This window comes from Loxodonta africana, chromosome X, assembly GCF_030014295.1.
Source record: "Loxodonta africana isolate mLoxAfr1 chromosome X, mLoxAfr1.hap2, whole genome shotgun sequence".
NCBI lineage: Eukaryota > Metazoa > Chordata > Mammalia > Proboscidea > Elephantidae > Loxodonta > Loxodonta africana.
The window spans coordinates 56,285,626-56,426,445 of record NC_087369.1 but is presented as its reverse complement, the minus strand read 5'-3'; the positions used below and the strand labels follow the sequence as shown (position 1 = coordinate 56,426,445).

Below are 140,820 nucleotides of genomic sequence, written 5' to 3'. Positions count from 1 at the left end.
GCCAAGGTTGGATACCTTTTTTGTGGGCAAGGGAGGAAGACAAGAGGAGAAACCCCAGACCAAAACCTGTCTCTTGACTTAAAATGTGAGTACTGACCCCTTCCTCTTTCTCCCTGGCCCCACAGGAAACTAACCACTCGGAGTTATATATGCAGGTGGATTTGGGCTGTAACTTCTTCGTTGACACAGTGGTGTGAGTGTCTACCTGCCCCTCTGAGCCCACAGGATTCAGCATCCCCCTTCCTTCATTCAACAAATATTTTGAAGGCATCTGCTCTAACCAGACACAGCTAGGTGCTAGGGATGTGACAGTGAATAACATAGAACAAAATCCCTGCTCTCCTAGAGCCTCTATTTGGGGAAGATGGGGGAGGGGAATCAAAAAACATCTTGAATAAGTTATACGGTATACTACATGGTGGTAAGGACTTCCCCCTGCTTCCTCTAACTTCTTTGGGGGAGGGGAATCAAAAAACATCTTGAATAAGTTATACGGTATACTACATGGTGGCAAGGACTTCCCCCTGCTTCCTCTAACTTCTTTCTTCAGCCCAGATACTTCACGAATCTATGTGGCCCTTGGATATGGTTTTTTCCTGGAGCTGACATTGGCAGAAGCTCTCAAGTTTATTGATCGTAAGAGCTGTCTCCTCACAGAGTAAGTCCCTTCTATGAGGATCGTGTCTAAATCACCAGTACCCTTCTTCCTTCTCCCCATATCTGCCTGGGATGGTACTTAGGGACCCATCTCCCCTCCTTCTCAGGGCTGGGGCTGAGGAATGTGAGAACGGAAAGCTGAGCCCCAGGCACAGCACATAATAAGCAGTCTTTTTATCATTCATCAGACACTTATTGGGCATCTCCTATATGCCAGGGTCTGTGTTTGGTGATGGGGATGCAGCAGTGAACAAGAAAGAATGGTTCCTTGAAGGCTTACATTCTAAGGGATGAGACAGATATTAAGTATACTGTTATAAAAAAGAAATACATAAAAGTACAATTATGACCAGATCTGTGAGGTCTCGTTAGCCTGTAAATCAGTGACAATAAAACAAGTTATCTCTGACTTTACCTCCTGCTAATTCCCCTGCACATTCACTGTGCTGTTGTTACACTGACCTTCACACTCTTCTTTAAACACCCCAAGAATGATCCCACCTCAGGGCAATTGTACTGGCTGTTCTCTCTGCCTGCAGTGCTCTTCCCCAGATAGCCATGTGGCTTTCTCCTCACTCAAATGTCTTGTTTATAGGCCACTTCCTCAACGAGGCTTTCTTTAACCTAACTTTAAAACTGTAACCCCTAGCACTCCTGATTCCCTTCCCTTAGTCTTTTTTTCCCCCAGCACTTATCACCTCCTAATATTTACTGTGTAATTTACTTCTTTGAATGTGCATTGTCTCTTCCTATGAATATATAAGTTTTACAAAGAGAGAAATTTTGTCTACCCAAGTGCCTAGAATAGTGCATAGCACTCATAGGCACTCAGTGTTTGTTGAGTGAATTAAAAATGGTATGCGGAAGCAGAATGAAGTGGTAGTCTGTGTTAGTGGGGATGGTGAGGTGATATGAGGAGAAAGTGTGGGCTCCAGTTGAGTTTGTTTTGCGTGGCATCAAAGTGGAGATATCATGGGACAATTGGATAAATGGGGTTGGTGGTGAGATGCAAAGCTTGGACTGAGATAGATATTTGGGAACACAGATGGGGTTGAAACCCTAAGGAATAGATGAAATTGCCTCTGAAGAGAGTGTAGCGAGAGACAATAGCCAAGGAACAAGACCTGGGGTTCTCTCAAATGCGGAAGTCAGAAAAAAGACTCAAAGTTGCTGCAGAGCAAAAAAAAAAGGAATCAACGGTATTTAATCCTCTTGAGAAGCCAGAAAAGAAGGGGACCAGGTGTGTGGTCTTGGGTAAGTGACTTAGCATCTGTGTGTCTGTTTTCTCATCTGCAAAGTGGGGATAATAATAGAGTCCACGTTACAGGGCTGTCGTGAGGATTGAGTTAATGCAAATAAAGTGCTTGGTACAATGCCTGGCACGTGGCAAGGGCTCACATTCAACAATAATCACCATTCTGACATTCTTGTTTCATCCAAAAAGAATTTTTCTCTTTGATGGAATATTTTGAAGCAAATCCCAGACATCTTATTATTTTACCTGTATTTCAGCATGCATCTAAAATGGATATGGATTTTTTTTTAACAACCACTATACTATTATCAGGGAGCCCTAGTGGGGCAGTGGTTAAGAGCTACGCCTGCTAACCAAAAGGTCTGCAGTTCAAATCCACCAGCCACTCCTTGTAAACCCTATGGGGCAGTTCTACTCTCTCCTGTAGGGTCGCTATGAGTCGGAATCCACTCAGTGGCAACGGGTGTGGTTTGTTTTTGTTTTTTTTTTAATACTATTACTGGAGCCCTGGTGACTCAGTTGTTAAGAACTCGACTGCTAACCAAAAGGTCAGCAGTTCAAATCTACCAGCTGCTCCTTGGAAACCCTATGGGGCAGTCAGTTCTATTCTCTCCTGTAGGTTCGCTATGAGTCAGAATCGACTTGACAGCAGTGGGTTTGTCATTGGTTGAATTATGTCCCTCAAAAATGTGTGTATCAACTTGATTAGACCATGATTCCCAGTGTTCTGTGGTTGTCCTCCATTTTGTGATTGTAATTTTATGCTAAAGAAGATTAGGGTGGGATTGTAACACCCTTACCAGGTCACCTCCCTGATCCAATGTAAAGGGAGTTTCCCTGGGGTGTGGCCTGCACCACCTTTTATCACTCAAGTGATAAAAGGGAAGCTAGCAGAGAGGGGGGACCTCATACCACCAAGAAAGCAGTGCTGGGAGCAGACTGTGTCCTTTGGACCTGAGGTTCTTGCACTGAGATACTCCCAGGCCAAGAGAAGACTGATGACAAGGACCTTCTTCCAGAGCTGACAGAGAAAGCCTTCCCCTGTAGCTGGCACCCTGAATTCAGACTTCTAGCCTACTGGACTGTGAGAGAATAAACTTCTCTTTGTTAAAGCCGTCCACTTGTGGTATTTGTTATAGCAGTACTAGATGACTAAGACAACTATTATCACAACCAACAAAATGCCTTAATAACATCTAATACCCAGACTGTGGTCAAATTTTACTAATTGTCTTATTTTACAATGCAAACTATGAACCTGGTTGGGTCCTGAGGCTAAGGAAGGGGGAAAAAAGGGCTATAAGAGACATTTTGAGGAAATTTGAGTACGGTCTGTATGTTAGATGATATTATTGAATTAAACTTAGATTTCTTGGGTGTGCTAATGGCATTTTGCTTATGTAGGAACAAATGGCCTTATACTTAGGAAGTGTACTCAGGAATAAAGTGGTAAATGCACGTATGGTTGCAGAGCAGTGATTTAATACGACCTTGCTTTTTTTTTTCTAGCCATAGTCTTTATTACTCCACCAAATGACTAGGTGGGACTGTGCAAATGAGGCCCACCAATGATATTGGACAGCTTGCTAATAATGCAAATAAGGTTCATGGCACTCTTGTGGGGAGGGACCATGCAAATAAGGTATATTGAACCCTAACAAGGGGATTGGTCACTTTTACTATCCCACTGGGTTTAATATGAGCCATCCCAGAGGTGGACGGGGGGAATGCAGTACTACCAAGAAGAGATAGGAGTTGAGCGTGCCCTTTGGACCCAGGGTCCCTATGCTGGGAACCTCCTAGACCCAGGAGACAGGGCTATAACACAGAAGACAGCGAGAGATGATGGTGAGAAGCAGCAGTAGAGAAACAGTGACAGCAGAGGCAGCAGAACCAAGAGACCAGCAGGAGACAGAGCAATGGACTTCCTAGCTCACAGAGTGAGAAAGTTGAGCGCCTTCAGCCAGGAGGCTTGCTCGTGGAGTAGGGTGCCTCTGGGCACCTGGCAGAGCTGGGCTTGCAGACCCACGGAGCTAAGAGTTGTAACACTTAGAAGGCCCCGAGCAGGGCCCAGCAGCAGAGGGCGAGGAGAAGCTGTCCTGATTAAGAACCATATTTTGAGTTGTTCCTGTTACTTCTGAGTTGATCCTGATCCTGAGTTGTATCCTGTTAAAAAAACCCCATAGTCGTGAGTATTGTCTATGAGTTCTGTGACCATTGCGATGAATTATCAAACCCAGCAGAGAAGTAGTGCTGTAGGAGGGATGGTTGGTGTGAGAATTGGTAAAAAGGCTGGCAAGAGGTATGTCTGACCTCCACTTCATAGGAATCAGCTTTGGTGGTTGATGCTGGTAATTATTCTCCTTCTGCCTTGTGACGTTAGAGAATGCCTCCCCTGCCACACCATTTTTACAATGGTAAAGTGTCATAATGCCTACAACTTTCAAATGGTCCAGCAAAAAGCACATGTATGTGTAGAGAAAGAGAAAAGGCAGATGTGGCAAAATGTTAACAATCCACAAATCTGGGTGAAAGGTTTACAGGTGTTCACTGTACTATTCTTTCATCTTTTCTGTAGGAATGAAAATATTCAAATTAAAAAAGTTTTAAAAATTCTTTTTACAGTTGCCTTGTTCAAATCAGGATCCAAGCAAGGTCTGTCCATATATTGCATTTGGCTGATATGTCTCTGAAGTTTCTATTAATCTAATTCAGTTTCCAGAGGTGAGAAATGTTTTGATGGATATAAAAACCAGATTTTGAAACACAACCTTTTTTTTTTCCCCAGAAGTTTAAATGTGAATTAAAGGACAAAAAGATAGGTAGCAGGAGGGAGAAATGGGGAAAGGAGTGTTTGTTTTTAAAATGGGAGAGATTTCTATATATTTTGTAATGATGTTGAAAATGGTCCAGTAATAGCAATAAAAATAAAAATAGCAAACACAGCGCTTTCCATGTGCCAGGCACTGTTCTAAGCACCAAACATATTTTCACTCATGTAATCCTCACAACAACTCTATGAAAGGGGTACTGTTGTCCCATCTTATAGATGAGGAAACTGAGGCCAAGAAGGGTTAAAGATGGAGGTAGGATTTGAACCTAGGCAGTATAGCTTCAGAGTTTGCTCTTGAGTGAATTGATTAATTTTTTTAATGTCTGAGGGTCCACTGTGCATGGAAACAAATATTTAGCACCATTTCTACTGTGTTACTTACCAATCTTATTCAATCTGCTACTGCATAGTAGCATACTTACACACAAAAATAATAAAACAGATTGAAAAAGGTACAGTGTCCCCAATTAACTTTTAGTGGTTTAATTAAATACTGCTGAATAGTTAATGAAAAGCTTGTCTAGTATCCAATTAATTTAACTGTTTTAAAAACCTTAAAAAGCAAACAGTGTTCAATGGTCATGATACTAATTCACTTATTAAAAAAATACTTGAGTGTTCTAGATCCTAGAGATACCTCTGAACAAAACAAAAATCCCTTTCCTCATGGAGCCTATATTATAGTGGAGAAACAGACAATAAACAATTAGGTAAAATTTAAGTATGTCAGCTGGTGGTAAGTGCTAATGAGAAAGGCAGGAAAGGGGGATTGGAAGTGTGGATGAGAGGTTTGAAATATAACTAGGGAAGACCTCCCAGAGGAAGTGACCTTCAGGTCACTTTGTTGAATGAACAAGCCCTGGGGCTATCTGGGGAAGAGCGTTCCTGGCAAGGGGAACTGTGCACCTGCAGAGAAACTGCCAAGAGAGGCTGGCAGCCTGGGATGAGGTAATTAAGGGGACACTGACCAGTACACTTAGGTTAACATTTCACAAAGGATCTAAAATTCCTTTTTGGTTATATTTATCTTTATTCCTACATTCATTTCTTTCAGAGGTGCTGCCATTAAGGTTTCAATAATTTTTCTCTTTTCAAACCTTTCCAGGTTTCAGTCTTAGACCCAAAAGAATCTGAGACCCACTGAGATTTCTAAATCTAGATGACCAGAACAATTGGTGAATAATTTGGTCAAGGGGCCTACTTTCATGGGCCAACACAATTCTGAATTGACAGTCCAGTTTTTTTTAATAACAAAGCTTTCCTTGTTAGAGGATTCCTGAGCCTTTCAAATAGATTTTAATTTTTTGAGACTTGACGTCTTTCCCAAAATTGAAGTATTTAAGTTGTCAATACCTGACCCCTTTCCTAGTCTTTTTTATGTCCTGACCTCATCTGTTAGATGATTTAAAATGTGACTGAGTCTCTTATTAATATATTAGAATTAGTAGGACTACCTAGATGCTTAATCTTTCTAAGAGATGAGTATTTGAGTCTGTGTAGCTGGCCCTCCTCTTGAAAATACTTCGTTAATTTGTCATCTTGGGACGTACTTTGAACTTTCTTCTGATTATTTTATATAACCAAAATTGCCTATCAGTCCTTCCTGTTTTTAGTATATTTCTTTGTATGGGGGTGGAAGGGATCAGAGCTCTGTGTGTATTCTTTCCTGATTACACAGAAAGAAGCAAGTGCATATCCACACCTCATAAACAGACATGTAATTAATAGAAGAAACCATATGGCCATTAACACTGACTTACATATTAAATCAATAGTAATAAATTAAACATATCCCTTTTGTCTTACAGCTAGCATTTGGTGAATTTTATATTAATTTCTTTCTCCTTTTAAGTGTCGTTATGAACTCATAGCCTTTCATAGATTTGGCTTGTACCAATTAACTAGTTTTGTTCTCTTTTTTGATGGTCAAATTGTTCCTTGGGAGCTGATCAAGGTCATTCCTCTGTTCTTTAAGCACCATCCAGATATTCTTCAAAGTATTCTTGCTTGCTGACAACATCACGCTCCATTTATTTTCTGACTCTAAACACAGACTCAGCCATCTTTTGAGGACTTCAGGTTCTTCTGATGGATTAATCATTCACTTAATGCAACATATATTGGGTGCCTACTATGTGCCACACACTATTCTAGTTCCTGGGGATACAGCAGGGAATAAACAGACCAAAATCTCTGTCCTCAGGCAGCTTACATTCTAATCAGGGGAGATAGACAATAAACAAATTATGTAGTATGCTAGATGTTGACAATGCAGTGGTGAATGAGTGTGGACTGGCTATAGGAAGTATTGCCTGGGATGGAGCAGTTGTGATTTTAAATAGTAAATTGGATGTGGGGTGGAAGAGAAAGGAAGGAGTCAAGGTTTTTGGCCTGAGCAACTGGAAGGATAGAGTTGCCATTATCTGAGATAGAAAAGATAGAGGAGGAGCAGATTTGGAGGAGAAGATGAGGTGTTCGGTTTGGGACATGTTAAGTATGAAGTACGTGTTAAACATTAAAGTGAATTTTTTGAAAATGAGTTAAAACTCCCAAGTCTGGAGTTCACGAGAAAGGTCTGGGCTAGAAATATAAATTTGGGAGACATTGGCATATAGATGAGTTCATACTATTTTTTCCAATTTAACATCCTATGTTGTTGCTCTCTTCTTACAGTGTTTAGTTTCATTTACCCCTAACACTGACTCCTACCTTGACAGCACAATAAAATCTACATTCCTTATCATGATATCAAGACCTTGGGTTACCTAATGGCTCCCTACCTCTTGGACCTTTTTCCTTCCACTATTCCCTTAATTTCTAACACTCCAACCAGCTGACTGCACCTCAAATAGCTCTTTCCTGACTTTTGGCCTTTTTGTGGAAAAGACCCTCCCCCTTCTTACCTCTTACTCATTCTTCAGTTCTTACTCATTCTTCATTTTTCAGAAAGACCATCTTTGAATTTTTGTATCCATGAGAATCTTGGGGGGTGAGATCTGGTCCAAACTGCCAAAATGTACTCGTTTATGTGACTCAGCTGTCTAGGGCCAGAGTGATTTCAGGCACTGCTTGATCCAGGGCCCAAATGATTTGACCAGGACTGTTTCTACCCTTTTTTCCCACCTGTTATTTTTCTCTCTCAAAGGACCCAGCACTCTTTCATCATAGCACATAATGATATTAGTTTAGTTGCTTAATTTCTGTCTCTTCCAGGGGACTGTAAAGTCTTAGGAGAGAAGCTTTCTCTGTTTGGTTTACTCCTGTATATCCACATGTAGTTTTCTTTACTTCAACAATTATGCCTGACACACTTAGTGATTTAAATAAAGGGTCTGAAATAGTGTGTCAAGCAACTTAGCCAGAGAAAGGAATGAACTACATGGAGCAGTGAGGGCCCCACACAGGCTGGTGAATTTAGGATGCATGGCTCTCAAACTTCGGGACCTCTGGAAGTGGGAGTGCATTTTCACAAGCTCCCAGATGATTCTGCTTTTAATGCTTCTTGAACCACACCTTTTAGAAACGGTACCAAAGTGGCATACCCATCTGCAGCTCTGTCTGTTTTTTTTTTTAATAGCTCTCTGCTGACCCTGCTACTGGCATGTAGGTGGTGAATAGTTGAGTTGATGAAGTACTGGAGGGTTGTGAAAGGACAGAAAGGAATGTGAACTAACCATATTGCCAAGGTTGTGATAATGTGATAAGGATGAAAATGCTTGCAGGAGGGTTTGGAAAGCCAATGAGGAAGTGGAAGAACAGAGGTATCCAGGAGTTGTCAGAACAAGTTGCCTAGGAAGCTCCTTTGAACTGGCTGCCACAGCGAGTGATGTTAGAAGTCAGGCTGTTGAATTTGTTCTTTTGGAAGTAGAACAGGTTTTCACGATAATGTTTTCATTAATCATCAGTTTAAGGTCTTTAATAGGCATCTCAAATTTAGTATGTCCAAACAAATTACTGATCTGCCTTCCACCAAACCTGTGCACCCACTTCTTCACCTTTTCAGTAGATGGCAACTCCATCTTACCAGTTGCTTAGGCCTTGGCATTATCCTTGACTCCTCTCTGTCACACCTGACATCTAACCCTTTGGCAAATCCCATTGGCTCTACCATCAAAATCCCTAATCCAATAATTTCTCATTACCTCAAGTGTGGCCTGAGCCTCCATCATCTCTCACCAGAACTATTACAATAGCCTCTGCACTGGACTTCCTACTTCCACACTAGCTCTCCTTATCCTCAGTTAAATTCTTCACTCAATAACTAGATAATCCATTCCCGTCGAGCTGATTCCTACTCATAGCGACCCTAGAGGACAGACTAGAACTGCCCCATAGGGTTTCCAAGGAATGGCTGGTGGATTCAAACTGCTGTCCTGGTTAGCAGGCGTAGCACTTAACCACTGTGCCACAATAACCAGATGGGCCACTTTAAACCCAAGTCAGTTCATGTCCCTCCTCTGCTCAAAACCTCATCATGGCCTTGTAGGCTCTACTGAATCCCACCCCCTTTACCTCTCAGATCTTACCTCTTACTGCGGTCCCACTTCACTTATTCTCCTCAGCCACACTGGCCTCTTTGTTGTGCCTCAGACACAACAAAGCACCTTTGCATTTGCTGTCCCTTCTGTCTGGAATACTCATCGTCCATATGTCCACACGATTCACTTCTTCACTTCCTTTAAGTCTTTGCTCAAATGCTTCTCAATGAAGCCGTCCTTGAACACTCTAAAACTGCATCCCCTATTTCTGCACTCATCTTCTCTCATTAATTTTTTCATTGCACTTACAGCCATCTGACATACTGTATATTTTATTCCATCATTTGTCTCTCTTAACAAGAATCTGAGCTTCACAAGGCTGGGATTTTTGTTGTGTTCACTGCTGTCTCCCCAGTGCCTATAATTACCTGGATACAGTAGGCACCCAATAAATGTTAATTAATGAGGTCCAGATGATGGCCAGGCATCTCTGCAGAGGAACAGGTCAGGTGGTAGGACCTATCTGGTGATAGGTCAGGTACCACATGACCTGTGTAAGTCATCCAGGATGTAGTTCGTGAAGTGATGAGAAATGGTCATTGTCATAATCATATATAGGGCCCACCTTGCCCTTTTTTGTTTCTCTTCTACAGGCTCAGCGACAGCCTTACCAAGGACTCCATGAATATCAAGGCCCATATTCATATGTTGCTAGAGGTGAGAGCAGCTTAGCCCATGCCCAGACTCACCACTAAATGTGTTTAGGGTGACAAATCAAGGAAGAGAGCCAGAGAAGGGAAGGACCATCTTTCCTGCCAATCTGGAGCCAGACCTACTCTGAGGGAGGGGAGGTCAGAGTAAGCTAGGGTGGGGCCTAGACCCAGTATCTGTTTAAACTCTTCTGTCCTCTTTTTCAGGGGCTTAGAGAGCTACAAGGCCTGCACAGTCTCCCAGAGAAGCCTCATCACTGACTTCAGCTGCCCTCCCCCAACATTAAAGAGCCTGAATGCCTTTGAGTCCCATGGCCTTTTTTTTCCCCCTTAACCCCTGCTGATTGCCGAAGTGCCCTGTTTCTAAAGCACACAGTTACTAAGAGGCCCAGAGCTCCAGACTCTTCTAAAACGCCCAGAAATCCCGCCTCCAGCCTGTTGACGGCCAGCGTTTGCCACTTGCCTTTACGCTCTACCCACTCTTCTGTTGCCTTGGCAACCTGGCCTCCCACTTCACCCAGTCCTTTTCCTGTACCTCACCTTTCCAATTGCCATAAAGAATGGGCCAGTTCAGGGTGGGAATTTGCCCAGGCTGATCCCTGGGCAATCAGCCTTTCACTCCTGCCCCTAAGGTTTACCCTCCTCCCACGCCCCGACAGTTTCTCTGGTACACTAATTACACCCACGCCCCATTCAGCCCAACTTCGGCCTCGCTGCTGCTTCTAAATGCTTCCAGCTTCTGCCAACAGGCCCAGAGCCGGGCCTAGTCCCCCCACTTCTAACTCCAGCCCCTCTTTTAGGTTGAGCTGGGTTTTCGCCAATCAACGCAGGGCTAGATTCCACCCCTTTACAACTGGCTACATCATAGGCCTTTAGTTTCTGCCACTCAGCGATCCTTCGCGTGTCTCGCAGCCCTCCGACCCTCCTACTTCCGCTCTGTGCTAAATTAGTCTCTTCTAACGAATCATCATAGAGTTACCCTGCCCGCCCACGCAGAGCCAGGGCCCGACCCCCTCTCGGTCAGCTGCTACTCCCACTTCTATTAAAGTCCTGCTTCCGCTTAGCGTGGAGTGCAGCACCACCCCGTTGCTGTTTTGGCAGCTGTCTAGGAGTCTGTCATCCGCCAATCCTCTTCACCCACCCTCCACCCTCGGAAGTTGTCTGTCTTCCATCAATCCCATTTAGGCCAATCACTGCTGGGCTAGCGCGCCAGAACTTTGTTAACTGCCCACGGTCTAGCAGTCCTTCTTGAGCCAATCAGCGCTGAGCACCGCAGGCCTAACACACTCCCTCCGGACCTGGGCGGTTGTCCGCGGGCTAGCGGTTCTCTTTGGACCAATCACAGTATAGCTCTGCGGGGCAGGACCTACCTCCTCACCCCAAGTAGCGCATTGGATCCGTGCTGCTTGGGCCAATCAGCTAGCGGCGGGGCTCTGAGCTCCACCTCTACAGGCCCACGTGAGCGGTGGGGAAACGCAGGGTCGGCTTCTAGGTGGTGCCGCCGCCGCCGCCGCCGCCGCCGCCGCCGCCGCCGCCGCCGCCGCCGCCGCCGCCGCCGCCGCCGCCGCCGCCGCCGCCGCCGCCGCCGCCGCCGCCGCCGCCGCCGCCGCCCCCGCCCCCCCCGCCCCTCCCCGCCGCCACCGCCGCCGCCGCCTCGGAGCCCGGGCCTGGGGGGCGGTGGGGCCGTGCATGGAGCCCCCGCCCCCCGGAGCTGCCAACGCCGCCACGGTGCTGCGCACAGGTGAGCCCTGGACCTGGAGGGTTGGGGGACCACCCGTGAACACACGTATCCTTCCCGCCCCTGCGCGGGGGATGTGCTTTAGCCCGTGGCCTGATGGTGTTCGAGTCCTCACCACTACCACCACGGCTGGTGGACCTGCCTGTAGTATTGTTCGCTTCCTTTGCCCCTTGTAGTGGATCTGACCGTGGCCTAATCTCTCTCCCCCATTTTATAATGGATCGGTCTGCGTGTTTGTCTTTCTCCCCACCGCAACTTACAGTGGACCCGTTCGTGGTCTTGCCCCCACCCCCACTTATAGGGGACAAGTCTGTGGCATTTTCCAACCCCTTTTATAGTAGGTGAATCCGAGTGCTTGTATTTCACCTATACTCAATTGTCGGGGGACCCGTCTATGGCCTTGTTTATTCCACCCCTCCTGTTCCTTGTGAATCAATCCGTAGTGTTGTACCCCCCACCCCTCTTTAATAGTGAGTCAGTCTGTGAGTTTGTATTCTTGCCTTCTCCAGTCCCCCAAAGCATCAGCCCATGGCTTTATCCCCCCTTTTCATTTTATAGTGGATTAGTTTATATGCTTGTATACACATCTCAGTAGTCATCAGTCCGTTGCCTTCTCTCACTTCTCTTTTTTGTAGACCTTAAGTAGGAGGGCTTCTCTCTTCTTTTTAATAGTAAGTTAAACTAGTACTTTATACATCCCCTCTTCCAGTATCCCAGTCCATGGCCTTGTCGCTCTCTCCTTTTAGTCAGTCTGTGTGATGGTTTTTCTCCCCCTCCATTGTAGGGCATCAGTCAATGAGCTTTTTTGCTTCCTTTCTCCCATTAGAGGAGTATGGCCATATCTCCTCTCCTTTGTGGTGGATTTGTCCAGTGGCCTTCCTGCTATCTGTGTGCTTGCATTCATACATCGTTGCCCCACATACCCTCCCATGAGTTCGATGCTTTGTAACCCCTTTCCCAAAGGGTTCAACCTGTGTGCTTTTATTTCCCCCCTCCTTTCCTTGTGGATCAGTCTGTGGCCTTCCCTGCCCCCAACTTTAATATTGTTATCATCCTGTGTGTTTGTTGAACCCAGATCTTTTTTACTCTAGATAACAGCCCCTTACACACACTTTTTTGTGCTTTAAGTGAAAGTTTACAAATCAAGTCAGTCTCTCATATAAAAACATATACACACCTTGCTATGTTCTCCTAGCTGCTCTCCCCCTAATATGAGCACACTCCTCCTCTCCACCCTGTATTCCCCGTGTCCATTCAACCAGCTCCTGTCCCCTTCTTCCTTCTCATCTCGCCTCCAGACAGGAGCTGCCCACATAGTCTCGTGTCTACTTGAGCCAAGAAGCTCACTCCTCGCCAGTATCATTTTCTGTCTTATAGTCCAATCCAATCCCTGTCTGAAGAGTTGGCTTTGGGAATGGTTCCAGTCTTGGGCTAACAGCGGGTCCAGGGACCATGACCTCCAGGGTCCCTCCAGTCTCATTCAGACCATTATGTCTGTCTGGTCCTTTTATGAGAATTTGAGATCTGCATCCCACATCTCTCCTGCTCCATCAGGGATTCACCGTTGTATTCCTTTTCAGGGCAGTCATCGGTCACACACACTCTTTAACCACCAAGACATTCTGCCTTACTACAATAAATGAATACATTAATGATAGTGATGATAATAATACCAATAGAAACTGATATTGATTGAGCACATATGGTACCAGGCATGCTTTTTAAGTGTTTTACATTAATGAACTCATTTAATCCTCACCACAGCCCTGTGAGATAAATATTATCATTATCCCCATTTCACAGTTGAGGAAACTGAGGCATAGGGAGGTTAAACACCTTACTCAAAGGTTGCCCAGTAAGTACCAGGTTAGGCTGCCCCTCAGGGCACGGGATACTTTTTGAGGCTCCCTTCCCTTACCTCATCCCACTCCGCGGAGCCCACTCCATAAAAACCAAATTAGTTCCCATCTCCAAACTTATGTTCTTGCTGTCTTCTCTGCCTGTGGATCTGTCTCCATCTACACCTTGCCTCAGCACCCACCCACCCCCAATCCCAGAAGCTATGTGACCTTAGATTAGTGATTTAGCCACTTTCTTTCTGCACCTGTTTCTCATTTGTAGCATGGGGGAATCAGAACTAGACCCCCTCCAGTATATATAAAGAATACCTGTGAGTTAATAAAACAAGTTACCTCTCTGGCCTCACCTCATACACTTACACCCTCTCACAAACCCTGCTTCAGCTACACTGGCCTCCTCCTCACTGGTCCTCAAACACACCAGGCCTCTGCATTGGCTGTTTTCTCTGCTGAGAACGCACTACCCCCAGATACCTGCATGGCTCCATTCAGGCCTCTGTTCAAATGTCAATCTCTCAATGAGGCCCTCCCTGACTATCTTGTTTAAAAGAGATACCCTGGAACCACACACACAGCAGGGCTCAAGCCCCTCTTCTGCTTTATTTGTCCTTTTGCCCTTTATCACTCTCTAACACACTGTATAATTTACTAGTTTATTGTGCTTATTGTCTGTCTCTCCCCTTTAGAATGGGAGTACCGTGAGGGCTTAAAATGTTTATGTGTTTATTAACAGGAGCGTCTCCAGCACCTAAAAATGTACCTGGTATGCAGTAGGTGCTTCATAAGAATTTGTTGCATGAATGGATGAAAAAAATAAAATTGAGACAAATCGGGGGGGGGGGACAGATGGAGATAAAGAGAAGATAAGAGAGTTAGTTAAAAGAGCTAGTTAGTTGGAATTGATCATTCAACAAACTACTGAGTACCAGGCACTCTTCTAGGTAGAACAAAATAGGCAGAAACTCCTACCCTTGTGGAGCAGACATTTAGTTGGGGAGACAGACTATATAAATAAATAAATAAAATTTTTTTTATATATATATATAAACAAGTAAAATTCGATAGTATATTAGACAAGTGCTAAAGAAAAAAAAGTGAAGTAGGGATGGTAGAAATGGAGTACTGGGTGGTTGGAATCTTAGGGTGGCCAGGGCAGGTCTCACTTGGAAGGTGACATAAAATGGGGGGGATGGGAAGAAAAAGGATGATATACCAGCTAGTAGCTAACATTTGTTGAATGCCTGCCATGTGCCAGAGAAGCTTTCTAAGTCCTTTACATATATTGACACATTTAATCCTTACAAAAACCTTTGAGAGTAGGTGTATTTTTTAGGATGTTTTACTTTGATGTTTTACAGATGAGGAAACAGACACAGAGAGCCTTAAGTAACTTGCTCAAGGTCACACAGCTAGAACAGGAAAGAGGAATATTAGGCCAAAAACTCAGAGAAGCAGATTTGCAAGGGCAAATAGGTTATTTGGCACACTGGACCATGCAGAGGAAAAATTCTGCCTGGGGAGGAACTGTAACTTAATGATTATGTAATAAAGGGTCTCTCGGGTACAGGAATGGGGACGGGCACTTCTGGCAAGAACAGCACATACATATTCTTAGAGGTAGGAACTCTTCCCAGTGCATTAGGGGAACTGTGGATAGTTCAGGGTGGCCATGATGTACTTTCCCAAGATTGTGCCCACCTCAGAGCCTTTATACATGTTGTTCCCTCTGCCTGGAGCACTCTTCCTGCAGACATCAGCCTGGATTACTACCTCCCTGTTTCAGTCTTTGCTCAAATGTCACCTCCTCAGGGAAGCCCTCCCTGATCACCCTAGTATCCTTGTCACCTTCTAGGTTCTTATACTTCTGTTTCCTGTCACCCTCTAGGTTCTTACCTTTCTTTGACTCTCTTAATATTGAGGTGTTGTAAGGGGTTGACTGAGCTGACTGGAGCCACACTGCTTGGGTTTGATTCTCGATTTTGCCAGCTTCCAGCTGTGTGACCTTGAGCAAGTTATTTCTCTGTGCCTCCATTTTCTTATCTGGAAAATGAGAATTATAGCACCCTGTAGAGTTGGTTTGGGGATTAAATGAGTTAAATGATTAAAACATCGTGCAGCACATAATAAGGGCTGTGTGACTCATTGCTATTTTTTAAATTAATATTATTCACAAGCATCTGAAACTGGCCAGCTCCAAAATTGACCTCCTGATCTCCCCCCAAAACCTGCTCCCATAGGGCTCCCCATCTCAGTTGATCACAACTCTATTCTTCCAGATAATGAGGCCAAAAACGTAGAGCCATCCTTGACTCCTCTCTCACGCCACCTCCATCCTATCTGTCAGCAAATCCTGTTGGCTCTGTCTTGAGATTTTAACCAGAATTCAGCCACTTCTCACCAATTCCACCATCTCTCACTTGGACTATCGCAGTAGCCTCTTAAGCCCCTACAGTCTGTTCTCCTCCTGTTAAACCCGAAGTCACAGCATGTCACCCCTCTCTCTTCTCAATCCTCTTTTGGCTCCTTTCCCACTCAGAGTAAAAGCCAAAATCCTTGCAATGCCTAAAAAAATCTTAATCTGACCCCTTGTTACCTCTCTGTCCTCATCTCCTACTTTTCCCCTCACTAATTCCACTCCAGCCACATGGAACATCCTATAACATGTCAGGCACATCTCCAGCTTCAGGGCCTTTTACACTGGCTTTTGCCTCTGCCTGAATCACTGCTCTCGCAGATATTCCTAAACCTGATGACTTCTTTCAGGTCTTTGCTCAACTATCACTTCCTCACTGCCCTGACTACTCTTTTAAAAATTACTCCTTCCCTGCTTTATTTTTCTCCATACCTCTTATCACCATCAACATTCTTTTTACTTGTTTATCTTGTTTTTTGTTAGTCTTCCCCTCTAAATATATGAATTCCACTAGAGCAGAGATTTTTGTCTGTTTTGTTCACTGCTGTATCCCCAGCACCTGGCTCACAGTAAACCCATTGCTGCCGAGTCAATTCCAACTCATAGCCACCCTATAGGATAAAGCAGAACTGCCCCATAGGGTTTTTGTCTTAGTTATCTAGTGCTGCCATAACAGAAATACCACAAGTGGATGGCTTAAGAAAGAGATATTTATTCCCTCACACTTTAGGAGGCTAGAAGTCTGAATTCAGGGCAGCAGCTCCGGGGGAAGGCTCTCTCTCTAGTCGCTCTGGGGGAAGGTCCTTGTCATCATTCGTCAGTACAGGGACCCTGGGTCCAAAGGATGTGCACCACTCCCAGCTCAGCTTTCTTGGTGGTATGAAGTCCCCCTGCTCTCTGATCAATTCTCTCTCTTTTATATTTCAAAAGAGATTGACTCAGTATACAATCTAATCTTGTACATTGAGCCTTTCCATTAACATAACTGCCTCTAATCCTGCCTCATTAACATTATAGAGGTAGGATTTACAACACATAGGATAATCACATCAGATGACAAAATGGTGGACAATCACACAATATTGGGAATCATGGCCTAGCCAGATTGACACATGTTTTGAGGGGACACAATTCAATCCGTAACAGTTTCCAAGGCTGTATTCTTTATGGAAGCAGTAGACACTCAATAAATGTTTGCTAAATGAATAGAGAAGTAAACACATTTGAGTAAGGCAAATTACTAGACCTTATTAGGGATCAAATGGGAGACGTGATAATAAATGAAATACAAAACCCTCTGTGCCTGTGAGGCTTGAAGCAAACTGTCAGATTTCACTTAACTGATGGGTTCTGTTGTAGCTGAAAGAGAAACTGGTACAATTGCCTATTTTGGCCACCAGGAGTCACACTGAACCCTTTGTGACTCCAAAACAAGTGGGCTTCGAAATAAACACAATGAGATCTTGGATGACAGGACTCTCTATTCTGGACACCGTTCATGGCTTTGTAACTTACACAATTGCCTAAAACTGTCTCTGCTGAATGAACTTTGAAAGAACTTGGACCTAAGAGGATTGTGTGTGTGTGTGTGTGTGTGTGTAATTGCAGATTAAAGAATCCATCTATAAATAATGGAGAGAGATTCTTCAAAACTGATTTGGAAGGTTTTATTCTTAATCCAATGATCATAGCCATCTGAAGAGTTGACTGATTAAAGCTCACTTCCCTAAGGGATAAGAAGCCTCTCCATGTTTATTTCCTATTTCGTCTCAGAAAAAAGAGCAGGTATAGGAGGTACAGGGAGGAGCCTCTTCTTTTTGGACATGATGAGAGGGAGCAATCAGTGTGAGGGGCAGTTTAGCCTCACGGTTAAGAGCTTAGACAACTGGAACCTGACTGTCTGGGTTTAAATCCTGGCCCTGCCACTTGTGGCTATATGACCTTGTACAGGTCATTGAGACAGTTCCTCATGTTCCTCATTAAGGATGGATAAATATAACAGTACAGGTTTACATTCTCTTATCCAAAACCCTCAATGCCAGATGTATTTAATAATTTAGATTTTTTTATTTTTAAAAGGTAATATTATGTAAATACACATGTTACATAACCCCCTTAGTAGATTCTGTAATCAGGCATGTTCATATTTCTGCATGTATATGCAGAAATTATGAATATTCACACTAAGTAAAGATCAATAAAGATCAGAGAGGGCCTTGTTTAATTTCAAATCTATTTTTGCTGCCAAAGGAGTTAGAAAGACGCTTTTCATTTTTCATTTTCAGATAGAAAATCAGGAACAAATTAGCATCTAATATTTATTTAGAGTCTCCCTACTCTAGGAATATTATATTTAATCTACACAATAACTTTATGAACTAGGTATTATTATCTCTACAGATAAGAATGTTGTTATCCCTGTTTTACAGGTGAGAAAAATGAGGTGCAAAGAGGCTAAAGAATATGCCCAGGGTCACACAACTAATAAGTGGCAGAACCAGGAATCAAACCATGGCAGTCTGGCTCCAGAGCCTGGGTGATTACCCAGTAGGCTATATTGCCTCTCTGCTTAGAACAGTGCCTGGCATGTGCTAAGCACTCAATCACCGTTAGTTACTGCTGTTGTTATCAAGGGGGAGAACATATAGGGACAGTAACAGGTCAGAGGAATGGGTGGGGGATAGAGGGACAGAAGAGAGCAGGCATTCAGTTCCAGGAAGGCTTCATAAAGGAAGGGACCCTTGAAAGGGACCTGAAAGATAAGAAAGACTTCTAGTCAGAGGAAGGGAACCCCCGGATGGAGTGAACAGCCTTCACAAGGGCCAGGCAAAATGAACTTCCTAAAAAATGTGAAATTGTTTGATGTGATAGAAGATAACATGATAAAGTTCAGGTGAGGGGGATTATATTAGTTTTCTATTCCTGCTGTAACAAATTATCACAAAATTAGCTTCTTAAAACAGCACAAATTTATTATCTTACATTTATGTAGGTCAGAAGTCCAACACAGGTCTCAGCAACCTAAAACTAAGGTGTCGGCAGGGCTATGTTCCTTTCTGGAGGCTTCAGGGGAGAATCCATTTCCTGCTTGTTTGAGTTGTTGGCAGAATTCAGTTCCTTGCAGTCGTAGGACTGAGGATTCTTACTGGCTGTCAGCTGAAGGCCATACCGGCTCTAAGAGGTTCACAGTTTTAATGCTGCCTGCATTCCTTGGCTCATATAGCCACCTTCTTCCTCAAAGCCAGCAACAGCAGATCCAGTCCCTCTCATGCTTTGAATCTTTTCTGCCTCTTCTGTCCTTGCATCTCTCTGTGTTACCTTTCTGCCTCCTTCTTCCTCTTTTAAGATTACATTGGGCCCAGACAAATAATCCAGGATAATCTCCTTATCTTAAAATCCGTAATCTTAATTCCATCTGCAAAATTCCTTTTGCCATGTGAAGTAGCATACAGGTTCCAGGGATTAGGATGTGGACATCTTTGAGGAGCCATTATTCTGCCCACCACAGTCCACCCTCTGGTCCCCAAAGATTCATGTTTGTCTCACATGCAAAATACATTCATACTATTTTCCAGAAGTCTAATCCCATTACAGAAATCATGCAAAACCAGGCTGATGAGTTTAGATTTAAGTCTCAGGGTGTTTGGGGAATGATGGTGGGATTTGGAGACAGAGGTGGAGGCAAGATGGCAAGAAAGGAATCCTCTTCCTGCTGACCTGTACCCCCTCTTGTGTCCACAGCCTCTCGGCTCTGAGCTGTCTGCCCTCCCGAACCCTGGGATGGCGTAGTGCTCCCCCAGCAATGGACCCATCTGTGACGCTGTGGCAGTTTCTGCTGCAGCTGCTGAGAGAGCAAAGCAATGGCCATATCATCTCCTGGACCTCACGGGATGGTGGTGAGTTCAAGCTGGTAGATGCAGAGGAGGTGGCCCGGCTGTGGGGACTGCGCAAGAACAAGACCAACATGAATTATGACAAGCTCAGCCGGGCATTGCGGTACTACTATGACAAGGTAAGGCCTCTAATATCAGTGCTAGGAACCCCCAACATTTCTATCAGTTATTTCATTTTCTTGTTTTAATTGCTATAGCTATAACTTTGAAAACAGTATTAAAATTTGCCATTTCTTACCCCATCTTCTGGCACTCTCAGACCAGTGCTGGGCCCCCAAGCATTTATATCAGTTATTTTCTTGTCTTACTGTTTCATAGCAGTATTAATACTGACTGTCCTCACCCCATCCTCTGAGATCCCCAGAGCAGTGCTGTCCCACCACACTCTGTACAACATTTAATTTTCTTGCCTTGTTCCTATAGCCAAAACTTTGAAAATGTTATTAATAACGATCATTCCTCATTTTGTGCTTTGGAACCCCTGGACCAGTGCTGAGCTCCCCCAGTTTTTCATATTCTGTGCTTATTCTTAGAATCAAAACTTACATGACTATATTATAGTGACCTTTTCTGACCCCATCCTCTGAGACCCCAAAATTTTTATTATTCATTTTCTTAATTCCTTTAGCTAAAACCTCCAAAAGAATATTTAATGCCAGCTCTACACCCCATCCTCTTGGATCCCCACAGTAGCACTGGTCTACCCGAATATTTATAAATCAGTTATTTTATTATCTTATTCCTATAGCTAAATTTTTAAATATTTGTCATCCTATCCTCTTAGACTTCCAGATCAGTGCTGCTAATATTTATACCAGTTATTTCATTTTCTTATTTCTTTAGGTGAAACCTCCAAAACAATGTGCATCTCTTTTCATCCTTCTTCTGAGAAATGCAAACCCACCCTGTGACATACCTGACAAGCATTAAGAACCCCCCAGAGTGCTCCAGTGTCCCCCAGTTTCCTTATACCCCCCCAACAGCCCTAGATCTGTGCTACACACCATTAATATTTATAGCATTTATTCATTTTCATATTTTATTCCTCTAGCTTAAACCTCCAAAACAATAACGAGGCTCTGTGGTATCACCACAGCACCCATGAGACCCTTTAGACCTGCCCTGAAAACATGCTCTGGGACCCACCCAGGCCAGCCTTGAGATTCCCCTCCCCAATATCTATACCAGTATTTTAATGTTCTTGTTCCATTGCTATCAGTTACTTCATTTTCTCGTTGCTCTAGCTAAAACCTCCACAACAGTATTAATAATGAGGCCTCCTCACCATGTCCTCTCTACTGACCTTTCCCTGTTCTACTTCTTTGTCAACATCTTTAAATAATCCTCTATTAATAATAATTCATCACCCCATTTTTCTATATTAATTCAACACTTACATCAATTATTTTATTTTCCTTATTAGCTGTTCTCTAAAACTGTGTCCTGGAAGCCACTCACAAGGCCTGACCTGTCAGCCCACAGACATCCTTGGTTGTTGGAGCCAGAAGAAACTGTGCTCCTGTACCTACTTCCCCAGATGGGCCCCATTGTGAAGAGGAGCTTGTGTGTATATCTGAGATGGAGGGTAGAGTCAGACAGATGGAGAAGAAGAGTGACAGGGAGACTTAGAGAGAGAGATAGGAAGGAAAAATGGAGGGTAGACTGAGAAAGAAAGGGCAGTAGACTAAAGAAATTGTGGAGGGGAGAATAGAGAAGGCAAAGGCTGAGGAGGGAAACGGGAACCTGGGGAAGGTAGAAAAAGAGAGACAGGAAGAGACTGAAGGAGGAAAAGGAAGGAGCTGAAAATTTGAGAAAGAGATGGGTGAGATGTGAAATAGGCAGAGATGGTGAACATTATGAGGAGGCAGATAGAGAGGAGGGAGGTCGTATTCACAAAAAGACAGGAGAGGGGCCAGTGGGAAGAAAGACACTAGGATAAGAGAGGCCTCTCCACCTCCTCTTCATGCCTCCACACCTTCCCTCCATCCTGCCCCTTTCCTCTAAGTCCTTCTATCCCCTCTCCTCCCTTCCCAGAACATCATCCGCAAGGTGAGCGGCCAGAAGTTCGTTTACAAGTTTGTGTCCTACCCTGAGGTCGCAGGGTGCTCCACTGAGGACTGCCCACCCCAGCCTGAGGTGTCTGTCGCCGCCTCTGCCTCCGCGGCAAATGTGGCCCCTGCTGCTGTACACGTTGCCCCCGGGGACCCTGTCTCAGGGAAGCCAGGCACACCCAAAGGCACAGGAATGGCAGGACCAAGTGGCTTGGCACGCAGCAGCCGGAACGAGTATATGCGCTCAGGCCTCTATTCCACCTTCACCATCCAGTCCTTGCAGCCACAGCCCCCGCCTCAGCCTCAGCTACCCCCTCATCCTCGGCCTGCCTCAGTGCTTCCCAACACCGCCTCTGCAGGAGCAGCAGCACCCCCCTCAGGGAGCAGTAGCACCAGTCCAAGCCCTTTGGAGGCTTGCCTGGAGGCAGAGGACGCTGGCCTGCCTCTGCAGGTGAGGACTGGAATCTGTAAATTCAGTAAGAGGAGAGGGTGAGGTGGAGGGAAGTACAATTCCCAATTGAGTCCTATTAAGAGGAGTTGTGGTGGGAGGATGGAACCAGAAGTCCCGGTGTAGAATGGAGAATGCAGTGGGGAGGAGAGCTATGGAAGTCCTGGGAAGGAAGAGGGATATTAAATGTGCTACACTTAGTAGTTACCTAGCATGTAGTAGGTGCCCTGGACATTTGTTTAAGGTAGAAGTTCTTACACTTTAGCACTCATCATTGCTGGGCCCCACCCCCAGCATTTCTGTTTAAGTGGGTCTGGAGAGGGGCCTGAGAACTTCATTTTTAAAAAGTTTCCAGATGAGATAGATGGTGCTAGTCCTTAAATCAAATTTTTTAGAACAAAATTTTGATAACTACTGCTTTAATGAACCGAGGGCAGTATCCCTGGGAGTCCCACCCCCATGAGATTGTCTTGCCCCAGGTGCCCTGCCCCCAATAAAAGGACTTGCCCCAGAAGAAGCCCCGCTAGTCCCACAACCTGTTAGAGGCCTCATCCCCAGAACTAAGTCCCTTCCCAGGGAAATCAGTGGCTGGCCCACTGGAGAAAGTTTCGCTACTCTCAAGAGTTCTTATCTGCCCCTCTGCACCCACACCTCTCCCAGGTTATCCTGACCCCGCCTGAGGCCCCAAACCCGAAATCAGAAGAGTTGAACGTGGAGCCGGGGTTGGGCCGGCCACTGCCCCCAGAAGTTAAAGTGGACGGGCCCAAAGAAGAGCTGAAAGCTACAAGTAGGGAGGCGGGGTTTGTGCCGGAAGCTATTAAGGTTGAGGCGGAAATTCTTCCCGCGGTCGCTATGGAGACAGCTGCTCAAGGGGCGGGCCTAGCGTCATCGGCAGCTTCCAGCCCTGAGATCGCCCAGCCACAGAAGGGCCGGAAGCCCCGGGACTTGGAGCTTCCGCTCAGCCCAAGCTTGCTGGGTGGGACGGGGCCGGAACGGACTCCGGGATCGGGAACTGGCTCTGGCTTGCAGGCTCTGGGGCAGGCGCTGACGCCGTCTTTGCTACCGACGCATACATTGGTGAGTGCCTGTGAAAGGGCGGAGCTGACGACCTGGACGAATGGGATTGGCAGGTGGCGGGCAGCTGAGAGGAATTGAACTGATGGCTAAGGCGAGTTTGGTTCCCTTGGGGGGAGGGGCAGGCCCAGGCCCAGGCCCAGGCCCAGTGAGCGAGCAGGAAAGGGCGAATAAGACTCCAGTGCAGGAGGATGGCTTCTGTGGGAACTGTTTGTGGTTTGGGGCATGGCTTAAGGAGCCTGAGCAGAGTTTTTTGGTTTGATTTAGTGGAGAGATTCCTTGAGGTATTACAGGCGAGGCGTGAGAGTTGGAGATTGAGCCTGAGCCGTTGGGATGGTGACTTGTGAGGTTTGAGAGCAGCATGGGGAGGGAGTATTCTGGGTGGTCTTGCTCAGTGAGCTCTCAGGAACTGGGGGTGAGCTCTCAGGAGTTGCAAGTGTGGGGCGGTATCTGCGTAAAATTTGGGAGATGCCTGCGGGCAAGGCCTTGGTTATGGTCTAGGCCTGTGGAGTTTGGGGGAGTGACCTCAGAAGTCTGAGTGAAAAATCACTGGCGGGGCTGGAACCAAGTCCCTTCCATCTTCCCACTAAGTCCCTTTCATCTTCCTACACCTGCCTTCTGCTCACTTAAGTTCTAACCACCCCTTTCTCACAGACTCCGGTGCTGCTAACGCCCAGCTCGCTGCCCCCCAGCATTCACTTCTGGAGCACTCTGAGTCCTATTGCGCCCCGTAGCCCAGCCAAGCTCTCATTCCAGGTATACTACCTTCCCCCATCTTGGAGAGGGTGAGAGACCCTACCGTGACTCTAACCTATGATCTCTCCCTATTTCTGCCCCCAGTTTCCATCCAGTGGCAGCGCCCAGGTGCACATTCCTTCCATCAGCGTGGACGGCCTTTCGACCCCCGTGGTGCTCTCCCCAGGGCCCCAGAAGCCATGACTACCACCAATACCACTCCCTGCTGGGGTTGCTCCATCCATGAGCCCAATCTCCTCCAGCCAGCCCTCTCAAGGAGAAACAATTCACCTGACAGACTCATGCTCTGGTCTGGGGATGGGGACTCTTGAGAAGAAGAATCTACACACACACAGAAAACACAATTTCTGTCTTTGTCAGCCCCCCAGTGGCCGCCCTTACTCGTCTCCTACTTCAGTAGTAGGGACGGTTTATTTATTTATTTTTTGAAGGCCATTGGGAGGAGTCTGGCCCTACCTTTTAGGGGGTTGGTGAGGACATCTCCCCCATCGCTACATTTTTCCAAGATGAGGTAATCAGGGTCTGGCATGAGAAGAACATTTCATTATTTCTCAGCCAGCCCTTGGGGAGATGGGGGAGTCCTGTCTCCTTTTTAGGTGGGTAAAAGAGCTGGTTTGTTTTATTATTCCTGGCCATACCCAAGGAACTAGGAAGGATTTTGTACCATTTAATGGTTCAGAAGTTTTGGCCAAGGAAGATTAACACCCTTAGAATGGAACTTTTTACCTCTCCAACCTTTCAGACAGTTTGTCTTTTTTTCAACCAACTTTTTGGCAAAGGAGGAATGCCCCCTTTGCTCTTCTCCCCCTCTGAGAAGCCATTCCTTTGTCTGCCAAACTCCCTGGGGTCCTGCCTGTTACCTCCCAAAGCAGGGTTTTTTGGGGGGGTGGTCCCCGTCTGGGGGGGCCCCTCCAGCCAGTACTCCAGGTCTCCCTGTCCCCCCACCTCCAGCCATTTTGATAGTATAATCTATTTTTAAACAGGACTTTTCAATAAGGGAGGGGGGCATCTCTTCTTGTATCTGAGATGGGGGTGGGTGGGAAGGCAAGGGATCTGGGGGATCTTCCCGCCACCCCCTCCCCAAGTGTTTATTTTTGATACCAAACATGTATTTTCAGTTCCCTCCCTCCCAGCCCCCCAGTTTCCTGCAGGCGGGTATGAAGGACCCTATAAGCGTCCCTGGAGTTGAGAGGGAGGAATGGGGGACATAAATCCTGTTCTATGTCAATTCAAGGCTGGAGAGGGTGGGTTCAAAAGACTCCTGGGCTCACTTCCTGTCATCAAAGGTCCAGCCCAGGCCTGGAAACCTGAGGGTTGGTGATTTGGGGGACGGTGCTATGCCTGTCTCCACTGTTTGTTTTACTTCCCCAAAATGGGTCTTTTTTTCTAAGAGTACCAGAGAATGGGGGAATTGTTCCTGTAAATATATATTTTTAAAGGTGATGCTGGAGGCTGCTGGCATTTTTTTCCTGATGTTGTCAGGACTGAGTGTGACAGACATGACTTTGTGTGAAAGGTGGTAAGTGTGAGGCAGAGATTACTTGTGAGACAGTGTGATAGTATGTGTCAAAAATGGTAGTAAAAAAACCCCAAAATCCAGTGCTGTCAAGTCGATTCCAACTCATAGCGACCCTATAGGACAGAGTAGAACTGCCCCATAGAGTTTCCAAGGAGTGCCTGGCGGATTTGAACTTGCCGACCTATGGTTAGCAGCCATAGCACTTAACCACTACGCCACCAGGGTTGGTAGTAGAGACTGTAAATTGGCAACCATGTGTGAGAAAGAGAAGCTGTGTGTGGAAAGTTTTGGTTGTGTGTGTGTGAAACTGAGAGTGTAGTTGTGACCACGGATTTTTAACTTTATGTGAGAAATGAATGAATGATTAAGATACTGTGTTAGAAAATGTAATGGTATGTATGAAATAATGTTTATGAGAAGGTAATAGGTACTGCAAATCAGTCACTTTTTGGCAAGCTGATGGTGAGCAAGACAGACTGAGTGAACTGAAACGATGCATGAGAAACCATGGGCTTGAAAGTGTTAGAGATTGAAGGGAGTTGTATGTAGGTAAGAAACTTCACTGTATGTAAGAAGGTAACAGTGTTTAGAGATGGATTGTGTGTGAAACTGTTCATGCGAAGCTGTCGTAACAGCCAAAGTAATAGTGCATGTGTGAGAAGTTGATCATATGAGAGAAAATAGTTATGAGGCCCAGTCGGTGACTCAGACACAAGACACGGAATGTGTGATTGTGTGTATGAAAACTATTCATGAGAGATAGTAAAGACGTATGTGAGAAGCAGAAAAAATGGTTGTGACTAGAGAGTATGAGGGACTGTGTATGTATGTGTGTGAAGCTGAAGACTAGTGGCAAATTGATTTACATTTACTACTACAGGTTCTCCCAACAAGTTCAGTGACTATATGAGAAAATGAGGGGAAATAATGATGAGACCGAGCGACTGAAACAGTATGAGAGACCATATAATTGTGGGTGAGAGACTAAGTATCAACAACCGGAAGTCAGCAACTGTGTATGTGCATGCATATGAACTGACTGTGAGAGAAAACTAGTGACTGAGACAGTGTCTAGGAATGTAGAGTATATAAAACATTTTGTAAGAGACTAAACTGGATAGTATGTTTGTGGAAAACAGAAAATGACTGAGACTAAGTGAATGAGACACAGAGACCACATGATTGTGTGTGAGAAACTTCATGACGGTACTGGTGACTACAAATCACCAGTACTTACTTTGTGTATGAGGGAAACAGAAAATGGCTGGGACTGAATGAATGGCTGAAACAGTGTATGAAATTGTTAGAGATGATGTGAAGCAGACTGAGAGAAAATGTGGTTGTATGTGTGAAACTGTTAGTGAGATACTATTATAGCAGTTGTAAATGACTGTGTACAGCCAAAGCTGACTGAGGAAGATGACCTATGACTGGGTGGGACTGTGTGTGTGAAGGTAGCGTGAATCTGTTGGGTAGACTGTAGTAGTAGTTGTTAGCTACTGTTGAGTCCAAAAAAAAACCAAACCCGTTATTGAATCAGTTCCAACTAATAGTGACCCAATAACTGAACTGAAGATTTTGGAGGGTGGCTCAAAAAGACAAAGTATTATAATGAAATGTGCAAAGACTTGGAGTTAGAAAACCAAAGGGGAAGAACACACTCAGCATTCCTCAAGCTGAAAGAACTGTAGAAAAAATTCAAGCCTCGAGTTGCAATATTGAAAGATTCTACAGGGAAAATATTAAACAATGCTAGAAGCATCAGAAGAAGATGGAAGGAATGCAAAGAGTGACTGTACCAAAAAGAATTGGTTGACGTTCAGCCACTTCAAGAGGTACCATATGATTGAGAACCGATGGCACTGAAGGAAGAAGTCCAAGCTGCACTGAAGGCACTGGTGAAAAACAAGGCTCCAGGAATTGATGGAATACCAACTGAGATGTTTCAACAGATGCAGCACTGGAGGTGCTCACTTGTCCGTGTCAAGAAATTTGGAAGACAGCTACCTGGCCAGCTGACTGGAAGAGATCCATATTTGTGCCCATTCCAAAAAGTGATCCAGCAGAATGTGGAAATTATCAAACAATGTTATTAATATCACCAAACCAAACCCATTGCCATCAAGTCAATTCCAACTCATAGCGACCGTATAGGACAGAGTAGAACTGTCCCATAGGGTTTCCAAGGAGCGGCTGGTAGATTCGAACTGCCAGCCTTTTTGGTTAGCAGCCAAACTCTTAACCACTGTGCCACCAGGGCCACAAAAAATTTGCTGCAGATCATTCAAAAGTGATAGTAGTAGTATGTCGACCTTGTGGATCTTGGCCGAAAGCAGAGAATACCAGAAAGATATTTACCTGTGTTTTATTGACTGTGCAAAGGCATTCAACTGTGTGAATCATAACAAATTATGGATAACATTGTGAAGAATGGGAATTCCATAACAATTGTGCTTATGAGGAACCTGTACATAGAACAAGAGGCAGTCATTTGAACAGAACAAGGAGATGCTGGGTGGTTTAAAGACAGGAAAGATGTGCGTCAGGGTTGTATCCTTTCACCATACTTATTCAGTTTGTATGCTGAGCAAATAATCTGAGAAGCTGGACCATATGAAGAAGAATGGGGCATCAGGATTGGAGAAAGATTCATTAACAACCTGTAATATGCAGATGACACAACCTTGCTTGCTGAAAGTGAAGAGGACTTGAGTGCTTACTGATGAAGATCAAAGACTACAGCCTTCAGTAGGGATTGTACCTCAATGTAAAACAAAAATCCTCACAACTGGGACTAAAGGACCAAATGAACCAGAGACTCCCCAGCCTGATACCAGAAGAACTAGATGGTGCCAGTCTACCACCAGTGACCGCCCTGACAGGGAGTACAACAGAGAGTCCCAGACAGAGCAGGAGAAAAATGTAGAACAGAGCTCAAATTCAGGTACAAACACCAGACTTAATGGTCTGATGGAGACTGGAGGAACCAGACGCACTGATAACTCAGAACTGAAACCATTCCTGAATCCCACTTTGCAGACAAAGATTAGACAGGACTATAACACAATAAATAATACATGTGAAGAATGTGCTTTTTAGTTAAATTAGATATACGAGACCAAATGAACAGATCCTGTCCAAAAGCAGGAAGGGGACAGGAACTGGTCGAATGGACACAGGGAACCTGGGGTGGAAAGGGGGAGTGTGCTGTCACATTGTGGGGATTGCAACTAATGCCACAAAACAATATGTGTATAAATTTTTAAATGACAAATTGAGCTGTGAACTTTGACCTAAAGCACAAAAAAAGAGGGATCATATTACAAAAAAAAATCAAGAAAGGAAGATGGGAGGAATTTTATTTCTCCTTTATGCTTAATGCATTTTCCAATGAATATTATATTTATGATCAGATAAAAATATATTTGTTTAGGGGAAAAAAGCGATGCCAAAAAGTGATTCAATTAAGAACACGTGAAGCTGGCTCACAACTTAGACCTAAGCTGGGATTCAGATGTGTGACTCTGTTGATAGACTGGTGGGCAGATGTCCCACTGCAGGGTGGGAGAAACAGACACTGGCAAGAGAAGACAGGGTGTTGGTCTGCAGTGACCCAGGGGCAAGGCAGCTTACTGAGGCAGCAGCCCAGTTTCTAGTCAGGATTTCGACAGAGGAGAGTTCTTAGAATCAGGGCAGTGCTGACAGCAAGATGCCCCTGGTGCCAGCACCCCCAAGCCCACTCCAAAAGTTTCAAATGTGCTTAAGACCAGGCTTGATCTCTGAGCATGCAGGGGGTGGGGGATGAGGAGCCCTTTACAGGGAGTAAGAGTTCTAGATTCTGATCTAGAACTGCTCTGCCCCCGGCCTTCCAATGTGACATAACTACCTCCCAGGGTGGGCAGTTAAACCAATGACTTCCATGATGAGCACTTTTAAAGTTCCATACAAGCTGTTATCTTCTTCCTGTCTTCTTCTGAAACTGTTCTTTCTTTGCCACGGCCCTGGTCTGCACCTAGTAGATAAATTCTTCAGGCCACTGGATACAGAATAAATGGATATGCAGAGTGAGGGGCCCAAGAAGAAAAGTCCTCACAACTGGACCATTAAGCAACATCATGATAAAACGGAGACAAGATTGAAGTTGTCAGCATTGCACTGGGCAAGTCTGCTGTAAAAGACCACTTTAAAGTGTTAAAAAGCAAAGATGCCACTTTAAGGACTAAGATGCACCTGACCCAAGCCATGGTATTTTCAGTTGCCTCATATGCATTTGAAAGCTGGATGATGAATAAGGAAAACCAAAGAGGAATTGACACCTTCGAATTATGGTGTTGGCAAAGAATATTGAATATACCATGGACTGCCAAAAGAATGAACAAATCTATCTTGCAAGAAGTACAACCAGAATGCTGCTTAGAGACAAGGATGGAGAGACTTCATCTCACATATTTTGGACATGTTATCAGGAGGGATCAGTCCCTGGAGAAGGACATCATGCTTGGTAAAGTGGAGGAAAGAGGAAGACCATCAATGAGATGGATTCACACAGTGGCTGCAACAATGGGCTCAAGCATAACAACGATTTTGAGGATGGCGCAGGGCTGGGCAGTGTTTTGTTCTGTTGTACACAGGGTCTCTATGAGTCAGAACCAACTTGACGGCACCTAACAACAACAACAAACTTGTCTCAATAACAGTCACACACACACACGCAATCATTAGTCTCTCACACCCCATCTCATTCACTCCATCATTTTCTCCATAGTCAGTTTATCACATACACACAAACGGTTTCAACCCCTTATTTAGTCCCAGCTATTTTCTCAGTTTCTCCCAGTTTTTACAGTCACTTTTAAAGTCTCATGAAGTTCCATGCAGACATATACAGTCTGTCTCACTTGTTTTCTCTCATATTTTTCCTCACATACAATCTATGCTTGACAGTCTCACGATCAGTCTCACATGCATATATTATTACAATCTCTCTGACACTCTCAGCCATCCATTCAGCCTTTCAATCATTTTTCCCTCACAGTCATTTTCTCGTATATTTCATATCTGACCTACTGTTCCTACTACAGTCTGGGGTCCCTGGGTGGTACAAATGGTTAATGTGCTCAGCAGCTAACTAAAAGATTGGAGTCCACCCTGAGGTGCCTCAAAAGACAGACCTGGTGATATATTTCTGAAAAATCAGCCATTGAAAGCCCTATGGAGCACGGTTTTACTTTGACACACATGGGGTGACCATGAGTTGGAGTCAACTTGATGTCAACTGGATTATAGAGGGCAGTGGTGGTTCAGTGGTAAAATTCTCACCTTCCATGCAGGAGACCAAGGTTCGGTTCCCAGCCAAGCGCCTTATCATGGTCAGCCACCGCTCATCTGTCAGTGGAGGTTTGCGTGTTGCTATGGTGCCGAACAGGTTTCAGCAGAGCTTCCAGACTAAGATGGATTAGGAAGAAAGGCCTGACAATCTACTTTGGAAAAACAGCCAATGAAAACCCTATGGATCACAAGGGTCTAATCTGAAACCAATCGTGGGGATGATGCAGAACTGGGCAGCATTTTGTTCTGGTGTGCGTGGGGTCACCATGAGTTGGGGCTGACTCAACAGCATTTTTGTTATTAGCTGCCATCAAGTTCGTTCTCCTGGCAGTCCATGGTATATTCAAAATATTCCTCACCAGCACCACAACTCAAAGGTGTCAATTCTTCTTCGGTCTTCCTTATCTATTGTCCAGCTTTCGCACGCATATGAGGCGATTGAAAACACCATGGCTTGAATCAGGCACACCTTTGGTGACATCTTTGCTTTTCAACACTAAAGAGGCCCTTTGCAGCGGATTTGCCCAATGCAATGGGTCTTTTGGTTTCTTCACTGCTGCTTCCATGAGTGTTGATTGTGGATCCAAGTAAATTGAAATCCTTGACAACCTCAATCTTTTCTCCGTTTATCATGATGTTGCTTATTGGTCCAGTTGTGAAGATTTTTGTTTTCTTTATGTTGAGGTGTAATCCATACTGAAGGCTGTGGTCTTTGATCTTCATCAGTAAGTGCACTTTCAGCAAGCAAGGTTGTTGATGAGTCTTCCTCCAATCCTGATGCCCCATTCTTCATATTAGTCCAGCTTCTCAGATTATTTGTTCATTACAAATTGAATAAGTATAATGAAAGGATACAACCCTGACACACACCTTTCCTGACTTTAAACCATGCATTATCCCCTTGTTCTGAAATGTGAGACAGTATGGTTGTGTATGAGTGTGAAACTTCATAGGAGTCTAGGAGAGGCTATAATCAGGGACTATGGTGTGTGGAAAACTGGCTTAAGTGAGAAGGGGGTATGAGAGATGACGACTGTGTAGGTGTGAGAAACTTCATGAAAGGCTAGTGGTGACTGTAAATTGGGACTTTATTTGTGTATGTGACTGTGTGTGTATGTGAAAAACTAGTGAGAGTGACCAAATGAGACACGATATGAGCTGTTACGATTCTGTGGAACTGTTAGTGGGTGACTGTAGTAAGACTGTGAGTCAGTGACAGAGAAAATAACTGCTTGAGTGAGTGTTGACTGAGAGAGTGTCTAAGACTGTGTGATTGAGTATGTATGTGAACCCATTTGGGAGAGACTGTAGTCCAAACCAAACCCAGTGCCGTCGAGTCAATTCCGACTCATAGCGACCCTATAGGACAGAGTAGAACTGCCCCGTAGAGTTTCCAAGGAGCGCCTGGTGGATTTGAACTGCTGACCCTTGGGTTAGCAGCTGTAGCACTTAACCACTACGCCATCAGGGTTTCCGAGACTATAGTAAAAAAAAAAAAATTTTTTTTTTTTAGAGGTTGTAAATTCAGAATTGTGTTTGTGTAGGTAAAAAAAAAATGAGAGAAAATGACTGAAACTGAATGAGATAGTGTATGAGAGACCACCAATTGAATGTGCCTGGCCTAGTAGAAAAACTCTCCTATTTGTCTTCTTCCTTCCCTGACCCTTCGTCCTCAGGCCCCTGGGCTGGCTTCTCCCAGTTTTCCAAAATTTAAATTCTGGGGTTCCCCGGGGCTTTGCCTCAGGCTCCCTTCTCTCCTCTCACAAGCCCTCTCCAGGTGACCCCATCCAGTCCTAGGACTTGAAGTACTACTTATCCTCTGATGATGCCCATCTTTTTTTTTTTTTTTTACCTCCAGCCCAGACTGTTGCTCTTAGCACAGATTAGAATCTCTAAAGTTTCATATGGTCATTCAGAAGACATTTATTGAGAGCCTACTGTATGCTGGTGCTGGTCTAGGCCTCCAAACGCAGCAGTTAACAAACCAGTCAAAAATCCCTGCCCTTGTAGAACTGATATTTTAGTAAGAGAGACAGACAAGAAACAAATATATAGTATCAGGTAGTGATGCAGTAGTTGGGAGGTGCTGGGTCGTGCAAAAGGGTTAACACACTCGGCTGTTAGCCAAAAGGTTGGCCATTCAAGGCCACCCAGAGGTTCCTTTAAAGAAAGGCTGTGCAGTCTACTTCTGGAAAATCAGCCATTGAAAACCCTATGGAGCACAGTTCTGCTCTGACACATGGGCTCACCATGAGTTGGAATCGACTGGACAGCAACTGGTTTGGTTTGGTTTGATTTGATGCAATAATTAAATAAGACTCTCTCACTCTTTGTTTAAATAAGAAATCTGTAATCATTTTATTGCCTAAACAACTGTAGGAGAAGATGAAAGTGCCAACAGTCCTCTTCCACAGGGAATCCTGAGTATTCATGAAGTTTAGGAACAGGAATTATCAATTATAACGTTATTATCAGAACAGTGATTAAATAAAGCAACCAACCAGAATTACAGGTTTCTTTGGGAGTGAGTCTGTTTTCACAGGGAAACACAGCACTGATGTCTGAAGTCTTAGAACCTTAACAAGACTGCTTTGTTCACTGAGTGAGAAGGGGTATGAGTGATGGAAATTGTGAGTGTGTGAAACTCACACTTTAAAAGACAGGCGTATATTATTAGAGAACAGTACATCTGTAACGGATATGAATACCAACACACACCTTATCACCCATAAAACAAGACTGATATTCTTGAGAAAATTCTCTTTTAACACCTGACCAAATCAAATTATTTTATCCTGTTTTAATTTGCAGAATGGCATTTTTCCCTCCATTAATGCAAGGGAAATAAGACATTGCCTGCACATCTTTCTTAGCCTCCTTTTTGTTAATTAAAAAGATTCCTGTTTTTAAAGTGGGCTTTAGAATTTCTTTCATTAACAAAACCCATTGCCAGTGAGTCGATCCTGACTCATAGCAACCCTATAGGATAGGGTAGAACTGCCCCATAGGGTTCCCAAGGCTGTAATCTTTACAGAAGCAGACTGCCACATCTTTCTCCTGCAGAGCAGTCGGTGAGTTCAAACCACCGACTTTTTAGTTAGCAGCCAAGTGCTTAACTACCGTGCCACCAGGGCTCCTTTTCACCCATTGGGGCTTGTTAAAAAAGGGCATAGATAGCAAGTCTGTGGACCTCAGTTTTACCTGCATGGAAAATGAGCTGAAGAGGAATTCATTATTAACAGTAAAATAAGGAACATGTAGAATTGTTTTCTCTAAAGGAGACCCACAAAGAAAAACAAAGAGGGGTCTGAGACTAGAACAGTGGTTTTCAAAGTGTGGTCCCCCAGACCAGCAACATCAGCAGTGCAAATTCTTGAGCCACCTCCAGACTTAATGAACAGAAACACGGAGGTGGAGCCTAGCAATCTGTGATTCAACAAGCCCTCCAGGTGATTCTGATGCACACTAAGGTTTGAGAACCACTGAGCTAGAGAGTGACAGGGGTGCCATATTAGAAGGGTAGTTGGAGAAGGCCTCCATGAGGGAGGTGACATTTATTACTATCTCCTCTTTTAGAATGTTAAGTTCTTCAAGGGCCAGGATTTTTTGTCTCTCTTGTTCTCTGCTCCGTCCGATGCCTACAATAGCATTTGGCACCCAATAGGTGCTCAACAAATGTTTGTTGAATGAATTTATTTAACAAACACAGAGTGCCTACTATATGCCAGGCACTGCTCTAAGTACTTTTTAAAATCTTAACTCCCAATCCTTGCAACAAACCCTATGATGTAGGTGCTGTTGATGTGCACGTTTTATAGAGTAGGAAACTGAGGCACAGAGAGGGGAGTGTTACCTGCCCAAGGTTACTCTGCTGGAACATGGCAGAAATGTTTCCTAACCACCGGCTCCCCAGACCCTAAAGGTGGCCCCAACTGGTCCCATGGAGCAGTAGATACCTCGACTCACTCTTGCTGAAACCTTTTCCCCAGAGTCCCGTTACTTCCCTTTCTCACTTCCCTTGTGTTGACCTCCCCACCACAACTATTACATCAGGAAATAGGAGGGCTAGAGGTTAAGTCAGGATAGAGGATGAAGCAATTACCTCCATGCCCCTTCCACCCCTTGAAGAGGGACACACTGAGCACTTCAACCTTGTTCAACAACCCACGAGATTGACCTTGTAACTTTGGTAGAGATTATGCATTTTACAAATAGGGAAACTGAGACTCAGAGAGGTTTAAGTGACTTGCCCAAAATCACACAGCTAGGAAGTTTGTCTTGCTCCAAATTCCTATGCTCCCTTTCTCCTCAGGAAGAATTTGTCCAAGGAGCATTAAGCACTGAAAGATTGCTAGGCAGGGGTGAGGTGCTGGGGATAGAGTGACAAACAAAACAGGACTGAGAATGACTCAGGAAATAGGGCGGGGGAGAGTAGAGGAGGAGGCTCAGGGGCAGAGGGGATGAGGGAGAGGTCAGAGCTGAAGAGGTCTGCACAACATCCTCCCCTACCCCCTCCCACCCTTTGCCCTCCCAGTTCCTCCTACAGCCTGGTTCCCCTTTCCCTGCTGACTCCAGGAGGCAGGCCAGCCCAGACAAAAGCAGGTCTCCTCTGGTGGTGGCACCCTGCTCAACATGACCTCCCAAGCGCAGGCCTCTGGTTTGCTGCTGCTGCTGCTCACCCTGCCAGCCACAGGTAAGTGGGTAACGGTTCAGCTGGCCCCCAGGGGTGCCTGGGCCAACCACATCCCTGATCATGCCCCACCCCCTCGCCCTGTCATAGGCTCGGACCCTGTACTGTGCTTCACCCAGTATGAGGAATCCTCCAGCAAGTGCAAGGACCTCCTGGGGGGAGGTGTCAGTGCTGAAGACTGCTGTCTCAACGCTGCCTACGCTTTCCAGGAGCAGGGCAGTGGGCTCTGTCAGGCATGCAGGTTAAGGGGAATCTTGGGCAGGGGAGTGTGGGGAGGCAGAAAAGACTGGAAGGGTTGACCCAGGACCAGGCTCTTTCCTTCTCTGAGATTTCCAAAGGTCATTCTGAAGCTCTGTTGGTGATCATAGCTCAGGGTTTCTCAACCTCAGCACCATTTTGGGTCAGAAAATTCTTCGGTTTGGGGGCTGTCCTGTGTATTATAGGATGACTTAGGATGTTTAATAGCATCCCTGGCCTCTGCCCACTAGATGTCAGTGTCCAGCCCCGCCCGGCAGTTGAGACAACCAAAAATGTCTCCAGACATTGCCGAATGCCCCTTGGGGGGTAATAAAATCCCCTCTGGTTGAGAACCACTGCCATAGCTCACATATATTGAGTGCTTCCTACATCCTAGAAGTATTGTAGCATGGGGCAGGGCTCAGATCAGGGATTTCTGAAGGTAGCTCTAGTCCCCCAATTGTGATAACGGTCCTTATTTATTGCGTGCTTGACACAGTGTGGGGGTAGGAGAGTTTGGAGAATTCTGAGGACAGCTTTAGGCCTCTAATTTTTGTGACACTTCACCTTCACTGAGCACTTCCTATGTACCAGATGCATTGCAGGGGTGTGGAGGCAGCTTGAGGATTTCTGAGGGTAGCTCCAGTCTCCTAATCATGATGCCAGCTTACATTTATTGAGCCCTTACTGTATACCAGATATATTTTCTAAATGTTTGCTGTATATCCAGATACTTTGTGGAGTTGGGGAGCTTGGGAATTTTTGAGGGAATCTCTGGGCCCCTGGTCATGTCAACAGTTCACATCTATTTAGCATTAACAGCATACACAGTGCTCTACAGTGTGTGGTTGGTGGTAGATCTGGGGTATTTCTGAGGGGGGCTCTGAGTTCCTAATCAGGCTGATGGCTCCTATTTATTAAGCACTTGCTGTTTGCCTGTCACCATGCAGCGTGGTGGCTTGGTTGGTTTCTGACTGCAGTTCTTGGCCCCTAGTCCTTATGTTTGCTTAGTGCATGCCTGACACTGTCCTTAGGGACTTCCAAGAGTGACTCCAGGTCCCTGATCATGAAGATAAGGGACATTTATTAAGCACTTGCTGTATACCCACCTCTTATGCAATTACCCAATATCCCTAAGAGGTAGGTGCTCTTATCAATCCATTCCACACACATTTATCCAGCACCCCATGTGTACCTACCCACACTGTGCAGTCCCACATGCCATTCTTGCTGCCTTCACTGCACCAGCTTGCACCAGGATGGGACGTGTATGCCCCTCTCCACAGGTCCCCACTATGGTCATCATGGTCCGTGTGGGCCCCCTGCTCGGTCACCTGCTCTGAGGGCTCCCAGCTGCGGTACCGACGCTGTATAGGCTGGGGTGGGCAGTGCTTTGAAAAGGTGGAGCCTGGAACTCTTGAGTGGCAGCTGCAGGCCTGCGAGGACCTGCCGTGCTGTCCTGGTGAGTAGGATTGGCCGGGTGGGCACACATTCCCCATTACCTGGCCCAGGGAACAATCAGTGCAGAATCCTGAGGGTGGAATTGTGCTTGATGTTTGAGAAGAACAGTAAGGAGGAGGACAGTGTAGAACAGAGTGAATGAGGGGGAGAGTGATGGGAGGTGAGCGCCGAGAAATGACAGAGGCCTGATCTTGTAGGGCCGCAGGGCCACGGTGAGGACTTTGACTTTTACTCTGAGTGACTAGGGTGGTAGGCAGAGGAGATATGTGATCTGATTTGGGTTGTGACAGGATCTCTCACTTTTGTGAGGGGGCCAGACTGTAGGTGGTGAGAGGGAAGCAAAGGGACCAGTGCAAAGGCTATTGCAGTAGTCTAGACAAACAATGATGATGGACCAGGTGTGGGGACAGAGGATATGGGGATGAGATTCACTATAGACCAGATGTGGAGCACGTGAGGAAGTGAGGAGCCCTGGATGACACCCCACCTCCATGTGCCCCTTTCTCTTCTCCCCCACAGAGATGGGTGGCTGGTCCAACTGGGGGCCCTGGGGGCCTTGCTCTGTCACCTGCTCCAAAGGAACCTGGACCCGCCAGCGAGCATGTAACAATCCCATCCCCAAGTGTGGGGGCCACTGTCCAGGAGAGGCACACGAGTCAGAGCCCTGTGACACTCAGCAGGTCTGCCCCAGTGAGTAAGGGCAGCCACAGGGCACTGATGGGGGCCACTCAGGGTAGGCCAGCGGGGTTACAGCAGGAAACTGCCGGTAGGTGGGGGGACTTCAGCACTCATGACCGCACTTGACATTGCCTGCCCCCACCTATCACAGTACATGGGGCCTGGGCCACCTGGGGCCCCTGGGATCCCTGCTCAGGCTCCTGCCACGGTGGACCCCATGTCCCCATGGAGAGACGAAGCCGTACCTGTTCTGCTCCTGAGCCCTCCACAAAGCCTCCTGGGAAGCCCTGCCCAGGGCCAGCCTATGAGCAGCGGGGCTGTGCTGGCCTGCCTCCATGTCCAGGTATGCAGGGATGAAGCCTTTGACACTCTGCCAATGTGTCTCTTGATCCAGGGCAAAGATACTCTCCCGCTTCAAAGGATAGCAATCTCAGATGATGTGACCGTGAAGCTCTTCATTTGAGGGCACTCCGCCTTGAGAGTCCAGGAGCTGCGGGGTGTAGTTTGAGGTGCCCTTTCTCCTCACTCTCTTTTCCCCCCAACAGTGGCTGGAGGATGGGGGCCATGGAGCCCTGCCAGCCCCTGCTCTGTGACCTGTGGCTTGGGCCAGACCCTGGAACGGCGAACATGCAATAACCCTCTGCCCCAGCACGGAGGTCCCTTCTGTGCTGGTGACTCCACCCGGACCCACGTCTGCAACGTGGCTGAGCCCTGCCCTGGTCAGCACCTCAGAACACACCATTTCCATGCCTAAACCCTCCTACCCATCTCTGTTGCCTGGTTCCTGCTGCTGATGCCTTGTTCCTGATTCTAATTCCTCCACTCCTGGCTCTGACACTTTAGTTCCGCCTCTCATCCCCTATTCCCACATCTGATCACCCCCTTCCCACTCCCAGCCCTTGTTCCTTCCTCTGAACTCCCTGGCTGGCTCCCTGCTTTGGTCTGAGCCCCTGTTGCTCCTGTATCTGCAGTGGACGGAGAGTGGGAGCCCTGGGGGGAGTGGACCACCTGCTCCCGCCGGAACATGAAGTTTATCAGCTGTGAGGAAATCCCGGGGCAGCAGACACGGTCGAGGGACTGCAAGGGCCGCAAATTCAACGGACAGCGGTGTGTCGGGAAGCAGCAGGATATCCGGCACTGCTACAATGTCAATCGCTGCCGCTGTGAGTGCCTCTACGGACTATGATTTGAAGGCAGGGCACCCCACGCAGGGACAAGGGTTCACTGAATTGCTGCCATGGACCCCATGTCCCTGCAGCCTCTCTTACCACTGAAACCTCCAACTCTGACTCTGTGACCCTCATTCCAGGGAAAGGTTCATGGTCGGAGTGGAGTACCTGGGGCCTGTGCATGCCTCCTTGTGGACCCAACCCCACCCGTGCCCGCCAGCGCCTCTGCACAGCTCCATTCCCCAAGTTCTCGTGAGTGAGGGGGCAGAGTGTGCCTAGGAGGGGGTTGTGATATGTCGACAGTCAGGACGGGGGAGTCAGCTGCCACCAACCAGGGCTTCTACTGCTAGGTCTAAGGTTCCTGCTTCAGTGGGTGCCATCTCCCAGCTGCAAAAAGAGGGCAGAAACTAAAGAAAACAAGAAAAAAGATATTGGGGAAGAGTTAGTAGTCTCTATGCTCCTCAGTCACTCATTCAGTCACTCAGACATTCTGCCATTTACTCAGTCCTTCATGTGTGCATTTCCTCTTATCTCTCAATTGCCCGTGCTTTGATTTACTCATTTAGTCACTCAGGCCTCATTCCAAGGGTTGTTAGGCAACAGTTGGCAGACACACAGAACCAGATCCCGTGGATCCCCAAAGGAATCCCAGGTGGGTAGTGTCCTGACAGACGGCATATGAGGGGCAGTTTGTGCATGGAAAAGGGACTGTCACCTCAACCTGGATCCAGGAAGCTGATGGGGCCTCCTCAAGCAGGTAGGAGTCAGAAAAGGCATTCCCAGCATCAAGACCCTGAGTGTAGTCCTGGAAACAGATAGCTAGCCACCTGAAGTGTTTCCCTGTGACCAGAGTGGCCCAGGTGTTGGAGAGGGTCAAAACACTCATTCATTCATCCCTTCTTATTTCTACATACATCAAACTATTAGATTAAGTGGACTGTTTCCAACTTGTGGAAGGTCTGCTATCTGGGAAGTGGTCACCCGGCTGTGGGGTTTGGTGTCCTGAAAATGAGTTAGGGGTGTTGAGTGGAGGCACGAAGGACTTGACTGAGTGAGGGAGTAAACAGAAGAAGGACTGATTGAGAGAATCAGAGTAGAAGTGAATGGAGGGCCTGCCAAGTGGGAAAAATAACCCAGGCAAAGACTTTTCTGGGTATAGGACTGAGTCTGGATAAAGTAGAGGGGAGGTAGAGATCAGGGTTGGGGGCAGGGGTTTGGGCCCAACAACAAGGCCTTGAATGTTAGGAAAAGGCTTTTTTTTTTCTCCAGGGTGCAGTGGGGAGAGATATAAAGGGTTTCGTAGGTAAGGGAGGGTATCTCATGTCAAGTAACAATTGCCAGCATTTATTGAACACTTACTATGTGCCAGGCACAGCTCTGAGCACTTTACCCAGCCTGGTGAGGTGAGTGGTATTGTTGTTGCTATTCCCATTTTGCAGATGAAGGAAACTGAGGCACAGAGAGGCTAAATTGCTTAACACCTCACAGCTAAAAAGTAGCCTTGGGCACACTACTCAATAAGAGTTTGTTGAATCCACTCTTGCCTTCCCTGAGTTTCTCCTGTACGCCCTCTGCCATACCCCAGGCCCACTGTTTCCACGGTGGAAGGGCAGGGCGAGAAGAACGTGACCTTCTGGGGGAAGATGTGGCCACAGTGCGAGGAGATGCAGGGGCAGAAGCTGGTGGTGGAGGAGAAGCGGCCATGTCTACACGTGCCTGCCTGCAAAGACCCTGAGAACGGAAAGCCGTAAAGCCTCTTCCTTCAACTCTGATCCCCTGACTTCCCAGACCTCAATAAACCAGCCTTTTTGGGCTCTTCAAAGTTCCTTGAAGAAGGGAAACTTCCCATTCCCTTCCCCAGGAGGGGGGCATCTTCTAGGGCAAAGTCGCGGTGGCCTGTTGTGGAAAACGGTATTTTCCGCTGCGGCTGCAGTTTAGCAGCAGCTAAGGCCAGTGTCCAGCCCGGATCGCCCATCGCTGCTGCCAGTACCCCAATGTCTAACACCCCGGTGCCCCAGGCCGCCAAGCTCGTCCCTCTGCAGAGCTCCGCGTTATGCGTTTTGTGATTGGCTGCTCGCCCTGGCAGGCGCTTTCTGAATTTCCAGCAGTGCTTATCGTTGCCATCTCCCCGCCTCCTGAAGCAATCCCTAAATTACCACCCACCGGAATCTGGCCTGGTCGATTCCGCGCCAATCTGGAGTTAAACCTAGGCAGAAGTGTGGTCAGGGTTGGCGCCCCACTGCGCGAGCACCTGCACCCAACCATTCCCAACAACTCAGCTCCAGTGCCACAATTAGCAGCAGCAAATAGCTCTGCGAGGCGGGGGCGGTCTAAGGAAGAGTCTGTGACGTAGTCTGAGTTGGGGCGGGAGCAAAGAGAAGGTGGAGTCAGCCGGACTAGCCGCCCCCCCCGCCTCCGCCCCAAACAAACCCAGACACATTCGCTTAGCATTTGGTCATTCATTCAACACTTATTAGTGTCGATTGTATACTAAAACTAGGTCTGGGCATCTGAGGTGGAGGACAGCTGAGACAGATGCTTTATAGCATTTGCTCATTCATTCAACATTTATTAGCTCCTACTGTATACTACTAAGGAGCCCTAGTGATACTGTGGTTAAGAGCTCAGCTGCTAACCAAAAGGTTGGCAGTTCGAATCCACCAGCCGCTCCTTGGAAACCCTAGGGGCAGTTCTTCTCTGTTCTACAGGGTCTCTATGAGTGGCAATCGACTCCACAGTAACTTTTTTTTTTTAATGACTATAGGACAGCCAGGGCTGAACATCTTGGGGGTGGGGAGGTAAAGGAGAGATGTCTGAGCTATACCCATCTCCAGACAGAGGGAACAGACTCAGAAAAAATTATCCTTTCGTTTGAACATTTATTCAAATTTATTAGCATGTACTGTATAACAGCAATAGTGCTGGATGTCATGAAAGATATGAAAAATGAGGAGTCAGAGCAGTACCAGTATCCACCATGAGGTAAGCAAACCGAGACACCATTGCTTTTAACATTTGCTCATTCATTTAGCATTCGTTAGCACTTAACTGAATGTTGGGCCCCTGGTGATGAGATAAATCATAAATATAATGATTGTGGTAATAGCTAACAGTACCCACTGTGTGCCTGGTGATGTCTTAAGGCATTTCATATCATGAACTTATTTAATCCTCACAACAAACCTATGCAGGCCAGTATTATTATCCCCATTTTACAAAGGAGGAAACAGGTACAGAAAGTTAGTGGCTGGACATTTCTGAAACACCATGGATTGTGGCCAGGTGTTGAATGTCAGGAGCAGAATTTAGGGCTTTGTGCTGTGAGGACAAAGTCCGTAAAGACCGGGCCAAAATAAGGAGTTTTGATTGCTGCTACAGGGTACAAGAGAGGTGTGTGTGTTTACAGAAGTTTGGCTGTGTGCATAATGAAGTGCGTATCTTTGTGTATGTGTGATATGCAGGCCTATGAGTCTGTGTAAGAATTACAGATGTGTTTGTACTATATGTGTATGTGGCATATGTATGAGGTTACAACTGTGTGCGTGCCCTAATGTGTGAGTTATAGGTGTGTGTGTGTGTGCATGCACATTAAGGTGTCCACATGTGTGTATGTGTGATATGGGTGTACAGGTGAGTGTGTGAATTCAGGGTGTCTTGAATGCATATGGTGTGTATGTGGGTTATAATGATGTGTGGAGGCATAGCAGCGTAAGTTGTGTGTGTGTGTTTTGCATGTGTGTGTATGAGTTGTGCGTTATGGTGTAAGCATGTGTGATGCAGATACACAAGTGTGTGCGAATTAAGGATGTACTAAGCCACAGGGCGTGGAAAATTGTGGCTATGGTTTATAACGGAGCTTGTGTGCATGTTACATAAGCATGTGAGTATTAGGGATGTATGATGCGCTTGCACTATATGTGTAGGGGGCAGGGTTTGAGTATGTGTGGTTTATGACTTCAAGGTGTATGTGAGTAAGTGTGTGTATTATGGTGTGTGCACAAGTGCACTAGGTAGAGGGCATGTATGAACTAAAACTATATTGAGTATATATGGTGAGGGGCTTACAACTGTGTGGGGGTTAAAACTGTGAATTACGGGAGGACATGTGAAAGTGTGTATGTGTCATCTGCGTTATGAGGGTGTTCATTATGGGCTGTGCAAGCAATTAGGGCTCTAGATAATGGCATGGATATGTATGTATGTGAGTTATAATCATAGGTATAGTACTGAATACGAACATATGTCAGAGGTGTGTGTTTCAGAGTTGTTGGTCACTGATAAACAGCAAAGAAATTATTCTTGGAGTCCCCTCTGTACACACATTCCTGCTGGAGAAGATGAAGACAGTGCAGAGTCATCTTATCTCTGCCTTGGGGAATTCAGACACTCCTGGGGAGCATCCTCATTCCTCTACAAAACAATCTACAAAAAATTAACTTCTGGAAATTGAGCCACCTGGGGAAAGGGGATGGCCTGGGGGGCATGAGTACTGGGAATGGGTCCCTTGAGAAGAGGCACAGCCTGGAGACAGATTCCTGAGGAGCCCAAATTTGGGCTCAGAGAAGCCAGAAAGGACTGCAGGCCTGCTGCTTCTCCTGTCCCCAGAGAAGGCACCATGGCTCCAAAACAGCTTGTTTTCTTCAGTTACTGAGCAAAAAACTGGGGAGCACATATTTTAAAACATTGGAAAATGCCCAAATTCATGGGGGAGTTCCCCATCTGGGGAACACTGGGGTTTGGAATGCCAGAGAGGGCATCCTGGAGGGAGGGGGAAGGAATAGTGAATCAAAGACCTGGAAGTGGTACTGGAGCTAGCTGGGATAGAGGAGGTATGTAGAGGATGGTTTGGGAAGTGTTTGACATAGGGACTGTGGTAGCCTAGGGGAAGAGGGATGGAATCTGAGAGGGAGGGTGGGGTGTTTCCTGGAGATGGTGGCCAAGAGAGAGGGAGGAAAAGGGCATTCCTGGGCACAGCACATGCAAAGGCACAGAGGCCACCCCTTCCTCCTCCTTTCCTTGGAGGTGGGTCAGATGATCATCTACTTTTTACAGATGAGGAAACCAAGTCTCAAAGGAGTTAAGTCATTTTCCCAAGGGTATGGTGGAGGCCTGATTTGAACCCAGGCACTCTGCCTCCAGACCCCACACTATTACTACCTTGTTTAAATGGGCCAATGATTTAATGAATGAAGAAGGAACAAATGAAGAAGTGGATGATTTACCTGGAAATCCTGCAGACAAGAGACCGCAAATCTGCCTACTGCTCACCATGTCTTCTGCCATCTCACCTGGCCCACCATCATTGCTCACTGCAGCCCACAAGGCCATACCTAATCTGGCCTCTCTCTGACTTCATCTCCTATCACAATCACTTGGTTCCAGCCACACTGGCATTAGCTATTCCCTCTTCCTAGCACATTCTTAAAAGAAAAAAAAAGCTGTATTAATCACAAAGTGAATATGACCTTTTGGAAATAAATTTGAACTCTCAGTTTCCCTCATCTGTAAAATGGAAATTATATTACCCACTCCATAAGACTGTTGTGAGGGTTGAGCAAGACAATGCATGTAAACAGCTTAGTCATTGTAGTCAGGGTCTTGTAGGAGCTGACAGGATGGCTTCCACAGTTCACCTCTGTTCCAACTATAAAGGTCGTTTGCTTATTTGGCAGATATTAATTGGCACCTACTGTGCGCATGCCCTAGGCTTGGTCTGCCTCTGTCTGGGGGAAGTTCTTGGGTCCAGGGAGAGACAGCCATGAGGACTGATGAAAATGAATGGTTAGCATGGTCTTTGGCTGTGTTCAAGGCAGAGGAATGGTGGCATATGGAGCAAATGTATGTGGGAGGCGGTGGGGGGAGAGTGACAAGCATCAGGACTAGAGCTGCAGACAGTAGGTGTGTGTTATAGATCTGTGTCCGTGATTGTTATTCTGTGAGTGTGTGTTTTATCTAGGTTTGCATGCTCGTGTGAGTTTCCCTGTGTCTGTATGGTGCCTGTGTGTGTGTGTGCGTGCGCGTGTGTGCACACATGCCCATGTGTGTTACCCTGTGTATCTGTGTATATACCTGTATCTGGGTGTGTTCTCTGTGCATGTCCCCGTGTTTCCTTATATTTGTGTGTATCTCTATGTACCTCCACGTGTGTGTTATTCCCTGTGTGCTTCCAGAGCCCCCTCCATCCACAGCAAGGATGTTGTACCCTGTGCAAATGTCCACCTCCGCATGTCTGGTGCTGCCTACGCCGCCCCTGCACCCTTCTCTCTGCCTGGCTGAGCCTATGAGGACGTGGCAGACTGATCTGCTCGCGGGGCATTGTGTAGATGACCCCACATCTCACCATGAGGGGATTATTTTTCCACTTTTGTGTCTCCAATGTGCCCTCCACTCCCTCCCCCAAATGCCTTCTGCTGTGAGCATCAACACTGGAAACGAGTATCTGCAGAGAATCCTACGTGACCGAGCAGGTGTGAGGACCAGAATGAGGCAGGGTGGGGGACCTGCCTGACCACTGGCCAAGACCCTCCGGGAAAAAAACACCCACCCTGCCCCCACCCCCCAAATTGCGCATCCCCAATCAGAGAGGGGGAGGGGGAACAGGATGCGGCGCTACGCGTGCGCACTGCTGCCTTCAGCACCGCGGACAGCGCCTCCGCCCCCGCCTGTCTTCGAGCTCCACCGCGGTCCCAACTCTGAAGGTGCACTGACGTCACTCGCCCTTCCTCCGCAAACTCCCCTTTTTGGCCGCCTTGGTCGCGTCCGCGCCGCCACCAGCCCAGCCGGACTGCACCACACAGCGCACGAGATAGGGAGGCACGGGCGCGACCATGCGCGCTGCGGCGGCAGCGGCTCCGCGCTGCCTCAGTCTGCAGCGGGCAGCGGAGGAGTTCGTACCTGAGAGCGCAGCTGTGCTCCTGGGCCCCGCGCGGTCCGCCCCCGCGGCTTCTGGTCAGACTGCCCGCAGGACCCCCTGCCCAGCGCCGCAGCCATGAACTACCTGCGGCGCCGCCTGTCGGACAGCAACTTCATGGCGAATCTGCCAAATGGGTACATGACAGACCTGCAGCGCCCGCAGCCGCCCCCGCCGCCGCCCGCTGCCTCCAGCCCCGGGGTCACGCCTGGTCCCGCAACCGCTGCTGCCGAGAGGGCTTCCTCGGCCGCCCCTGTGGCTTCTCCAGCCGCCCCTAGCCCCGGGTCCTCAGGCGGCGGTGGCTTCTTCTCGTCGCTGTCCAACGCGGTCAAGCAGACCACTGCGGCCGCTGCCGCTACCTTCAGCGAGCAGGTGGGCGGCGGCTCTGGGAGCGTAGGCCGCGGGGGCGCCGCCGCCAGGGTGCTGCTGGTCATCGACGAGCCGCACACCGACTGGTAAGCCACTGCCGCGGACGTCTTCCCGCGGACTTGGATCCCCAGATCGTCCCGCGTTGAGCAATTATAAAGCACCGCTTGTATACCTGGCACCTGGCCCCCTCCCTCAAAGCCTTTCCTTTAAATATTACGCTGGGCTCTTCCTGCGTGCCCCGCCCTAGTATCCCTTCCCCCAAAGCCTTGTCGATGGATACAGGGAGCAGGTAGCCAGCGCCTGCCGTGTACCTCTTCCCCTATTCTCCTTCCCCAAAGCTTTTAGCTTCAGTACATCCTGTGAGCATTTGAGAGCTTAACATGTGCCCTGGCTCCCCCCCCCCCCGCCCCAAAGGCCTTGTCGTCTGATGGATCTTGTGAACATTTAGAGTACCTGAAGTGTGCCTCAACGAGAAGCCTTTCCCCAAGACCTTTGGGTTCAATTAATTTTCTGAATATTTATTGAGAGCCTGATATGTGCCCTGTCTCCCACAACCCTTGTCCTAAGGCTTTCTCTCTAATGGATCTTGTGAGCCTGTATCCAGTTTGTGGTATGTGTCTCACCCACAAGCCCTTCCTCAAAGACCTTTTAAACTATTCCTCAAACACTGATTGAGGGCCTGCTGTGTATCCACCCCAGATTCTCGCCAAAAGCTTTGCCTTTAATGGGTTCTGTGAGCCTTTATTTAATGCCTTTTGTGTGCCCCAACTCCAGGCCCCCTCTTCAAAGGGCCTTTCCTCCAACGGGTCTGGGAAGCACTTGTTAAGTGCCTGCTGTATGCCCCATCCTCAAGCCCCTTTCCCAAACAAATCCTTTTCTTCCAATGAGCTCCATGAGCATTTTTGAACCTTCTGTGTGTGACTCACCTTCAGATTCTCTCCCCAAAGACCTTTTCCTGCAATGGATCTACAAGGCATTTACTGAGTTTCTCCTTTATCCCCTGTTCTCAAGCTACTTCTGCAAAGACCTTTCCTCTAGTGGATCCATATAGCATTTATCAACCGCCTGCTGTGTGAGCCTTCCCTAAAGGCTCTTTCCTGCATGTGTTCCATTCTAATCACCTTTCCCCAAAGATATTTTCCTACAGTGGCTCCTGTGAGTATTTACGGAGTGTGTCTTCTGTGTGCCCTATGTTCGCACCTCCACCCCACAGTCCTTTTCTGCCAGTGAGCATGCATGCAGTGCCTTTTGTTTATTGGGAGTACACTCCCCTTTATTACCACTAGGAGAACCTGCCCCAATCATAAGGCCTTTCCCCAAAGTCTCTTCCTTTGGTAAACCCAGAGCCCAAATTATAGGGGTTATCCCTTTCCCTCCAGCATCCCCCAGGATTTCCTCTCCCAACCTTGAATCTGTATCCCAAAGGGCCTTTCTTCTATGTAAGCTGGTAAACATTTATTGAACACCTTCTATGTAAGAGTCACTCTCATCTTCCCTTTTCCGTATCTGTAGAAGTTCCTGCCCCTGCTTCAAGAGCTCTCTCCAAGGGTTGACTTCAACCTAAACTTATTGAATACCAGCTGTTTATTGGTTAAATAAACAGCTGGTATTCAATAAGGCCCTTACCCAACAGCCTTTCCCTCTGTTCAGAGCCACTTACTCATTCCACAAATATTTATTGCGTACCTCCTATGCGTCAGAGTGTGGGAAGCATACGCTAAGCACTACTATATACTAGGAAGAACCCTCCTTCAGTTCCCCTTCCCTCTAATCTCAACCGCTGTCTCGCTTGCCTATACCTTTTCCTCTGTTCAACCCCACAGTCATTTATTGAGCACTAACTGTATACTAAGAAGCCCATATTGAGTACCTCTTCTCTCCCCACTCTTGTATCCCTAATTCCCCTTTAATAGTCTTCATCCTGCCTTTCACACTACACAATCCTAAAAGCTCATAATGTGTACCTACTGTATTCTGGCTAGGCCCTCTTCCCCATTTAGTGGCCATCTCCCCAACTTCCCTTTTTCCCAATTAATCCAGAAAGCACTTATTAATCTCCTACTTTATGCTGTTCAGGAGTCCCTGAGTGGCACAAATAGTTAACATGCTCAGCTGTTAACTGAAAGGTTGGCAACTCGAGTCAAGGCACCTCGGGAGAAAGGCCTAGAGAACTACTTCTGAAAAATCAGCCATTAAAAACCCTATGGAGCACAGTTCTACTGTGACACACATGGGATTTCCATAAGCCAGAATCGACTCTGCAGCAACTGGTTTGCTGTTCAAAGAACCACATTCCACTTCCTGCAGTAGGTTCCTCCACTCTTTTCTCCATCAATCTATAAAACATTTATTGAGAACTGCTATAATTTCTTCACCAACACCCACTCACACAGGTGCCATCTTCTTGCTTAAATTTGCTCCATTGAAGTCAGCAAGCCTTAATGAGATTCCTGCCATATGTTGGTAACCACCCTCCTTTAGACCTCCCTTTTCCACTCCCCACTTCCAGGCAGTCTCTTTGCTGCTTTTTCCTTCATTCCATCAGGCACTTATTAATTAACCTGCTAAATACTGATAAGTCTCTGTCCCTTTCCCATAGTTGCCACTCCAGTGTTTTCTTTCTTTCTTTTTTTTCTTCTTATCTGTCCAACAAGCATTTATTGGGCACCTGCCAATTTCAGTGAAAGATCTTTCGCTTCCCCTTATGCACCCCAGAAGCCTCCTTTTATCCCAGCAGCACCTCCAGTCTTTTCGTCCAGTCAATCTAGCAAATATTTATCTAGTGCCTACTACATGTGGGGTGGATTGGACAAAGGGAGAGAGCCTGTGTACACTAGGCCACTAGTATGGGCAACAGAGACCTCTGCATCATCAACTTGCAGACTTTCAGAACCATGAAAGCTTTAGGAATTTCATCTGGGAGTAAAGGAAGGGTTGTATGAACTCTGTAATAGTGTGAATGCCTAAGTATAGTCTGATGCCTTTCCCACCAAACCTCACCACTCTCATTCCTTTCCAGTTGAGGTGGGGTGGCCAGGCTTTTGTAGTCCTGCATCAGTCAGTCATTGGCTGTAAGCTGCCCCCTTGGAGGAGGCATAATTTTGGGTGAGGCGAATTCCAAATCCCTGCAGAGGACAATTCCTAGTGATGGACGCAACTGTGAGCCTTCAGCAACAGGTATTCCCAGAAACTGGGGGATGGATATGAATACCTGAAGGAGAGGGAATCTGAGTGGAGCACACACTCCACCACTTGTACTGCTCAGACCCATTTGCTTCTTTCTTATAGTAAGTTCACCCCATCTGGGAACAGCATTTCCAGGATTCTTATTGCTCTTGTTTTCTGGGAGAAACTTAAAAGAGCAAGGTTAGTGGGACAAACTATAACCTCTGCTGCTGCAGTTGATTTCAAGGCCATAAATATTGACTGTCTCTTTACTATACATTCTAGATTCCTTTCACCGTCAGCTAGCACCTTTGTTGGTTTCAGTGACTTACTTGTTGGGTGATCCATTCCTTCATCCTTGAGAGGTCTGAGACCCTGGCCACTGTGCCATTCTCAGGCTGTGGCTGCTGCACTAGTCCATTTACCATCAAAGGTGAACAAGGAGTACCAAGAGATGCTAAAATGGACCACCTTGGTGCCAAGCACATTTCTCCTTGCTCCCACTGTGTAGCAGTAGCCCTGCCTCCTCTTAATGGTCAGGGTCAAGTAACCCTTCCAAGGTAGTGACTCCTCTTCATGTCCCTTGGCCTGAGAAACCTGATGTGCCCAGGTATCAGCCATAGCTTATGGTTTAATGGGTTTCTTGCTGCATCCCCTAGTAGCAGTGTTCCCCTTTGGAGAACCAGAACCTCTAACCCTGCAGAACCCTGAGGAAACAGGAAGCACAAATTCCAGAAGTGGATCACTGAGAATGATGGTAAGCTTTGCCACTCCTCCTTTAACTGCTGAGTTCCCAGACCCATGTATTCTACCCATTAGCAACATAGCACATACAGTGATCATTGATTTAGAGTGTGCACTGTGTTTTGGAGGATGGTATCCCATTCTTTCATGATATCACCTCCATGATGGGGCCTTAGCTGTGTGGTTTCAACAAGTTTTTCCATCACTCTATCGTGCCAGCAGCTTCTGGTTGGTGTGCTATGCGATCAGTGGATCCCACTTTTGCACCTCTTTTGCTGTAAAGTGTGTCCTTTGGTCTGATTCAGGGTTATGTAGGATCCCATGCTCATGGAGCAAGCACTGTGTAAGCCCTTGGACAATGATGCTTGCTAAAGGTCCTTTAGTCTGGAAAGGTAAACCCATATATACAGTAGTCCAGTCAAAATGAATCACTACTCTTTCCAGGGTGGAAGTGGCCCAGTGGCAAAACCATAAAGCTGGTCTGTTACCAAGTTGATCTCTTAGAGAGATGGTGCCATATCAGGGATTCAATGTTGGTCTCTGTTGCTGACAGGTTGGACATTTGACAGTAATGCTGTTGGCCACATACATAGCCTCTATCTCTGTTACTATTGCCACTTTATTCATGTGACCATGTGCTGATTATAGAGGCTGGTTCACATTATCTGGCTGACTCATTTGGTCTACCTGTTTGTATAGTGCCACTTTCATGGTGAATACTATCTGATGGGTGTTAAAATGCAATACAAAGATCTCCACTCCTCACTTTTTGCCTTCTCCAATATGTCCACTCACATTCCTTTATACCAGACCTCCTTGTCATAATCTTCCAACACTTTTTTCTTCCAGGCCTTATGACCAACCAGCCAAGCCACTCACCACTGCTCATAAGTGAATGTATATTCTAATCTTGGTCCACTTCTCTTTCCACACAAAGTGAACGACCAGGTACACAGCTCAAAGCTTTGTCCGTTCGTAGCTCTGCCACTCTCTTTCAAGGTCACTCCAAGTGGGGCTATAGTGCAACCAGTATCTCTTTTTGGCTTCCACCCACACCAAGTCAAACCATTTATGAACAAAGCTTGAGTTTTTTCTTCCTTCATTAGCTGGTTGTAAGGGATCCCATTAGTGAGCAGAGGGAGAGGCACTAGCACAATTGTGGAATACATGGGGATCTGGGTTAACTGCTCATGCAACTTGCTTGGTCCTGCTTGGGCTTGATCCTGGCAGCTGTGCCTATCCGACTTTATTACTTGCTGGGTCTGGCAGGACCTAGCCCATAATGGACAGTTTTGGGTGCATTGTCACTTGGTGCCTTATGATCAAGCGTTTTGTCTCTACCAGAGACCAGTACCACACCAGGATTTGTTTCTCAAAAGGCGTATAATTCTCTGCTGCAGATGGCATGGCCTTGCTCCAGAACTTCAGTGCCTCCCACTTGGGCTTCTCATAAGCTCCACACTGAATTTTCCAATTACTGACACTTCCAATATCATAGGATCTGCCAGATCATGTGGCCCAAGTGACAGGGATGCTTGCACTGGAGCCTGAAACTGCTGCAGAACCCTTTTCTGCTCTGGTCTCCACTCAGAGCTGGCAGCCTTGAGTGTCACCTGATATATGGGTCAGAGCAGTACTTCCAAGTGTGGAATATGCTGCCTCCAGAACCTGAGAAGGCCTACCAGGTGTTGTGGTTTTTTTTCTTCGTGGTGGGACATGCAAGATGCAATAATTTGCCCTATTCTTTGGAGGGACTATCCTGTCATACCCTGGACCACTGGATCCCTAAATATTTTACAAATGTGGCAGGTTACTGAGTCTTTGTAGGGCTCATCTCCCACCCTTATGTGTTTTACCAAGGCAATGTGCTGACCATCTCTTGTTCATCTTGCCCAGTCAGTATGATGTGATCAATATAGTGGTTCAGTGTCATATTCTATGGGATATCCAGATGCTCCAGGTCCCTTTGGACTAGATTATGGCACAGGAATAAAGTTGATATAGTCCTGTGGCAAGACCATAAAGGAATATCGTTGTCAGTCCCACATGAATATGAATTGATTCTGATCCTCTTTTCTAATCAGAAGAGAAAAGAATGCATTCACCCAATCAGTGGCCAAATACCATGTACTTGAGATCTTACTAATCTGCTCTAGTGTGTCCAGTACTGTAGCTACAATCAGGGATACTATTTGATTGTGCTTACAGTAGTCTACAGTCACTCTACAGGATCCATCCAGTCTCTGCAGGAGCTAAACTGGTTAGTTTAATGGAGATATGATGGGACCAACAGCGCTACACCCTCTAGATCTTTAAGAGTGGCACTAACTTCCACCATCACCCCTAGTATACAATATTGCTTTTTATTTACTGTTTTGATCAGGAGGGGAGGGCAGTTTCAGAGGCTTCCATTTGGTCTTCACCACTACAAAAGCTCTTACTGCACAGGCCAAAGGGTTCTGACAACTGAAAATTATGCCCATTCCAATTATGCATTTGTGAACTGGGGAAGTAACTACTGGGTAGATCTATGAACCCAGTGGACCCACTGTGAGCAGGACCTGGGTCAGGACTTCATTTATTGCATTACCCCTTCTGTGTTTCTCAACATTGCTGGTGCCACTCTTACAAGCATATTCCTTATTGCTTTGTTAAGTTGTGTATATCCTCTGAGTCCTCTCATAGAACATAGTCAGCTGGTGGGTTTTTCAGACTTCGATAGTGTATCTACTTAGCATTGCTGTTTCTCCAAGTCCTTTCCTTCCATATTCTCCCATGGAAGTTTTGGCATTTCTGCTTCATGTAGTGTGGGCCACTGTTTTTTCTAAGTTTTCAAGAGTCATCCTAGCAGTGTGTTAGCACCATCTTCTAGGATCTTTACCAAGGTTTTAAATTCTGTATTCTGGAAGAGTACTCCAATTTTATGTTCTACCCCCTGGATCCACTGTCCTCAGGATTCAGTCCCATGCATTCCTTCCCAGCTCCTGCCAGTGCATATTAGCTGGATTCTTCAGCTTCTTCTACATATAGTTCCCCTCCTTGCTTTGCAAGTCTAGAACCTTTCCAGTCAAGTGTGTTGAATTTGACCCTGGTTGCCAAGAGAGGAGGTGGGTTTTGTTTCTGAGAGGGGCAAGCAATGTTTTATAAGGCAACTGCTTCATTTGAGGCCTCTGCATTATCTTCAAGCAGAGGGAAGCTCTATATTCTAACAACGGAGAGTGGGCTACTTCTGTAGGCCCAGTGGAATCAGGTGAATCTTTAAGCTCAAGATTTTTAACTGCCTCTGCCCAGATATCCCCATCCCAAGTTTCAGGGTCTCATTCCTTCCCTATAAGACCCTGAGCATGGCATAGGAGATGTGCTAGACCTGATAATTGAACCATCTCTGAAGCTCTGCTACATTTACAATTAAGCCCTGAGCCTGGTCTTCCCTTCTCTGTCCTCTGGCTGCAGGGGATTAGGGCTTCCTTAAATGCAGCCCAAGGAGGCCCTCTGGTTTTCACATTTTGCCTTGAATTGATGATTATTCACCCTGAGAGAGTCATATCATTCTTCAGATAATCAATGGTTCTCAGCCAATAGTCACCCAAGTCTGGTTAACATTTCCCTGATACCTTTTAAGTGCCAGGGATATTTCATCAGCCAGTGCATTCCCTCCCACTGATATTCCATTACAGTCCACTATCGGTTAAAGACACTACTGCTGCAGAACCCCAGGGGCCTATGTTGTAATTCTCCCACTTGGGCTTTTCTTAAACTCCACACTGCATCTTTTCCTACTACTGATACCTCCAGTATCAGTACGTCAGATCATATGACCCAAGTGGCAGGGCTACTGTGCCGTAGCCCAGAACTGCTGCAGAGCCCTTTGCGTTGCTACAGCATGCCAGGGGCTATCTGTGCTACACCTCCCACCAGTGATATGATGGAGCCTCATCCACAGCTGGCTGCTGGATGATCCAGCTCCAGAATTGCATTAGAATCTGCTTTGTAGTTTCACTTCTCTTGCCCACTGTTTTGGTTTGGGTTCCCTGGGAACTCTCTGAGGCAGAGATTTACATGCAGGAGGTGTATTGGAACCAACAACTTTGAAATCAACACCTATAAGAAGGATAGGATTGAGCAGAGGAAGAATCTGACCCACAATGAGGTTGCATCAGAGGCCTCAGCCAATCCTAGGGGGAGCTCTGGAGTTGTGAGGGCCCTTCAGAGTCAGCCCATATTGAGGCAAGAAGGCCGGCCTTTGTACCCTCTCATAGACCAAATATAGGCCGTGTGTTACCCTCAGAAAGTACGTGTAACCTTGACCAAGGGAATTGCTTGTGACAGAGGGTAAGTCCTGGTGGCGACACAGCTGTGAGCTGTTAACAGCTGATATTCCCAGCAGCTGGGAGATGGATGCATTGGCTCTGAAGAGGAGACCACAAATACCCACTACACTTGTGGTCAAAAAAGTTTGAAAAACAATGATATACTCTGAACTCATCATCATTTTATAGATGAAAATGTGCGGGTCTGAGAGAAATTCTTTTTGACATTTGTAAGGGAACAATGTCAGTGATGATATATGTGTGCGACAGAGAGAATGAATAAGTGCGTTTGGGATATTTTGTGTGTGTCAGTGATGTCACTAGGGCCCATTTGTGCTGTGTGTATGTGTCATAGACTCTGTGTTCATGTCAGTGACCCTAGCAGTGTCTCCTCCCTTCACCCCCCTCTTCCATGAGAAACCTGATTGGGCATGAGGGTCTGTCTGTGGAGAGGCCTGTCTAGAAGAAATCCTGGGCCTCAGGGAGGAGGCCACCGGAAAAAGCCCAGCTGCAGATGGGCCCAGGAACAGTGACATAGCAGTTTGTGATGTGCCTACTGCTGCTCCTACTCTCTTTCCTCTGGTGTCCCCTCGTCCTCAGCTGCATTCCCTGCCCGAGCCCCATCAGTGCTGGCTACGGCTTCTTCAGAAGCACCCCAACCTGCATCCCTCAATCTGTTTCTCCTTTTCTGATACCACTGCCCACCTATGACTGTTGTGTCCCTCACAGCACACAACCACATGTGGGGAATGTGTCCCCCACTTGGGAAAGGGCCAGAGAGCAGAGAGGTGCTTCAGGCCATACAAGCAGACACAGGTACCACAGGGACTGAAATATACACAAACACGGGCACACTTTTTTCATATATATGTATTTTATAGGTTCTTTGGCATTTAAAAACCACCAGGCAATTTCAAATTATGTTATAGTTTGCAAAGCACTATTCATTTTGTGAAGCTTTTCAACATTTACAATAGCAGTGTGACTAGCAGACCATATTTTGGGAAATGCCTACTCTCTGTGGTTTAAGGAAATATTTTAGTTTGCAATGTCCTTTGAGATTTACACACCTCCATCTGAATCACAACAGACTTTATTGTTTACAAAGCACTATTGATTTTTCAAAGTATTTCAACAATTTAAAAGCAATTTACAGTTTTCGTAGGGGCATTGAGGGGCAAATGTTGGGAATCAAGGGACCACCCTTGCTGGTATTTGAGTTTTGACAGGTGTGCTCTGCTTTTCCTCTCCAGGGCGAAATACTTCAAAGGAAAAAAGATTCATGGAGAAATTGACATTAAAGTAGAACAGGTTAGTTGGGGCAGATGGACCTGGGGGTTAACTGTCCAGATTGCAAACTGGGTGATCATTTTTGTGTGATGTGGGGGAATCACTGATTTTCTCCCCTTCCCAGGCTGAATTCTCTGATCTCAACCTTGTGGCTCATGCCAATGGTGGATTCTCTGTGGACATGGAAGTTCTTCGGAATGGGGTGAAGGTTGTGCGGTAAGTATAAAAAGGGTAGCTTGGTATTATGGGAGAGGTGTAAGGACCCCCTTAAGCTGAGAGAAGCTCCCCACCCATCCATCTGTGAGCAAGAACTTAGACACAGAATGTAGGGAGGTAGCTTTTTTTTTCTGAAGAAAAAAAAGCCAAGAATCCAAGCAGACCACAAGTCAAATTTTTTCATTTATTAATGTACTAAACATTTGTTGAACATCTTTTGCACGGCAGGTGTTGCTCTCAGCATTTTGCATTCAACAAATGTTTATTGAACACCTACTGTGTGCAAGGAGCTGTTCTAGGTGCTGAGGATGTAGCAATGGACAAAACAGACAAAAAATTAAGTAGTATAAAAGTGCTAAGAAAAAAATATATAGCAGTAAAGGGCCGTAGGAATCGTTGGGTGGTGATGGGGTCTGCAATTTGGATAGGGTGGTCCAATAGTGTGGGAGACATTAGAGTAAAGATCTGAAGGAGGTGAAGGAGTGATCCATTCAGATATCTAGGGGGATAATGTTCTAGGCAGAGGGAGCAGCCATTGTAGAGGCCCTGAGGCTGAAATTTATTCTGAGCGGCACACTTTGAGGACAGGTGGTGGTCTGAGAGATTGTGACCAGGGGGGAGCTGTCAAAGCTGCCCTTGGTGAGGGAAGGAGCAGGAAGGAAAGGCTTAAGGGCATCACCAGATGGGGAAAGGTTAGAAAGGATACTTGAGGCAGAGGGCACAGCTTGTGAATGTGTGCAAATAAATCACTTTGCAATTTCTGGGAACTGTGGGTACTTAGAAACTTGGTTTTTGTACCAAGGGTGGTGGGGAACTTCTGGGGGCACCTTCAACACTTCTATCCCTGCCACCCCAGGTCTCTGAAGCCAGACTTTGTGCTGATCCGCCAGCATGCCTTCAGCATGGCAAGGAATGGAGACTACCGCAGTTTGGTCATTGGGCTGCAGTATGCTGGAATTCCCAGTGTTAACTCTTTACATTCCGTCTACAACTTCTGTGACAAGCCTTGGGTGGTAAGTGATGGGGAGGGTGCTACTGGAAGAGTGAAGAGCTCTTATATGCATGTGGGAGCCTAAAATCACTGTGATTTTTGAGAGCTGAGGAAGTTTAGAAACTGGAAGTCCCAGCGTGGAGACTCCCTCCAGGTGAAGGACTTGCTGACTCATTTCTCCTGGCTCCCATAGTTTGCCCAGATGGTTCGACTGCACAAGAAACTGGGGACAGAGGAATTCCCACTAATCGATCAGACCTTCTACCCCAATCATAAAGAAATGGTGAGTCCGGGGGAAATAGAGTGGGCAGGAGGGAAAAACGTCATAACTACTACAGTGATATTACCAATGGATGTGTTGTCAATGGGAGGATATCAGAGAGTACAGTCCGTGTGTGCATGTGGAGATGTGACACTGCTTTGTGATAGAGTTTATCAATACTATGATTTTACTAATGGTTACAAGTGTGAATTAAATCACCGATACCAATGTTTACCTGATCTTATTACTCTTACTACCTATTCTCGCCGTATTAAAAATTGATTTCAAATGTAAATTAACTGAACTAATTTAAACAATCAAATAGAAATTAGTAATTGTTGCTAACATTATCAAATATTGCTCCTGATAGAAATTTTTGCCAATTTCAAATTAGAGTTGCCGTTAAAAATTATCAGTAGCAATGTTATAAATTAAATTATGTTTACACATAGAAGTTGAATTATTGGTTAGTAAATTTATTCTTTTTTTATTATCATAAAATAAAGCCCTGGTGGCACAGTGGTTAAGAGCTTGGTTGCTAACCAAAAGGTCGGAAGTTCAAAATCCACCAGGCGCTCCTTGGAAACCCTGTGGGGCAGTTCTATTCTGTCCTATAGGGTCACAATGAGTTGGAATTGAATTGATGGCAACAGGTTTGGTTTTTGGTATTATCATAAAACATAAGCACTAATATTATAAATTATCGCCAATACCGGCTGTCCCAAGGTTATGAATATCCAACTTACATACAACCTGTAGTTATGAACCAACCCTCATAAAGCCTATTATGTTAAATATTCGAGGTACATACAGTGGTTTATAATAACAAATGGGCACTACTTTGCAACACATATCAAAACATTATTATTATTACTATATTATTATGTTAAAGATGTTTTAGTGTATCTGGAAACCCTGGTGGCGTAGTGGTTAAGTGCTACGGCTCTTAACTAAGAGGTCGGCATGTTTGAATCCGCCAGGCGCTCCTTGGAAACTCTAGGGGGCAGTTCTACTCTGTCCTGTAGGGTCGCTATGAGTCGGAATCGACTCGATGGCGGTGGGTTTTTGGGAAGTGTTTCTTTATCGATTTTATGCATAAAAGGTACACTACGTACTATATACTAAGACAAACATTTGACTGACATTAAATATGAACTGTACCTAACTGTTCCAACTTATGTACAAATGGAACTTAAAGACAGATTTAGGAATGGAGCTCCTTCATAATCCAAGGACTGCCCAAACTACAAATCATGGGTACTGATGTCAATTATAAATATTATTAGGAATTAAATTAGAATTCCTAATAGAAATTGGATAATCATTACTAGTATTATAAAGATTATAAGTATTACTACAAAGTATTATCAATATTACAAATTATGCTCTAATATAAATGGTAAGCACTGTTTTGAATTATATTCTACTTAATAAAAGAAATTGTATTGTCATTACTAACATTAAATATGACAATTAATATTGCAAATTTTTACCAATGTTACAAATGAAGATTATCAATATAAATGATAAGTACCTATATTGTGAATTAAGTTATAATTACTAAAAAATTAAACTGTTAGTAAAAACATTGTAAAGTATTGTTACAGATACAACAAATTATTACCAGTGTTACAAATTAGGATTACTAACAGCCCTGGTGGTGCAGTAGTTAAGCACTTGTCTGCTAACCAAAAGGTTGGTGGGTTGAACCCACCAACTGCTCCACGGGAGAAAGATGTGGCAGTCTGCTTCCATAGAGATTAAGCCTTGAAAACCCTATGGGGCAGTTCTGTCTGTCCCATAGGGTTGTCGTGAGTCATAATTGACACAACGGCAATGGGTTTTGGGTATGTTTTGAATTACATTATAGTTACTCGTGATGAACATTCCAACTGATATTATAAATAATTACAAATGTTAAGGTAATGATTACTAATATAAATTACGAGTACCACAGTTATGAATTAGATTTTAGTTACAAATAGAAATTACATCACCTTACTAGTAAATGCCATCAAATTTCATAATATTTTACCAATGTTAAAATTACATTTGCTTATATAAATAATAATTACCAGTTTTATTAATTCAATTAAAATTAAATATCAAAATTGATCCAACATTACCAACTTGATTAAATAAACATTGCTACTAATATTACAAATTTTTACCAGTATTACAAGTTATGGTCACTGACATAAGTTAACAATGTGTTAAGAATTAAGTTTATTTACTAATGAAGATTGACTCATTAGTTCTAATGAAACCCAATTTGTATATCATTATTAATATTCCACATTCTTTGAGAGTATAGTGGAGTGTGATTAAGAGCAAAATTTCTGTATTCCAGCTCCACAGTTTATTACTACTTAAATGCTCTTTTCCTCAGTTTATCTATCTGCAAAATGTGGGTAATAATAGTTTCTGCCTCATAGAGTTGGTGTGAGAATTAAATTATTTAATAAATGTAAAGTGCTTAGAACAGTAGCATCTGGCATACTGTAACTGCAACCTAAGTGTTGAAAAGTTCTATTCCTAATTTCTTAAATAATATTTTATTGTGTTTTCGGTGAAAATTTACACAGCAAATTAGGTTCCTGTTTAACAATTTCTATAGGAATTGTTCGGAAACTCTGGTGGTGTAGTCGTTAAGTGCTACAGCTGCTAACCAAAGGGTTGGCAGTTCAAATCCGCCAGGCGCTCCTTGGGAACTCTACGGGGCAGTTCTACTCTGTCCTTTAGGGTCGCTATGAGTCAGAATCGACTCGACGGCACTGGGTTTGGTTTTTTGGTTTATAGGAATTGTTCAGTGATGTTGGTTACATTCTCCACAGTGTGTCAGCATTTTCATTATTTCTGTCTGGTTGTTCTGTTTCCATTAACCTAGTTTCCCTGCCTCCCATTACTTTCTCAAATTTGCTTTAGAGTAAATGTTGACCATTTGGTCTCATATAGATTTTTTTAAGGAGCACATTACTCACGGGTGATGTTATTTTATGAGCCAATTTATTGTTTAGCTGAAAGGTGACCTCCCGGAGTAGTTTCAGTTCAAAGTTTAAAGGGTATCTCAGGGTGATAGTCTTAGGGGTTCTAGTCTCAACCAGTCCACTAAGTCTGGACTTTATAAGAATTAGAGTTTTGTTCTACATTTTTACCCATTCTATCAGGGTCCATCTGTTGTGTCCCTGATCAGAATGGTTGGTAGTGGTATCTGGGCACCATCTAGTTCTTCTGGTCTCAGGGTAGATGAGGCTGTGGTTTGTGCAGGCTATTAGTCCTGTACACTAGTTTCTTTTTTTTTTAATTTTTTGTTGTTGTTCAGAGTATACACAGCAAAATATACCCCAGTTCAACCGTTTCTACATGTAAAATTCAGTGACATTGATTACATTCTTCAAGTTGTGCAACCATTCTCACCCGCCTTTTCTGAGTTGTTCCTTTCGCATTAACATAAACTTACTGCCTTCTAAGGTTTCTGTCTAATCTTTCTAGCTGCTGTTGTCACGTTGCTCCCATATAGATGGCTCTTAAAAGAGCATAATGCTCAAGGCAGACATTTTTTACTAGTTAAGCCAAACTATTGTTTGCTTTTATAGTTTCATCTCTTAGTATTTGGTTTCCATCATTCCCTTTTGCTCCAGATGAGTGGAGACCAATAATTGTATTTACTTTTTTTTTTTAATTTTTATTGTGCTTTAAGTGAAGTTTACAAATCAAGTCAGTCGCTCATACAAAAAATTACATACGCTTGCTATATATTCCTAGTTGCTCTCCCTCAGATGAGACAGGATACTCTTTCCCTGCACTCCCTCTTCTCATGTCCATCCGGCCAGCTTCTGACCCCCTCTGCCCTCTCATCTCCCCTCCAGACAGGAGATGCCCACATAGTCTCATGTATTTATGCACCCAATGACAGGGCTGCAAGATATATAAAACAAACTTTAACAGAGTTGAAAAGTGAGATAGACACCTCCACAATTACAGTAGGAGACTTCAACACACCACTTTCAGAGAAGGACAGGACTTCCAGTAAGAAGCTCAATAAAGACACGGAAGATCTAATTGCTACAATCAACCAACTTGACCTCGTAGACTTACACAGAACACTCCACCCAACAGCTGCAAAGTATACTTTTTTTTTTCTAGTGCACATGGAACGTTCTCTAGAATAGATCACATATTAGGTCATAAAACAAACCTTTGCAGAATCCAAAACAATGAAATATTACAAAGCATCTTCTCAGACCACAAGGCCATAAAAGCAGAAATCAGTAAGAGAAAAATCAGGGAAAAGAAATCAAATACTTGGAAACTGAACAATACCCTGCTCAAAAAAGACTGGGTTATAGAAGACATAAAGGAGGGAATAAAGAAATTCATAGAATGCAACGAGAATGAAAACACTTCCTATCAAAACCTCTGGAACACAGCAAAAGCAGTGCTCAGAGGTCAATTTAAATCGATAAATGCACACATACATAAAGAAGAAGGAGCCACAATCAGAGAACTGTCCCTACAGCTTGAACAAATAGAAAGCGAGCAAAAAAGAATCCATCAGGCACCAGGAGAAAACCAATAATAAAAATTAGAGCTGAACTAAATGAATTAGAGAACAGAAAAACAATTGAAAGAATTAACAAAACCAAAAGGTGGTTCTTTGAAAAAATTAACAAAATTGATAAACCATTGGCCAGACTGACTAAAGAAATACAGGAAAGGAAACAAATAACCAGAATAAGAAATGAAATGGGCCATATCACAACAGACCCAACTGAAATTAAAAGAATCATTTCAGATTATTATGAAAAATTGTACTCTAACAAATTTGCAAACCTGGAAGAAATGGATGAATTCCTAGAAAAACACTACCTACCTAAACTAACACAATCAAAAGTAGAACAACTAAATAGACCCATAACAAAAGAGATTGAAAAGGTAATCAAAAAACTTCCAACAAAAAAAAAGCCCTGGTCTGGATGGCTTCACTGCAGAGTTCTACCAAACTTTCAGAGAAGAGTTAACACCAGTACTACTAAAGGTATTCCAAAGCATAGAAAATGATGGAATACTACCAAACTCATTCTATGAAGCCACCATATCCCTGCTACCAAAACCAGGTAAAGACACCACAAAAAAAGAAAATTATACACCTATATCCCTCATGAACATAGATGCAAAAATCCTCAACAAAATCCAGCCAATAGAATTCAACACCATATCAAAAAATAATCCACCACGACCTAGTGGGATTTATACCAGGTATGCAAGAAAAAATATATATATATTTTTTTTTCTTCTTTTATGCAAGGTTGGTTCAATATTAGAAAAACTATTAATGTAATCCACCATATAAATAAAATGAAAGACAAAAACCACATACATGATCTTATCAATTGATGCAGAAAAGGTGTTTGACAAAGTCCAACACCCATTCATGATAAAAACTCTCAGCAAAATAGAAATTGAAGGAAAATTTCTCAACATAACAAAGGGCATTTATACAAAGCCAACAACCAACATCATTCGAAATGGAGAGAGCCTGAAAGCATTGCCCTTGAGAACGGGAATCAGACAAGGATGCCCTTTATCACCGCTCTTGTTCAACATTGTGCTAGAGGTCCTAGCCAGAGCAATTAGGCTAGACAAAGAAATAAAGGGCATCCGGATTGGCAAAGAAGAAGTAAAATTATCTCTCTTTGCAGATGACATGATCTTATACACAGAAAACCCTAAGGAATCCTCCAGAAAACTACTGAAACTAACAGAAGAATTCAGCAGAGTTTCAGGTTACAAGATAAACATACAAAAATCACTTGGATTCCTCTACATCAACAAAAAGAACATCGAAGAGGAAATCACCAAGTCAATACTATTCACAGTAGCCCACATACTCTCATGTGTCTACTTGATCCCAGAAGCTCGCTCCTCACCAGTATCATATTCTATCCCATAGTCCAGTCCAATCCCTGTCTGAAGAGTTGGCTTTGGGAGTGATTCCTGTCTCAGGCTAACAGACGATCTGGGGACCATGACCACCGGGGTCCTTCTAGTCTCAGTCAGACCATTAAGTCTGGTCTTTTTACGAGAATTAGGGGTCTGCATCCCACTGCTCTCCTGCTCCCCCAGGGGTTCTCTGTTGTGTTGCCTCTCAGGGCAGTCATCGGTTGTAGCTGGACACCATCTAGTTCTTCTAGTCTCAGGCTGATGTACTCCCTGGTTTATGTGGCCCTTTCTGTCTCTTGGGCTCATAATTACCTTGTGTCTTTGGTGTTCTTCATTCGCCTTTGCTCCAGGTGGGTTGAGGACCAATTGATGCATCTTAGATGGCCGCTTGCTACCGTTTAAGACCCCAGACGCCACTTTCCAAAGTGGAATGCAGAATGTTTTCTTAATAGATTTTATTACGCCAGTTGACTTATATGTCCCCGGAAACCATGGTCCCTAAAACCCGCCCCTGCTACGTTGGCCTTCATAGCGCTCGGTTTATTCAGGAAACTTTTTTGCTTCTGTGCCTTTACTGAGCTTCTTTCTGGATGTTCTGTCCTTCACCAAAAGTGGTATGTTGAAGGCTCCCACAATTATTGTGGAGCTATTTTTTTTTTTTTATCTATCTCACTTTTCAATGCTGTTAGGGTTTGTTTTATTTATCTTGAAGCCCTGTCATTGGGTGCACAAATATTAACATGGTTATATCCTCCTGGTATATTGTCCCTTTAATCATTATATAATTTCCTTTCTTGTCCTTTGTGGTGGATTTAACTTTAAAGTCTATTTTGTCAGAAATTAATATTGCCACTCATACTCCTTTTTGATTGTTGTTTGCTTGATACATATTTTTTTATCCTTTGAGCGTTAGTTTGTTTGTGTCTCTAAGTCTAAGGTATGTCTCTTGTAGGCAGCGTATAGATGGATCATGTTTTTTTTATCCATTCTGCCACTCTGTGTCTCTTAATTGGTGCTTTTAGTCTATTTCCATTCAGTGTAATTATGGATAGATACGAGTTTAGTGCCGTCATTCTGATGTCTTTTTTGTGTGTGTTGTTGACAGTTTCTTTTTCCCACTTAATTTTTTGTACTGAGTAGTTTATCTCTATATATTGTCTTTTCATTTTATTTGTTTTGTTGATTTTGTTTCTGCTGAGTCTTCATTTTTTTCTTGTATTATACTTTGATGGGTGGGATTGTTAGTCTCCTTTTGGTTACTTTAATATTCACCCGTTTTTTTCTAAGTTTAAACCTAACTTTTAAGTCTTTGTATTGCCTTGTCTTCCTCTCCATATGAAAGATCTATGACTACATTCTTAGTCCCTCTTTATTGTTTTAGTGTTGTCTTCTCTTACATAATAACATCACTGTTTTCCTGTTTTGAACTTTTTTTTTATCTTGATTTATTTTTGTGATTTCCCTACCTGGTTTGACATCTGGTTGCTCTGTCCAGTGTTCTAGTCTTGGGTTGATACCTGATATCACTGATTTTCTAACCAGAGAACTCCCTTTAGTATTTCTTGTAGTTTTGGCTTGGTTTTTACAAATTCCCTAAATTTCTGTTTATCTGGAAATACCCTAATTTCCCCTTCATATTTGAGAGAGAGTTTTGCTGGATATATGATTCATGGTTGGCAGTTTTTTCCTTCAATGCTTTATATAAGTCATCTCATTGCCTTCTTGCCTGCATGGTTTCTACCGAGTAGTCCAAGCTTAGTCTTATTGACTCTCCTTTTTTAGGTGACTTTTCGTTTATCCCTAACTACTCTTAAAGTTCTCTCTTTATCTTTGCTTTTGGCAAGTTTGATTATAATATGTCTTGATGACTTTCTTTTGAGATCTACCTTATGTGGAGTTCAATGAGCATCTTGGATAGATATCTTATCTTTCAAGATGTCAGGGAAGCTTTCTGCCAACAAATATTCAACAACTCTCTCTGTATTTTCTGTTATCCCTCCCTGTTCTGGTACTCCAGTCACTTGTAGGTTATTTCTCTTGATAGAATCCACATGATTCTTAGGGTTTTTTCATTTTTTTTTTAATTCTTTTATCCGATTTTTCTTCAAATATATTGGTGCCAAGGGTTTTGTCTTCAATCTAATTCTGCCTTCCACTTTCTCAATTCTATTCCTCTTTCTACTGAGTTGTCTAATTCTGTAATTTTATTGTTAATCTTCTGAATTTCTGATTGCTGTCTTTCTATGGATTCTTGCAGCTTCTTAAATTTTTCATTATGTTATTGGATAACCTTTTTAGTTTCTTCAACTGCTTTATCTGTGTGTTCCTTGACTTGTTCTGCGTTTTGCCTAATTTCATTCCTGATGTCTCTAACAGCTCCGTATATTAATCTTCTGTATTCTGCATCTGGTTGTTCCAGGAAGGCACCTTCATCCAGAAGATCCCTTGATTCTTTGTTTTGAGTGCTTGTTGAAGCGATCATAGTCTGCTTCTTTATGTGATTTGATATTGACTGTTGTCTCCAAGCCATCTATAAATTTTTGTATTAGTTTATTTTACATTTGCTTCCTGTATCCTAGCTTCTTGCTTTGTTTTGTTTTGGTATGCCCAGATAGGTTGCGTGAGTGAGCTTGCTTATTTTCACCTTTGAAACTCCAACGTCCTGTCACTAGATGGCTAGAGGTGTTATCAAGCATATGATCCTAGGAGTCCATTCACTTGTATGGATTCAGCTCAGGTGTCCAGGTAGTTGGTAATCAAGTGTGTGGTACCAGCTCTGTCCTACAGTCTTAGAGGGGCAGGGGTGATTGGTGTAGGCACAGGTATCTGGTTGCAGCAGCGGTGTTACACTCTGAACAAGGCAGGGGCTGACAACCATCCCCCGAGTGTCTGTGAGGAAAGCCCATCCCTGTTCCCTAGAGCACACAGGTGGGTGGGTTTTGCAGCCAGACCATGGGCACCCAATGCTTTTGGTTGTAAGGGCTGGGAGGCACCACTTATCCTTGGACCCCTGTTGTGGGTGGCTAGGTGACGTGGGTGGAGCCACCAGTCCTCAGGCCCTTGATGTGGGTAGGTGCAGACCCTGTTTAATAGGCAAAGTGATGTCAAACATCAGACACCCACCTCTCCTCCACACAGCTGAAACAGTTGCAGTCTGCCAACAAGAGCCTATTCTCCTGAAATAGGCCCACACGGATCCACCCAGGGGAGAAAGATATTCAAAGTGCATGGACCGTTTTGCCTGGACAGGAGCCACTTCTGTCCTGAGCTCTCCAGCTTAGTGGAGCTGGCAAATAATCTTTTCTCCCAATTATGAATTTATTCCCTCTCTTTTCTTTTCCAAGGCTGAGAGAATGGCTCAGAGGGTTCAGCAGGGCTATCTCAGGCCCAGGGAAATCGATAGCCACTGAAGCTGGCTTGGGGGCTGGGAGCATGGTAAAGTATATGCAAGTACTTAGCTTTTGCTGAGAGCGCCTTTCTTCTCTGGTTCTGGAGGTGTGAGTAGGCTGTGTGGCTGTCTCTCCCTGAGGAGACTGTGTCTGGAATGCTACTGCCAGCCCTGCAACGGTCACTCCAGGAGTGGTGCCTGAGGGTTCCTGGAGATTCAGGTCCGGCAACTTCTCTCCACTTCTGAAACATCTCTCCCTCTCCCGCCACTCAGTCCATTTTCTAACTTTTCCTTTGGTATTCAGGGCTCCTAGCTTGTCATAAATATAATCATTTTGCTTTTTTTTTTCAGGTCTTTGTTGTAAGAGGGATCACCAGAAGCTTACAACTAATCCACCATTTTGGCCCCGCCTCTCCAATAGTTAGATAACTGCTTGCAAGCTTTTCGGACCCAAGACACTACTCACCAAACTAAGATGTAGAACATAAACTTTATATGCCAGTTGACCAAGTTGTCCCATGAGCCTATGGTCTTAAGCCTTCAAACCCAGTAAACAAATCCCACAAGATGTTTGGTTATGTCTAAGAGGTATGCATAACTGTGCCTCCTATGTCTTTTATTATATATCTGAATATATATGCAGCACACACATACATGTATATACATATGCCTATAGGTACATCAGAAATCCTAGTGGCACAGTGGTTAAGAGCTCGGCTGCTAACCAAAAAGTCGGTGGTTGAGATCCACCAGATGCTCCTTTGAAACCCTATGGGACAGTTCTACTCTGTCCTGTAGGGTTGCTATGAGTTGGAATCGACTCAGTGGCAATGGGTTTGGTTTTTGGTTTTTGATAGGTACACCTATTAACGTAGATACAAACATATACCTACCTATAAACATACATGCATGCATAAGTACATATGTAACCACACACATATTTTTTGGTTGTTGCTGGAAAGTTGTATATATATTATAGCATTTACCAAATAGGTCCCTTATTCTCATGTATGTCTTTTCTTTGTCAATTGCACAGTGATTTTCTAAAAGTTTTTACTGTACTTTAAGTGAAAGTTTACAAATCAAGTCAGTCTCTCACACAAGAGCTTATATACACCTTGAAACATACTCCCAATTGCTCTCCCTCTAACGAGAGAGCCTGCTCCCTCCCTCCACTCTGTCTTATCCTATCCATTTCGCTACCTTCTAACCCCCTCTACCCTCTCATCTCCCCTCCAGGGAAGAGATGCCAACATAGCCTCAAGGGTCCACCTGATCCAAGAAGCTCACTCCTCACCAGCATCCCTCTCTAAACACATCGTCCAGTCCAATCCCTGTCTGAAGAGTTGGCTTTGGGAATGGTTCCTGTCCGGTCCTGAAGGTCTGGGGTCCATGACCACCGGGGTCTTTCTAGTCTCGGTCAGACCATTAAGTCTGGTCTTTTTATGAGAATTTGAGATCTGCATCCCACTGCTTTCCTGCTCCCTCAGGGGTTCTTTGTTGTGTTCCCTGTCAGGGCAGTCATCAGTTGTAGCTGGGCACCATCTAGCTCTTCTGATCTCAGGCTGATGTAGTCTCTCCTTTATGTGGCCCTTTTATCTCTTGGGCTCATAATTACCTTGTGTCCTTGGTGTTCTTCATTCTCCTTTGATCCAGGTGGGTTGAGACCAATTGATGCATCTTAGATGGCCGCTTGCTAGCGTTTAAGACCCAGAAGCCTCTCTCCAAGGTGGGATGCAGAGTGTTTTCTTAATAGATTTTATTATGCCAATGGACTTAGATGTCCCCTGAAACCATGGTCCCCAAACCCCTGCCCCTGCTATGCTGGACTTCGAAGCATTCGGTTTATTCAGGAGTCTTCTTTGCTTTTCGTTTAGTCCAGTTGTGCTGACCTCCCCTGTATTGTGTGCTGTCTTTCCCTTCACCTAAAATAGTTCTTATCTACTATCTAATTAATGAATACCCCTCTCCTACCCTGCCTCCATCCCCCCTCTAGTAACCACAAAAGAATGTTTTCTTCTCAGTTTAAACTATTTCCGAAGTTCTTATAATAGTGGTCTTATACAATATTTGTTGTTTTGCAACTGACTAATTTCACTCAGCATAATGCCTTCCATGTTATGATCTGTTTCACAGATTCATCACTGCTCTTTATCAATGCATAGTATTCCATTGTGTTAATATGCCACAACTTATTTATCCATTCATCCGTTGATGGACACCTTGGTTGCTTCCATCTTTTTGCTATTGTAAACAGGACTGCAATGAACATGGGTGTGCCTATATCTGTTCATGTAAAGGCTCTTATTCCTCTAGGATATATTCCAAGGAGTGGGATTGTTGGATCTTATGGTAGTTCTATTTCTAGCTTTTTAAGGAAGTGCCAAATCAATTTCCAAAGTGGTTGTACCATTTGACATTCCCACCAGCAGTGTATAAGTGTTCCAATATCTCCGCAGCCTTTCCAACATTTATTGTTTTGTGTTTTTCAGATTAATGCCAACATTGTTGGAGTGAGGTGGAATCTCGTTGTAGTTTTGATTTGCATTTCTCTAATAGCTAATGATCATGAACATTTCCTCATGTATCTGCTAGCTACCTAAATGTCTCCTTTAGTGAAGTGTGTTCATATATTTTGCCCATTTTTTAATTGGGTTATTTGTCTTCTTGCAGTTGAGTTTTTGCAGTATCATGTAGATTTTAGAGATCAGACGCTGATCAGAAATGTCATAGCTAAGAACTTTGTCCCAGTCTGTAGGTAATCTTTTTACTCTTTTGGTGAAGTCTTTAGATGAGCATAGGTGTTTGATTTTTACGAGCTCCTAGTTATCTGGTTTTCCTTCTGCATTGTTAGTAATGTTTTGTATACTGTTTATGCCATGTATTAGGGCTCCTAACGTTGTCCCTATTTTTTCTTCCATGATCTTTATCATTTTAGGTTTTGTATTTAGGTCTTTGATCCATTTTGAGCTCATTTTTGTGCATGGAGTGAGATATGGGTCTTGTTTCATTTTTTTGCAGATGGATATCCAGTTATGCCAGCACCATTTGTTAAAAAGACTGTCTTTTCCCCATTAAACTGTTTCGGAGCCTTTGTCAAATATCAACTGCTCATATGTGGATGGATTTATGTCTGGATTCTCAATTCTGTTCCATTGGTCTATGTATCTGTTGTTATACCAGTACCAGGCTGTTCTGACTACTGTGACGTTATCGTAGGTTCTAAAATCAGGTACACCTCCCACTTTGTTCTTCTTTTTCAGTAATGCTTTACTTCTCCGGGGCCTCTTTCCCTTCCATATGAAGTTGGTGATTTGTTTCTCCATTTCATTAAAAAGTGTCATTGGAATTTGGATCAGAACTGCATTAAATGTATAGATCGCTTTTGGTAGAATAGAAATTTTTATAATGTTATTCTTCCTATCCATGAGCAAGGTATGTTTTTCCACTTATGTAGATCTCTTTTGGTTTCTTGCAGCAGTGTACTGTAGTTTTCTTTATACAAGTCTTTTACATCTCTGGTAAGATTTATTCTTAAGTATTTTATCTTCTTGGGGGCTACTGTAAATGGTATTGATTTAGTGATTTCCTCTTCGATGTTCTTTTTGTTGGTGTAGAGAAATCCAACTGATTTTTGTATGCTTATCTTGTATCCCAATACTCTGCTGAACTCTTCTATTAGTTTCAGTAGTTTTCTGGAGGATTCCTTAGGGTTTTCTGTGCATAAGATCATGTCATCTGCAAGTAGAGATAATTTTACTTCTTACTTGCCAATGCAGATGCCCTTTATTTCTTTATCGAGCCCAATTTCTCTCTCTGGCTACGACCTCCGACACAATGTTGAATAAGCGCGGTGCTAAAGGGTGTCCTTGTCTGGTTCCCAATCTCAAGGGGAATGCTTTCAGGCTCTCTCCACTTAGGATGATGTTGGCTGTTGGCTTTGTATAAATGCCCTTTATTATGTTCAGGAATTTTCCTTCTATTCCTATTTTGCTGAGAGTTTTTTATCAGGAATGCGTGTTGAGCTTTGTCAAATGCCTTTTCTGCATCAATTGATAAAATCATGTGATTCTTATCTTTTGTTTTATTTATGTGATGGGTTACATTACTTGTTTTTCTAATGTTGAACCATCCCTGCACACTTGGTATGAATCCCACTTGGTCATGGTGAATTTTTTTTTTTGATATGTTGTTGAATTCTGTTGGCTAGAATTTTGTTGAGGAGTTTTGCATCTAAGTTCATGAGGGTTATAGGTCGGTAATTTTCTTTCTTTGTGGTGTCTTTACCTGGTTTTGGTATCAGGGATATGCTGGCTTCACAGAATGAGTTTGGGAGTATTCCGTTCTTTTTTATGCTATGAAATACCTTTAATACTACTGGTGTTAACTCTTCTCTGAAAGTTTGATAGAACTCTCCAGTGAAGCCGTCCAGACTAGGGCTTTTTTTTGTTGGGAGTTTTTTGATTACTTTGTCAATCTCTTCTTTTGTTATGGGTCTCCTTAGTTGTTCTATCACTGTTTGTGTTAGTTAAGGTAGGTAGTGTGTTTCTAGGAATTCACCCATTTCTTCTAGGTTTTCAAATTTGTTAGAGTACAATTTTTCGTAGTAATCTGATAGGATTCTTTTAATTTCAGTTGGGTCTGTTGTAATATTGCCCATCTCATTTCTTATTCGAGCTATTTGCATCGTCTCCTGTTTTTCTTTTGTCAGTTTCACCAATGGTTTATCAATTTTGTTGAGTTTTTCGAAGAACCAGCTTTTGGTCTTGTTCATTCTTTCAATTGTTTTTCTGTTTTCTGTTTCATTTAGTTCAGCTCCAATTTTTATTATTTGTTTTCCTCTGGTGCCTGAGGGTTTCTTCTGTTGCTCACTTTCCATTTGTTCAATTTGTAAGAATACTTCTTTGATTTTGGCCCTTTCTTGTTTTTTTATGTGTGCATTTATTGATATAAATTGACCTCTGAGCACTGCTTTTGCTGTGTCTGAAAGGTTCTGTTAAGAAGTGTTTTCATTCTCATTGGATTCTATGAGTTTCTTTATTCTATCCTTAATGTCTTCTATAAGCCGGTCTTTTTTGAACAGGGTATTGTTCAGTTTCCAAGTGTTTGATTTCTTTTCCCTGCTTTTCCTGTTATTGATTTCCACTTTTATGGTCTTATGGTCAGAGAAGATGCTTTGTAATATTTCAGTGTTTTGGATTCTGCTAAGGCTTGCTTTATGATCTAATATCTGGTCTATTCTAGAGAATGTTCCATGTGCACTAGAAAGGAAACTATACTTGGTTGCTGTTGAGTGGAGTGTTTTGTATATGTCTGTGAGGTCAAGTTGGTTGATTGTGGCATTTAGATCTTCCGTGTCTTTATTGAGCTTCTTTCTGGATGTTCTGTCCTTCACCGAAAGTGGTGTGTTGAAGTCTCCTAGTATTATTGTGGAGCTGTCTATCTCGCTTTTCAATGCTGATACAGTTTGTTTTATGTATCTTGCAGCCCTGTCATTGAGTGCATAAATATTTAGTATGGTTATACCTTCTTGGTATATTGTCCCTTTAATCATTATATAGTGTCCTTCCTCATCCTTTATGATGGATTTGACTTTAAAGTCTATTTTGTCAGAAATTAATGTTGCCACTCCTGCTCTTTTTTGATTGTTGTTTGCTCGATACATTTTTTTCCATCCTTTGAATTTTAATTTGTTTTTGTCTCTAAGTCTAAGATGTGTCTCTTGGAGGCAGCATATAGATGCATTGTGTTTTTTAATCCATTCTGCCACTCTCTGTCTCTTTATTGATGCATTTAGTCCATTTACATTTAGTGTAATTATGGACAGGTTTGAATTTAATGCTATCATTTTTATGTCTTTTTTTGTGTGTTGTTGACAGTTCCTTTTTCCCACTTAATTTTATGTGCTGAGTAGATTATATGTTGTCCTTTCCTCGTATTAGTTGTTGTTGATTTTGTTTCTGCCAAGTCTCTATTTTTTTTTTTCTCGTATTTTATTTTGATGAGTAGGATAGTTTGTCTCCTTTGTGGCTACCTTATTATTTACCCCAATTTTTCTAAATTTAAAACTAACTTTTATTTCTTTGTATCGCCGTATCTTCCTCTCAATATAGAAGATCTATGATTACGTTTCTTAGTCCCTCTTTATTGTTTTAATGTTGTCTTCTTTTATGTAATAACATTGCTGTTACTCTGTTTTGAGCTTTTTTTTTAATATTGCTTCTTTTTTTTTTAATTTCTCTGTATGGGTTGAATTCTGACTGCTCTGCCCAGTGTTCTAGTCTTGGTTTGATACCTGATATTATTGATTTTCTAACCAAAGAACTCCCTTTAGTATTTCTTGTAGTTTTGGTTTGGTTTTTATGAATTTTTTTTACAATTTTTATTGTGCTTTATGTCAAAGTTTACAAATCAAGTCAGTCTCTCACACAAAAACCCATATGCACCTTGCTACACACTCCCAATTACTCTCCCCCCTAATGAGACAGCCCGCTCTGTCCCTCCACACTCTCTTTTCACGTCCATTTCACCGGCTTCTAACCCCCTTTACCCTCTCATCTCCCCTCCAGGCAGGAGATGCCAACATAGTCTCAAGTGTCCACCTGATCCAAGAAGCTCACTCCTCACCAGCAGCCCTCTCCAACACATTGTCCAGTCCAATCCCCATCTGAAGAGTTGGCTTCAGGAATGGTTCCTGTCCTGGGCCAACAGAAGGTCTGGGGGTCATGACCACCGGGATCCTTCTACTTTCAGTCAGACCATTAAGTCTGGTCTTTTTATGAGAATTTGGGGACTGTATCCCACTGCTCTCCTGCTCCCTCAGGGGTTCTCTGTTGTGTTCCCTGTCAGGGCAGTCATCGGTTGTAGCCGGGCACCATCTAGTTCTTCTGGTCTCAGGATGATGTAGTCTCTGGTTCATGTGGCCCTTTCTGTCTTTTGGGCTCCTAATTACCTTGTGTCCTTGGTGTTCTTCATTCTCCTTTGATCCAGGTGGGTTGAGACCAATTGATGCATCTTACATGGCTGCTTGCTAGCCTTTAACCCCAGACGCCACTCTTCAAAGTGGGATACAGAATGTTTTGTTAATAGTTTTTATTATGCCAATGGACTTAGATGTCCCCTGAAACCATGGTCCCCAGACCCCTGCCCCTGCTACGCTGCCCTTCGACACATTCAGTTTATTCGGGAAACTTCTTTGCTTTTGGTTTACTCCAACTGTGCTGACCTCCCCTGTATTGTGTGCTGTCTCTCCCTTCACCTAAAGTAGTTCTTATCTACTATCTAATTGGTGAATACCCCTCTCCTACTCTCCCTCCCTCCCCCCTCTCGTAACCACAAAAGAATGTTTTCTTCTCAGTTTAAACTATTTCTCAAGTTCACATAATAGTGGTCTTATACAATATTTGTCCTTTTGCAACTGACTACTTTCACTCAGCATAATGCCTTCCAGGTTCCTCCGTGTTATGAAATGTTTCACAGATTCCTCACTATTCTTTATTGATGCGTAGTATTCCATTGTGTGAATATACTATAATTTATTTATCCATTCATCCGTTGATGGGCACCTTGGTTGCTTCCATGTTTTTGCTATGTAAACAGTGCTGCAATAAACATGGGTGTGCATATATCTGTTCGTGTAAAGGGTCTTATTTCTCTAGGATATATTCCAAGGAGTGGGATTGCTGGATCATATGGTAGTTCTATTTCTAGCTTTTTAAGGAAGCGCCCAATCGATTTCCAAAGTGGTTGTACCATTTGACATTCCCACCAGCAGTGTAGAAGTGTTCCAATCTCTCCACAGCCTCTCCAATATTTATTATTTTGTGTTTTTTGGATTAATGCCACCCTTGTTGGAGATGAAATCTCATTGTAGTTTTGATCTGTATTTCCCTAATTGCTAATGATCATGAACATTTCTTCATATATCTGTTAGCTACCTGAATGTCTTCTTTAGTGAAGTGTCTATTCATAACTTTTGCCCATTTTTTAATTGGGTTATTTGTCTTTTTGCAGTTGAGTTTTTGTAGTATCATGTAGATTTTAGAGATCAGGTGCTGATCAGAAATGTCATAGCTAAAAACTTTTTCCCAGATTGTAGGTAGTCTTTTTACCTTTTGGTGAAGTCTTTGGATGAGCATAAGTGTTCGATTTTTAGGGGCTCCCGGTTATCTTGTTTTTCTTCTACATTATTTATGTTTTCTGTACTGTTTATGCCATGTATTATGGCTCCTAACGTTGTCCCTATTTTTTCTGCCATGATCTTTATCATTTTAGATTTGATATTTAGGTCTTTGATCCATTTTGAGTTCGTTTTTGTGCATGGAGTGAGGTATGGGTCTTAATTCATTTTTTTGCAGGTGGATATCCAGGTATGTCAGCACCATTTGTTAAAAAGACTGTCTTTTCCCTCATTTGACTCTTTTGGGGCCTTTGTCAAATATCAACTGCTCATATGTGGATAGATTTATGTCTGGATCCTCAATTCTGTTCCATTGTTCTGTGTATCTGTTGTACCAGTACCAGGCTGTTTTGACTACTGTGGCAGTATAATAGGTTCTAAAATCAGGTAAAGTAAGGCCTCCCACTTTGTTCTTTTTCAGTAATGCCTTATTTATCCGGGGCCTCTTTCCCTTCCATATGAAATTCGTGATTTGTTTCTCCATCTCATTAAAGAATGTCCTTGGGATTTGGATCAGAATTGCATTAAAAGTATAGATTGCTTTGGGTAGAATAGACATTTTTATAATGTTAAGTCTTCCTTTCCATGAGCAAGGTATGTTTTTCCACTTATGTCAGTCTCTTTTGGTTTCTTGCAGAAGCGTACTGTAGTTTTCTTTCTATAAGTGTTTTACATCTCTGGTAAGATTTATTCCTAAGTATTTTATCTTCTTAGGGCTATTGTAAATGGCATTGATTTGGTGATTTTCTCTTTGATGTTCTTTTTGTTGGTGTAGAGGAATCCAACTGATTTTTGTATGTTTATCTGGTATCCTGATACTCTGCTGAACTCTTCTATTAGTTTCAGTAGTTTTCTTGAGGATTCCTTAGGGTTTTCTGTGTATAAGATCATGTCATCTGCAAATAGAGATACTTTGACTTCTTCCTTGCCAATCCAGATGCGCTTTATTTCTTTATCTACCCTAATTGCTCTGGCTAGGACTTCCACCACAATGTTGAATAAGAGTGGTGATAAAGGGCATCCTTGTCTGGTTCCCGATCTCAATGGGAATGTTTTCAGGCTCTCTCCACTTAGGGTGATGTTGGCTGTTGGCTTTGTATAAATGCCCTTTATTATGTTCAGGAATTTTCCTTCTATTCCTATTTTGCTGAGAGTTTTAATCATAAATGAGTGTTGAACTTTGTCAGATGCCTTTTCTGCATCAATTGATAAAATCATGTGATTCTTGTTTTTTGTTTTATTTATGTGGTAATATTTATGTGGTATTTATGTGGTAGTATTTATGTGGTGGATTACATTAATTGTTTTTCTAATATTGAACCATCCCTGCATACCTGGTATGAATCCCACTTGGTCATGGTGAATTATTTTTTTGATATGTTGTTGAATTCTATTGGCTAGAATTTTGTTGAGTATTTTTGCATCTGCATTCATGAGGGATATAGGTCTATAATTTCTTGTGGTGTCTTTACCTGGTTTTGGTATCAGGGATATGCTGGTTTCATAGAATGAGTTTGGTAGTATTCTATCCTTTTCTATACTCTGAAATACCTTTATTAGTAGTGGTGTTAACTCTTCTCTGAAAGTTTGGTAGAACTCTGCAGTAAAGCCGTCCGGACCAGGGCTTTTTTTGTTGGGAGTTTTTTGATTATCTTTTCAATCTCTTCTTTTGTTATGGGTCTATTTAGTTGTTCTACCTCTGTTTGTGTTAGTTAAGGTAGGTAGTGTGTTTCTAGGAATTCATCCATTTCCTCTAAGTTTTCAAATTTGTTTGAGTGTAGTTTTTCATAGTAATCTCATATGATTCTTTTAATTTCATTTGGGTCTGTTGTAATATCGCCCATCTCATTTCTTATTCAGGTTATTTGCTTCCTCTCCTGTTTTTCTTTTGTCAGTTTGGCCAGTGGTTTATCAATTTTGTTGAGTTTTTCAAAAAAACGGCTTTTGGTCTTGTTAATTCTTTCAATTGGTTTTCTGTTTTCTATTTCATTTAGTTCAGCTCTAATTTTTATTTGTTTTCCTCTGGTGCCTGTGGGTTTCTTTTGTTGCTCTCTTTCTATTTGTTCAAGTTGTGGGGATAATTCTTTGATTTGGGCCCTTTCTTCTTTTTGGATGTGTACATTTATTGATATAAATTGGCCTCTGAGCACGGCTTTTGCTGTGTCCCAAAGGTTCTTATAGGAGGTGTTTTCATTCTCATTGGATTCTATGAATTTCTTTATTCCATCCTTAATGTCTTCTATAATCCTGTTTTTTTGAGCAGGGTATTGTTCAGTTTCCAAGTGTTTGATTTCTTTTCCCTGCTCTTCCTGTTATTGATTTCCACTTTTATGGCCTTATGGTCTGAGAAGATGCTTTGTAATATTTCAATGTTTTGGATTCTGCTAAGGCTTGCTTTATGACCTAATATGTGGTCTGTTCTAGAGAATGTTCCATGTGCACTAGAAAAGAAAGTAAAAAAAGAAAAAGAAAGTTGGTTGCTGTTGGGTGGAGTGTTCTGTATATGTTTAGTAGGTCATGGTGGTTGATTGTGGCATTTAGATCTTCCGTGTCTTCATTGAGCTTCTTTCTGGATGTTCTGTCCTTCACCGAAAGTGGTGTGTTGAAGTCTCCTACTATTATTGTGGAGCTGTCTATCTCACTTTTCAATGCTGATAGAATTTGTTTTATGTATCTTGCAGCCCTGTCATTGGGTGCATAAATATTCAATGTGGTTATACCTTCTTGGTGTATCATCCCTTCAATCATTATATAATGTCCTTCCTCATCCTTTCTGATGGCTTTAACTTTAAAGTCTATTTTGTCAGAAACTAATATTGCCACTCCTGCTCTTTTTTGATTGTTGTTTGCTTGATATATTTTTTTTCCATCCTTTGAGTTTTGGTTTGTTTGTGTCTCTAAGTCTAAGGTGTGTCTCTTGTAGGCAGCATATAGATGGATCTTGTTTTTTAATCCATTCTGCCATCCTCTGTCTCTTTATTGGTGCATTTTGTCCATTTACATTCAGGGTAATTATGGATAGGTATGAATTTAGTGCTATCATTTTGATGTCTTGTTTTATGTGTTGACAGCTTCTTTTTCCCTCTTGATTTTATGTGCTGAGTATATTTTCTTTATATATTGTCCTTTCCTCATATTTGTTGTTGTTGATTTTGTTTCTGCTGAGTCTGTATTTTTCCCTTGTATTTTATTTTGATGAGTAGAATAGTTTTTCTCCTTTGTAGTTACCTTATTATTTACCCCTATTTTTCAAAATTTATAGCTTTTATTTCTTTGTATCGGCGTATCTTCCTTTCCATAAGGAAGGTGTATGATTACATTTCTTAGTCCCTCTTTGTTATTTTAGTATTGTCTTCTTTTATATAATAACATTGCCGTTACCCTGTGTTGGGCTTTTTTTTTTTTTAATCTTGCTTTGTTTTTTTTTTTTTTTTTTGGATTTCCCTGTCTGGGTTGACTTCTGGTTGCTCTGCCCAGTGTTCTAGTCCTGGGTGGATACCTGATATTATTGATTTTCTAACCAAAGAAATCCCTGTAGTATTTCTTGTAGTTTTTTTTTTTTTTACGAATTCCCTCAACTTGTGTTTATCTGGAAATGTCTTAAATTCACCTTCATATTTAAGAGACAGTTTCGATGGATATATGATTCTTGGCAGGCAATTTTTTCCCTTCAATTTTTTAAATATGTCATCCCATTGCCTTATTGTCTGCATGATTTCTGCCGAGTAGTCCGAGCTTATTCTTACTGGCTATCCTTTGTAGATGACTTTTCTTTTATCCCTCACTGCTCTTATAATTGTCTATCTTTCGTTTTGGCAAGCTTGATTATAATATGTCTTGGTGAATTTCTTTTAACATCTACCTTATGTGGAGTTCGATGAGCATCTTGGGTGGATATCTCGTCATCTTTCACGATATCAGGGAAGTTTTCTGCCAACAAATCCTCAACAATTTTCTCTGTATTTTCTGTTATCCCTCCCTGTTTTGGTACTCCAGTCACTCGTAGGTTATTTCTCTTGATAGAGCCTCACGTGATTCTTAAGGTTTCTTCATTTTTTTAAATTCTTTTATCTGATTTTTCTTCAAATATGTTAGTGCCAAGGGATTTATCTTTGAGTTCAGAAATTCTATTTACTTGCTCAATTCTGCTTCTCTGACCTTCTATTGAGTTATCTAATTCTGTAATTTTTTTGTTAATCTTCTGAATTTCTGATTGCTATCTGTCTATGGATTTTTCCGAGTCATTAAACTTTTCATCATGTTCCTGAATAATCTTTCTAATTTCTTCAGGTGCTTTATCTGTGTGTTCCTTGGCTTGTTCTGCATATTGCCTCATTTCCTTCCTGATGTCTTGAAGGGTTCTGTATATTAAACTTTTGTATTCTGCATCTGGTAATTCCAGGAATGCACTTAGATCTAAAAGATCCTGGATTCTTTGTTTTGAGAGCCTGTTGAGGTGATCATGGCCTGTTGCCTTGTGTGACTTGATATTGACTGTTGTCTCTGAGCCATTTATAAGTTATTGTATTAGTTTATGCTTGCTTACTGTGTCATAGCTGCTTGCTTTGTTTTGTTTTGCTATACCCCTATGGGTTGCTTGAGTGAGCTAGCTTGATTATTTTTTGCCTTTGGAGCTGTGGTGTCCTGTCCCCAGCTGGCTAGAGCTGTCATCAGGTATATCAGTCTAGGAGTCCATTCAGTTTTCTTGTATGAATTCAGCTCACGTTTCCAGGTAGCTGATATCAAGTGTGTGATACAGGCTCTGTCCTACAGGCTTAGAGGGGCAGGGGTGATTGATGTATATACCTGTATCTGATTGCAGCAGGGAGTCATGCTCTGAACAAGGCAGGGAGCTGAGAACCGACCCCTACGTGTCTCTGAGGAAAACGCGTCTCTGTTCCCTAGAGCATTTTGGTGGGTGGGCCCTGCACAGGGACCATGGGCACCCAAAGTTTTTGTTGTAAGGACTGGGAGGTACCAGTTATCTTTCGATCCCTGTCGCGGGTGGCTGGGTGACCCGAGTGGAGCTACCAGTCCTTAGGTCCCTGTTGTGGGTAGGTGAGGACGTTGTTTAATAGGTAAAACAATGTCAGACGTCAAACACCCACCTCTCCACCGCACAGCTGAAATGGTTGGAGTTTGCCAACAAGGGCCTATTCTCCCGAAATAGGCCCACACAGGTCCATGCAGAAGGGAAAGGTGCTCAAGGTCCACGGACGGTTTATGCCTGGACAGGAGCCGCTTCTGTCCCAGGCTTCCCCGGTTAATGGAGCTAGCAAATTATCTTTTCCCTCCAGTTGCAAATTTTTTCCTTCCCCAAGGCCGGGAGGCCGGCTCCAGGTGCTATCTCAGGCCAGGGATTCAGCCGCTGAAGCTGGCTTGGGGGTGGGGGGGGCGCGGTAAAATATAGGCAAATACTTAGCTTTTGCCGAGAGCGCCCTTCTGCTCAGGTTCCGGAGGTGTGAGTGGGCTGTGTGGCTGGCTGCTTCTCCCTGAGGAAACTGCGGCTGAACGCTAGAACCAGCCCGTCACCGATTCCGCTCCGGGATTGGTGCCTGAGGGCTCCCCGCGATTCAGGTCCAGTAACTCCTCTCCGCTTCTGAACGGTCTCTTCCTTCCCCTTCTCCTCAATTCCTTGTCTAAGCTTGCCTTTGATTTTCAGAGCTTCCAGCTTGTCACAAATATACTCGTTTCACTTGTTTTTTCGAGTCTTCATTGTAAAGAGGGCTCCACGGAAGCATCTGTCTATTCCGCCATCTTGGCTCCGCCTCCTGATAAAGACTTTAGATGAGCATCTCAGTTATCTTTATGAGATCCCAGTTATCTAAATTGTCTTCTGCTGTTCATGCATTTATAGTTATGTTTGATAGTTTTTTTTTTTCATTAAATCCCATTTTTTTGTACCTATGTTTTCTTCCAAGTATTTTATGGTTTTAGGTTTAAGATTTAGATCTTTGATCCAGTTTGAGTTGGTTTTTGTGTATGGTGTGAGGTATGGGTCCTGTTTCATTTTTCTGCAAGTAGATATCCAATTTTGCCAGCACCATTTGTTAGCAAGACCATTTCTTCACCATTGAATGAACTTTGTTGAAAATCCATCCATAAAAAAAATAATTTCATCCATAGATGAAATAATATAGATGGGTGAAATTATTTCTGGGTTCTCAGTTCTATTCCACTGGTCTATGTGTCTATAGCATTGAACCAGTACCAGGCCATTTTGATTACTGTTAGTGTATAGCGTGTTTTGAGTTTGGGGAGTTTGAGGCCTCCCGGTTTATTCTTCTTCAGTATTGCCGTGGCTCTTCTGGGTCTCTTTCCTTTCCATATAAAGTTGATGATTAGTTTATCCCTTTTCTATTATGAAAGTATATTGGCTTTGTCAAATGCTTTTCCTGTGTTTATTGTTATGATTATGTGGGATTTTTTTGTTCTTTATTCTATGAATATGGTGTATTACATTGATTTATTTTCATATGTTGATCCAACCTTGCATTCCTGGGATAAGTTCCAGTTGGTCATGGTGTATAATCCTTTTTATATGTTACTTGGTTCAGTTTATTAGTGTTTTGTTGAGGATTGTGGTATCTATATTCATAAGGGATATTGGTCTGTAGTTTTCTTATGATGTCTTTGTGTGCTTTTAGTATTAGGGTGATACTACCTCATAGAATGAGCTGGGGAAGTGTTCTCTCCTGTTCTGATTTTGGAAGCATTTGTGAAGGATTTGTCTTCTTTTTTAAATGTTTGATAGAATTCACTGGTGAAGTCATTTGGTCCTGTGTATTTCTTTGTGGCAAGTGGGTTATTATTGTTACTAATTAACTCTCTTAACTGGTTATAGGTTTATTCAGATTTTTATTTCTTCTCGTGTCAGTTTTTGTAGTTTGTATCTTTCCTTAGGTTTTCATCTAAGTTTTCTAATTTGTTGGCATTCAATTTTTTCATAGTATTTTCTTATAACCTTTTTTTGTTTCTGTAATGTCAGTAGAATATCCCCTCATTGATTTGTATTTTAGTAATTTGAGTTTTCTCTCCTTTTTCTTGGTCAGTCTAGCTAAAGGTTTATCATTTTTGTTGGTCTTTTCAAAAAACCAACTTTTGGTTTTGCTTATTTTCTCTCTTCTCTATTGCATTTATTTCCACTCTAATCTTAATTATTTTCTTCCTTCTGCTTGCTTTGCATTTAATTTTCTCTTTTTTCTAATTTCTTAAGATAGAAGACTATATTATTGATTTAAGATCTTTCTTCTCTTTTATCACAGTCATTTACAACTATAAATTTCCCTCTCAGCACTGCTTTAGCTGTATCCCATAAGTTTTGGTATGTTGTGTTTCCATTTTCACTCTTCTCAAAATGTTTCTAATTTACTTTGTTATTTCTTCTTTTGCCCATTGGTTATTTAGGAGTCTGTTGTTTAATTTCCACATATTTGTGAATGTCCTAAAATTTCCTTCTGTTATGGATTTCTAATTTCATTCCATTGTGGTCAGAGCATCCAGTGTGGTCAGAAAACATACTTTATATGATTTCAAACCTTTTAAATATACTGAGATTTGTTTTATGGCCTAACATATGGAGAAAGTTACATGTGTACTTCAGAATAATGTGTATTCTGCTGTTGTTTAGTGGAACATTCTGTAGATGTCTGTTAGGTTTAGTGGGTTTATAGTATTTTTAAAGTCTTTTGTTTCCTCTTTGATCTTCTATCGAGTTGTTCTATCTATTATTGAAAGTGTGGTATTGAAGTCTCCAACTATTATTGTCTAATAAATTGTCTATTTCTCCCTTCAATTCTGTCTGTTTTTGTCTCACATATTTTAGGGCTCTGTTTTTAGTTGCATATATGTTTATATGTGTTATATCTTCTTGATGGATTGACACTTTTATCATTATGAAATACCCTTCTTTTTCTCTAGTAACAATTTTTGCTTTAAAGTCTATTCTGTCTAATATTAGTATAGCTACTCCAGCTCTTTTGTTACTATTTGCATGGCATGTCTTTTTACATCCATTTATTTAAACCTATTTATGTCTTTGAGTCTAGAAAGCATATAGTTGGATCATGTTTTTCATACATCCTACCAATCTCTGCCTTTTAATTAGAGTATTTAATTCATTTACATTTAATGTAATTACTGATACAATAGAATTTATGTTTGAATTTTGCTGTTTATTTTATGTATGTCTTATGTCTCTTGTATTCCTGTATTCCTCTATTACTTCCTTCTTTGGTGCTAAATAAATATTTTCTAGTGTGCCATTTTAATTTTCTTGTTCTTTTCCTATGGTGTTTTTTTTAAGTTATTTTCTTTGTGGTTGCCCTGGGGATTACAATTAACATCTTAAATTATAGCACTAAAATCAACTTAATTTCAATAGGGGAAAAAAAACTTTGCTTCTATATAGCTCCATTCCCTTGCACCTTCTTTGCGGTGTTATTGTCATACAAATCACTTCATCATACACTGTATACCCATCAACACATATTTATAATCATTGCTTTACGCAGTTGTCTTTTTAATCAGATGGAAGGAAAAAGTGTTACAAACAAAAACTGTATTTATACTGTCTTTTATGTTTACCTATTGTGGTGAAATTAGTTCCTTTATGTTTTGCCTTGGTTCTTTGGAAAAACATCTTGAGAGATTTTTTCCCCTAATCCCTGAGGAGTTATCTTTGCCCTAGTTTTCTACCCCAAAGGTTTGTTATTTTTTCCAGGTTGATTGACATTTCCTGGGTAAGCTGTAAACAACTTGTGGTTTGATACTTTTTATCTGGTCCTGTGCTGCAGACTTCCCTGTGGTTAGTATCACCTTGCAGGGATTGGTCACCAATCACTTTGCAAGGATTGGTTGATAGAATATGCAAATTAATCCCTTCTCTGTGGCCCACTGAGAAGGGATTGGTCAGTTCATGGCTCTGGTGGGAGGGCCATGCCTTGAAAATGACAAGGAGTTGTGTATATAAGCAGCCAACCCGACATAGGTTTTTCAGCAGAAAGAAGAGACAGAACCAGGATGAAGCAGAAGGAAGAAAGAAAAATCAGAGAGAGATTGGAGGCAAGAAGCCTCCTAAAAGAGCTGTAACACAGGTCAAGGGCTGTAACATTGAAGACAGCGAGAGGCCCAAAGGGGCCCAGCAGCAGAGCTGGCAGTGACAGGCCTGGAAGAGGCCCAGTGTCAGAGCCAACAGCAACAGGCCCAGATGGGGCCCTGTGGCAGAGTCAGTGTGACAGACAGCAGGGCCAAGAGGACCCTGTCCTGGGGGGGGCCGAGAGGCACCTGTCCTGAGGAGGCCGAGAGGAGCTTGTCCTCAAGGGGTCAAGAGAAGGCCAGGCCTGCATGGCCAGGAGAAGTTGAGAGAACTGTCCTGCCCTGAAGAAGGGAGACTTTGTCTACATGCTTTCTGATCTAGATCTTGAGTTGTAGCCTGTTGATCCTGACCCCGAGTTGTACCCTGTTTCTTAATAAACCACTTAGTTGTAAGTATGGTCTGTGAGTTCTGTGTGGCCATTGCAATGGATTATCGAATCCAGAAGAGAAGTAGAGAGTGCTGTGGGGGGGACAGCTGGTGTCAGAATTGGTAAAAAGGTTGTAAAGTAGAGGTATGTATGACCACCACCTCATAGGGATTATCCTTGGGCTGATCTTGACTCACATTATCCCCCTTGAAGTTAGGGGTACTACCACTACTACTACCACTACTCTTTTACACCTTTGCGGTTACCTTTATGGGTACTCTTTATTTCTTTACGTGAATTTGAATTATTGTCTAGTGTCATTTCATTTCAGCCTGAAGGATTACCTTTAGTATTTCTTGTAGGGTAGGGCAGGTGTGCCGGGAAAAATTATCTCAGTTTTTGTTTATCTGGGTATGTCTTAGTTTCTCCTTCATTTTTGAAGGGTAGTCTTGCTGGATATAGAATTCTTGGTTGACAGGTCTTTTCTTTCAGCACTTTGAAGATGTCATCCCACTGACTTCTGGCCTCCATGATTGCTGATGAGAAATCAGCTTTTAATCTCATTTAAATTCCTAGTACATGAAGAGAGGGAAGTGGTGGTTCAATGGTAGAATTCTTGCCTTCAATGTGGGAGACCTGGGTTTGATTCCGGGCCAATGCTTCTCAAGCACAGCCAGTGGAAGCTTGTGTGTTGCTATGTTGCTGAACAGGTTTCGGCAGAGCTTCCAGACTAAGATGGACTAGGAAGAAAGGCCTTGTGATCTACTTCCAAAAATTGGCCAGTGAAAACCCTATGGATCACAACGGTCTGATCCTGTTGTGCATGGGGTTGCCATGAGCTGGGGACGAAGTTGGCAGCTAACAACAGTACATGATGAGTCATTTCTCTCTTACTAGTTTCAAGATACTTGGTTTTTGGCTTTCAAATGTATGTTCATGATGCGTTTAGGTGTAGATCTCTTTGAATTTATCCCAATTGGTGTTCAGTGGGTTTATCGGATTTTAGATTGTTTTTCATCAAATTTGGGAATTTTTCAGTCATTTTTCCTTCAAATATTCTTTCTTGCCCCTTTTTCTCTCTTCTCTTCTCTCCTCTCTTCTCCTCTGCTTCTGGGGTTCCCATTATGTGTATGTTGATTGTTGTACAGGTTTATGAGGCTCTGTTCATTTTTGTTCATTATCTGTTCTTTCTCTTCCTCGTATTGCATAATCTCAATTGACCAATCTCCAATTTCATTGATTATTTCCTCTGCCAGCTTAAATCTGCTATTGGCCCCTCTAATGATCTTTTCTTTTCAGCTATTGCATTTTTCAACCCCAGAATTTCTATTTGATTTTTTAGGTAATTTTTATCTCTTTATTGATATTCTTTATTTGTTAAGACATAATTCTCATACTTTCCTTTAATTTTTTAGGCATGGTTTCCTTTAGTTGTTTGAACATACCCAAAATAGGTGATTTATAGTCTTTGTTTAGTAAGCCCAACATCTAGGCTTCCTCAGGGATGGTTTCTATTGGCTGCTTATGGGACATACTTTCTTTTTCTCTTTGCATGCATCATAATTTTTAGGAGTCCTGGTGGTACAGTGCCCTGCTGCTAACCAAAAGGTTCGAATGCACCAGCTACTCCTTGGAAACCCTATGGGGCAGTTCTACTCTGCCCTATAGGGCCACTATGAGTTGGAATTGACTCGATGGCAACAGGTGTATCAAGATTTTTGTTGAAAATTGGACATTTTAATTATATAATGTGGCAACTCTGGAAATTGGATTCTTTCTCTCCCCGGGTTTTGTGCTTGTTGCTGTTTATTCGTTTAGTGACTTTCCTGGACTAAGTGTATAAAGTCTGTATTCTTTGTTGTGTTTGGCCGCTAAAGTCTCTGCTCTATTAGCTTAGTGGTCAGTTAATTATTAGAGATTTTTTAAATATACCTGGAACCAATAATTCTCCCAGACTTTTCATGTTAGGAACATCTTCAGTGCTCAGGCAGACTATCTGCAACTCTGCTTTTGCCTTCACTTCCTGCTTGTTCAGAAGCTCAAGGTCAGCCAGAGCTGAGACATTAAGGTCTTCTCAGTCTTTCCTGGGGTGCACACAGCCCTGGTGATACACACAGCCCTATACTTTTTTGTGGGCCTTTTTTTTTTTTTTAAGGTTCCTTCAGAGCTTTTCAAAGCCCTTTATGGACATCTCATCACCTGGCTTTTCTTTTTAAGTTTTTTGGTCAGATTTCTCTCCCTTTTATTGCCGCCTCAGGCAGCTGCTGTATTAAATAATTGTCACTGATTGTTTTCAAAAAGTGCCCCCAGGCAAAACTGTTCTCACCAAGCAAGTTCTAAGTCATGTCAAATAAAGCTGAGCCTTGTGAGTGAGGTTTTCTAGGAAGCTGTCAGACAGGCCAAATAATGACAGTTATCTGGGAATGGGGCCTTGGAGGAGTTCCAACTCCATTCTGTCCCCTCTGATGATTGCTAGGTAACAGTTTTTCACCATGATTGTAGGGCTGTTGGTTTTCCAGGTTATTCTGGAGGTAGGAAGAATTCCACAAATTCTAATGCCTCAAGGTTTGCTATTCTTACTGAGATTCATCCATTTTTCTTGAATAAACACTGCCCAGATTATTGTAAGCATTTGGTTAATTGCCAGAGTTCTAAAAAATCTGATTTTGACATTTTTTTTCCATTGCTTTTATAGAGGAGAGAATTTTCCGTGATCCTTACTCTGGTATTCCTGCTTATATCACCTTCAGGCATATCTTATTCTTTCCCAGTCCCAGCCGTACAATAATGGTATTTCAAAGCCAAGATCTGGGAACTAGATGTGCTTGTTGCTTCTGAGATGTCTTTGCTTCTAGGATCTCTCATTGTACAGATCTAGGAAATTTCACGTGTGTGTGTGTATTCATACTGATGCCTCCATTCTAATCTAACACATTACAGGGTGTGTTCTAGCCTTCTTTTATTCTATATTTATATTTCTCTTCTCCAACAGTGAGAACCCTAGTTTCTAACATCATCAATATATAGTTACTCATTTTCTCAATTCTACACTACACGAAGTATTTTCAGAATTGTAGCACCCGTTGTTGTTGTTAGCTGCCATTGAGTTAGCCTCTGACTCATGGCAACCCCAAGTGCAATAGAACAAAATGCTGCCCAGTCCTGTGCCATCCTCATGTTTGGTTCCAGATCAGACCATTGTGATTCATAGCATTTTTGTTGGCTGATTTTCAGAAGTAGATCATCAGACCTTTCTTTCTAGTCCATCTTCGTATGAAAGCTCCACTGACACCTGTTCGGCATCATAGCAATACAGAAGCCTCCACTGACAGAAGGGTGGCGGCTACACATGATGAGTGGTGGCTGCACATTAGCCAGGAATTGAACCTGGATCTCCCACATGGAAGGCAAGAATTCTACGGCTGAACCATCCCTGCCCCCTCACAACACCTATGTCACTATGAAAAACAAACCTACTAAGGTAGAGCTTAAGACTTGTTTGCCTTTTCTATGTCTTTAGACTGAGCGTATACAAAGTGCTGTATTCAAAAGTAACTTGGTTTAGTTATTTTTATTCCTTGTTCAGCATGGTTATCTTATTTGATTTCAAATACAGTTTCTCTTTGCAGTCAATTTTAGTTTTTTTCCTAGCTATGCTAACTTAATTTTATATTTTTATATGTAAGACATTAGTATGGTATCAAAAGTCAAAATATAAAAGCCATACTTGGGTGAATTTGAAAATCTAGATGAAATGAATAATTTTCTAGGGAAATACAGTTTACCAAAATTGACCCCAATTTCCATAAAAGAAATAGAGAAAGTTAGTAAGGAACTACCCCATAAAAAAGCATCAGACCCAGATGGTTTCACAGGAGAATTCTACCACACCATTAGAAACCAGTTAATTTCAATGCTGCATAAATTGTACCAGAGCATAGAAAATGAAGGAAAACACCCATATTATTTTTATAAAGCAAGTATAACACTGATAGCAAGAAAAGAAAAATTATAGAACATTTTCGCTCACAAATATCAACGCGAAAATCCTAAGTAAAATATAAGCAAATAGAATTCAAAATCACTTTAAGAAAATAATATAGCATGACCATATGAGTGTCATTCCAGGAATGCAAGGAGGGTTCAATATGGATAATGCATTAGTATATCCACTATTAATAAATCTAAGGAGAATATGATTATCTCCATGGATATTTAAAAATCCTTTGACAAAATTTGACACCCATTCTGATGAAAACATTCAAAAAATAGAAATCAATTGATACCTCCTTAACATGATAAGGAAACCCTAGTGGCATAGTGATTAAGAGCTACAGCTGCTAACCAAAAGGTCCACAGTTGGAATCCACCATTCGCTCCTTGGAAACCCTATGGGGCAGTTCTAGTCTATTCTGTAGGGTCACTATGAGTCGGAATCAACTCGACAGCAATGGGTTTAGTTTTTTTTTTTAACATGATAAAATATATATACACTTCAGCCCTAAAGTTAGCATCTTACCTTAATGGGAAAACACTGAAGGCACTTCCACTGAGATCAGGAACAAGGCAAAGATGCCCACTATCTCCCAATCCTTTTCAACATTGTACTGGAGGCATTGAGCCAATACAATTAGACTAGGGATAACAATTATATATGTAAGAATGGGTAAAAAGGAGGTAAAACAATATTTATAGATGATGTGATAGTATACCTGGAGATCCCTAGAGAACCAGTAGTAAAGCTAATTTAAACAATAAGTTTAGTAACATAGCAGAATATAAAATCAACACACAGAAATGAGTAGTTTTCATATACACAAATAACCAGATAGAAGATATAATGGAAGAGAAATCCCCATTTATGACAACAACAAAAAAGATAAAATACTTAGAGATAACGAAGGATATGCAAACTTATATGAGAAAAAGTTTAAAACACTCCTGAAAGACACAAAGGTAGACTTGAACAAATGGAAAGCTATTTCTTGTTCTTAAATAAGATGAATTAACATCATAAAAATGTCAGTTCCCCTGCAATTAATGTATAATGGGATCCCTAAAAATACACCTCTACGTTTTTATCTGGAGCTAGACACGTTGATACTAAAGATCATATGGAGAAGTAAACATGCAAGAAGAATGAGGAAAACCTTGAAAAAGAAGAGCTATGAGAAAGGACTAACCCTACCAGACATTAAGAGATATTTTGAAGCTTTTATAATTTAAACAGCATGATACTGACACACTGGTACTGACAGTCAGACCAAAGGAAGAAAAATAAAAAGCCCAGCCTACAGACCCATTTACATATGGAAATGTAGTATAGATAAAAGTGGCAACTCAAGTCACTAGGGCAAAGAGGGACTTTTTAGTAAGGTTCTGTTTGTGACATTTAAATTCTTCATCCATCTGAAATTTATTTTCATATACTGAGTGAGTAGATAGGGATCCAATTTCATCTTTTTCCTTAAAGGTAACCCTTTTTCCCCCACTGATATGGTATGCCACCTATGTCATATACTAAAATCTCATGTATGTGTGTGTCAGGGTCTGGACTCTGTTCTATTTCACTGGTCTCTTTCTCTATACCTGTGCCACTATCTTAATTACTATATATTCTCACTATTTTCTGATATCTGCTTGGGCAAGTCATACCTCCTGGTTGTTCTTTAAATGTGTACAGGCTATTTTTGTCAGGGCCGGATAGAACAGGACTTCAGAGGCCAGGAAGAAGACAATTAATGGTGGGGGAGATGGCAGAAGCAGTAGACTCCCTGTAGGCTAGCTTGCCACCCCTATTTCTCCCTTTGTTCCCCACTCCATTGTGTAGCATAGAGAGGCAAAAGCTAAGCCTGGGTTTGTGGGAGCAGTCTTCCCATACCCTGCATTTTGAAGCTGTGGTGGGGTGGTGACCCAGCCTCCATCATGTAGTGGGAGGCACATCTCAGGACTCTGGCTCCAGTACCCCATCTATTCCCTTTTAGATTGCAGGTCGCCAGGAATTCTCTGAGGGCTGCTTAGTTCAGTTTTATCACCAGCATTGTGGGGGAGCTGTCCATGGGAAGACCCTGTTAAACACAGTTTGGCTTCTCTCCACCCCAACTTCTCTAGCCCGATAATGTGCTTATATCAACCTGGTCATGCACATCTTGGGGTGGTGGGTGGTGCTGTGGCACTAGGGAATTTCCCTCCCTGGCCACTCCAATGCCAGGTGATTTTTGGTTCAGCAAATGCGTGACAGATGGAATCTGACCTCAAGGTCTTGCTGGATCCAATCCCTTCTCTGGGCCTGCGATCCACGGTCCTTGTGTAGTGAGGAAAGAGAGGGTGCTTTGGAATGAGAATCAACAGATTCAGCGATGTAGGAACTGTATGAGAGAGAGAGGGCAGGAATGAGTAAGGAACTAAAGGAAGGAGCAGGGGAGATATGTCAATAGGATAGGGGGGTCTTTATTTGGGGGGACAATCTTATTAAGCTATAAAAAGTTTAGAAAAGGGGGCATATCATAAGTGTACAGTTCATTGCATTTTCACACAGTGAACATACTCAAGTCACCTCCACCCATTTCAAGAAACAGAACATGACCAAAACCCCAGCCCAGTTAGAAGTTGATAGGCTTTGGGAGGCTTGAGCAGGGTGGTTGGAGGAGGTCAATGGGTTTAGGGAGGCTTATAAATTTGAGGAAGGTGGAGTCCCCAGTCACTGAAGCTGAGTAGAGGTCTGGATCCAAAGCAGGAGACTGTTGTACATGAAGATTCAATTAAACATGAAGAGACACCAGGTCACCAGGGAAGGCAGCCAAGTACATGGCTTCATGCTCTTCTTGCCAGTGCTCAGAGAAACAGGCATCACTCCAGGTCCACTGTGCAAAGTTGGGATTCAGGCCTGTGGCCTTACAGAGGAGATGGTGAAGCACCTGGAGGTGGCTGGGGCACAGCACTATTCCATACCCTTCTCCTCACAGTTTCCGCTCCTAGCAGAGAAGGGCAGCAAGGACTGAGGAGAGGCAGAGGGTCCAGGAAACAATGAGAGTGTACAGGGAACAGTGAAAGGGAATAGCAAACATGGAGCAGAACCAGGAGGAATGGGAAACAGGACAAGGGAGCAGGGAGGGACTAGGGAGAGGAAGGAGACAACAGCAAATGGAAGCAGAGGGGCAGAAAGAACAGCTTTGGGAACAGCTGGAGCACACAGGGGACACCTGTGGCTGCAGAAATGCTGAGGGGACATACTCAAGGCCCAGACACATTCTTCCCTGTAGATACTTAGGAAGCCCCTTCTCTGCTCCTCACTGAGTGTCTTCCAAGGATGCACCACTGCATCTCGTGAACTTCAGGTTCCCATCCCTCAAAGAGCCTGGAGAGGATAGAGACCATGCCCGGAGGGTTAGTAAAGTGTGACCACGTGTCCCTCAGCTAGGACATACTGTGGTTCCCAAGTGGTCAGTCCCAAAGATTCAGAACGCTGGGTTAGGGATCAATTTGCTGTGGTTGGCTGAAGTTGGGAGCACAATACCCTGGATAGGGAGTACATTTTTGTTCCAGGGCTGGTACAGAGGGAGGTCTAAGGATGAGGGGTTCCTACAGGCTGAGGACTGACTGGCTAACCCATGGTAAGGTTCTTCAAGGGGAACCTCTCCTCGTGGGCGTAACCAGAGTTGGCCTTGGTGGGTGTGTAGATAGATGTAACCACATTTTTGGGGGGTGTTTTCATGAACCAGAGGTTCAGGACTCCCTTGTGAGCCTTGATTGTCTATGAGGGGAAAAAAAGAGTGGGACACTGGGACTGAGGAGCACTTATGGGGTGGGGAGCTGGGATCTTTGTATTACATCAGGAGATTTTGGGCCTCAGAGACCCACCCCACTTCCTCAGCCAGAGCAGGGTTAGGGGCTTGTGTTTTGGTGGGAGACAGGTGTGGAGAGGAACAGGTGTGGGCATGGTATCCTGGTGATTTTGATCTTACAGTGCTGCATGGTCTTGGTGAGGAAGATGAACCCCAGGAATTAAGCCACGATGACTAGGGGTGGAAGAAATGTGTCAGGGGCCCCTCGGGATTCAGGCATTAAAGATTTTCCATCTCCAAGTCTCCTGAAAAAAGTTTGCAGAGCACCTTGCCTCAGGGCTCTACCACCTCAGGGGGCTTTATCCACCCTTCGGGAACCAGGGAGTCCCTGGGTGGCACAAATGGTTAAATGCTCAGCTACTCACAGGAAAGGTTGGTGATTTGAACACACCCAAAGGTGGCTCAAAAGACAGGCCTGGCGATCTGCTTCCGAAAGGCCACAGCCCTGAAAACCTCATGGAGCAGTTTTAATCTACACACATGGGGTCTCTATAAGTCAGAATCGACTTGAGGATAACTAACAACAAGGAAACTTGTGAGTCCATGTGCTGTGGGCCTCCCTGAGGTCAGCGCAGACTTACCCATGTTTGAGTTACAATAAACAACATGGGGGTGTGATTGGTAGCATCCACGGGCCTGCCCAAGGGTGGCCACTGAAAGAGTCAGGAACAAAGCAGCCCAGCAAGAGGGTGGGATTCGTGGCAGGAGTTGAGTATCACAGGGGGGTGTTGAAGCATAACCTTTCCCTAGCCCAGCTCACCACGGAGCATCCATCTAACATGACTGCTTTCCAAGGACTTGGGGTTAGGGGGTGGCACCCATGGTGTGGTGTCCATGGGGCAAACACACCCAGTAATCATCCTCCAACCCTAGCATAGACCTGTGAAGGATTCTGGGTAAGGACTGTGATACAAATTTTTAAGGGAGACTTACTGAGGCTCAGGTGAGAGAAGGGCCGGTCCCCATACTACCCGTTGAGCTGGACCCCATGCTTCACACCTCACAAGACTGTAACCCCCACATGCTTCCTCTTAAGCCATCAGAGAGTCTCTCCCAAACAGAGACACACACAGACATACCAAATACTGGGGTAGGGGGTGCTCACTTTAATGAATTTTCTAGAAAGGTCATGAGGGGGGACATAGTGACCCCAGAACTACAAATCCTACCAGGAGGTCATGCCAGGGCACTGGAGCAGGTAGCCTCATGTGTTGTTGTTAGGTGCCGTCGAGTCTGTTCAGACTCATAGCGGCCTAAAAACCAAAAACCAAACCCACTGCTGTCAAGTTGATTCCGACTCATAGCGACCCTATAGGACAGAGTAGAACGGCCCCATAGGGTTTCCAAGGCTGTAAAATTTTTTTTAATTGTGCTTTAGATGAAGGTTTACAGAGCAAATTAGTTTCTCATTAAACAATACACATATTGTTTTGTGACCTTGGTTGCCAACCCTGCAATGTGTCAACACTCTCCTGCTCTTGACTTTGGGTTCCCCATTTCCATTCGTCCAGCTTTCCTGTCCCCTCCTGCCTTCTTGTCCTTGCCCCTGGGCTGGAATGTGCATTTAGTCTTATACACATGGTTGAGCTACATGTATTAGTCTTTGTTTTGTGGGCCTGTCTAATCTTTGGCTGAAGAATGAACCTCGGGGGTGACTTCAGTACTGAGTTAAAAGTGTGTCTGGGGGCCATACACTTAGGGTTTCTCCAGTCTCTGTCAGACCAGTAAGTCAGGTCTTTTTTGTGAGTTAGAATTTTGTTCTACATTTTTCTCCAGCTCTGTCTGAGACCCTCTATTGGGATCCCTGTCAGAGCAGTCGGTGATGGTAGCCGGAAACCACCTAGTTGTGCTGGACTCAGTCTGGTGGAGGCTGTAGTAGTTGTGGTTCATTAGTCCTTGGGACTAACCTTTCCCTTGTGTCTGGTTTTCTTCATTCTCCTTTGCTCCAGACAGGGCACATCTTTCTCCTGCGGAGTAGCTGGTGGGTTTGAACTGCTGACTTTTTGGTTAGCAGCCAAGTGCTTTAACCACTGTGCCTCTATGCTGTCCTCGATTCTGTAAAAAGAGCTGTAGTAGGGCCTGGTGGCCCAGAGGTACTGATCAGCCCTGTCCATGCTGCTTTGGGTCTTGCTATAGGGTACCATCTGCAGCTTGGGCATGTAGGCAGAGGAATGGCCTCCACTCCAGGCTCCATCCTTCCCCTCCCACCTTCTACTTGACCTTCCTCTCAGGGGTCAGATAGCAGAGAACTCAGGGAGCTGGCCCTGGGGTCAGGAAACAGCATAAGAGTGCAGGGAGCTGGTACATGGGTCTACTGAATTGTTAGGAACTGCTGAACTCTTGCAGGCAGCTGAGAGAATAGTACCAAGGCCACCAGGGCCAAACCAGGAGCTGGGCCTCCCCTTATAGTTGTACCCATCAGCGAAGGTGGACAAGGTTCAGATCCCCCCAGGGCATACAAGGTGTAGATGTGACAGAAATTATTGCCTGCAGTGGGCTTTCCCTGCTAAGACGAAACAAGCAGTGGGCGATCATAATCCACTCATCTAGATCCAGGACATATCATGGACCCTGGGGAAACCTCCCAGGAGTGCATAAGGTTCTGGGACGGGATCACAGAGGATATAGGGGCCACCCTTGATGGCCCAGAATGCCCTGGGGGAGCCCTGGGTTTTTATTGGTAGGAACAATGGGTAGTCCAATTGGAGGGAGTTTGGGGTCCTGCTCGGCTGCTAACCAAAAGGTTGGAATCCACCAGCTGCTCCTTGGAAACCCTACAGGGCGGTTCTACTCTGTCCTGTAGGGTCCCTGTGAATCAGAATCAACTCCATGGCAATGGGTTTGGTTTTTTTTTTTTTTCCTTCACCAAAGGAAATATATTGGAGTCTTTTTTTTTAAGTTAATTTCTATTGTGCTTTGAGTGAAAGTTTACAAATCAAGTCAGTCTCTCATACAAAAATTTATACACACTTTGCTATACACTCCTAATTGCTCTCCCCCTAATCAGACAACACACTCCTTCCCTCCACTCTCTCTCCTCGTATGCATTCGGGCAGCTTCTGGCCCCCTCTGCCCTCTCATCTCCCCTCCAGGCAGGAGATGCCAACACAGTCTCATGAGTCTACTTGATCCAAGAAGCCTGTTCTTCAACAGTAACATTTTCTATCCCATAGTCCAGTCCAATCCCTGTTTGAAGAGTTGGCCCTGGGAATGGTTCCTGTCTTGGGCTAACAGGTCTGGGGACCAGGACCTCCGGGGTCCTTCTAGTCTCAGTCTGACCCTTAAGTCTGGTCTTTTTATGAGAATTCGGGGTCTGCATCCCACTGCTCTCCTGCTTTCTCAGGGGTTCTCTGTTGTGTTGCCTGTCAGGGCAGTCATCGGTTGTAGCCGGACACCATCTAGTTCTTCTGGTCTCAGGCTGATGTAGTTTCTGGTTTATGTGGCCCTTTCTGTCTCTTGGGCTCGTAATTACCTTGTGTCCTTGGTGTTCTTCATTCTCCTTTTCTCCAGGTGGGTTGAGAACAGTTGATGCATCTTAGATGGCCACTTGCTAGCGTTTAAGACCCCAGATGCCACTCTCCAAAGTGGGATGCAGAATGTTTTCTTAATAGATTTTATTATGCCAATTGACTTAGATGTCCCCTGAAACCATGGTCCCCAAACCCCTGCCCCTGCTATGTTGGCCTTCGAAGCATTCGGTTTATTCAGGAGTCTGCTTTTGGTTTAGTCCAGTTGTGCTGACCTCCCCTGTACTGCGTGTTGTCTTTCCCTTCACCTAAAATAGTTCTTATCTACTAATTAGTGAAAACTTCTCTCCTTCCCTCCCTCCCCACTCTTGTAACCATCAAAGAATATTTTCTTCTCTGTTTAAACTATTTCTCAAGTTATTATAATGGTGGTCTTATACAATATTTATTCTGTTGCAATTGACTAATTTCACTCAGCATAACATCTTCCAGATTTCTCCATGTTATGAAATGTTTCATGGATTCATCATTGTTCTTTATCGATGCATAGTATTCCATTGTGTGAATATACCATAATTTATTTATCTATTCATCCATCGATGGGCACCTTGGTTGCTTCCATCTTTTTGCTATTATAAACAGTGCTGCAGTAAACATGGGTGTGCATATATCTGTTCACGTAAAGGCTCTTACTTCTCTAGCATATATTCCAAGGAGTGTGATTGCTGGATTGTATGGCAGTTCTATTTTTAGCCTTTTAAGGAAGTGCCAAATCAACTTCCAAAGTGGTTGTACCATTTGACATTCCCGCCAGCATTGTATAAGTGTTCCAGTCTCTCCACAACCTCTCCAACATTTATTATTTTGTGTTTTTTGGATTAATGCCAGCCTTGTTGGAGTGAGATGGAATCTCATTGTAGTTTTGATTTGCATTTCTCTAATGGCTAATGATCGTGAGCATTTCCTCATGTATTTGTTAGCAACCTGGATGTCTTCTTTAGTGAAGTGCCTGTTCATATTCTTTGCCAATTTTTTCATTGGGTTATTTGTCTTTTTCCAGTTGAGTTTTTGCAGTATCATGTAGATTTTAGAGATCTGGTGCTGATCGGAAATGTCATAGCTAAAAACTTTTTCCCAGTCTGTAGGTAGTGTTTTTACTCTTTTGGTGAAGTCTTCGGATGAGCAAAGGTGTTTGATTTTTAGTTTTTTTTTTTTTAAGCAGACATAGGACACCTGGGTATTCTATTGAATGTTTGCACCAATCTGAAATTCTGGTTCTCCAGGGGCCTCACACTGACTCCGAAGACTTTTGGAGTTCAAGGGGCAGGAGCCAGGGAAGCACCCAAGAAAGGGAGGCTTTAAAGGGTCCCTCACTCAGGTTTTGTGAGGGAAGATGAACTAGAGAGGTGAGGTTCCAGTTTTAGTGAGGGGACAACTGTGTAGGGGGAGGTGTTCTTACTGGTGGAAGGTCTGGGCTGACATACCTGGTTGGTACTGATTCTGAACCCTAAGTGTATTTGTGTATTTGAATGCCGTAAGTATTTCCTTCAAGGTTGGTCAGAGAAGAGATGAGAGAACAGGGGCCGAGGAAGGGAGACCGGGAAAAGGGCAGAGCTTGGGGGTTTTGAAATCACACCCTCTCCCCGTCTCATCTCTCCTATTCCCCATATAACCACTTCCAAGGAACATCCCCCAGGCCATGGGTGGGAAGCCAGGACTACCCCTTCTTCCAGAGTTCCTGGCTGGGCTATGCAGGGGGGCTCTTTGTTCCCTGGGAGTTTCCCCTTCCACCCAAATGTCAGACTCACAGTATAAACCCTAAGGGTAGAAACAGTAGCATGCACAGGTTTGGATGGGGTGTCCTCATCTGACAACATCAGGACAATGCCTGAGGCAAGGAGAGCTGTTTGCCAACTGATAGGGCATTTGTCAGTGAGTTTGTCAACTGGAGAGATTTGTGAATGGAGGAATGTTCCAATGAGGTAGTGATTTGTCATCAGTGGGAGGAATTTATAAAATAGAGAGCCCTGTGCAAATAGGAAGGTCCCTTGGTGAAGTAAACGGCTCTCGGGGACTAACCAAAAGGTTCGAGCCCACCCAGCAGTGCCACGGAAGAAAGGCCTGGCAATCTGCTTCCATAAAGATTACAGCGAAGAAAATCCTATGGAGCAAAGTTCTACTCTGTAGCACATGGGCTCGCAATGAGTCAGAGTTGACTCGATGGCAATGGGTTTGGATTTTTCTTTTTGTGCAAATAAGACTTACAAACTAGTATATAGTAAAATGTTTTAAAGTACTGACTAGGGAAACTAAGCTATGGTTGATAATGCAAGTTAAATTACCATTACTTATGTTTCAGATCACCAGGGCTAATGCCAATGTTGAGAATTATTACCAATACACCAAATTTTTATGTAAAATGTGAAAGCATTATTTGAAACATTTTGCATCCCTCACCCCTCAGCACTGATCCCAGGGTGCTCCCACCCGGTCATCAGTAAGATGGGTTTGTGCACAGGCACTACACAAGGACACCGCCTGCTGGGTGGTAGTTCTTTATTTCATTGTCTGGGAGAAAGGTGGGACTGAGAAAGTGGCTGAGCACTGGGCAGGCTTAGGCTTCTGCTGGAGGACAGGATTCATGCTATCCGAGGCCTCAGGGACTGCCAGGTGCACAGCCCTGGCTCCCGTGGCAGGCAGGCAAGGTGGCGGCTCTGGAAGCCCTTCTCGGAGCCTGAGAGGAGCTGGTCTGTCCACAGGCAATGAATGTCACTCTCCAGCTTGCAGGGGATAGATGAACAGGGAAACACCTGGAGGAGGGGAGGGGGCACAACTCTGAGGGCTTCTCCTCCTCCCCCTACCTCCCCTATACAGCAAGAACTTTCCCCTCCTCAACTTTCAACCTCAAGCTGCTGGGGAGACTTGGTATCGCCCCACCTAGGTACACTCAAGAACAGCCTCTCCTATTAGGAGGAACAGTCATTGGGCTCTGCAGGGTGACAGTAAGCTCGTGAAAGGATCAGTTTCCTAGGAATGGTGATTAGGGAACAGTTGCTGGGGATCAGGCTGGCGGGTCTCCTGGAGACAGGGAACATTTGGCAGGTGGGCAGTTTAATCATAGGAATAGCCAGGAGGCCTAGGGACAGTCACTGGGGGTCAGAGAACATTTAAGGCTGTCAGGGAATAGTCCCTTGTGTTGAGAACAGTCAGTGCTGCAGAGGAACAGTCAGATGTGCTGCATAAGGGTCAGCGGGTTTAGGGAACAGCACTTTGGGTCATTGGAGAACACTGTTTCTTGGAGAACCAAGAAACAATCCCAAGGGGTTGAGAACAGACAGAGGGACTAGAGAATGGTCACAACGGAGAGTCAGAGGGACAGAGAACAGCCAGGTCCAGGGAATAGTCAATCCAAGGTATCAGACACAGGGTAAGGAAGCAACCAGAATTTCCAAGGGAACAGTCTCAGGTTTGGAGGAATGGCAAGAGAGGTCAGGGACAGTCCTGGGGGAGCAGCCACAGGGACAAGGACTAGCCAGAGGGTGCAGGAAAAGCCCAGGGAATGACCTCTGCAAGGAGAGCAGGGCCCAGGCACTCACTGTGCATTCCTCACAGCCAGCAGCATAGGCCTTGGTGAAGCCTCGGCGCTGAGCAGAGCTCAGACTGCTCCAGGGAGCGATGAAGCTGCAGGTGGTGATGTGCAGGTGCCCCTTCCGCAGTTGTCCTGGGGGGAGAGGGGAGGAGGACAAGCAGCTTCTGATTAGCTGGGCTGGGGGCAGGGTGGTGCCTGACTGGCAGCCCTGGAGTACAGATCCTGCTGAATCCCTGGCTTTGTGATAGGCTGAAATTGGGGTGGTCCCCATGTCAACTGGGACCATTCCCTTGGGAGCCTCGCCTGCCACAGGGTGGCTAGGCAGCATTTGAGGAACAGGTTGGCATGGTACAGGGCGAAGGAGCAGGGTCTCACCAGTGATGAGAAACTCCTCGCTGCGGTTCTGGGACCTGTGGAAGTATCCACAGACGCTCTCCATGGCAGGGGTGTAGACAAAGCGAATGTCAGGGGCATCCCCCAAGGCGTCGAAACCTTTGAACATCTGTTGATGGATGAGAGGAAGAGTCTTTGTTTTACTGATATTAATCCTCCCCCTCTATGTTCTATCCTGAAGCCATACAGCATCCTGAGACCACAGCCAACTTCCTTGCTAGCCTGTAGCCAGAAGCTTCTATTTTGATGGAGAGGAAAATGTTAGGAACTGCTGGGGAATGGGCAGAAGGGATACCTTGGTCATCTTGATTTCATAACGCTGGTACAAGGTAGTCTGGTTGACTTCTGCCATCCCCATGAACTTGGCCCTGATGACTGCAAGAGAGGAGGGAAAGAAATGAGTCAAAGGGGCTGTTGAGCAAATAAAAATAAAATACCCACAATAATACTACTAGACAAGCACATACTTAAATAGGCATTACTGCATGCCAGACAGCACACTAAGCGATTTACACATTCGTTCATTGATCCAGCTGTATACTGAGTGCCTACTCATTGCCTGGCACTGCTCTAAGCCTTTTTCATAAATTCTTTTGTTCATTCGCTCAACAAATATTTTGGAACACCTACTGTGAGCCCTGGTGGCACAGCGGTTAAGAGCTTGGCTGCTAACCAAAAGGTCGGCAGTTTGAACCCACCAGCGGCTCCTTGGAAGCCCTATGGGACAGTTTTACTCTGTCCTATTAGGGTCAAGTCAAGTTGGAATCAACTAGGCAGCAACAGGTTTTGTTTTGTTTTTACTGTGTGCCAGAAGGTAACTAGGTGGCGCAAATGGTTTGCACTCGACTGCTAACCTAAAGGTTGGTGGCTTGAACCCACCCAGCAGTACCGTGGAAGAAAAGGCCTGGCAATTTGCTTCCATTAAGATTACAGCCAAGGAAACGCTATACAGCAGTTCTACTTTGTAACACACAGGATCACCACGAGTTGGAATGGACGATCGCAACAAACAACAACTGTGTGCCAGACATTGTTCTGTGCTCTGTAGATTCCTTCATTCATTCAACAAGCATTTTTCTCGAACACTTACTGTATGCTAGGCACTGTTCAGGGTGTTAGGGCCACAACAGTGAACAAAATACAAAAATCCCTTCCCTTGTGGAGCTCACATTCTAGCCAGGGGAAGACAGACTAGAAACAAGCAAAGTAAATAAGTATATGGAATATTAGAAAGTATTAAGTGTGATGGAGAATTGCAGAGCTGGATAAGAGGGATCAGGAGTACTAGGGGTCAGGGATTAAGGTTTTAAATAAGGCTGCCAGGGGAGGCCACCCTGAGAAGGTGATGTTTGAGGCAGACACCCATGTGGATACCTGGGGGGAAGGGTGTACCAGACAAATGGAGGGCCGGTACAAAGCCCTGAGGTGGGATCAGGCCTAGTGTAGTCAAGGAAGTGTGAGGAGGCCAGCGTGGCTGCTGCAGAGTAAGTGCAGGGGTGGGTGAAATTATTCTAGAAGTAGGCACCACTGTGAACCCCAATGGACTGAGAGGGAAACCAAAGCATGGAGTGTGTGGGCAGGGTGGGGTACAGACTCACCAAGATCAGAACTGCAGTAGGCCATCTGCGGGTGTGGTGCAGCACAGGTGCATGCTCTGCTGGGGGTGATCAGCCAAAGCAAAAACAGGATGCCAGAGGCCAGGGGCGTGAAGGGAGCCATGGTGGGTTCTGCTGGAGTCAGGAGTCAGGGCAGGGGGTGTCATTTGGCCCCAGCACAGCTGATCCCCCCCCCACCCTCTTCCAGGGCAGCCTGAAAGGGGATTAAGGGGCTGGTTTGGGCTTGGGGAGTTTGTGGATTTTAAGGGAGTTGGTGATTTGGGGAGCCCAGAGGGGTTTAAGGGGTTGGGAGAGTTTAAGGAGTTGTGGAGTTTGGGTGATTTAGGGGACTGGGTGAGTTAGGGAATTAGAGGGTTGTGGAGTTTGGAATATTAGGGGTGGGGAGTTTGAGGATTTAGGGGCGTTGCGGGGTTTGGAGGTTGAGAAGTTTGGGGTGAAAAATTTGGTGGTTGGGGGGCTGGAGAAGTTTAGGGGAGGTTGGGAGTTTAGGAGTTGTGAACTGTGAGTGATATAGGGGGCTTGGGGAGTTTTGGATTTAAGGAGGTTGAGGAATTTTGAGGAAGTTGGGGTTTAGGAAGTTGGGGGAGTTTGGGGGTTTAAGGGGTAGAGGGAAAAAAAAAAAAAAAAGAGGGAACTTCGGGGATTAAGGGGGTGGGGGTGCTTCAGAGATTTAGAGGTTGGGGAGTTCTGAGGTTTAGGGGTTGAAGATTGAGGAGTTTGGGGGATTTGAGGGCCAGGGGAGTTTAGGGAGCTGGGGAGATGGGGTGGGGGACTTGGGGGCAGTAAGAGGAATTTAGGCGAGTTGGCAGGTTGGGAGGAGTTTGTAGTATTAATGGGTCACAGGTTTGAGGAAGTTGGTATGGATGTTAGGGGTCAGGGGATTTAGGGGCTCGGGTTTGGTGGAGCAGCTCCAGCCCCACCCTCTTCTCCTTTTTCCAGCCCAGGGTCCTGGTGCTGGGAGGCCAGGGTAGGCCGCCAGGCGTCTGCACAGGAACCGGCCGGCCTGGTGGCTGGCAGGAAAGCTCCAGCTGAGCTCCAGCCTCTGTGGGGCCACCCAGGCCCCTGCCTACCTCTGGTGTCTCTCTAGGCGCTGGGTCTGCGGCGATGGCGGCAGGGCCTGAGCGGTAGGGGATAAATGTCCATGCGAGGGGGCGGGGGTGGAAGCAGTGCGGAAACCACAGGCTTCCAGGCTTCCTGGATGCATTACTCATCCGCCCACCATCAGCGCAGAGGCCAAGGGGCGGGTCGCCATTGCGGAAAGGGGGGTGCACCCTCCTCCTCTCCCTCCCCCTGGGCCTCGGTTCCCGGCCACCCCCTCCCCCATCCCCACGTTGTGCACCAATCCTTACAAGCAGCCTCATTGGAGGCCTTATAGGCAGGATTCCCCCACATCCCCTCAAGTCTCCAAACTTCCTCCAAAGCCTATCGAATTCCTCATATTCCCCAAGCTGCCCATAGCTGAAACCCAAATTAGTTCATTCTTTCAACAAACACACAAGCACACAAAAAACACGAAAATCCATTTCCTTGTAGATCTGACATTCTAGTGAGGGGCAGGGGAGGCAGAGAAGAAACGAATGATGCAGAAGCAATAAAGGAAGATAAGGCATGTGAATGGAGGTGGAATACAAACTGGGAAGCTGAAGTACAGAGTTAAGTGACATCAAGATCACAGAGTTAAAAAGTGGCAGAACTGGGATTTGAGCTCAGGTGGCCTGGAACCAGGGCCTGGGTCTTAACTTCTTTCAAAAAATGCAGCCAAATAGCCAGCATTTATATGGCACCTACTGTGTACCAATGAAGCATTGGTGGTTCAGTGGTAGAATTCTCGCCTTCCATGCAGGAGACCCAGGTTTGATTCCTGGCCAATGCACCTCTTGTGCAGCCACAACCCATCTATCAGTGGAGGCTTGTGTGTTGCTATGATACTGAACAGGTTTCAGCAGAGCTTCCAGACTAAGATGGACTAGGAACAAAGGCGTGGCAATCTACTTCTGAAATCAGCCAATGAAAACCTTATGGACCACAATGGTCAGAGCCACAACTGATCATGGGACTTGCGTTTTGTTCCACTGTGCATGGGGTCACCATGCGTCGGAAACTGCGGACTCCACAGCAGCTAACAACAATATACTGTATGCCAGGCACTTGGCATAATTTATCTCATTTAAAGCTCATAAGTCTCTGAGATGAGGACTGGTGGTATTCCGTTTTTACAGACGAGGAAATATGATGCATTAGAGGGATTGAGGAGTCCCTTGGTGGTGCAAACAGTTAACATGCTCAGCTGCTATCTAAAAAGTTGAAGATTCGAGTCCACCCAGAGGCACCTCAGAAGGAAGGCCTGGTGACCTACTTCCAAAAACTCAGCCATTGAAAACCCTGATAAGTATAGTTTACCCTGACACACATGGGTTGCCATAAGTCAGAATTGACTTGAAGGCAACTGGTTTTTTAGAGGGATTGAAGAATTTTCTCAGGGTCACAAGACATGGCTGGGATTCGAACCTTGGCTAACACCAGGATCTTAACCCAGGCAAGGCACAGTCCTGGCAAGCCGGGAATGTGCATATGGGGGGGGGGGCGGTGTTGAATGGTGGTGAAAGAGGCCAGTGAGTCAGTAGAAAACTGATCCCCACCCCATCCTGCCCTGCCCCTTCCCCACTAACCCTCCCACGCCCCTGGTGGAGGGTGAGATGAGGCAATCCCTGCCCACCAGCTTCCTGATGTTGGCTGTCCCGGGGGTCCTGGGGAAGGGGACAATTCCAAGTTCTGAAGGCTGATTAACATCCTTGGTTAATTCAGGGAGGGTAGACCAATAATGATGATGAAGTGATGATAATACTTACTGTGTATTGTCTACTAAGGTCTGTGTGTAAATTGTCTCATTCAATCTCCATTGCCCCTTTGAGAATTAGGCTTGATTAACTCAGAGAGGTTAGATCAGTAATAACAATAACCACCACCAACAACAACTCGTACGGAGGGTTTACTGTAGCAAGCACTGTTCTAAAGTCTTTGTATATACAGTATCTCATTCAGTCAGTTCTGATCACCTCCTTGTTAATTAATGTTGGTTTAATGAAAGGATGTTAAAGCAATAATAATAGTACCCAACACTTATTGAGGATTGAGACTTACTGTGTGCTAGATATTGTGCTGTGTTTTTCCTGAAATAACTAGTTTATTCCTCACAACATCCCTGTATGAGGAACTGCTTATATTCTCATTATACAGATGAGGAAACTGAGACACAAAGGGGTTGAGTGACCTTCCCAGGAATGAGAGTGAAGAAATGACTTGTTAGGGGGGACAGGAAGGAGAGAAGTAAACTCAAAAGATTGTAGACACTGACTGTGAAAGGGGGTGAGTACCGGGGGAGTGAGAGTGAATGAAACGGGTTGAGTAAGAGTGGTAGCTGGCCAGGCTGAGGAAGAAGCGAGGAAAGGGAAAGTCCTGTTGCAGCCCCTCACTGACCCCGGTTCTGACGCCAGCTCTGTGATTCTGAAGCCTGAGTCAGCACAGGGTTTTACCATCTACATATGAGGGTTCTGGGGATCTGGGTTAGTGCACAGGCTGTGAAGCTGGTGGAGTTCTGTGGAAGGAGTGTTCAGGTGTGTGATCATCTGGGGAGTTCGATGGTGTGGGAGCCCATGGAGCCCAGCTGGGGTGTGTAGAGCTAACTCCGACAGTCCCCACCACACACCAGTGCTTAGGTGCCCTTTGTACAGATCAGGAAACTGAGGCCCAGGGAGGAATTAAGTGACATGGCGTTAAGGAAGAGGGGAGGCCAAAATGCAAACTTAGGGATTTCCAGGGGAACCCCAGAGTCCATAACTTCATGCATGCACACAAGTGGAGGCACACACATACACAGTGTGTGCAGGTTCAGGGTCAGAGGACACAAGGACTGTTTATGAAAAGAGGGGCCTAGAAACCTCGGGCATGTGTGCACTCAGCTCTCTGGTGCGTTTCTGCCTCTGAGTGTGTGTGTGTGTGTGCCTTTGAGAGCTGTATGTGTGCCTCTAGGTGGTATGTGTACCTCTGTGTTGCTGTGTGTTTCTGAGAGCTGTGTGTATGTGAGTGTTTTATATATCCCTGTGTATTTCGTGTTGCTTATGGGAGTTTTGTGTCTGCCTCTGTAAAGCGGGTCCAGGTTGTCTATGTAATTGTGAAATGTTTCGTTTACCTCTGCATGCTGTGTATACATATGCCGTATGCCTGAGTTTGTCATGTGTACGCCTCTGCATTGTTTCCCTGGCATGCTACCTAGAGGACCCTCATAATCCCCTATCCCCGTCTTCGCCCCCCCCATAATGACACCAGTCATTTGGGAAATGAGGAAGGTGGGGGTGCAGAGGGAGGGCAAGGCCTGAAGGTCAGTCAGTCACCCTGAGCCTGTGGGCTTCCTGTGCCTGTCGGGAACTGGGAACCTCCGGGAACCGCCACCGCCCCAGCATCCCCTCCCGGAATGCCTTCTCTCTACCCCCGTCAGGCATCTGTCTCCACAGCGGGAGGGAGGGGCGGGAGGGGGCCCTTTGCGTGCATTCGTGCTATTGGTGGGGCTGGAGTCACCCAACCCAGGCCCCTCTACCCCACCCAGAGTGGGCGTGGGGGGTGGAACTCGAGGTCTTTCCCACGCCTGAATGTGTATGTGTGTGTGTGTGCGCACGCGCACGCACGCACACACATCCTAAGGAATGTTGTGTGGGCACACACCCAGAGTTGTGGCCTGGGAGTATACTTAGGGTACTGAGTGTCTCTGGTTGTGTGCATGCCTGTGTTCTGTATATAACAAGGCATGTTTTGTGTGTCTAGATATACTTTTTTGTGTGCCCAGGAGTGTGGTGTGGGTCTCTGTTATGGGTCTCAGTGGTTATGTGAATGCCTAGAAGTGTGTACATCTGTATGTTGTGTGGGTTCTTCTGTTTGTTGTGCATGTGCCTAGGGATGTTCTGTGTGCCTGTGTTAACTCTGTGTCTAGTTCTGTTGTGTGTGCCTGTCAGAGTTAAATGTGTCTCTGTATTCTGTGGCTGTATCTCTGATGGTTGTCTCTGTGTTGTATGGGTCACCTGTTGGGTGTTGCGTGTGTCCCTCTGTTAAGTGTGTTTGGGCGAAGGGAGGAGGGCTGTGTGCTGTGTCTGTGTCCAAAAGTGTTGAGTGTGTGTCTAGGAATGTTGAGTGTGTACTGCTGAGAAACAAGGCTGGTCAAGCATGCTGATTTCTGTCCCCTGCTGTGAGCACATGGGGTGGGGGGGCGGTGGATGACTGTGTTGTGGGTCTCTGTGAGCCCTGGAGAGCTAGGCGCGCTTTGGAGTCTGTGCTGGTTGCAGGTCCCTCTGTCTTTTGTGTCTCAATGTGCACTGGCATCTCTGGGCTTGGCTGTGTTGATCTGAGTTCTAAATGTTTGTGTGGGTCTCTGGGTTATGCATCTGTGTGGACAAGGCTTGCTATAAGGGCTGGTGTGGGGTCTAGTTGGTATATGCTCATCACCACCACCCCTATATACACACTCAACTCCTTATCACTCACTGTAAAAACAAAGGTTCCTTTTTCCGGAAAAGTCCCCCACCCTTATCCCATGCCTCTGCCCAGAAAAGCATGGGTGGAAAGTCTAGAGATATGGGGCGATGGACAGGGAGACAGGCAGGCAGGGCTCTGGGTTAGATTTTGGGCTTGGAGGTACTGTGTAACCCCCCCTCCATCTGTCTCTGATCTGCCTCTTCTGGGAAATGGCCTATAATGTGGCTCCCACCAGATGGGTTCCCCTCAGCACCCCCGACCCCCGTGCCTGGTGCTCAGCCCTCCTGCCCTGACCATACCACCTCTTTCCATCCTATCCAGCTCAGCAGCACAACATACCCTGTGGTTGTGAAGATGGGGCATGCACACTCTGGGATGGGCAAGGTGAGTCACTGGGTGGGGTGTGTGTGTGTGTGTTTGTACACGGTACATACATCTAGCATTGTCTGTATGTAGATGTGTATTTGTGTATTCAGCACACACCAGTAATCCTGTTTGATTGTACGTCTTGAGATGTCTACGTATTCACATTTTTGTTTTTTCCATTCAACTGATTTTTTGTGGACCCATTTTTCTATCATGCATTCAGCCAATTTTGTGTTAGTGTTTCTAGTATTGTCCCTGTGCACATGCCTGCTTTTGTGTTGGACACACATAACCATAATCTTTTATGTTCAAGGGTCTTGGGGTCCTTGTATGCTTTCCATCTGTCTGATTTTGTCTCTTTGTGTACACAGAAAAGACTTTTGTTATGTTTGAGTGTCAGTACTTCCGTATGCTTGTATATTGTGTGTACCACCGATTTTGTGCCTGGATGCCAATTATGTGTACTGTATATACACCCAATTGTTTAACAGCTTTATTCAGATATAATTCACATATCATACAATTCACCCATTTGAAGCATACCATTTAATGGTTTTTATGGTCACAGAGTTGTGTACACGCAACTCTGTCCACATGTAAAAAACTGGAGACCTGTATGCATATTTGAGTGCCTTGGTATGCCTGTTGGTATACTGTGTTCACCTAATTTTCATGTATGTACCCTACCTGTTATATGTGTACACAGCCCTGCTCCTTGAGGCACCCCCACTACTGCCCCATCCTAACTTGGCCCTGATCCCTGACCCCACTCCCACAGGTCAAAGTAGACAACCAGCATGACTTCCAGGACATTGCAAGTGTCGTGGCACTGACCAAGACGTATGCCACCGCCGAACCCTTCATTGACGCCAAATATGATGTGCGTGTCCAGAAGATTGGGCAGAACTACAAGGCCTACATGTGAGTGGAGAAACCAGGGTCTGGGGGGTCCCCTGCCTGTCCCACCCCGTCCACTTTAAGCCCCTTGAACATCTCTTGCCTCGTCCTCCAGGAGGACATCTGTGTCAGGGAACTGGAAGACCAACACTGGCTCTGCAATGCTCGAGCAGATTGCCATGTCTGACAGGTAAGGAACATAAACTCGGGGCGGGATAGTAAGTGAGGGTGGGAGAGTACAGACACCCAGGCAAGGCGCTGACAGGTTTCCCTACCCCATGTCTTGGCAGGTACAAGCTGTGGGTGGACACGTGCTCAGAGATCTTTGGGGGACTGGACATCTGTGCAGTGGAAGCGCTGCATGGCAAGGATGGAAGGGACCACATCATTGAGGTGGGTGCACAGAGGGAGGAGCAAGTGCACAGCAGCAATATTCTAAACTGATGATCTCTGTGGCAAAAAAGGCCCTTAGCAAGTGGCAAAGTGCTTAGTAAACGGTAAAGTACCTTGTGAACTGAGACATCCCTGGCAAATGGCAAAACAGTAAACTCTAAACTGCTCTGTGAACTGGGACACCTTGGTGAATGGCAAAGCACTTAGTAAACTGTAAAGAGCTGTTAACTGGGAGGGCCTTGGCAAACAGCATTTTGTAAACTATAAAAGTTAATAAAGCAAGTTAGTAAAGATAATAAAGTACTCTGTACACTGTAAAGCACCTTACAAACCAGGAAGTGCTTGGTGAACAGCAGAGTGTTTTGTAAAACTATAAAAAAAAGGGGGGGGGAGCTTTTAAAACTGGGAAGTCCTTGTTATGGAAGCAAAATGCTTTCAAAATTCTAAAGCTCTTTGTAAACAGTGGTGCCCTTGGTAAACAGTAATCTGTAAACAGTAAAATATCTTGAAAATCAGGAAGTGCCTGGTAAAGAGCAGCACTTTATACATGGTATTTTGTAAACAGTGGTACCCTTTATAAAGCACTTCCTAACTCTCAACATACCATATATCACATAGTCCTTTGTAAAGAACAAGGTGCTTTGTAAACTGTGTCCTCTGTAAGGATTACCACTCATAACAACTCTACAGGACAGGGTAGAACTGCCCCATAAGGCTTCCAAGGCTGTAATCTTTATAGAAGCAAACTGCCACATCTTTCTTCCACAAAGCAGCTGGTGGGTTTGAACTGCCAACCTTCAAGGTAGCAGCAAATGCTTAACCAACTGTGCCACCCAGGCTTCTTTTATAAAGAACAAAACACCTAGTAAATTATAAAGCAGGAATTGGCAAACTTCTGTTGTAAAGGGCCAGATAGTATATATTTCAGGCTTTGCAGGCCATATGGTCTGTATTGCAACTACTCAACCCTGCAAAAGCAGCCACAGACAATATGTAAACAAGTATGGTTCTGTTCCAATAAAACCTTATGGACACTGACATTTGAATTTCCTATAATTTTCACTTGTCATGAAATTTTTAAAATTCTTTTTCAACCAAGGAAAAATGTAAAACCCATTCTTAGCTCACGGCTATACAAAAATAGGTGGTGGGCTGGATTTGGCCTGTGGGTCGTAATTTGCCGACTCCTGCTATAAAGTACCTCAATTGTAATGTACCTTGTGAGGAAGACAAGCCTTCCTCACAGTGCAAAATCAGTGCCTCTTAAACTAAAGCTCATTTCTTTGGCAGCTGCCGTGCCTTTTGCTAACTTAAAGCACCTTGTAACTGTCACCCTCACATGTACCTCCTGCCACTCTCCTCACTAGATCCCTTTTCCTCCCCCAGGTGGTAGGCTCCTCCATGCCGCTCATTGGAGACCACCAGGATGAAGACAAGCAGCTCATCGTAGAGCTTGTTGTCAACAAGATGGCCCATGCCCTGCCCAGGCAGCGGGATGCCTCCCCGGGCAGGGCCTCCCACAGCCAGGTCAGGCCCCTGGCATTGAGCAAGGGCCAGGTTGGCCTCCTGGGGTAGTAGAGGGAAGGCCAGCCTCTAGTCATGCGGTGCCATAGAGCTGGTAATCAGTAGGCTAACTCATGGCTGAGCAGAGTGCCTATAGCATCACCATTATGCATGTGTGGTGGCAATTACCAATTACTTAAAAAAACTGATAAATAGCTGCTATCCTGACTTCTCTGCCTGCCTCCTGATCCCTCCTCTGGGAAGGAGCCTTCCTCTCCCCATCCCCTCTGCTCAGCCACAAATGAGGCAACATCCAGTACAGAGGGAACCCATGTCATTCTGACAGCTGATTCCCCACTGGCTGGTTAACTATTTTTAACTTCTCCCCTGCTCCACTCCTCTGCCCACAGACTCCATCCCCAGGGGCCCTGCCCTTGGGCCGCCAGACCTCCCAGCAGCCCACAGGGCCTCCAGCTCAGCAACGACCCCCACCACAGGGTAAGTGAGGGGTCACCTTTCTCAGCCTCCCACCATCACAGAAGCCCCCACCACCTCTCACTTGTCCGCTCTCACGTGTGCACTTTCTGTCCCTCAGGTGGCCCTCCACAGCCGGGCCCAGGCCCCCAGCGCCAGGGACCCCCGTTGCAGCAGCGCCAGCCCCCACAGGGCCAGCAGCACCTTTCGGGCCTTGGACCCCCAGCTGGCAGCCCCCTGCCCCAGCGCCTACCAAGTCCCACATCAGCACCCCAGCAGCCTGTGTCTCAGGGTCCACCGCTGACCCAGGGTCAAGGCCGCCAGTCCCGGCCAGTGGCCGGAGGACCTGGGGCACCTCCAGCAGCCCGCCCACCTGCATCCCCGTCACCCCAGCGCCAGGCAGGACCCCCACAGGCTACCCGTCAGACCTCCGTCTCTGGTCCAGCTCCACCAAAGGCCTCAGGGGCCCCACAGGGTGTGCAGCAGCGCCAGGGCCCACCCCAAAAGCCCCCAGGCCCTGCTGGCCCAACACGCCAGACCAGCCAGGTGGGCCCCATGCCCCGCACTGGGCCACCCACCACGCAGCAGCCTCGGCCCAGTGGCCCGAGCCCTGCTGGACGTCCTACCAAGCCACAGCTGGCCCAGAAACCCAGCCAGGACGTGCCACCACCTGCCACTGCCGCTGCCGGGGGTCCCCCGCACCCACAGCTCAAGTAAGGGGACCCCCACAGCAGCCCTTATGTTGCTGCTCACAAAGTGGGCTCCTGCACCAATAGGCAGCTCCAGCTCCCACGCCCCTCAGCCGGAGGTCCTATCCAGGGATCCTGAGCACTCCCTTTAGAGCTTGAGCCAACCCCCTCCCCCAAGCTATAGCTCCTCCCACTCCATCAGCAACCCCTCCCCTCCATCCCAGCTCCTCTTCCTTGGATACCAGCGATTTGGGCCCAGGCTCCCGAAGAAACCCCACTTTCAGTTCCAATCCCTCCCAATAGGTCCTGGGAAATTCCTCTCCTGCAGCACATCCCAGGCACCTTGCCGACCCTTCAGTACCTCCCTGCTCATCTCAGAATCTTCCCTACCAAACTCATCCTCCTCCTTGTCCATTCTCAGACACCCCCCAACTAATCTCCAAAACTCCTGGCCCAAGTCACAGTCACTTCATCTCTGCCCAGTTGATCCTCATACTTTTCCAGCAGTCTATCTGGTCCATCCCCAGATCCTCTTGTTCCATCTCAGTCTCTTCCCAAACCATCACACCATCCTCTCTCTGCCTTTTCTGGTCCATTCCAGACTCCTTCCCCTTAGTTCAAAAGTCTTCCCTGCCTCAGCCAACTTCTCCCCCTTAGATTTGCTGCCGACCAACCTGGCCAGAATTCCATCTCCTCGGTTCAAGGCTCCTCCCAGGCTATCCTAGACTCCTCACCCTTAGGTTGGAATCCACCCTGTTCATCCTTCTCCTTATATGAAACTCCTCCCAGCCTAGAATTTGAAGTGAAGATTCAGCCCAAGATTCTTACTCCTTCACCTTGGATCCAAGTTCTCCAGCTGGTCCCAAATCCCACCTCCTTGGCCCAAGGCTCCTCCTACTCTGAGTCCTCCCAGTCTTGAGATACCTTCAGGGTCCAGGCCCATGGGGGTGGGTGGGAAGGTCACAGGCACAGCCCCAGGATCAGAGGGGCAGGGCTGGGGCTGGGCCTGGGGTAACGTTGTGTTTCTCTCCCCTTCCTCTCCCTCTTCCCCCCTTCCTCCCATGCCTCCACCTTGTCTCTCTCTAGCAAATCCCAGTCTCTGACCAATGCCTTCAACCTTCCAGAGCCAGCCCCGCCCAGGCCCAGCCTTAGCCAGGACGAGGTGAAAGCTGAGACCATCCGCAGCCTGAGGAAGTCTTTCGCCAGCCTCTTCTCCGACTGACACCCTACCCTGAGAACCCCCAAATCCCTGGCAACCCTTCTCCTGGCCCTGAACCCATTTCTCACTTTTGGAATCTCCAAACCCCTTGAGAACGCCTCTCCTGGTCCTCCAAGATCCCACTTCCCATTCCTCAAGATCCCTAAATCCCTTGAGGAACCTCACTCCTGGTCCTAAATCCAGTTCTCAAGTTTGGAATCCCCAAGTCCTTCTAAACCCCCACACCTGGTCACCTCAAGACCTACTTCTCAGTTTTAGAACCTCCAAGTTCCTGAAAACCTCCACTCCTGGTCCCTCCAGAGTGCAGTTTTGCTTCCTGGAAGCTCCCAAATACCAGGCAACCTATTTCTGGCCTAACACCACTGAATTCCCTCCTGGACCCCTGACATTCCTGGAAAACCCTACTCCTGGTCCCAGATCTCTCAAGCACACCTTGTTCCCCATCAAAACTTTCCAAATCCTTAGGAAACCCTTTTTTTTTTTGTAACACCTTTCCTATCTCCCTGGAGATCCACATCTTCAAATGCTACCACCCACACTCACAAGGATTTCCCTTTACCCTCCTTCAACCTCATTCAACACATGGGGAACTCCTCCCATTTCTAGGTCCCCCTAACTCCCCCAGGGGCCCTCTCCCCAATTTCCTGACAGCTGTCTTTAAATATGCAAACTCCACCCACCCTCCCAGAATCCTTTGCACATGTAAGGCCAGTGGTCCCCCACTTCCCCACCTTTGCCGTGATGTCTGTGTCTGTGACTGACGTGGCCTCCTCTTGTGCCGTGCTTGGCATATGTGGTCCTCATTCATCGTGCCGCCTGTGGTGATGCGTGTGCAGTGATGCTGTTTGTGTGGTCTGCACCTCCCTTCAAACTCCACTCCTTGCCTGGACTTACCCCTGCCGCTCAGTGGCTCTGAACCCCAAGAGTTGGGAAGCAAAATAAACAAGCAAAGGCCCAGCAGAATTCTGTGCTTCTTGGTGAAGAAAGAGGGGAGTCCTTGAATAGGGGGGAGACACAGAGGGGACCCCCAAATCCAGATGGGGTGCTGGGGACCCCAAAATCCAGTGGAAGGCACATCAGGCACAAATTCCGGAGAGGTTCTGAATGCATTCCCTGCCATAAACCCCAGCCATTGGAGATAGAGGAGCTCCCAAAATTTAGAAGTATCCCCAAAGCCAAGAGGAACTCAAATTATGGAGGAGGCAAGTGTCTCAGTCTCTGGGTAGCCCCCAATTCCAGAGAAACTGGTAAAGCACATGGGGACCTCCTCATCCCCCAGGGTGGTGGGTGGGGGATCATGAGGCAGTATCAGGGTAGAGACAGAACATTGATTGGTTGGTGGGTAGGTCTCCTTGGCGTGGCAGGCTGAGATTAGCTCCCTGGTGACCGGGGGTGGGGCCTAAGGCACAAGGCGGGCTGCGCTGAGTAGGCAGGCAGGCAACTCATCAGCCTGGGTTCGGTGCAAGGACGGTTCGGAGGCACTCCTCTCAATCTTGGGGAGTGACCGCTGCAGCAGCTCAATCGTGGCCAGGATCTGGAGGCAGATGGGGATGAGGAGGGGTATCCAGACCCCCAGGGCACCTTAACACTCCCAGACCCCAGCCTCATATGGAAACACACACACACATTGTACATCTTTGAGCCTTACATTCACACCTTTGTGTCTTCCTCCATCTCAGAGCCCCCCTCCCCAAGGTGTCCAGCCCTCCAACCCAGCCCACCTGTGGGAAGAGGGGTCGCTCCTCCCGCTGGAACTTGAGGCAGTCAGACAGCAGGCGACGCATGGCCTTGGGGCAGTTGCTGGAGATTTTGCTGAGGTCCGGGGACAGATAGCCACGGCCAACCATAAAGATAATCTGGTGGTGGTGGGAGGCAGGAAGTGGTGATCCAGGGGTCTGGGCTGGGAGGCCCAAGGGATTCTGAGTTTCTAGGGATTTGGAGGGTTCCTTTTTGGGGAAATTGGGTATTCTGGGAACTGGGGCCCAGAGGACTGTATCTTGTAGACCCAGCAATTCTGGGTCTCTGAAAGAGTCTTTGCTTGAAGCCCAGAAGATTATGGGTCCACAGGTTTCAGGGGGGCTCAGGGGCCTGGGAAGTCCTGAGTCTGGGGAAAACATGGGTTTTTGGTCTAGGGAGAGCCCAGGGATCCTAGCCCTCAGGAGCTTACGCGTTTGTGAGTGTCTGGGACCTAGAAGACTATGTGAGTCTGTGGAGCCTGTAAGATTGTGTGTTCAGTGCCCAAAGACTGTCATTATCTGGAGCCTAGAGAATCCTCGTTTTCTCAGGGAGAATTCTGGGCCTTAACCCTAGAGAACGGTGACAGTCTGGGGGCTAGAGTATTGTTAAGTCCCAGGGCCCAGAGGCCTGTTGGATACCCAAGGCCTGGATGATTGAGAGTATCTGGAAGCACAAAGGGATTCTGTTTCTGGGAGAAATGGGATTCTGGAACTTGGGGGCTTGGTAGATTTTGAGTACCCAGGCCAGAAGACTGTAGCTGTTTAAGGGTCCAGAGGACTTCTGGGTACTTTAAGCCTATGAGAATTTTGGGTATAGGGAATTTAGGGGATTCTGGACTTTGGGGATTCAGAAGATTGTGGAAATGGGGGAAAGAAGGAGCCCTGAGTATGGGGGAATAAGAGGATTAAGGGCATCTGGAGCTTAGAGGATTCTGGGAGTTCTCAGCTCAGAAAATTTTGAGTTTCTGGGGGAAATGTGACATTCTTGGTCTGTGCAAAGGAAGGGATCTGGGGTGTGGAGGCCTGAGAGAAATCCCTTAGCCCAAGGGACTGTGGGTAAGGTGTACACTCACCTGGTCACGACTGCCAATGTGGCTGTAAGGCAGTGAGCCAGTCATGAGCTCATACAACACAACCCCGTAGGCGTAGACATCTGACTGGAAGCTGTAGGGGTTCGGGTCCTGCATCCGGATCACCTCAGCTGCCTTCAGTAGGTCAGACCAGGCAGAAGGAGCATGGAGTCAGCAGATGGCTGGACCACAATCCTACATCCTACTAGCCACACTGGGTATAACTCTTAGCTACCCACACTAGCTGAGACATGAAGCGAGCGAACAGTCCAGCCACCCACACCTGGCACAGGCAACCACGTCCCAATTCAGCCCCCCATGTCCCAGTCCAGAAGCCCATGCCCCTATATGACCTTGTTCTGGCCTGGCTCAACTCACCATCCATAGAACGGAGCCCGAGGGCTGCTCCAAGGGCTGGGCTCCACTCCACCTCGTCTTCACTGTGGCCAGGCCGAAGTCACCAATCTTTACTGTGAGCCCCTCGTGTAGGAAGATGTCCACCGGGGTCAAGGGGCACTACAGGGACTCCCAATAGCCATGTTTCTCACCCTGACTGGGAGGCTCCCATCAACACCACCACACCAGCCATGCCTCTGACCCTGACCAGAAGCCCCCCACTGTCACATGAATTATCAACACTTTGACTTGGGTGCGGAGGTCCAATTAATAACCCCCCAATCTGGCCCCCTTGTGACTCTTGATCAGGAAGCCTCCCCAGTGGCCCCCAAACCCACCATGCCAATGGCCCTGTCCAGAAACTCCCTGTAATGCCCTCCACAACTGTCACTCCCCAGACCCTGACCAGTGTCCCCAAGGACAGTACCTGAACCAGCCACATCTCTGACTCCTGACCAAGAGACTCTCATTAAGGCTCCCACACCAGCCATAGCTCTGCCACCTGGAAAGGAGCTATATAACATATCCCCCTCCCTATTCACCCCTATTAAGCCCCCCACAAAAGCCATCCTAAGCCTCATTCTGCCTAACATCGCCCAGCCCTAGCCCAGTGTTTAGACAGGGACAGGTAGATACTGTTAGACTTGAGATCTCGGTGGATGATGTTTTTGGCATGGAGGTAGCTGTGGGGGTGGAGGCAAGTGGTAAATTGGCTGGGGACCACCTCATCTCCCCCGACCCCCATTTCCCTCATTCTCCTCCCTAGTCCCCAGGACAGGGCCTCACTCCATGCCCTGGGCAGTCTGCCGGGCCACATCGATGAGCTGAACCATGTCGAAGCGTGTGTCAGCCACATGTAGATGGTGGTAGAGGCTGGAGCCCTCACACCACTGTGTGATGATGGCGAATCCTGGCCGGGTCATGAAGCCCATAAACAGCAAGATGTTGACGTGCCGTGTCTTCCTGCAGGCAGAGGGTGCAGTGTCAGGGTCAGGGAGGAAAACAGCAACTGTTACTCATTTACTGAGTGTCATAGATTGAATTATGTCTCCCCAAAAATGTGTGTATTGATTTGGCTGGGCCATGACTTCCAGTATTGCATGGTTGTCCTCCATTTTGTGATTGTAATTTTATGTTGAAGAGGATTAGGTTGGGGCTATAACACCCTTACCCAGGTCACATTCCTGATCCAATGTAAATGGAGTTTCCCTGGGGTGTGGCCTGCACCACCTTTCTCTCTCAAGAGGTAAAAGGAAAGGGAAGCAAGCAGAGAGTAAACCCAGTGCCCTCCAGTCGATTCTGACTCATAGCAACATAGCAGAGAGTAGGGGACCTAATACCACCAGAAAGCAGCACCGGAAGCAAAGAGGGTCCTTTGGACCCAGGGTCCCTGAACCTGAGAAGTTCCTTGACCAGCAGAAGACTGATAACAAGGACCTTCCTCCAGAGCCAACAGAGAGAAAGTCTTCCCCTGGAGCTGACGCTCTGAATTTGGACTTCTAGCAGCACTAGATGACTAAGACACTGAGCATCCGGAATGGCTCTGTGTTCACTGTCTTCTTCTGTCATTCATTTTTACCTGTCTTAGGAAGCTCAGAGTCATATAATTGCCAGATTCAATAAATTTTTGAAAAATATTTGCTGGACTGTGATTCTATGCCAAGAGCTTCCTCACTGAGTCTCCCAACAAAAACAGGGGTTAGGACTAACACTCCCACCATTCTGCCTACCAGCAGCATCTCTAATCATGACTGAAAGGCTCCCATTAACACCCTCCATGCCTCTGACTCTGACCATTAGCTGGGGCTGTGATGATTTACAGATGAGAAAGTGGAATGCCAATCAACTTCATAGATACATCAATATAATAATGATAATTGCAGGGTAAAAATACTGATGCTGTGCAATAATTATTTCTGTTAATCACCATGAGAGGCTTAGAAGTAAAGAGCATGGAGTTTAGACTCAAGTTATATTGTGTTCAAACCCAGGTTTCACCACTCACTCACTGTGCAACCTCTGGGAGGACATTTAACCTTTCTGTGTCTCATTTTCCTCAACTGTGAAATGGTGATAATTACTTTAGCTACTTAAAGGGATGTTGGGAGAAGTAAGTGAGTAAATAATCAGTGAGATGCTTAGAATAGCACCAGATACATGGTAAGCACTCTGTAAATTTCTACTGTTCTTGTTTTCATTGCTACTGGGTACCTGAGTCTACCTCACAGAAATTGTCACATATGAATTGTTTCCCCCTCCATGAGTCAGAACTGACTCGACGGCAACTAATAACAAGTTTAGAAGAAAACCTCCATTTCTTATAGAATGCTGCAATTATAATGATAACATCAATGATGCACTGGGTTTTGCTCAAGTCAGAGATGATAACAGAGCACACAAGGACTCCTAATAATGGTAAGATTATGGTTGCAATATCATATAATGCAAATTAATGACATGCTCAAATCATCCCCATTTCACAGAGGTGAACAAGGAATGTAAGTTTTCTGACTGTGACATCCATCATAAATATTAATATAGCACAAGTAATAATGATAACATCAACTCTGTAACATACATAATTAGGCCCAGTTAACAGAGAGGAAAAACCCATGCCAGCATCCCCAGGAGTGGTAGCAACTATAGGGGCAAAAAGGTGAACACCAGGGTTCTTCAACATGAATGAATATAATATTAATTATACATTAATGATAGCAATTATTATAATTAATTAAACAAGGATTAAATTATGGTTAGGAATATAATACTATTCTTTAAATGATGGCATTATCATAATTAATATAACAAAAATACAGCATAAATTGGAACCCTGGTGGTGCACTGGTTAAGAGATTGGCTGCTAACCAAATGGTTAGCAGTTCAAATCTACCAGTTGCTCCTTGGAAACCCTATGGGGCAGTTCTACTCTGTCCTATAGGGTCTCTATGAGTCGGAATCAACTCAATGGCAACAGGTTTGGTTTTTGTTTTATAAACAGAGGGGAAGGCAGAATACAAGCCCTCCTGGTGATGCAGTTACTAACATTACGCTATTCATGGAAGTGAACACAAAAACATGGATGCTGTCCTATAATCACACCCATTTCACAGCAGGGAAATGAGAAGACTCACATTTTGTGTGTGGTGGGACATAACCATCAATTACTATTAACATTAACCTAAACCCAAACAATAATACCATCAGATGTCCTCTAAACACACCCATTTCACAGAATGGAAAGGGACATCCTCGGCAGAGAAACAACTTATGATTAACAGACTTGAATGAGGTCCATGAAGCACCCCAAAGATGGCCTTTTCCCAAGAAGGCAACGCCCAGGCCCACTCCTGCCACCCCACACCTCCCCAACCACACACCCATGTACTCTCACCTGAGCACCTGCATCTCATTCTTGAAGGCCTGGGCCTGCTCAGCTGTGGGTTGGGCCACCTTGAGCACCTTTACAGCCACATCACCATGCCACCGCCCACGAAACACAGTGCCAAATGAGCCCGTTCCAATCCTCTTCAGCAGCTGCACTTCACTGGGTGGCACCTCCCAGTAATAGCCTGAATCTCGGTACCCCAGGTTCTTCTGTGGGCCAGATGGGCAGTATCTGAGGGGTCTGCCCACATCCCTCAGTCTGTGGTGCTTCCCTAAATGGTCCCCCTTGAACTTACCACTTTCTTCTTGTCATCAGCCAAGGACTTCCGCTCCCGCTGCTCTGAAGGTGACTTGGAATGTGGAGACTTCTTCCCCAAGGACACGCTAGCTGGGCTGGGGTTCCCCCGGGGGGCTCCATCACCACCACTTCTAGTACCAGCAGCTGAGGTTGTGGAGAGGACATGAGTGGAGCCAAGCGGGACAGGGGTGGGGCTCAGGGTGCAGGCAGAGGGTGGCTCACCATCAGTGCTGAAACTCTGGGCAGTGAGCTAGAAGAAGAGGACAGGAGTCAAAGAGAGGACATAGATGCCAACAGCAATGGCTCTCCCCTCTGCCCAGTAGTCTCCCATTAGTGACCCATCAGAACCAACCTGGATGAGGCTGGAGTCTGTGGGGGCTGTGGTGCTGACCATATGAACATTGGGAGTGGACGTGGAACGGATGCGCTGGAGGGGGGCATTGGCCGGGGCAGGGAAGAAGTGCTCAGGGTCGCGGTGCTGGGTGCGCGAGCTGACAGTAGAAAGGCTATGAAATCACTGTTTAATGAGTTGGAGACCCAATAAAACCTTCTCCCCTATCATAAATATTTAGCTCACACACAGTACATGTCCATTGTTATTACTATTATTCATTTGTTCAATAAACATTTATTCACTGTCTGCTGTGTGCCAGACACTGTTTTAGGCATCGGGGATAAAATTGTAAACAAAAGTTCTTGCCCTTGTGGAGCTGACATTCCAGCAGGGGAAGAAATAAATAAAAAGCAAAGAAATATTTAATATGCCCAATAGTGATAAACACAGTAAAGGAAAAAAAAGATTAAGCAAAACAAGGAGACAGAACGTGTCACTGGGAGTGTCAAGAAGAGCTTCTCTGAGAAGGTGACATTTGAGCAAAGACCTAAAGGAGGTAGAGCAAGCCACGTGGATAGTGGAGGGAAGAGTAATACATAGTATTTTACAATTAGGTATACTATTCAAATTATATTATGTATTATTATATAATACATAGTATATTATACATATTAAGATGATAAAACCAAAAACTCACTGCTGTCCAGTGGATTCCAACTCATGGCAACCCCATTTGTGACAGAGTACAACCATGCTCCAGAGGGTTTTCAATGGCTGATTTTTTGGAAGTAGATTGCCAGGTCTTTCTTCCAAAGTGCCTCTAGGTGGACTCAAACTGCCAATGGAGCAGCCAAATGTTTTAACTGTTTGTACCACCCAGGGATTCCATATTAAGACAACGTTCTTAAAATACATATAAAAATGTATTATAATATATTATAATGTTACAAAAATGTACCTTAATGCTCACTGCACTATCCTGAAATTAAATTCAAAGGTAACAAATCCATATACATCTATAATTAAAAACAGTCAATATAGTGGCCTGAATTTATTATATTTTATATAAAAATGTATGATGTTCTACATTATATAAAAATATAGACATGATTATGTAATATATAACATATATTATATACATACATTATAATATATATAACAGACACATAAAGCATATATAAACTTATATTAGAGAAATAACATTTTAATACATAAATATTACAGTACTATAATACTTAATATAAAGAAGTAAAATGAAAATAATTTATGATAAAATAGCACGTATCTCAAAATAGAAAGGCTTGAGCACGGTTACACTGGAAGAATTAACAAAGCAGTTAGATTATTAAATATATTTATAATCAATAAGAAACAGTGATTATTTACTTGGTGCCAGATCCTGTTCTAAGCACTGGACACGTCTTAACTTATCTAATCCTCATCATGACCCTATGTGGTAGAAAGTTATCATTATCTCCTCTTTACAGATGAGAAAACTGAGGCCCAGAGAGATAAGGTGACTTACCCAAGGCCCCTTAATCACTCTGCTTCCATTTGTAGGTGCTCAAAAAATATCAAATAAAGAAATGAATAAAGTATGGCTTGTGGTCTATTGGGGCCCCCAGATCTTTTTCTCCCAACAGCAGCCCTTCACTTAAGGTTCCCTACCTGGGACCCAGGGGGGTTAGCAGCTCATTCAGGGGATGGTTAGAGGGAGCCTCGTGCTGTCTGGAGACTCCTGACAAATCCTGGACACTGTGGTAGAAACTTGAGGGTGAAAGGGGTATAGAGAGAGGGGACACAGGTCAGCTGTCTACAAGGGCCTTGTCGCTGGGCTTCTGTTCTCCCCATCCCCCCACCCACCCCAGGCCAGGCTCACTGTCGGCGGTTGGTGCTCATGTCGACACAGACTGTGGGGACCTTGGAGGAACAATGCTGATGGAATTTGTAGCCGCAGGTTTGGCAGCGGAAGCCATGGAACAGAAACTTAAGACAGAAGTCACAGAATACCAGGCTGAAGAACGTCTTCCGCACCTGCTGCCACAGAGCAGGAGAAGTTGAGTCCTGGTGAAGGACCCTCCCCCCTCCCATGGCCTGTTTCTACTATCCGCCCTGCACTCACAAAATTGTGCATGGTCAGTGGGACATCTTCAAGGACTTCGACAATGAGCTCCTCGCCATCCAGGGGGGCAATGGCAGTGTCCCAGGCAGTGACCGTCTTTCGCCTGCAAAGGGCACAGAAGGAAATGAGTGGGAGGGTAGACAAGAATCATGGAACCCCCTAAAAGTCCTTCCAAGCCTGCTATCCACAGAGTAATATCTGCCAAGTTTAATTCTCAACACAGCAACCCTAGGAACCAGTTACTATTCTTGCCCCCATTTTAGAAATGGAGAAACCGAGGCCCGGAGGGGTAAAGTAACTTGCCCAAGGTCACAAGGGTAGTGAAGTGGTGAATAAATAACTCAATATTAGAAGTATTGAGCAAGCCTGAAAAGTGGCTAATGAGACATGAACCAACAAAAAACAATGTGTAGATGAAAGAAATTAGGGAGCCCCAGAACAAAGGACTTAATGGTCCAAGGCTCAATTCAACAGGCAGAGAGTGGGGAAACTGTAGAAAGAGAGCTAAAAAATTACTCAAACAGTGAAAGGACAAAACAGATGAACTCCTCTGGGAGGAGGCGATGGGGCATGGTGAGGACTTGGGTCAAGGAGTGAATGAGTTGCAGACCTTACAAGGCAGCAAGCTAATGAAGTAACAAAAGACGGATGAACTCACAAATTAACTGAACTAACGGAAGACTCAGGATCCCTGGTGGTGCAAACAGTTAAGCACTCGGCTGCTAACTGAAAGGTTGGCAGTTTGAACCCACCCAGTAGCTCCGTGGGAGAAAGACCTGGTGATCTGCTTTTGTAAAGGTGATAGCCAAGAAAACCCTAGGGGGCAGTTCTACTCTGTGACATGGGGTTGCTATGAGGACTCTACTTGATGGTAACTAACAACAACAATGGAAGACGAAAGAAAGAATATGGAAGACTCAATGGCAGAGAAAAGGAGTCAGATGACTCTGAGGAGGGCATGGAGGCTGGGCACCCAGTGGGTGGGGGCCACACCTACCCCTTGATGAGTCGGTAGACCACGCAGCAGTCTTGATTGAGACCCCGCACCTTAAGGGCCTTGTCTAGAGAGTCGTAGACACTCATACCATCCCGGACGGTCACCTGTGTGTGCATATGTGGGGCCCTCAGTGCCCAACAGGGGCCCCAGTAGGCTCCCCCACCTCTCCACAAAGGCCTCCTCCCACCTTTATCACCCTCCCGTCCCAGACTTACAACTGGGTCCATCCCTAATCCCTGTCAGTTTTGCCCCTCAGGGACTCACCACCGTGCGCTGCTTGTTGGGCAGGTAGACTTTGACGGTACCCACTGCCCGGGATGGCTCAGCCCCGTTGGCAGCGGGGGCCCGTGGCAGCTCCATGGAGCCTAGGACTTTGTCAAGAAGGGCTGAGATGGGGCTGGGCAGGTTCCATGGGGCTCCTAGGAGAAGAGAGAGGAGGAATTTAGAAATCCAGTAGTAGTACTCTGGAAGCAAAGTGGCAGGGTACGAAATAAAATCCAGTCTCCAGGCTCCATGTTGCCCCTTGTAGCCTAATTTCCACACAGCAGCCCATGAGATCCTGTTATCACCTGAAGCTGAGCCAGGATCCAGTCGCTCCTCTGCTCAGACCCTCCTATCACTTGTCTCCCTCCAGAGCACCGAGGTCTCAGATTCACTGCAGGAGTGGAGGTGGGGGTGGGAAGGCAGCACACACTGTCCCGGAGGGTACAGGAGTGCACACAATACTCTGTGACTCTCTGCTGGGGCCTAATGTCAGTATGCACTGCACTAGGGATTTTAGGTACATAATGGACACAAACAGACTCTGTTCTAGCTTTTAATGAGAGGGAATTACCAGATATTGTGGTGCAGGAAGAGTCACGAACACTGTGATGGGGGATGGAGGATCGTGAGATATTGCTCTTAGTTGGGGGAAATGGGGGCTGCACCAAACAGTGTTCTTAAAGGGCCTGGAGTGTAATGTTGATGGTAGGATCACAGACACAATGTTAGGGGGATAATGGGAGTCACTAGGCTATGCGATGGGGAGTCACCAGACACTATGCTGGAGATATAATAGGGGTCACTAGGGACTGTCATGGGCAGAAGGGTGGAAAATGGAAGTCACCTGACATTGGGCCAAATGGGTATGGGGTAATGGTGGATCACCAGACATTGTCATGAGGAAAAGGCAAAAGAGGGTAATCATGCATCAACAGACATTGTCGTGGTGAGATAAACAGGGAGTAAGGTGGAGGGGGGACTCCAACAGTCCCCCTGACAACTAATGAGGGGTCCCAGACGTATTAGTGAAGTGAAAAGGGATAATGGAAGGAAGCTGGGGAGGGCTAAGAAGGGGTAATGGAGAAATTCCCATTCTCTTAATGGGTCAGGTATTGATCCTGAATATGGAAAGCGAGTAATGTGCCGTATCTCCACGCACTCTGTGGAGAACGTAAGGACGGGTTATCAGACACCTCAGTTGGGTTAAGAAAGAATCACGAGCTCCCTAAACCACAGCCCAGGCCCGAATCGGCCGGGCCCCGCCTACCGGAAGCTTCCCGGTTCTGCGCAGACACCCTGCCACTCGCGGCGGGCGAAACCATCACCAGCCTTCTAGTCCGCCTATTCTGTCTACCCACCCCTCACCCCGCTGACAACGATGGTTTCGCCCCGGGGCGAACCACTCCTCCGGTTCCGGACGGGGGGCGCTGGGGCCCAGGCGCAGCAATCCGGGAACTGAGCTTTCGGTCCGGACTCCCTGCCTGTGCCTGAGAGCCGCTCCAGAAACGTAGCCTTGCGGGGTCCACCCTCACCTGTCACGCCGCTACAGCCTCCACCGCCTCCATCTTGGGCCTGTCTTCTCTCCTCCTTACAGGGTCCGCCTCCGCGCCCCCCCCCTTGGGCCTTCACCATTGGCTTCACGGGACTCAGCCTTCCATTCTTATTGGATTGCAGGCACGCCCATTAAGGTAGGACGGGCCGAATGAGGCTGTCTGAGACGTCAGGGTCTGGGGCAAATTCGCACGTTCTCATTCGCGCAGGCGCAGTCGGGGCGAGGCTTGCGCTCCATGAGCTTTAACCCCAATTGTGCCGTGACGGAATAAAGCAGGGCTTTTTTTTTTTTTTGGGTCGCTTTCAAGGGTGACCTTAGCAGTTTCGGAATCTGGGCGGGGAATCCTTAAGCGCCCTCGTCGGTCAGTGACCAAGAGCCCTAAGCATATAGAATAGCTAACCAGTGCCATGAAGTTCATTCCGATTCATTGCGACCCCACAGGGTTTCCAAGGCTTGTAATCCTCTAGGAAAGTCGACTGCCACATCTTTCTCCAGCGGAGCCACTAGTGGTTTTGAACTGCCGGCCTTTTGGTTAGCAGTCTACCGTTTTAACCGCTACACTACCAGGGCTCCTTATAGAATAACTGCTCAGAATAAATGTTAAGTTTTTAATTATTTTTAACACCTGTGTCTCAGTTTTCCGGCTTTGAAATGGATTAAATCTGACCAAAGCATCCTCAGTGTTTTCCAGCTCTTGGAGCCTGTAGTCATAGCCTTGGATAACAGCAAGTCTCAGGTGTGGCGGAAGCTGGGGCATTGGATTTAAGAGGGGCGGTCAGCTGTTTTGGAAGGCGTCCTTTATGAACTACTGCAATGTTTATACAAAGACTTGTACTCAAATGTTCTGATTAGCTTTATTCATAATAGCAAAAAACTGGAAACAGTCCAGGTGTCCAACAATTTAAGAATTGAAGAAGAAACACAGCAATGGGATACTACTCAGCAATGGAAGATAATAATATATGGAACAGCATAGATGAAATCTCATAAGGTTGAATAAAAGAAGACAGACTCAAAGGAGAAATGCTGTATTATACCATTTGTATGAAATTATAAACCAGGTAAAACTAATCTATAGTGAAGGAAAGCCAATTAGTGGTTGTCTTGTGGGGAGCGGGATTGACTGGGAAGGGCAGAAGGGAAGTTTTGGAAGTGAATGGAATGTTCTGTCAATGAGTTTGTCAGAACTCTTTGAACGCTACATTAAAAATGGGTGCATTTTATTGTATGCAAAGTATAACTCAAAATCCATTGCCATTGAGTCCATTCCGCCTCCATAGTGACCCTATAGGACAGAACAGAATGGCTCCACAGGGTTTTCGAGACTGTAATCTTTACCGAGGCAGCCTGCCACATCTTTCTCTCCAGCAGAGATGCTGGTGGGTTTGAACCTCCGACCTTTCTGTCAGTATCCCTGGCAAGTGGAATGACTTCAGAGGTGTAGGGTAATGCTATTCAGCTATATGCATCCTCTCCCTAATGGAATCAGCTTTGCTCTTCCCCGAAGCATGCTGGGGATGAATTCGGTATGGATTTCGGCTAAGGTACAAGGCCGGGAGTGGCATGACTGGGCCAGCAGCCAAGGCTGAGGAATGCCTTAGCAACAGGAAGGAAAACATCTGGGCCTGGACGTGAAGTCCCTGGGAACACTGACTGCCCAAGGACATGGGAGAAAACGATGAGCCTTGGTCCCAGCTGGAATGGTATATAAGCTTGGGTCCCTTGCTAGGTGGTTGCGGAAAATACTCCAGCCGGCCACTACTGGAGAGCAGCTGCTTGCCCATGTCAGTAAGTTTCCTTGAATGCATGAATCTGGGGTGGGGGGGTGGGGGTGGCTATGTGTCAGTTCCTCAGATTATCTGCCAGGTCGCACAGTGAGGGTCTTTCCTTGCTGGGGCTGTCGCCCGACAGCAAGCATCTCTTAAGTCCCTGGGAGAGAAAAGAGTACTGGTCTTGCACTGCTTGCTCAGGAGTGTTACTAAGGTGCCCACTGGAGCTCCTGCGTTGGGAGGTGCAGATGATGTGGGGTCCGGGGATTCAACTTCAGAAAAGAGGAGAATTGTTTTTATTCTCTAGCCAATAAGAATTTGTAAGAAATCAAAATGTTAAAAATTGGTTGTTTGAAACCATTTTTCCATGCATTTTTATTGAGATATGATACCCACGCGGGGTCAGGAACTCATCTTGTTGGACCTTACTGAGGGGCTCCAAAGTGCTCGCCGGGAGGAAGAATAATTTCAGGAGTGAGTTTTAAATTTCAATTCATTTAAGTATTTAATTTGTTTTAAAACTCTAATTTATAGGCAGTGTTTGAAAACAGACTTCTGGCTCCATTGCCTGACGTTTACAAAAGGAAGCGCAAAACCCCTTGGTGCAAGTTTACTGCACAGGAGCTGGCGGTGGGGAAGCAAGGGGCGGGTGCAGCCCACTCCTGGGCAAGCAGTGCAAGGCCACCACTGTTTTTTCTCCCAGGGACTCATAGATGCCTTTGAACTCATTCCACCTGCCCTGACTTCGGCCAAGACGAAGGATTTTTAAGTGATTTGGGTTTTTAGCATCATCATCAGCACCACATTAAAACTATCAGAAGCACCATGTATTAAAACAAAAATTAAAGCCTGAACTAGCTGATTATGGTTTTCTGACATCCCCCTTTGAATTATCCACCTAGAAAATTTAAAGGCTTTTCAACTTGAGGGTTTTTATTATTGTCATTAATTTTAAATTCTCAGTAACATGTCTTTGAAAAGACTAAAAAATCTTAAGTGTTCACCGATTGCTGTTGTAATGCTACCCATTTTACAGTTGAGAAAACTGAGGTTCAGGCTGCCCTTACAGGAGGGACAGAGGGAAGAAAGCTCTAGGAATTTAAGCTTGAGAAAAAGTGCTTAACAGGGTGCAGGCAGGGCCGGGAGACCTCCTTAAGGCATCTTACAGCCACTCCAAGAGTCCTGAGTATCTCCCCTAAAAAATGCCACACTTTTTCCAATGCCAACCCCTGCTGCTGCTTGGAGAATGCCATCTCTGAAACCCCAGCGCACCGCCTCACTCTCAACCACCCATTTCGGGGGAGATAACCTTGCAGATGGCGCCAGAGCGGGCGGTTTTTCGTTCCGTTGTACATAGGGTCACTACTCGACGGCACCTAAGAACAACCACCTCGCAAAACCATTTCTCTGAGGCAGAAACAGTGACTTAGATGACTGCCCCACAGGCCTACACAGCTTCCTCAACAACCAGCTCCCCCGGGCTGACGCAGCGGCCTGCGAGGATGCACACTCCTCTCAGGCCCCCGACAGGCAGTGATATCACCCAATGGCAGTGCAGTGGAAGGCGGGCTTTGGGAAGCCGCGGGCATTGATAGGACCTGCCTCAGCTGAGAAAAGCGTCTTGACAGACCTACAGTATGCACAGGTGGGCTTTGGGCGACCTCAGACAGTGAGAGGTGATGCAGCCCTGAGAACTGCTACAAACAAGCAGGTTAATGTTGTCTTTAAATTGGTGGGAATGCAACTGTAATTGTAATTAAAGCTTTAATAAAGGCAGAGTATGGAAGTTCCCACTTCCGGTTATTTATTCCCTGAAGAGAATTTTAACATACAACCCTGGGGTCAGAAGTATGGGAAAGGTACAAGTAAGTGTGCTTAAAGATTATGTTTCTTTACTTTTCCTTATTAAAAATCCTTTCCTAACAAAATTCATAGGGCAGTAATTTGAACACTTCCATTTTTTCATAAAATTAAACCTGCTCTTTTGCAGGTTTGTATATTTTTACGAGTGGGTGAAAAACAATTAAACCAAATAACATTCCTTGAGTAATCTTGTTATTGTATGTTGTATACAGAGTTGTTGTAAGATTCTGTGAGCTATTCCATATCAAACATGATACAGTGCCTGAAGTATAGTGATTGTGCAGTAGTTGTTAGCGATTCCTGTTATCACTACCAGCACCATTCATATTATTCAAGTATCAGGGCAAAGATCTATGTTGTTTGGCAGAGCTTATTGCATAATTCAAGTTAAAGGACATATACAGGATTACATGAGATTGAATTATTCAGGCCAGAAGGCTCAGTCCCAGCATTGACATGTTTTAGCAGTTCCGGTGGCCTACAGGTACCTAGCTCAGCCAGTGCTATGGCTTTGAAAAGCTCTGCTACTTTCCTTTTCCTTTCTTGTAAAAGAATCAAAGATGCCCTTTAGCAGGTTGATTAAATTCCCTTCTATTCCTGGTTTGCTAAGACTTTTCATCAAAAATGGGTGTTAGATTTTGTGAAATGGTTTTCTGCATCTATTGGAATGATCGCATGGTTTTTCTTCTTGAGTTATCGTGGACTACACTGATTAATTTTCAAATGTTAATCATGCATTCCTGGTATGAACCCCACTTTCTCATTATGTAATACCTTTTAATATATTGTAAAATTTGATTTGCCAAAATTTTATTTAGAATTACTGTATCTATATTACTGTAAGGTGGAGGGGGAGAGCTTGCACTCGGGAGGAGGAAGAGACAGGAGGTGGTGACAGTCCTGAATAAGATGGTCCCTAACTTGGTAATTAAATGATAAGCCAAGGAAATGGTCTCTACAGGGGTCCCTGACTTGGCAGTTAAACAGTAACGGGGGAGATAGGAGAAAAAGGGTATAAAACCCTAAGAAAACGACTGTCAGGTCACTCGGACACTTCCTCTATCTGAGTAGCCCGCTTGACGCTCCCTAGCCAAGTGTACTTTCGCTACTAACCCCCTGCTAGCTAATAAACCTCTGCTCGCTTGGCACTATTTGTCTCAGTGTTTGAATTCTTTCCTACACTGAAGACAAGAACCGAGGCTATTCTCCGGTAACATCTTCTGGTGCCATGACTTGGACTGAAAACTTCCTCCTCCTTTGTCCAGAAAGTGGTGAGTCCACCTAAAAGCTCGGGCTCTCTTTTTTTCCTTTCCAGCCCTGCGCTGACGTACCCCTACCCCTACCTGTGTGTGTGTTTTGTTTCTTCTTAGTCTGACTATTAACAAGAAGATGGTATGACTATTAACAAGAAGATGGTAATAACGAGTGTCTGACTCTTTCCGACTCCGAAGAAAAGAGGCGCTTCCTCCAGTTTGCGGAGGTGTCTGAGTCAAACCCAAGATGTGCAGCGGCCTCACAGGAACTTCCAACTTCACTTAATTAACAACCAGGCTCCTCCGGGGATGCACACGTAAGGGTTGGCCACCCAGCACTCTGAGCCCCCCTGATTGTCTTAGACAACCGGGAGAGAAACCGAGACAGGTAAGAGAAGTGTCGGCCGACTAGAGGGGTCACACCCTCTAGGAGTCCTGCTCACAAAGGAGCACATTTTCGGCCCAGAACACTTGACCTCCAACAATAGTCATGTCAAGTCGGTGAGTCTCTTTAAGAAACCAGTCACCCATCTGCCTTTTGCACCTCTCAGCCCCATCCAACTTCTAAAGATACTTGCATCTATATCCTCCATGTGTGCTTTGCAAAAGGGATCAGTGCTGTATTGGTAATAGGCTAAGGGATAATTGTTCCGGCGAAAGCCCTTTCTCCCTTTCCTGTTTATACCGCCATTGTGAAGCTAAACACAGGCGGCCTTTCCTTGATCAGCTCCTTCTGCTTTTATATTATAAAAGAATGAATAGGGACACACTGGGCTGCCTCATTGAATCAAGAATCTTAAGGTTATTCATTAGACTAACTAAAGTTGTATCTATTACCCCCCTTACAAAGAACCTGAATGTCCGAGAGTATACAAAGAAGTGGGCTGCAGGAGTCTACTTTATGACAGCCCTCCATGCCCTGATTCCCTCTTTCAGCGTGCAGGAACAATTCCTAAAGTATACAGAGAGGGGCAGACATGAGGAACAGATTTGTTGGTTCTGCAGAGAAAAAGAAGGGAGGGGCCCAAAGAGTAATAAGATTATCCCCTCTTGGGTATGGACAGAAGAGGGGCTCCCACAAATGCTAAATCATCTCCTACACCCAGTTTCAAGAGACCCTCAGGATTATGCGATGTGTCAGGGGGCAAGGCAATCAAGAGGTCAGCTTCAATGGATAACAAAGTTTGCCAATGAAGTGAAGACTTCCCAGACAGAGGCACAAAGGACCTCCACCCTAAAATGGCTGGCAGGGTATACGATAATCAGTTTCTTGGGAAACAAAGACATCAACAAATATATAGGTTCATGTCCCGTCAAAACCGCAGACGTGAACAAGGACCCCTAAGACAGAGGCAGCAGGAAGTTTCTAGATAAGAAACTTCAGGTGCGGGCTACAAAGTAAGACTAGTTAATTCTGGAAGCCCAGGCCTGAGAAAGGACGCCTTCTCCAGGCAGTGATTTAACATAGGGGGTGCAAGAGATGTCCTACCCCCTATGACTCACTGTCTTCCTTTCCAGATGGGAAACTAAAACTCGGTACCACCAGCCTCGCCTCTGGGATGTATCCTAAAAAATTGGGACAGGTTTGACCCTCAAACCCTGAAGAAAAAGAGATTAGTCTTCTTTTGTAACACCACATGGCCTCAATATAAATTGGGAGATAGAGAAATCTGGCCAGAACAGGGGAGTCTAAATTATCATACATACCATCCTACAGCTGGATCTGTTTTGCCAGAAACAAGGCAAATGGACAGAGGTCCCTTATGTCCAGGTTTTTATGGTCTTAAGAGAAAATCCAGAACTGTGTAAAAAGTGTAAGATAGACCCCACAGTTCTCTCCATCATTACAAACCAAGAATGGACACCTTAGACCCAAACCTTGCCAACCTTACAACCGCACCCTTAGATACCAAAGAAATGTCTGTACCTCCTACTCCTCCCTGCTCCAATTCCTTGCCCACAGCACCTCACCACCTTACCTGTGCTCCCTTCAAGAATTGGCTGGCCCTAATGGACCAGTCGGGGTACAGGTTCCCTTTTCAGTACAGTACATAGGAAAGCTAAAAACAGAGCTAGGAAGTTTCTCTGACGACCCTAACAACTATATAGAAAAATTTAAGAACTTAACGCTCACCTTTGATTTGGGTTGGAAAGACATAATGATAATCTGTAACCACACGCTCACCTAGGGAGAAAGATTGAATCTCACTGAGGCAGCCAGATGATTTGCAGAAGGGCTATATATACAAAACCAACAGGCCTATCCCATGGGCACCGCCGTAGTCCCAGGCATAGACCTGGGATGGGATTATAATATCCAAGGAGGCAGATGGGTGAGAGACCACATGTTAGTGTGCCTGGTTGAGGGAATGAAAGCTTGCAGGATAAAACCTACCAATTTCAATGAACTGGTCACTGTCAACCAAGGGCCCCAAGAAAACCCCCCTGCCTTCCTAGAAAGACTAAAAGAAGCCCTCTTAAAGTATACTGATTTAGACCCAGGGTCACCAGAAGGTGAACTAGTCTTAAAAGATAGATTTCTAGCTCACATTTCTCCAGACATCAGGCACAAACTTCAAAAACAAGGGCTAGGACCCCAAACTCCCTTAAACGAACTATTGAAGGTCTCTTCCTCGGTTTTCTATAATAGAGACCAGGAAGAGGAAGAAAGGCTCCGAGAAAAGGAGAAAAAAGAAGAGAAAAGGCAGGCCCATCTCCTCGCCACCCTACAGGGCAGGCACCACCCCCTGCTGGTAGGAAGACCTAAAGATACTCCACCCAGTGCATGTCACAAATGTGGTCAAGTTGGCCACTGGAAAAGAGATTGCCCCCGGAACAAACTGCCCCAGAAGCCCTGTCCAAATTGCCAACAACATGGCCATTGGAGGTGAGACTGCTCTGAGAGTTGAAGGACTCCCAGACCTGATCCCTCAATGGAAATGGCCTTAAGCTGATGGGACCCTGGGCTCCAAGAGGCTCCCGGCGAGAACACCAAAAGCATCGATGTCAGTGCGGAAGAGCCAAAGGTCACCCTAGATGTAGCGGGAAGGTCAGTAACTATTCTTTTGGACACAGGAGCTGCCTTTTCTACACTAACCTCCTATTGAGGACCCCCTTCTTCTAACAAAAGCACAGTTCAGGGAGTAGAAGAGAAACTCATGGTAAAATATTTTACTCCATCATTACACTGTCTGTGGGGTGCAACAAGATTCTCACACCAATTTTTAATCCTCCCAGAACATCCTGTCCCACTTCTAGAGAGGGTCATATTAAGTAAGGTAAAAACTCGAGTCATCTTCTCAACAGAAGATCTAACTCCTAACAAAATAATGACCTTACAAATTAACCGAAATGGAACTTACGTAGACATAGATGAGCAACAAGCGTTAAACCTCCAGGTATGGGCTACTGAAATACCAAGATGGGCACATAATGCTACCCCAGTAATGGTAAGGTTAAAGGACCCCAACAAATTTCCAAGAAAAAAACAATACCCCATTAACTTAGAAGGTAGACAGGGACTACAAAACACAACTACTACCTTTTTTAAAACACAGAATATTAACTCCCTGCAACTCCCCTTGCAATACCCCCATTCTCCCCGTCAAAAAGAAAGGTGGGAAATACAAGACCTTAAGATCATTAATGAGGCTGTAATTCCTCTCCACCCCGTGGTTCCCAACCCTTACACAATCTTGGGAGAAATACTGCCTAACACCCAATGGTTTTTTGTTTTAGACTTGAAAGATGTGTTTTTTTGCATTCCTTTAGACCCGGCTTGCCAGTTTCTTTTTGCCTTCGAATGGTCTGACCCTGCTGGTCACAAATAACAGTTAACATGGACAGCCTTACCCCAAGTGTTGAGGGCAGCCCCCACCTTTTTGGCCAAGCTTTGGCACAGGACTTAGAGTACCTAACACTTGAGGGGGGTAGACAAGTTGTTCAATCTATAGATGACCTGCTCATCTGCTCCCCCACAGAACAATTGGGACGCCAACATGTTATAAACTCTAAATCACCTGGCAGAAAAAGGGCACAAAGTCTCAAGGGAAAAGGCCCAACTTTTACAACAAGAAATAGAATATCTAGAACTAACGCTGGCCCCAGGAGAAAAACGATTTTCTACTCAGTGAGTTTTAGCCGTGGCAAACATCCGCGAGCCCACCACCACGAAACATCTCAGATCCTTCTTAGGTTTAACGAGCCTTTGCAGGCTATGGATTCTTGGATACGGTGAAAAGGTCAGGCCACTATATAACACCCTCAAAATAAACAACCAGCAGGGAACTAATGAATTAATGTGGACCGAAGAACAGAAACATGCCTTTGAAAACCTAAAAAAGGCCCTACTACAAGCTCCTGCCTTGGGATTACTCAACCTAGAAAAACCCTTCCAACTATATGTAACAGAGAGAAAAGGAGTGGCCCTACGAGCCCTCACCCAAACCTTAAAAATATTACCGGATATGAGTCCAGTAGGATACCTATCTAAAGAACTTGATACGGTAGCTCAAGGGTGGCCTCACTGCCTCTGAGTGATGGCAGTCACCGCTGTTCTTGTAGAGGAAACTCTAAAATTAATGCTAGGACAGAAAATTGATTTATATACTTCACACCAAATCAGCCCCTTGTTAAACAACAAGGGCCCTCAGTGGCTAACAAATAGCAGAATCCTAAGATATCGAGTAGTTTTAGTAGAAAATCCACAAGTCACAGTAAAAGAATGCTCCACTCAAAACCCCACTTCCTTGTTACCAGCCCCCCCAATCCTAAAGACCCAAACCTCCACAACTGCTGTGAAGTCATTAGCCAGATCTATGCCAGTCGACAAGCTCTTACTGAGCAACTTCTCATAACCCCTGATGAAGAATGGTTTACTGATGGCAGCAGTTTTGTCAAAGAAGGGAAATGACACACAGCGTATGTGATCGTATCTCTACACCAGGTAAAAAGGCTAAATCTTTACCCGTGGGAACCTCAGCACAGTTGGCAGAACTAATTACATTGACCTGGGTCCTCGAGCTGGGAAAGAAAAAGAAGGTGAACATTTACACAGATTCTAAGTACGCCTTCCTTATACTACATGCCCATACAGCTTTATAGAAAGAAAGAGGGTATCTAAACGCTAAGAATAGTCCCATAAAATATGGGCCCCATATTTTATGGCTCCTGAAGGCTATCCACCCGCCTCTACAAGTAGCCATAATGCATTGCAAAGGACACCAAAAAGGGGATAGTAAAACAGCTTTAGGTAACCAACTAGCTGATCAGGCGACAAAGACAGCTACAGTATCTAAAGACCCGTTAATTGGTGCCCTACTTCCTTCAGCCAGCGTAAAATGCCTTACACCACAGTACAACAAAAAAGAAAACCAGTGGGCCGAGAAAAACGGGTATTCCCAAGATAAAGATGGGTGGTATCAAAGAGAAGGAGTTATTCATCTGCCCCAAAATATTCAATAGAAAGTCCTAATGGGCCTACATGATTCATGCCACCTTGGCTGAGATAAAACAACTCAGTTTTTCTCCTGCCTGTTTTCAGGTAAAGGGCTTCAGAAAACAAATTATCCAAGGATGTCTCCTTTGTGCAATAAACACCCCTCAAGGTGCCCGCCCACCACCTGTGCTAGTAAAATCTGTCCAAAGAACTGGGTCATACCCAGGAGAAGATTGGCGGTTAGATTTCACCCAGATGCCAAAATGCCTAGGCTACAAATATTTATTAGTCTTCATAGACACCTTCACAGGATGGGTAGAGACATTTCCCACAAAAACAGAAGGAGCCTAGGAAGTCATAAATAAACTACTAAAAGAAATCATCCCCAGGTGAAGACTTCCTAGGTCTCTATAGAGTGATAATGGCCCAACATTCATTTCAGCCATAAGTCAAAGGATAACTTACACCCGGCCTGGAGGCCTCAATTCTCAGGGAAGATAGAAAGAACAAATCAAATGCTAAAAAATATTTTAGCCAAGCTGGGCCAAGAAACCCACCAAAACTGGATCCAGTCCCTCCCTATAGCATTGCCCCACATGAGGATAAGCCCTACTTCTCATTTAAAGCTTAGTCCCTTTGAAATCCTGTATGACAGACTGTTCCTTAGAACAGATCTGGTCCTAGATGAGGAAACCAACCAACTAGTACAATTTATAACTTCCCTGACAAGTTTCCAACAAGCTATTCAAGAGCTAAGAGTACCAGAATCTCCAATATACAGCTCAGTCCCTTTATACAAGCCGAGAACTTTAGTCCTAGTCAAAACTTGGAAAGATGGGTCCCCAGTATCCCAACTTGCCCCAACGTAGAAGGGACCGTGTACTGTTATGATTTCTACCCCCACAGCCTGTGAAGGTGCCCAGAATTTCTAACTGGTACATCATTCCAGGGTGAAACCCTACCACATTAAAAATACATTTGAAGAAACCCTGAGCCAACATCAGGAGTAGACAAGTGAACCCATAGAAGACTTGAAGTATCTGTTCAAAAGAAAACAAGACAATAACAACAGATAAGTCAAAATGCATTGTGTTCTTTTCTGTACCATAACACTTTCGCTTGCCCAACTAACACAGCCCGAACCTATCTCCCCATTTATTAAACCATTACAGTCATAAAGGCGCTTACACATACCAAATACAACCAGTCCTGCTAGATTTGTCTACAGGCTTGGGGACAGTCCACAGAAAGCTGGCCTGCCTCTTGACAGGTCTAGGCTCAAACGTCAGGGTTTCTTCACTATACCCTCTCCTTTGAGCACAGGGTGTGTTCAAAAGTTACAATAACCAAACTGTACACCCTACCACAGGGGCTGTGTACCGAGGAGTACAAATAAGAGGGGGGCAAAGCCCGTTGTACATTTACTCACCGGGTCCCCAAAGATACTCATATCAGGTAGGATCTCTAAACCGCTCCCATTGCAATGTAACTGTCACAATAACACACAACCTCGGAAACCTAATGACGTGTTTCCCTGATCCTCTGCCCTCATCCAGCTGGTTAACCTTCCCTCCCAATACCTCTTCAGACACACAGACTACACTAAAGGGTTTTCCAGGGGAGACCACTGGGTTGCAACCATTTGGCCCTTCTGGCTGCTTACACATGGAAATCTGACAACAACAGAAACAATTACACCTTGATACATGAAACTGCCAAGGAAAAATGTTTTCATAGAATCCATCCACAGAATGATCATCTGGGAAAACCTAGAAAACAATGCCACCCATAACATTAAAAAAATAATAATAAAATAACATTACCTCCTGCTTTAGTCCACTAACAGTGGCTGCCCTAGCTGCCACATACCTTTGGAAATATACCTTCACTTTCAAAAAACCAACTGCATACAATTACACCTCATCAGGTGTATACCATGTCTCAGGTTGTCTTCCATTATCTTCAGGCCTATATTATGTATGGGGAACTACAGCTTATATATGCCTACCCACAAATTGGATGGAATTATGCACAGTAGGATATGTCCTCCCTCCTGTGTCTTTAGCTGAAGCAGGAGCTCCTATCTCTTTACCTTTAAACACCACTCATAAGGTGACAAAAAGAACAGGGCCCTAATTCCCATATTAATAGGACTTAACAGTCTTATCAGAACGGCCTGCCTCGCAGCCAGAACCACCTGGGGCGCTAAGAACTGCTCAAGTTTATACAAACCTCTCACTTGAACTAGCCCAGCTCAATACCCAGGTAGCAACCTCTATAGCTACTCTACAAACCCAAATAAATTCTTTGGCAGCTGTAGTACTTCAGAATCAAAGAGGATTGGACATGTTGGCAGCTAGCCATGGGGGTGTATATGCGCCATGCTAGATGAACAGTGCTGTTTTGAGTGAACCAAATTGGCCAAGTCCAAGAACATATCCGCCACTTTTTAGATAAGGTCAGACAACTCCAAACACAAGCCGAACAAGGATAGAACTCTTGGTCATCCATCCGGCCGTGGGGATCTTGGCTGATACCATTCCCTGGCCCTTTAAAGTCTTTGATTCTTCTTTTACTGTTTATACCCTGCCTCCTTAAAATACTAACTCGTTTTGTATCCTCCAGATTACAAAAGTTTCAATTACAAATGGCTGTAATTCAGACATCGTCAAATAATACAAGCCCTGAAAGCCCTTTGGATCAAGCTGCCCAACGCTTCCATCCTCGGCTCCCAAAGTCAAGGAAACCCCCCATTAGGGAACAAGTGCCTCTCCTACGGCCAGCTCTACACCCCATTGACAACAAAAAGTAGCTACAGAAGACAGACCACCCCCCTTCAACAACCCCAAAGATTTGGGAGAATGGCACTTGAGGGGGGAAAGATGTAAGGGGGAGGGGGAGAGCTTGCACTCAGGAGAAGGAAGAGACAAGAGGCGGTGACATTCCTCAATAAGATGGTCCCTAACTTGGTAATTACAGGGGTCCCTGACTTGGCAGTTAAACGTTGACGGGGAGATAAGAGAAAAAGGGTATAAAACCCTAAGAAAATGACTATCGGGGCACTCAGGCTCTTTCTTTATCTGAAGAGCCGCCTTGACGCTCCCTAGTCAAGTGTACTTTCACTACTAACCCTCTGCTAGCTAATAAACCTCTGCTTGCTTGGCACTATTTGTCTCAGTGTTTGAATTCTTTACTACACCGAAGACAAGAACCCAGGCTATTTTCCAATAACTTTACTCTAATGTCTTTATCTGGTTTTGGTATGAGAGTAATCCTGATAGAAGGAGTTGGGAGGAATTCCCACCTCTTCAATTTTTTGGAAGAGTTTTTGCAGAGTTGTTATTATTTCTTAATTATTTGGTAGAATTCACCAGTGAAGTCACCTGGGCTGGGAATTATATGTATTTTAATTTATTTTATTTTTTATTGTTGTTGAAAATATACACAGCAGAACATACACCAATTCAACAATTTCTGTATGTACAATTCAGTGACATTGATTACATTCTTCAAGTTGTGCAGCCATTCTCAACCTCCTTTTCTGAATTGTTCTTCCCCCATTAACATAAACTCACTGCCCTCTAAGTTCACTATCTAATTGTTCCAGTTGCTGTTGTCACTTTGATCCCACATAGGTAGTTCTTAAATGAGTACAATGCTCAAGGCAGACATTCTTTACTAGTTAAGCTAAACTGATGTTTCGTTTTAAGAAGACTTCAGGGGATATATATATATATATATATATATATATATATATATATATATTTTAGTAAGGTGCTTTAGGTGAAGTTAACAGCAAATTAGTTTCTCATTAAACAATTAATACACATATTGTTTTGTGACATTGGTTGCCAATCCTGTGACATGGCAACACTCTCCTCTTCTCGACCTTGGGTTGCCCAGTTCCACTTGTCCAGCTTTCCTGTCCCCTCCTGCCTTCTTGTCCTTGCCCCTGGGCTGGTGTGCCCATTAAGTTTCATATACGTGCTTGAGCTATGTGTATTATTGTTTGTTTTATGGGCCTGTCTAATCTTTGGCTGAAGGGCAAACCTCAGGAGTGACTTCAGTACTGAGATAAAATCGTGTCCGGGGACCATACTCTCTAGGCTTCTCCAGTCTCTGTCAGACCAGTAAGTCTAGTCTTTTTGAGAGTTAGAATTTTGTTCTACATTTTTCTCCAGCTCTGTCTGGGGCCCTCTATTGCAATCCCTGTCAGAGCTGTCTGTGGTGGTAGCTGGGCACCATCTAGTTGTGCTGGACTCAGTGTGGTGGAGGCGGTAGTAGTTGTGGTCCATTAGTCCTTTAGGACTAATCTTTCCCTTGTGCCTTTGGTTTTCTTCATTCTGCCTTGCTCCAGACAGGTTGGGACCAGTAGACATATCTTGGATGCTCACAAGCTTTTGAGACCCCAGATGCTACTCACCGAAGTAGGATGTAGAACATTTTCTTTATAAACTATGTTATTCCAATTGAGCTAGATGTCCCCTGAGACCATGGTCCCTAGCCCTCAGCCCGATAACTCGGTCCCTCAGGGAGTTTGTATGTGTCTATGAAGCTTCTATGACTTTGCCTTGGCAAAGTTGTGCTGACTTTCCCAGTATAGTGTACTGTCTTACCCTTTACCAAAGTTACCACTTACCTATTGTCTACTTAATGGTTTTCCCTGCCCACCCCTCCCCTCTCTCTTAACCATCAAAGATTGTTTCTTTCTGCATATAAACCTTTTCATGAGATTTTATAATAGTGGTCTCATACAGAATTTGTCTTTTTGTGATTGACTTATTTCATTCAGCATGATGCCCTCCAGATTCATCCATGTTGTGAGGACTTTCACAGATTCTTCGTTGTTCTTTATCGTTGCATAGTATTCCATTGTGTGTTTGTACCATAGTTTGTTTATCCATTCATCTGTTGATGGGCACTTAGGTTGTTTCCATTATTGTGAATAATACTGCAATGAACATGAGTGTGCATATGTCTATTCGTATGATAGCTCTTATTTTTCTAGGATATATTCCTCAGGGTGGAATTGCTAGATCATATGGTATTTCTATTTCTAGCTTTTTAAGGAAAGGCCATATTGTTTTCCAAAATGGTTGTAACATTTTGCATTCCCACCGGCAGCACATAAGAGTTCCAATCTCCCCGAAACCTCTCCAACAATTGTCATTTTCTGTTTTTTTTTTATTTGTGCCAGTAATGTCGGAGTGAGATGGTATCTCATTGTAGTTTTGATTTGCATTTCTCTAATGGCTACTGATCTCAAGCATTTCCTTATGTGTCCGTTAGCCTCCTGAATGTCTTCTTTGGTGAAGTATCTGTTCATATCCTTTGCCCATTTTTTAATTGGATTATTTGTCTTTTTGTTGTAACGTAGAGGTGTTGGTTTTCCTATAGATTTTAAAGATTAGACCTTTGTTGAATATGTCATAGCCAAGCATTTTTTCCCAGTCTGTAGGTTCTCTTTTTACTCTTTTGGTGAAGTCTTTTGATGAACATAAGTGTTTAGTTTTTAGAAGATCCCAGTTATCTAGCTTATCTTCTGGTGTTTGGGTATTGTTAATTATGGCTTATATCCTATTTATGCTGTATATTGGGGCCAGTAGCATTGACCCTATCTTTTCTTCCATGACCTTTATAGTTTTTAGTTTTATATTTAGGTCTTTGATCCATTGTGAATTAGTTTTTGTGTATGGTGTGAGGTGTGAGTCCTGTTTCATTTTTTTTACAGATGGACATCCAATTTTGCCAGTACCATTTATTAAAAAGACTGTCTTTCCCTCATTTAATGGACTTTGGGCTTTTGTCGAAGATCAGACGACTGTAGGTGGATGAATTTACATCTGGGTTCTGGGTTCTGCTCCATTGGTCAGTGTGTTTGTTGTTGTACTAGT

General features: G+C 44.9%; 6 protein-coding genes, 1 long non-coding RNA gene and 1 other non-coding gene across 19 annotated transcripts in view; 6 read left to right on the top strand and 2 right to left on the bottom strand.

Moving 5' to 3' along the window:
- Positions 1-10,234, top strand: part of UXT (ubiquitously expressed prefoldin like chaperone) — an 11,663-nt gene extending 1,429 nt beyond the window's left edge. For 2 of the 3 annotated variants that reach the window (XM_064278227.1, XM_064278226.1), the window contains 4 exons: positions 126-193; positions 551-658; positions 9,877-9,940; positions 10,141-10,234. In XM_064278227.1, coding sequence (XP_064134297.1) covers positions 126-193; positions 551-658; positions 9,877-9,940; positions 10,141-10,194 — 294 coding nt within the window. In that variant the 3' untranslated portion in view covers positions 10,195-10,234. Of the gene's footprint in view, positions 1-125; positions 194-550; positions 659-4,537; positions 4,637-9,876; positions 9,941-10,140 lie in introns of all 3 variants that reach the window. The other variant, XR_010319777.1, reaches the window with a different exon arrangement.
- Positions 10,235-11,580: 1,346 nt separating this feature from the next.
- On the top strand, positions 11,581-25,608 carry ELK1 (ETS transcription factor ELK1). 2 transcript variants are annotated; one of them, XR_010319776.1, is made up of 6 exons: positions 11,581-11,674; positions 19,685-19,955; positions 21,871-22,338; positions 22,996-23,503; positions 24,064-24,165; positions 24,250-24,348. XR_010319776.1 is itself a non-coding variant. In XM_064278224.1 (6 exons), exons 2-6 carry the CDS (start codon positions 19,746-19,748, stop codon positions 24,346-24,348), a joined length of 1,296 nt encoding a protein of 431 aa, XP_064134294.1. In that variant the 5' UTR covers positions 11,581-11,674; positions 19,685-19,745; the 3' UTR covers positions 24,349-25,608. The 2 variants fall into 2 exon arrangements, 1 of the variants encoding a protein (XP_064134294.1); XM_064278224.1 differs by having other exon boundaries at positions 22,996-23,412; positions 24,250-25,608.
- A 9,960-nt stretch (positions 25,609-35,568) lies between these two features.
- Positions 35,569-41,072, top strand: CFP (complement factor properdin). 3 transcript variants are annotated; one of them, XM_023557909.2, is made up of 9 exons: positions 35,569-35,705; positions 35,793-35,943; positions 37,226-37,401; positions 37,920-38,090; positions 38,230-38,421; positions 38,624-38,797; positions 39,050-39,241; positions 39,388-39,499; positions 40,833-41,072. In XM_023557909.2, the coding sequence occupies exons 1-9, from the start codon at positions 35,645-35,647 to the stop codon at positions 40,996-40,998; spliced, it is 1,395 nt and encodes a 464-aa protein (XP_023413677.1). In that variant the 5' UTR covers positions 35,569-35,644; the 3' UTR covers positions 40,999-41,072. The 3 variants fall into 3 exon arrangements, with proteins under 3 accessions (XP_023413677.1, XP_023413678.1, XP_023413681.1); XM_023557910.1 differs by lacking the exon at positions 40,833-41,072 and adding an exon at positions 40,687-40,826; XM_023557913.2 differs by lacking the exon at positions 38,230-38,421.
- Positions 41,073-46,235: 5,163 nt separating this feature from the next.
- Positions 46,236-113,414, top strand: SYN1 (synapsin I). 2 transcript variants are annotated; one of them, XM_064278221.1, is made up of 13 exons: positions 46,236-46,612; positions 55,999-56,056; positions 56,160-56,251; positions 57,108-57,264; positions 57,436-57,525; positions 107,232-107,294; positions 108,055-108,197; positions 108,289-108,363; positions 108,464-108,566; positions 109,953-110,093; positions 110,480-110,567; positions 110,665-111,256; positions 112,357-113,414. In XM_064278221.1, the coding sequence occupies exons 1-13, from the start codon at positions 46,236-46,238 to the stop codon at positions 112,382-112,384; spliced, it is 2,007 nt and encodes a 668-aa protein (XP_064134291.1). In that variant the 3' UTR covers positions 112,385-113,414. The 2 variants fall into 2 exon arrangements, with proteins under 2 accessions (XP_064134291.1, XP_064134292.1); XM_064278222.1 differs by having other exon boundaries at positions 112,319-113,414.
- On the bottom strand, positions 98,329-102,583 carry TIMP1 (TIMP metallopeptidase inhibitor 1). Its single transcript, XM_064278223.1, has 6 exons — positions 102,458-102,583; positions 101,370-101,501; positions 100,067-100,146; positions 99,754-99,880; positions 99,386-99,510; positions 98,329-98,599 (listed from the first exon to the last, which is right to left on the bottom strand). The coding sequence occupies exons 2-6, from the start codon at positions 101,488-101,490 to the stop codon at positions 98,429-98,431; spliced, it is 624 nt and encodes a 207-aa protein (XP_064134293.1). The 5' UTR covers positions 101,491-101,501; positions 102,458-102,583; the 3' UTR covers positions 98,329-98,428.
- Positions 103,190-103,260, top strand: TRNAG-UCC (transfer RNA glycine (anticodon UCC)). The gene has a single exon. It is a non-coding gene; the product is annotated as a tRNA-Gly (tRNA).
- Positions 113,406-124,711, bottom strand: ARAF (A-Raf proto-oncogene, serine/threonine kinase). Of its 3 annotated transcripts, none has more exons than XM_010597717.3 (16): positions 124,585-124,711; positions 123,053-123,207; positions 122,789-122,892; positions 121,792-121,894; positions 121,549-121,703; positions 121,338-121,436; positions 119,688-119,841; positions 119,558-119,585; positions 119,334-119,479; positions 119,045-119,247; positions 116,440-116,616; positions 116,290-116,336; positions 115,636-115,754; positions 115,261-115,392; positions 114,173-114,307; positions 113,406-113,985 (listed from the first exon to the last, which is right to left on the bottom strand). In XM_010597717.3, the coding sequence occupies exons 1-16, from the start codon at positions 124,682-124,684 to the stop codon at positions 113,851-113,853; spliced, it is 1,992 nt and encodes a 663-aa protein (XP_010596019.2). In that variant the 5' UTR covers positions 124,685-124,711; the 3' UTR covers positions 113,406-113,850. The 3 variants fall into 3 exon arrangements, with proteins under 3 accessions (XP_010596019.2, XP_010596021.2, XP_064134290.1); XM_010597719.3 differs by having other exon boundaries at positions 119,688-119,826; XM_064278220.1 differs by lacking the exon at positions 121,338-121,436 and having other exon boundaries at positions 119,688-119,826.
- Positions 124,712-126,441: 1,730 nt separating this feature from the next.
- LOC135228907 (uncharacterized) lies at positions 126,442-138,085 on the top strand. 4 transcript variants are annotated; one of them, XR_010319775.1, is made up of 4 exons: positions 126,442-126,847; positions 127,077-129,507; positions 129,607-132,538; positions 135,876-138,085. It is a non-coding gene; the product is annotated as an uncharacterized LOC135228907 (long non-coding RNA). The 4 variants fall into 4 exon arrangements; XR_010319773.1 differs by having other exon boundaries at positions 126,442-129,507; positions 129,607-129,877; positions 132,140-132,538; XR_010319774.1 differs by having other exon boundaries at positions 126,442-129,507; positions 129,607-129,877.
- Positions 138,086-140,820: the final 2,735 nt, after the last annotated feature.

Coding starts and splice junctions, on each gene's coding strand:
- CFP (XM_023557909.2), top strand. CDS start 35,645: ATGACCTCCCAAGCGCAGGCCTCTGGTTTGCTGCTGCTGCTGCTCACC. Junction 37,402..37,919: donor GGACCTGCCGTGCTGTCCTG/GTGAGTAGGATT, acceptor TCTCCCCCACAG/AGATGGGTGGCTGGTCCAAC. Junction 39,500..40,832: donor GCTCCATTCCCCAAGTTCTC/GTGAGTGAGGGG, acceptor GCCATACCCCAG/GCCCACTGTTTCCACGGTGG.
- ARAF (XM_010597717.3), bottom strand. CDS start 124,684: ATGGTGAAGGCCCAAGGGGGGGGGCGCGGAGGCGGACCCTGTAAGGAG. Junction 122,893..123,052: donor CCAACAAGCAGCGCACGGTG/GTGAGTCCCTGA, acceptor ATGCACACACAG/GTGACCGTCCGGGATGGTAT. Junction 115,755..116,289: donor CCGAGATCTCAAGTCTAACA/GTATCTACCTGT, acceptor TGACCCCGGTGG/ACATCTTCCTACACGAGGGG.
- ELK1 (XM_064278224.1), top strand. CDS start 19,746: ATGGACCCATCTGTGACGCTGTGGCAGTTTCTGCTGCAGCTGCTGAGA. Junction 19,956..21,870: donor TGCGGTACTACTATGACAAG/GTAAGGCCTCTA, acceptor CTCCCTTCCCAG/AACATCATCCGCAAGGTGAG. Junction 23,413..24,063: donor TGCTACCGACGCATACATTG/GTGAGTGCCTGT, acceptor CCTTTCTCACAG/ACTCCGGTGCTGCTAACGCC.
- SYN1 (XM_064278222.1), top strand. CDS start 46,236: ATGAACTACCTGCGGCGCCGCCTGTCGGACAGCAACTTCATGGCGAAT. Junction 56,252..57,107: donor AATGGGGTGAAGGTTGTGCG/GTAAGTATAAAA, acceptor CTGCCACCCCAG/GTCTCTGAAGCCAGACTTTG. Junction 108,364..108,463: donor CAGATTGCCATGTCTGACAG/GTAAGGAACATA, acceptor ATGTCTTGGCAG/GTACAAGCTGTGGGTGGACA.
- TIMP1 (XM_064278223.1), bottom strand. CDS start 101,490: ATGGCTCCCTTCACGCCCCTGGCCTCTGGCATCCTGTTTTTGCTTTGG. Junction 99,881..100,066: donor ATGAAATCAAGATGACCAAG/GTATCCCTTCTG, acceptor ATCCATCAACAG/ATGTTCAAAGGTTTCGACGC. Junction 98,600..99,385: donor CTGGCTGTGAGGAATGCACA/GTGAGTGCCTGG, acceptor CCCCTCCTCCAG/GTGTTTCCCTGTTCATCTAT.